This window comes from Sceloporus occidentalis, unplaced genomic scaffold, assembly GCF_023333645.1.
Source record: "Sceloporus occidentalis isolate IW3139 unplaced genomic scaffold, rSceOcc1.0.p SCAF_9, whole genome shotgun sequence".
Classification (NCBI taxonomy): Eukaryota; Metazoa; Chordata; class Lepidosauria; order Squamata; family Phrynosomatidae; genus Sceloporus; species Sceloporus occidentalis.
The window spans coordinates 47,066,478-47,210,656 of NW_028316989.1; the positions used below are offsets into that span (position 1 = coordinate 47,066,478).

The window sequence follows — 144,179 nt, forward strand, 5'->3', positions numbered from 1 at the left end:
AAATGGAATTGGGGCTTTTAGTGTAACTATAGTTGAACCAGAACTAGGACTGCAGCTCCCAGAATCCCCAGCCAGCATGACTGCTGGGTGTTGTAGTCCAATAAAATGGAAAAGCAAGGATAGAAAGGGGTGAATGTTTAGGCGGCGTTTTCATTTTTAAATGAAGTGAGCATGAGAGCTTTTGGGATTCGAAGGGGGATAGAAGTTGAGTGAAAATTGAGAGCAGGAAATATAATAGCAAAAGGAGGGCAGAAAAAATAAAAGGATGGAAGAAGAGCTTTCAAAGAAAAAGAAATCTCTGTTTTTCTCTCTCGTGCGCATTCTCCATGCTGCAAACCTATTTAACTTTCTGCAAGGATGTTATGTGTAAAATCTCAGCTGTCAAATGTCAGAAAAGGATGGCCTAGCCGAGATTTGCGAAAGAAAGCCCTAATTGGATGGCATTCGATGGTGTGAACTGCTCCCTCTTTCCTCCCACTCATTTCTTTGGTCTTTCTTTCATCTCCAAGATGTTCTTTTTCACAAGAAACCTCCCTGAATCTTGTTTCTTCAGCAGCTCAGATGTCCTGGAGGGCAGTGTGTCTGGTCCAGGGTTTCATCTTAACTTCGAAGGAGCTATCCAACATGCAGAACGTATGTCTGCATCCGCACTGCAGCAATAACCCAGTCTGACACCACTTTAACTGCCCTGGCTCAATGCTATGGAATCTGGGATTCATAGTTTTGTGAGATACAAATCTCTGGTTTCAATGGGAGTTAAAGTGGGAGTGGGAAATCATCATCTGGAGCCAGAAGCCTTTCTTTATCTCAGGCTGTATCAACAATTCAGAATTAATGTAGTTTGACACCACTTCAACTGCCATAGCTTCATGCTATAGGGTTCTTGGATCTGTAGTTTTGTGAGAGATTTAGCCTTGAGTCCTGGTGCCACAACAAACTACAAATCCCAGAATCCCATAGCATTGAACCATGGCAGTTAAAATGTTGTTGTTTCTGACTTATGGCAACCCTAAAGTGAACCTATGATGAGAGTTGTCTTGGTAAGATTTGTTCCGAGGCGGGTTGCCATGGCCCTCCTCTGAGGCTGAGAAAGTGTGACTTGCCCTAGTGGGTTTCCATGGCCAAACCAGGATCCAAACCCTGGTCTCCAGAGTCCTAGTCCAATGCTCAAACCGCAATGCCACGCTGGCTCTTAAAGTGGTACAAAACTGCATTGACAACATAGCAGCAGCCTTATTCCTCTCCATCCTCCAGGTAAGATGATCTCTGTCCTCCAGATGAGATATGATTTGAGGAAATCTGCTTTAAATAACATACAAGAGGTCGGTTCAGAGACAGCTAGAGACTCATGCGGTTCTCTACTACTTTAATGGCCTTCTCAAGAGAAATGGGGGGGGATGCCGCAGAGAAATTAATGTTGCCGTGATCTGTTTCGCATTAAAATCCCATAAAGGAAGGATCGTTCCTTTCCCCCCCTCCGTAATTATCTCCAAAACTCACGCAGGCAGGAGATAATGAAAGATCTCTGGCATTAATCTCTTCTGCGGCCAAGAAATAATTTCTTCCCCGCCGCCGTCTCGTTCCCTCGCCATCCCTAATTGCGCTTCATTTCAAATGCACAATTAGCAGAATGACTTGGTCCAAAAATACATTGCGACGGCTCACCTTCTCCAGGGCTGAGTTGCCCTGTCAAATTGGGAGAGTTTTCATCCTGGTGGCATTTTTGGTCTTTTGATATGCGAAATGTGTCATCTATTCTGGGGATTTAAAACTAGCGGGGGGGAAAGAAAAGAAACTTTTCATTTAAGATATGGTATAATGGGGCTTCCAGTTCAATCCAGTACCAGCAAACGGGGAGACTGAACTGGGGTGAGCAATGTGAAGCCTGCATGGCCCCAAAGCTGTTTTTGTAGCTGCATTCAGGATGCATGTGAACAACAGAGGTTCAAACCGGATTCATCCTGGATTATTTTCACAGTGTGAATAACTCCTTTGAATGCAAAGGGATCTTGTAGCACCTTTGAGACTAATAGAAAGAAAAAAGCTAGTAGCATGAGTTTTTGCAGATTTGAGCCTACTCCTTTACTCCATTCTTGTGAGTATAGATTTTTAGTCTCTTTTTCTATAGTCTTTAAAGCCTCCTAGCAGCATAAAGCAATCTGATGAAAGGGAGAAAAATTAAGAGGCTGAGCTATGATTAGTTTTATATTCCCTTCCTCTTCTTGGAAACTGGTCCGACTCGCTTTTCAAGGTCTAGTGTTTAAGGCCAAAGTCAAAGCTACTATAGTTAGCAATGCTTCTGACAAGGAAACTCCTTTTTCCAAAGTCTTATTATTCCCATCCAAACTCTTTTTCCTCCTTGTTCTCTGTCTAGTTGGAAATGCTTTTTTAAGTGGCATCAGCCTGGAAAGGATGCTGAAGGAGGGCTAGAGAAACATAGACTTTTGGTGTTGCATCACAGCAGCGCATCTGCAGAAAACAATGCAATAAAACTGGAGCTGGAGAGGAATGGAATTCTACTCCAAGCCAGGCCTACTGTATGTTCCAGAATTCCTTACTGAGTGTGTATGAACAGCAAAACAGAGGGAAGGGGGGAAAGCAGATTAGTGGAGGGTGGAGGTAAATAAGTCAGATTATCCAATGACATTGGACTAAACTCCCAGAAGAATTGCCAATGCTGGGAGATGCTGGATGCTAACCACTCTGAAGGGTTGCATGATGTTCATATATGATGATAACTGATACCCTTGAAAGGAACTTAATCTGTGGCTCAAAGATGCCTCCTGTGAGACATGAGACCCTTCTTAAGGCATCTTCTGGCCTCAGAATACTATCTCTGAGTTATCTCCGTAAGGTCACCCTCTGCTTCTTGGGAGGGATGCCAGTCTCTTAAGGAACTGGTCCTCTCTCCTTCTCTCTCTTGGTTGCTATAGGAACATAGAATGTGCCATTCTGGAAGCCCTGGTTCAACCGTGCCACAGAAGCCGGTCGAAGGGATTCTCGGAGGGTCTCCCGGCCGTGCTGTGAAGTTGCCGATGCGAGAGAGCTGCACGGTCCAGGTCAGGATCAATGGAAACACAGGGTGGCTGAAGTGGTGGCAAGGACAGGAGAAGGAGAGAGGTTTTTAAAAGTATGATCGGTGAGGAGACAGCGGGTAGGAAATGACTTCTGTCACCTCTCAGTCTTCTCCTCTCCAAACCATATATATATATATATATATATATATATATATATAATATTTATTATTACGGTGAAAATTCGCATGGCCCCCAATCCAGTTCACCATAGGCATGAAACATTTGCTTGGATAACCAGTGGTGTGTGTGTGTGTGTGTGTGTGTACGTACAATAGCGGCATGCACTGGAGCTCAGAGCCACAATGGTCATTATTGTCTCCTCTGGTGCAATAAATAGGCCAAAGCCACATTGTTATGTCCACCATATTGGCAACCAGAAGTGATGTTACACAACTCCTGGTTGCCATCTCAGCTAACTCAACACTTCAAGTGTGGTTTGCATCACAAGGAGCACAGGAAAGGAGATATTTCCAGCCCAATCCCACCAGCAAACCATGCTGTGATGAGAAATTGTGCTCCTGATTGTAGCAACCTCTATTGCTGGCAGGAGTGGGCTGGAAGCATCCTCCTCCTTGTGGCCCCATCAGCATCTTAACAGACCTCCTCTGCTTGATGCAGATTCTGGCTGTTAAGGTCAGCTTGGAGAGCGTTTATGATTGTAACAACAGGGCCATGATTGTGACTAATAGTGTTACTCAATATGGAGCTATTACAGATTTATAAGCGCAACTCAAGATGTAAGCGTTTTTTTAAAAAATCACAAATTGGAACAAATTCCTCACTCATTTCCAATCAGGATGTTAAAAAGAAATCTTTATGCAGTCAAGTGATTACATTGATTGCCTTTTGGGGAGGTGGAGGGTTTGCTATTTTGGGAAGGGAGACTGACCATTTTTTCTGGGTTCATTGTTCACAGATTTAGCGTTCGTAAGCCAGGCCAACATGTCCCAGGAGCAAATGTCCGGAGACAACCCCTTAGCAAAGTTGGAGAAAGCTCAGGTGGTGAGTCGACTCTTGAAGCAAGCCCCACCGGGAGAGTTCAATGAGGTCTTCAGTGACTTGCGCATGCTTGTGGGCGACGATGCCATGATGTCCGAGGAAGCGGAGAATCTGTGTGCCGTGCACAACAAGGACCACTTCACTCCGGTCAAAACGGAAAAGTGTGAGGTGTTGCTGACCCGCCACAATGAGTTGGAAGAGAACCGCTTCCTAGACCCGCAGAGTCAAGTCTCCTTCAAGTACGATCATCTGAAGAGGATACCAAGCGATTTCCAGACTCACCACGAAGAAACGAAAGGGGAAGTGTGGAGAAGAGCACTCTATGATGCTCTGAAGGCCTATGTATGCAACCACTATCCAGAGGGGCTTTGCAGCGTCTTCATCAAGGATACCGCTGTCCGGAAGATCTTTGTGGCTTGTATAGAAAGCCACCGGCACAAGTCCTCGGCTTTTTGGAATGGCCTGTGGAAATCGGAATGGACTTTTGCCCTGATTCCTGCCTCCACTTCTACGGAAGTGACAGGGAACATCTTGGTCCAAGCGCACTATTTTGAGGATGGCAACATGCACCTGACGGTCACCAAGAATGTAGAGGAGACTCTGCTGGTGACCGATAAGACCCAAACGGCCGAAGAATTTGTGAAGCTGGTAAAGAAAGTGGAGAACGAAGTCCAGCATGGGCTGATGGAAGAGTATCGGCACATGAATGGCACCTACCTGAAGTCCTTCCGGAGACAGTTGCCCATTACCCACACCAGTCTGGACTGGGAGAAGGTCGTGATGGTTCGGATTGTGGAAGCCCGGGCGATCCAGTAATGGCAACCTGGCCTCGGCATGGCAGGATGGACAAAAATGTAAAACAAAATGTTTAGGGAACCTTAATTGAATAAAGTAATGTTGCAAAATAAATGAGTAAAGCAAGACTGGTGCAATGCGGATGAGTGAATCGAATAGTATTTATTCAGTACTTGTAATCTGTAGTGTCACTTAAGTACAAGCACAAATGTGTCTTGTATAAGAGTGGGGAATAAATGGACCACAAACCACATGAAGACCCCGAAGCCCATTTTTAGGGTCCCAGCTTAGGGATATCTGTGCAGGCAAGCATTTTCAAAAGCATCCCCAATGTCTCCTTTTAAAAATGGCATTTTCAGTTCAATTTAATATCTGTTTTTGATCTTGCATTAATATTTTAGTAGCCTTATTGCTCCAACGTTTTGATGGGTTTGATCAATTTTTATGTTTTCAATGGATTCATTGCATTCTGCCTCAACTGACTCTCATGAAAAGCAATGATAAAATACTAAAATAAATGTAATGCTCTTCTTCTTTTTCTTCCACCGCCACATCCTCTGCCGCCGCCACTGCCACTTTTATTATATTAGAAATCTCCCCAGTTTCGGACTCAATGCAACTGACAACTGTCAAAACTGAGACCATGCTAAAGATTTAAAAAGCTAGAAATGTGTATACAACATTATTTTCTCTTCATCATCCCTACTCTGGGATTTGTGGTTTTGTGACCAAACTCTAGGAAGCTGAATTTCATGGCCAGCATCACAAACTGAATTTTTTTTTCTAATGTTGCTTTTTAAGAACTGTGATTTATGGGAGTAAAAGTGCAACATCTGGTCCTCTTCAACTAACTCTGGGCTTATTCATATCACAGTGCGCTCGCGCCAACTGCGGGCTTACCATCCATGGTTTGAGCTTACACAGATGGCAAGCCCCAGCTTTTTTAATGTGTGCATGCGCATACAGGGCCCCGAGCATGTGCTCATTGAAAAGAACAGTACTTATGGTCCCACGTTTTTTGCTATCCATGGGGTGTGTGTGTCCGGAACGGATCCCCGTGGATAGCAAAGGCGCACTGTATACAACTATAGCACTATAATTTGACTTCAGCCACCATGGCTGAATCTTATGACATCCTGGGACTTACATTTGGTGACGCACTAGAGCTTTCTGTCTGAGAATGATAAATGCCCCTTCCCTAAACTACAAATCCCAGGATTCCATAGGCTGCTGTGATGACATTTATAGTGGAATCAGAGCATTACAACTGTGTAGTATCCCCCTGTTTGTGTGCTGATCCCACCCTACAACTAGCATACCTATGTGCACAATACTGGTGTGGCTGAAGAAGTGGCTTGAAATACACAAATGCTTATTCCACACTAAATCCAAGAGCCTCAAGAGGTGCTGCTCGATTCCTCCTTTCCCCTCTTTCTTTCCCACTTTCAGGGTGCAATGACAAAGGCAGCTATCTCTTTGAAATCTTCTATGTACGTGTTTATTCATTTCTGGTTTTGCAGGCCTGGGCTTTCACAGATGCAGGAACCGAACGCAGCATGGGGGACAGACAGGTCAGCGCAAAGTTTAGCTCTTGTGATTGTATCACAGGTAACCATGGAGAACTCGCAGGAGACTGAAGAGTAAATCTACACCGTGCGCATAAAAGATGCTAGACTCAGCAGCTTTCTAGCCTGGAGAGAGGATGTGTTTGTGTTTCAAGTAAGAATGAGACTCCAGCTGTCCAGTCCTTCATTCCCTGGTACCCAACAAAGGACTGGTGGCAAAAGTAACATTACCTTCCCAGGTATAAATGCTTTCTAACATGCAATGAGGCTTGGCTGGCATCCACAACCAAAGTCAAAATGGCAGCACTTCTTTGAGAAACTTGCAGAGACTTGGAGAGTTTCTCTTTGCTCGGTTTGGAAAAGGCAAAAGATTTATGGGTTTTCTTGGCAAGCGTTTGGAAGACACTTGTCTGGTTTCTGAGAACTGTCTCCGAGATTGTAAAGTCACCATATATCATCACAGAGCGTGCCTCATTGACGTCGTGGTAAATGCCGAAACTAACCTTTGAGTCTTGCCTGCTGTCTAAAAATGTGTTATTTTCTGAGACTGATTGATTTCAATGCACCTGTGCTTCATATGTGAGATGTCTTAATCTTGGATGGAGTCTGGGGATGCAATCCGAGATTCCCTCAGCGTAGCATAAGTGTCCACATGGGGAGATACAGTGTACCAACACTATGCAACCATCATGCAGAACAGCAGCAATGTGCAACTCATGTCAATGACTGGTGAGATTGCACAAAGCGCATTGCTCAACCCCAGTGCATAATGCACTGTATGCACAACTCCACTTCCAGCACTATCAGCAGAATGCATCTGTTATGCTCTGGCAAATAATCCATCCTATATGTGTAGCCTGTACATTTCGCTAACGGAATGCCAGCTGCTATGTGTCGCCAAGATTACACTGAAGTTTCTGTTTTAACATTATGATTTATAGGGGTAAAAATGTAGCATCAGCACTTGGTCAAACAACTTCGTTGCCACTTGTCATGCTTCCATCCTACAGAAACCTGGGATTTGTAGTTTGCATCGGTACTTGCAATTCTCTGCTAGAGAGTTCTAGTTGACTTTTCTGAACTAAAGCACTACAGCAATGTGATCGAGATTCCAGGTATCATGGCAAATTTCTTCTGAAGAGAACCATGTTGTTTAGAGCTAGCATTGTATAGCGGCTTGCAGAGCTGCCGTAGGTCAGAGTCAACTTGAAAGTAATAACCACACAAAGTGATACAACAACAACACACACACACTTCCATCGCTGGAAAACTTTTTTAAAAAACAGATTAGCTAAATCACAATAAACTGCTGGTTTGAATGGTTCATAAAAATGCAGCTCGTTTTGACATCTGCAGCTTGGTTCTACAGAAGAATTTGGGTCATGAATTTGGTCTGAAGGGGAGTGCCCCGTCTTCTAAAAGCTGAACCCACAACACTCACAGCTTGTGTTGGCATCTCTGGCACACCTGTGCTGCTCATAGCAGTAGACCGTGGAGCCAAAGTGGTCCACAAGCCATTGACTGCTAGTCCAATGAGAGTTTCCAGGAAAGGAACAGTTGTTGCCAATGTGTATAAAAATGGTGCCAGTCCCTGGCACATAAGAAAAAAGTAATTGTCAGTCCCTCACATCAAAGAACATGAGAAACACTGCTACACACAACACCCCCAAAGACTTTTCTTTACAAAGGAAGAAAAGGAAACAAAACCACAGGACCCACCCAAGTCCACTCCATCCTCTTTGTGTATTGAGAAAAATTATATTAGCCACTTCATCTTATGGTAGCCCTGATACTTTCTTTCCCTTCTTTTAAAATGGGCACAACGTCTAACCATCTCACCTCCAAGCACCTGCAACCTGCCATTCCTAAGTTGAGCACCATTCAGTTCTCTGAAACGAAAGGTCTCCGCCAGTCAGTCCCTTCCCTGTCCAAGCCATAAACTCCCTTAAGAACTCTTGGGCCAACTTCTCCGGACAACTGACCACCGCAACTTTCCATAAGCTCAGTTCAAAAAGTTCCTTTTTTGCTTTCCTATAGAAGATGTAAGGAATAACCCCCCACCCCTTTGCTGCCCTCCCCTGTATTACCACTAAGCCAAGAACACAACACAAGCTGGGAAACCCAACTCCTTGGCCAACAGAGGCCCTAGCTACCAACTCCAGACCACTCACGACACTTGGTCTAACATATAGTTGCCACATAAAGTACCCATACGAACCAACCACAGCGACTTTCTAAGTCTAGAGGAGGGGGAGAAACATTGTCATAAGGACCCCTTCGGCCCAGTTCTTCAGCCAGCTGATCCGTTGCCCTGGGCTCCTTCTCTTCCCATCCTTTCTGCTCCTCCCTGACACCAAACAGCAATACCACTCAGACCTGGAGCACCCATTGTGCCCCATAGACATGCCCGCGCCTCCATCCTGGACAGTTAACAAAGGACACGGACTCTGTCACCTACTCATCCTCTGCTCATCCTTGCCTTCCCCTCCACAATGCATTTCCTCTGGCGGGAAATGTGAGTCTCTGGAAAGCTTCTCTATGTGGCCCCATCGCACTCCCCCACTGTAAGTTTCAACGCTCCTTGCTGGTGAAGGGCTTTCAGGGCTTTGAACTCCAAGGGCATGGTGTGCGGGCTAGTCTGGGACATGTAGCCATATTTCAAACTGTCATAGTAGTGGTACTTGACAGGGTTCTGGTCTTGATCCCGAGGAAAGGGCCAGAAACCGTAGAGATAGATCCTGTTGCAGAAGCGAGTCGCCAGGGTGTACATTAGCAAGCCAGTGGTGGGCCGTTTTATGTACACTTTGTTAGTTAGCCAGTATCTAAAAGAGAACAGAGTAAGAAAGAACATGAGGACTCTTCTTCTACAACTTTGGGGGTCATCAACAGAAAGGGAAACTAAACATTGGGAGAAAAATTGTAACTTGCGCACCCAGCTTGTTCCAAGGTAAAGGAGAACATTAATGGTGCTGTGCCAAAGGGCCCTTCAGAACTAGGGATCTGAAAGTCAACTTAAGACAACACACGTTTTTGGTGGAGGTGCTCCCCCAAGTGGTGAAAGATGTCTGTTTATCATAGCATGTGATCTTCCTCACCTGAGTATCTTGCACTTAGCGTATTTGCTTTTTGGGATCATCCAAGGGATACTAGGTGCTATGGGCTATATTTCAGAGGAAAGCAATGGCAAACCACCTCTGAGAGTTGTTGCCTAAGCAAACCCTATAAAATCTATCAGGTTGCCGTAGGCTGACTAGAAGTGGTGTACATACAAACACAAAGAGAGAGGAGGGTGGAAAGGACAGAGGAAGGTCAATGCGCTTTATTTGATTGCTTGGACACTGAGACACACATATGTGCCAAAGAGAACATGGCTTGACGCTTGGGAATGGGCGCTCATGTCTAATTTGACCGCCACTCAATGCTTTATTGGTACCCAATGGATGCTGCAAATGGAGTTCAGTGGTGATGGTGAACATGAGTTGGGAAGAAAGATGAACTGATTGCCCAAGCACTTTCTGTGAAAGGGGCATCCTTGGCATCTCTCTGTGTTTGCTGGCATGGGCAAGACATTTCGGTTGCGCGCTGCAACCACACCAGAAGGGTGAAAAAAGTCTTTCCCGCAAAGGATTGTGTTTATCTCTCCACCCACCCCCATGCTCAAATCTGTTTTCACAATGTCCATGTTGCCTACAAGTGTGGACCTTCCCCTATTTTGCAGAAACAGCTGGAGTCTGTAATGAAAACTAATTAATTTTGCAAACCCAAATGAGGTTGCGCCGAGTGCACATGGGACACTGCGTCAACAGTGAACCATTAATGCACGAGTCTCCAGGTTTTTAATTAGAAGGCAAGGAAGGCTGGAAGAAGGCTGTAATTATTTCCACCACTGCCCTTCACCAATTGGCAAATGCCACTCAGTGCTGCTCTTCGGTGTACAATTTGTATGGACTTGGGAAGCTGTAACAAAGAGAGGAGACACCTGCCATTTCATACCTTCTTTTAAAAGTAATTACCTTGGCAATACCTTCTTCCTAAGCTGGTGAAATAACATTTGCATCAATAACTTTGTGTGTGTGTGGGAGAATTAAGCAACTGTGATAACAGAGGATGGCTTGGAGGTTTTGGTCTCAGCTCTTCTTCCAACCCCAGGCCACTTACCCCCGGACAGCATGCAAGAGGCGCAGGGAAGGGTAGGCAGTGCGGACGTTGATGTGCTTCTTGAGGATGAGTTCATTGACCCATTCCACGCGCTCCTTGCCCCCTTTGGCCATGAAGGCCGGGATCCAGAGGATGCTGCCATTGAGGCTGTGTAGACGCTGAAGAAGCTTCTCCCGCCAGGTGTCATTCACTAAGTCCTCAAAGGCTCGCTGGATGACCGAAGGGTTCATTGTGACCAGGTCTGTCTTTGTTCCAACATCTTGAGTGTATTCTTGGACTGGGGCAAGGTTGCATCTGGAAATGAAAAGGCCAGGAAGCAATTTAGAGTATAAGTATATGCACAGAAAGGCATATGTGCAAGTAAAGTGGATGCCATGCAAGGAAACAAGGTAGTCTGTGTTAGAGTACATGAGAAAAAGATGAAATTCACCCTCAACCTGCTCCTCATGCACTGTCCTTGGTGGCCTTTCATGGGGGTCCTGTGGGGACATGCCTCCCAACTCTTCCCTCCTGTCTTCCAAATGTGGGAGGTCTTGTGGGGACCTGAATGACCAGACACTTTTTCTTTTGTACTGAAGTTATTCAGCTCCAGAACTCTTTGCCTCTTTTGACAAGCAGCCTCTCTGGCTGATTATGCAGAGTTAACAATGAAGACGGGGAAATGAGAGCATCCCTTCTTCCCCATTAATTAATGCAGAGAGCAAGCTGCAGAGCAAGAACCTCAGGGAGATGGATTCATTTGGACAGTTGTTTATGTTGGACAGAGTGTGTGTGTGTGTGTGTGTGTGTGTGTGTGTGTGTGTGTGTTACATTAAACTCAGGGGATGCAAGAGCCAATTTTCCCACCTGGACCCCTCATGGAACCAGAGGTCCACTTCTGGCTTTATCAAAACCATTTGGGGTGGTTTGTTGTTGCTGCTGTGTGCCTTCCAGTCGTTTCCAACTTATGGTGACCCTATCATGGGGTTTTCTTGGCAAGATGTGTTCAAAGGCTGGTTTGCCATGGCTATCGTCTGAGGCTGAGAGTGTGTGTGACTTGCCCAAGGCCTGCAAGTGGGTTTCATGATTGAACGGGGACTTGAACCCTCGTCTCCAGAGTTATAGTCCAGTGCTCAAGCCACTACAACACGCTGACTCTCAACAGAGCTTTACATTCTATCAAATCTGTCTAGAATGATAGGGTCTTCAAGTTGGAAAGGATCACAAGGGCCATCCAGTCAAACCCCCTGCCATGCAAGAATAAATGACTAAAGCACTCCAGAAAAATGTCCATCCAACCTCTACTTAAAGACCTCAAAGAATCTCAGATTCAGGGTTTTGCCTTGTACTGTTTTAAAGGAAAAGGATTTTTCAAAAGATGAGTTTCCTAAACACCGTTTGGACAGGGCTTTGGCTGCCTCCACCCCAGCCGCTGTTACCTTATCACAAAGCTGTGAGCATCGATTTCCTCTCCGCAGCCACTGTTCAACAGGATGCCTGAATTTCCCACAATGGCACAGGTCTGGAAGTGTTTGCCTTTCAAGGGCGAGGTCCTGGGCAAGAGAGCGTAGAGGTTTTGGGACACATTCATGGTGCTGTCTCTGTCGAACACGTAGTGGATAATATCCCCTGGTTTGAGAGTCCCCTTCAGCACTGAGATGTCTTTCTCAGCGTCCAGAAACTTCAAGATGTGTTTCCTTAAAAAGAAGAAGAAGAAGAAGAAAAGAAAGGTATAAGTCTACATGTGCTGGTCTTTGACTCAGTTTGCAAAGAGGGTCAAAGAGAACAGACAAGCTAGGAGAGGCTGCAGCTGTATGCTTTTACTTGAGTCTACTGGGATGGGAAAGATTTTCTCCTCTCCTCCGATGAGTTGAGTGCAAATGACTTTTGCACATTGAACTCAGCTTGCAGCAAAATAAGCTGAGGGTGAAGTGGGAGGAAGAGAAAGATATTTAAAAAGCAAATGAAAAAGAGAAACAACACAGCATTAATTGTGATGATTTCTTGGGACAGCTGAAGAATATGCAACAGTGTGTGGTGCATATACACGATGAAATAGAGGCAAAGATGGCTTGGAATGGAGTTTTCAAGATTGTGAAGAGTGAAGTTATTGGACTTCATATTTGTTCTTTACCATTGTTGTGATGCATGGCTAAATGTATGAATATGTTTCATCTGTTGATCTCAAGACCTGAAAGGTTGCAAGCCCCTGTTGTAGGTAATATCTCTGTACCTGATCTTCAATGCGAGGGTCTGGTTATGGCTCCATCTGGATGAGGATGGTCTGTCTTGGTGCTTAATATTTTCACTACTTCTGTCAAGAAGAAGTGGAGGTGAAGACCCATTTATGATCACTTCAGGCCTGGTCAGGAAAAGGGAAGGGAGAATGGATGGGAGAAGAGTTGGGAGGAGGAAGGAGAGAGATAGAGTATGCATCATTAGCATTAAAAAAGTGGAGAGCTATGTTAGTGTTAAGTAAAATGTAGTCTGACCCCCATATCTACAGGATCAGTAACTGCAGTTTCATTTACTTCTAGGGGGAAAGTCTCTCTAGGTATATGGAGGTCCTCCAACATGACTCTGTGGTCAACCTCCAGCAGAAATATATCATTTGTTATTGTCTGTGGTTCCTGCTATTCGTGGTAAATCGGGGAACATATCCTGCTTGGATACAAGGGTTGGACTATACAAGGGTCCCTTCATTGTCATATTTTGATTAGGCCACCTCAAGGACACAACATTGTGCAAGCTTCTGAGACTTTCAGATCTCTTCCTCGAGTAAGTTTTTACAAAATCAGGCTGGGTAAGTGGGAAAAAGAGTGTTGGATCCTAGCTGCCATATTAGTGATGAACCCAGTTGGCAGATTAGTCTGCATTTTAGTGGAGCAGCCCACAGTGTTGAAGCCTGCCCCACAAATAGCCGGCCCCTTCCCCACCACCACTCCCTTTGTGTCGTGTCTTTTCAGATTGTAAGCCTGAGGGCAGGGAACCGTCCAATTAAAAAGATTGTATGTACAGCGCTGTGTAAATTTACAGCGCTTTATAAATAAAGGTTAATAATAATAATAATAATAATAATAATAATAATAATAATAATACATTCAGCGTCTTGGATAGATCCTTTACAATTTAGACTAAAACCCAGAACAGAATTTTTGTGGGCTTTTCGGGCTCTGTGGCCATGTTCTAGAAGAATTTATTCTTGACGTTTCGCCTGCATTCATGGCTGGCATCTTCAGAGAATTTTTCTGGAGATGCCAAAGCCACAGATGCAGGCGAAACGTCAGGAATAAACTCTTCTAGAACATGGCCACATAGACAAAAAAAAACCACAAAAGACTATGGATGCCAGCCATGAAAGCCTTCAACTTCACATCAGAACAGATTTCCCACACTATTCATAATGGAGTTATCTGCTTCCATTGCTTTTTGGACCCATTTCATTTTAGGGTTTTGGATTTAGATGATCCCTGGGATGACTCCCTTCCTACTATGGTTTCTGGTTTGGTTTTGGCACCAAGATATCTTGGCCACCCTGATAAATAATCTGCGAGGCATACATTTCTGTTGGTTCTGTTAAACGTCTCAGTGGCTTTTGATCTCATCAGCCAAGGCATCCTTCTGCCCTGCCTGATGAAGCAGCTTTGTCTGTCACTCTCAAATAAGCATCGCCACTTAAAGCCGAAGAGAGAACATCCATGTGTGTGGCAGGGAGACTGGAAAGAAAAACAGATCTGTGAGGCATCACACAAAAGAGACCAAGAGAGAGAAAGAAAATGAAACAGATTAATAGTTACCTTAAAGCCAAAAAAACAAATGAACACAAAACGTAATTTACAAACCTATTAGATTTGCTATGGAAGCCACTCGCCGCTGATCTGATTGCACCTCTGCCTCCAGAATTCCTACAAGACAAAGGAAATGCATTATTTATAAACCAGGTGCCTTTCTGCAAAGCTTTGCCCAACGGTCAAAGCAATTCGCTCTGCTTTGTGGACCAAGGAGTTGGTCTGTTTAGCACATGGGACGACCCTGGGGCATAAGATATGGGCACACTTTGTATTCAGAGGCAATTGGCACTCCTATCCTTCAAAGCCTCCCCCAAAGCTCCCATCGCCTGAGAAAGACGAAAAGCAGGCTTATCAGTCAGAAGAGATTTGGCCTGGATCAGTCCTCAATGAAAATTGGTAGAGACTGCAGTTACCCCCAAATACAATACCTCTGAACATAAATATATATATTTTTATCCTCAAAGAGCAAGGGTAGGTCCATATGTTGAAGACAACTCATTTACAATATTTTAATCAGTTAATTATTATTATTAGCTGAAATAATCTAACCAGTGAAAGACTGTTTGTTGATGTTTTAAAGACATGCAGTTGGTTTCACAACCTTGGAACTGAACAGAAGAATGGTGTAGTGCAACCATCGCATAAATGCATGAGATTTACACTGCATGAATTTACTGTAGGATCTTGGTGTAAGCTTTTTACTAGCTTGCAGGAGCTATTTTAGCAAGGCTCTCTGCCCAAATGAAAAGTGTCTGGTCAAATCTGCTAGGATGCCACTCCACAGAGGATGTCCATTTGGAGGAAAGAGAGTGTGTGGCCTGGAATCACTCAGAGCTTAGTTTAAGGTTAGCCAGCATTGTAACCATTCCTAGGGCTGGGCCAAGACTTGAGAGATCCAGGTTCTGTTTTATACTGAGTTGTGAAACTTCCTTGGTAAGCTTGGACCAGCCAATGTCTTTCTTTCCCCCTGTACAAGGGGTCTAAACCACAGACAAACCAACAGTGCCGGGGGCTGAGAGCAGGACCGCAAAACATTGGTTAAAAAATACAGCACGGTTAACATGAAAGTTTTGTTTTTAAAACTGTATTACCCTTTGAAATGTGCAGAGACGACCACCACCGAACATAACTGAGGAGCTCCAGAATGAGTTTAGCACCAGGGATAGTTCTATGCTGGATCTCAGTTTGAATGACTTCTCCAAGGTGCTGGATTATATTCCTGGAATGAGTTTAGCACCATAGGCAGTTCCACTATGGATCTCAGCCCAAAGGAATTCTTCAAAGCACTGGATTATATTCCTAGAATGAGTTTAGCCCCATGGATAGTTTCATCCTGGGTCTCAGCTAGAATGATTTCTCCAAAGTAGTGAATTATATTCCTGGAATGACATTAGAACCATAGATAGTTCCACTGTGGATCTCAGACCAAATGAACACTCCAAAAGGCTGGATTATATTCCTAGAATGAGTTTAGAATCATGGATAGTTTCCACTCTGGATCTCGGCCTGAAGGAGCTCTCCAAAGAGCTGGATTATATTCCTAAAATGTGTTCAGCGCCATGGGTCTCAGCCCAATGGAGTTTTCCAAGATGCTGAATTATACTCCTAGAATCATAGAATTGGAAGAGACCGCAAGGGCCATCTGGTCCAACCCCATTCTGCCATGAAGGAACTGTCAGTCAAAGCATCCCCGACAGATGGCCATCCAGCCTCTGCTTAAATACCTCTAGAAGGAGTTTAGCACCATGGATAGTTTCCACTCTGGATCTCGGCCTGAAGGAGCTCCCCAAAGTACTGGATTATATTCCTAAAATGTGTTAAGTGCCATGGGTCTCAGCCCAAAGGAGTTCTCCAGGTGCTAAATTATCTTCCTAGCAGAAGTTTAGCACCATGGATAATTCCACTCTGGGCCTCAACCCAAAGGCGCTTTCCCAGGTGCTGGATTATATTCCTAGAGTGAATCCAGCACCTTGGACAGCTCCTTTAAAGTTTAGACTACAGTCCAGAGTGGATTCACTAGCCTTCTGATATGGGAGAGTTTTGCTATCGCTGTATAATGTCCAGCAAAGGTGGAGCTCTCTAATGTCAATGCTGAGAGGTGTGACTGCGAGAGAAAGTCAGGAGGCCCAGGGTTTAAAAGCAAAGAGGATCTACAGAATTTGGGAAGAGCCTTGGAGGCTGTGTCTGAAGGAGCAAATGCTGAATACAGAAACAATAGAACCTCATATTCCCATCTCAATGAGATTTGACCCATAAATATTTCAGGATCTCATCCATTCGTATCGTCAGTTTGGCAACCAAAGGACTATAAAAGCAGTTCCTCCAAAATAGCAGGTGCTATCTTGGGAGCTGAACCTGCTGCTGAAGTCATAGCAGTAAATATTAGCAATATCTCCACCGATAACAGCAAAGAATGCCTTTTCCAATTTGCTACAGGATTAAAACAAGGGAGAGGCTTGTCAGGAGATTGGTTTTTATTGTTCAATGAGAAGAGGGAGATCTGAATCTGTTGGTTGATTTCTTGGTGTTCTGCAAGGATTTACGATTCCTAGTTGTTTAACGGTCCCAGCAACAAAAGATTTCCAAACACAAGCCCTTATACCCCAGTGTCTCTCATTAATGCCTGGATAAAGGATGAGTTTGCTCTTCTTACACATGCCAAAGTTTCCCTGGGAAAGCAGTTTGACCTTTGTGCCCAGTGCAGAATGCCCACAATACAAGGTTGGAGAAGCAGAGTTCTGCATGGGGTGCCAAGGCACATGCAAACATGCATTAATGTGCATGGGATGCACATGCAGTTTTGGATGTGCATTTGGTTGTGCATTTAGGAGGTGGGGTGTTACCTTGGGCAACACTGCCATTCAACACAAGGGTTCTCCTGTGGGTTGCAAAATAGGATCTTGAGGACCCAGGCATGTTCTGCAGGGCATACTTTCTGTACCTTTTGTTTAGGGAGCCCAATCCAGAGGAAGGGAAGAAAGAAGATAAAGAAGGGAAGGGGGGAAAGGAGGAGGAGGGTGTGAGATGGGAAATGGGATCTGGAAGGCTTGCCCCTGAAAGAAATGGGGAGAAGGCAGTGGCGTATAAATAAATACATTGTGACAGCATTATCATTGCTGCCAGACCAGAGCAGCCCAATGGTCCATTTCCCTCCTCATCCCATCTCTTCCAGTGATTGCACCTGGTTAATTCAAAGGAAGGTTATTATCCCTTCAATAACCTGCACCACCTGCATATCATCATTCATACGGTGGTAGAAAGAAGGAGAGGATGCATTAATTTGTTTTCTTTTCCTTTTTTAAAACCAACAACAACAACACTGCAAGCTGTATGTCAGGCACAGACCAAAATCCTTTCCTAAGACACTTTGTTGCCTGATGGGTTTCATCACAAAGAGGAACAGTCAGGACACAAAGCACCTTTTCTGTATACACACAAACACATACAAAGATGTGAAAAATCAGGTCAGGAATGGAATTGAATTGAGTTGGAAGAGACCTCAAGGGCCATCCAATCCAACCCCCTGTACTTTGTATCCATTGCTCCATGTCCTAATCTGTGGAGCAGCAGAAAACAAGCTTGCTCCATCCTCAACCTGACATCCCTTCAAATATTTAAGCAGGGCTTATGCCCTCGACTTATCCAGAAGTGTCTGGGATGCCAGCCTAATTGTAACCAATGAATTTCATTGAAATGTGTTCATAAATGTGTACTCTAGGCTAGAGAAATCCAAAACGATTCTTTAGGAGAGGACTGAAGTAATTCATGGGCTAGGTCTCAAGGTTACTCTGGTGTTTGCTGTAGTCCCATTCAACACTATACCAAACCAAGTATTAGATCTGTGTAGCATTAGCGAGTGGCAAACACTTTAAATTATAGTATAGATACATATGCATTGTTGAGCTGAGCACAAAATGACCTGAATTCCTATTGAACTAGATCCATTGAATTGTTGAGATTTGCATGAGTGTTGACTCATCTTTCAGCCATTGATTCAATAGGTCTACATTAGTTAGGAATTCAGGGGTCTATTTGTTTATAGACTAGAAGCCTGGGTTCTTCTTTCATATACTGTACATTTGTTGCACTTTGCAGGAGTTTGTGCTCCTGCCGTTTGCAATTACATTACATTCTGTCAGCGTTCTTCCTTTGTTACTTTGAACTAATCTGGGCCATATCATCCAGAGGAAAATAAAGGGGAAAGAGAAAGGAAGAAATCTCTTGTCTCATACTCTATAGCAAAAGCACAGGGTTTACCGCTGTGTCTGAAGCATCCTTGTAAATAAAGGCAACCAAAGTTATGAGCCTATAAAAAGTTTACTAGTTTGGAGCTAGCTGTGGTTGGAGGGAGAGGCCTTTTCTCTTTGTCAGTCCACTTGGTTTCTACACTAGCTCCTCTCCATTTGCACCACACTTTGGAATGGTAAACACAAAAGAAAAAGAAACCGTGCTGGATTACACCAAGGTGGCTCCAGTTTGCCTAGCCTGCTTCCCACAATGACCAGTTAGACGCTTCCAGTTTGCCCACAAGGCCACATCTCTTGCCCCTTCCTTCCCTTAGCGTTCGCTCCTAACAACACCTGGGACACAAACGAAAGAAACACACTCCCACACCGCAACAAAATATGCTTCTTTGGCCTCAGAAGTCTATGATGCAATACGTCAGTTCAAGGCAATTTGGATCCCGCTTTGATGCAGATGGAGAACGGCTTTGCACTTTCTCTCTTGGCCAGATCTAAAAGTTGATGTCCCAACCTGGACTTTGATTCTCTGTTGTACATCAAGTGGGTTGGTGAAGCTATTGTGGGTTTGGGGTTGAAGTTTCAATCAGATACAAAAGGTCCTGGATCTAGTTGGAGGACCGGATTCAGCACCTTTAGCTGCTCCTTTTAAAAAATCTGGCTGAAACCCAGAATAGATTTGCCGCCACAGGGACTTGGAAACGTGAGCCACTGCCGTCAAGTTCCTAGCGAAAGTGGCATCACCCCATTGATTTTTCAGGCTCCATACTGGCAGCACAGACTGGTATCCTCTGCCCAGGGTTTCAGTCAGGAATGTCTTTCTCATGGAGACGTCACAGGACCCACTGTGTACAAGGTGCATGCATGCTTTATCATTAAACTACATTGTCTTCTTCTTTTTCCATTCTGTCTATCTGAAGCTTAGCGTCAAACTTCACAGAGTTGGAAGAGAGCCCCAGGACCATCCCTTCCAACTCGATTCTGCCATGCAGGAATACACAATCGATCAATGATTGGAAGGTTAGTCAATACATTGGGAAATCCTATCATAGATTCATACCATTGCAGAGTTGGATGAAACTACTAGGGCCATCCAGCCCAACTCTTTCTTTCAGGCAGGAAGACAATATCAATCAGTGATTGGAAAGTTAGTCAATATATTGGGAAATACTATCATAGCTTCATAGAATCACAAAGTTGGAAGAGACCTCAAGAGTGATGCAGCCCAACCCCATTCAGCCATGCAAGAATACACAATTGATCAGTGATTGGAAAGTTAGTCAATAGATTATTAGAGAACCTTAGAACGCTAGATTTGGAAGAGACCTCAAGGGCCATCCAGTCCAACCCTCTTCTTCCATGCAGGAATTCACCTCTGAGAGTTGGCCACCCAGCCTCTATTTAAAGACCTCCAAAGAAGGAGACTCCACCAGACTCTGAGGGAGCATCTTCCATTGCCAAACATCTCTTATCATCAGGAAGTTCCTAATGTTGAGGTGGGATCTTTTAGACCTGGGGGGCTTCCTTGGGTTCCTATCTTGGAAGAACTCTCCACCATTGGAAGGGGCTTTCCAGCTGCAACCCCCAAAAGTTATCAAGCTTCACAGAACTGGGGTCTGGATCTGACCGGATCTGACCGGAACACCACACTTCTAGGTGTGTGTGTGTGTGTGTGTATATCCACTTTGAAATGATCACACAGCAGTGAGGGACATGCGCTCTGCATATGCCCAGGGGCACTGGTGTCTTGCCCATTTTGTTCTTTTGTTCTCAGCTGTTTGCAAGAGATGCCAAGCGGATGCACCCTGCCAGACAAGACCAGCACATAAACTCCTGGGTGTCATTTCCACCACCACCCCAAAAATGTGAGGTAAACCCTTTCTCTCCACCAACCCCCCCCCCCCCAAGAGCCAAGGGACAACTTTTGTGGGGGCTTGCTCTAGGATTCCTCAATATAACTGCAACTGAGCATCATCACACTGGCAGGGCATTGCATGAGCATCCCAGCCCCTCTCCTTTCCTGATGTTTCTTATGGGGGAGACCCTTCCACCCCCCAACCCACCCCCTATCTGTCCCTACTCCAACCTACAGGAATGGGGAAGAAGATTCTTTATTTCTCTGCCCCCCCCATGTTTCCATCACCCCCTTTCCAGCCAAAGAAGGGCCATTCCCCCTCCCAAATCTCCCCCAGCTCAGCCTAGATAACCCCATCCCCTCAAAATAGGGAGGAAAGCCCCGCACACTCCAGAACCCCCTTCATTTCCCTTTCCCCTTTCCTTTCCAAAAGGCACAAAGAAAGAGAGACAAAGAAACTCCAGATCCCCTCCCCCTCCCCCTCCAAGCCCCCCAAAGCCCCCCTTGAGTCTCCCTCCCCCATTTCCTACCCCTTCCTTATAAAGACCCCCTCAGCATCCCCCAATGGCACCCCAAAGCAGAGAGTCCAAGAATTCAAACCCCCACCTTCTGGAAAGCCCCCCCCCCGAATGGTCCCCTGAGACCCCCCCTCTCTGCAGCCATTAGGGCCCCCCAACCTTGCAAGCTCAGCTCCCCCCAATATATACATACACCCCTCTTTCTTTCTGTGGTGGGTCCCCTCCTGACCCACAGCTGCCCCCCATCAGAAGAAAAGGAGAGCCCTTTCTTGGGGTCCCTCAAAAAGAGGGGGGGGTCAAAGAGGGGGAAGTGTGTGTGTGTGTGTGAGAGAGAGAGAGAGATGGGGGCAGGGGTCTTCGTAGGTGTGCCTGTGTGTGAGAGGGTGTGAGGGGGTTGTGTGTAAGAGAGAAGGGGTGCTTGAGAGTGTACGTTGGGGGGGGGGGAGAACTGCGTGAGAGAGGAGGCTTTGTGTCCGTGTGTGTGTGTGTGTGTGAGAGAGAGAGAGAGAGATGGAGAGGTGTGTGTGAGAGAGAGAGGTGTGTGTCTGTGTGTATGTCTGTGACGGAGTGTTTGTGTATATGTGAGGGGGGGGTTGTGAAGGATGCCTGAAAGAAAGAGGGCGAAAGGTGCGTGTGTGTGTGTGTGTGTGTGTGTGTGTGTGAGAGAGAGAGAGAGAGAGAGAGAGAGAGAGAGAGAGAGAGAGAGAGATGAGGGGCTGAAAGGGGTGTGTAGGAGACAGAGAAAGAGAGAATGAGAAAGAGAGTCAGAGAAAGAGAGGAAAGCGGAGGGCTGCTGCTGCCCTTCTTCTTCTTCTTCTTCTTCCTCTTCTCACCTGTTCTCCACCTGGATCTCGGAGAGGTCTGCCAGGAGGAGGAGGCCCACCAAGAGCCCCAGGAGGGCCAGCGCCCAGCTCCGGCAGGGAAAGGCCGGAAGAGGAGGATGGAGATGGGGGGGCATGGTGCCACCAGGCTCAGCCAGGAGCAGAAGCAAGAGCCCAGAGGAAGAGGAGGAAGAAGAGGAGGGAAAGGGAGGGAGGAAGGGAAGGGGGGTCGCTCCTCCCCTTCCCCCAGTCCCAGGAGTTTGGGGCTTTGGGAGGGCAGGGGGCACCTTCCTTCCTTCCTTCCTTCCTTCCTTCCTTCCTTCCTTCCTTCCTTCCCTCTCTCCTCTTTGTGGGAAGGAAGGAAGGAGGGAGGGACCAGGACCAAAGACCCCCCTCCTTTCCCTCCTCCCCGGGACCCCTGGCCCCTCCAAGCTCCTGGGCTGGAAAGAGAGAAGGAGAAGGAGGAGAAGAAAGAGAAGGCTGCTCCCTCCCAAGTCTCCTCCTTCTCCAGCCCTCCGCAAAGTTTTCCGTCCCCCTCGCGCTCCGGTCTCTCTGGGTCTTTGTGAGAGTTTCTATGCCTGCGCCGATCTGTCTGTCTGTCTATCATCTATCTATTCCATATATATATATATATAGTCTTATATATCTGTCTATCTCTTATACATCTGTATATCTATATATATCTTCCATATATCTTATTTAACTCTATATCTATGTCTGTCGGTCTGTCTGTCTTCAAGTCACCTGTCACACACACACACACACAGAGGGTCTTGCTGAAAGACTCACCCTCTGATTCTGAAATGCCCACTCACAAACACAGTGCCTTCTTCTTCTCTCTAGCTCTCTCACACACACTCACACATGCACAAAACCCCATGCTCACACTCTCCACCACCTTTGTCTGTCTCCCATTCACCCAGCGGAGCAAGAGTGTGCCTCACTGTCGCATTCTCCGATACACAAAATCTCTCTCTATAATTCTCTTATACACACACACACACACAGAGTCATTGTCTTTTGGACAGAAAGAAATACACACACTCCCACAAATACTGCCACACACACTTCGTCTCTCTCGCACACTTCTGATAGAGTTGGAAGAGACCCCAAGGATGGTTGTATCCAAGCCCTTTCTGCCATGCAAGAAGACACCATCCAAGTGCTCCCAACAGAAGGCCATCCAGCCTTTAAACCTCCAAAGAAAGAGACTCCATCACACTCTTCTGAGATGCCACCTTCCACCATCAAAGACTTCTTCCTAAACTTGAAGTGGAATCTCTTTTCCTGGAGCTTGCATCCATTGCTCTGTGTCCTCTTCACTGGAGCAACAGAAAACAAGCTTGCTCCCTCCTCAATGTGACATCCCTTCAAATATTTAAACAGGGCTATCATGTCACCTCTTCTCTTCTTCAGGCAAAAGATACCCAGATCCATTGTTTCCTGTGGGTTTTTTGAGCTACATGGCCATGTTCTGGAAGAGTTTATTCTCTGAAGATGCCAGCCACAGATGCTGGCAAAATGTTGGAATAAACTCTTCTAGACCATGGCCACAGAGCCTGAAAAACCCACAAAAATCAATGGATGGCGGCCATGAAAGCCTTCGACTTCACATACCCAGATCCCTTAAGCCACTTTTCATTGGGATTCGTAGTTTCCAGACTCTCCTCTGGACACCTTCCAACTTGTCCACATCCTTCTTGATGTTTCTATAGTGTCTGGATGGAAGTCTAATGTCTGGATGGATCAACAACCTTGTGATGTAGACCATGTTCATCCTCTGCCATTCTGGTTCCTTGAAGATGGTGGCAGAGACTCACAATATTTAGGTTCTCTGGTCATCTAGTGCCCTATAGATTGGCAGTATGTGTGGTCTACCTTTGGGCCCAAGATCACAAAATGCAAACGGCAACATATAGTAGTACATTTAAGGCAGAGGCGTGATTCGAACTGGGGATTTGCCCACCATTTAACCGTATGCCGAAGCAATTCCCACCATTTTCCCCAGTGCACTCTGTTTATTGAAGTGCTATTGCATGATTTCTTTGGTGATGTGTCTTTGCCACACAGAAGGGAACGGGAAAGAAAAAGAGTATTTGAGAACGAAAAGAAGGAAAGAAAAAATAAATGGCATAGTGTTGATGGAAATGTCAGAGTTTCTCTCTCTGTGTTTGCTTTAATCTGTGTCAACATTCACACTGCGGCCTTTTTCATTTGCTATCGTGCACATATTTTAATAATGTTTTTAACCTAGTCTGTGCAAAGGCTGTTATTTAGCACCAGGTATATTTGCTAGGTCTATTTTAAGGGTCTGGATACATTAAAAGGCACCAGATCCTGTCTGATCTTGCAAACTAAGCAGAGTCAGTCCTGTTTAGTATTTGGATGGGCCACCACTGGAGACACTATTTTGGAGGAAGGAACTGGCCAAATCACCTCTGAGTATCCCTTGCCTAAGAAAACCCTATGAAATTCATGGGGTTGTCATAATCCAAGTAATTTCCAACTTATGGTGATCCTAACATGACCCTACAGTAGTGTTTTCATGCAGATTTATAGAGGCAAGTGCCTCCAAGTTTGGGGAAGGGAAGTCATTTTGTTGGACTACGCTTCCCAGCATCCCTCCAGTCAGCATGGCTTTGAGGAACTGTAGGAGGTGTAATCCAATGAAGTGAGTTTTCTGGGCTGTGCTGGAAAAAAAGTCAATATAAGGGCTCTACAGACCACCCCTAAAAGGCGGCCTGCAGCTGCCCCTTTTTGCGCCAGATTGGGGCCACGGCAACCGCATGCCGCGGCCCCAATCTGGCCTTCCCAGGGTGCGAAAAGGAGCTGCAAAAAGTGGCTTCTTTTTGCACCCTGGAAAGGGTGCCATAGCTGCTTGTCGCAGCTTGGAGGTGCTCCTTCGGCACTGCATCGTATGAACGCAGCACCAGAGGAGCGCCATGTCACTGCATGCCATGTGGAGTGGTGCGCAGCATCATGGCACCCTTGGGGCGGAGTCGGGGCATGCGTCATTTGGATGCAATAACCTGACTCCGCCCCCAGGCTGGCCAGTCTGAAGAGGGCCATACTTACATGTAAAATATGGAGTGCTGTCACTGGGGGCGTGCGAGACATTTAGACTTGCAATATACTTCCAGAACTTTGAGCAAGACAAATACTTAAAATGGCACTTTACCAGCAACAAACCCTTGACCAAATTTACATTTCAATTATTCCTTACATTTCAGCATTTTGATGAAATTAAGGGGGGAATAACCTTTCAACATTTGCATTGTGCTTCTTCGTTGTGCTCAAAATGGAGGATGTTTTGGAATTCCTCCTGGACAGAAAACTGAAATGTTGGATATGTCCTGGTTATCTCCCTCCCAAAGAAGTCCATGGGAGTGGCCCCGTGAGTTATAGCACTGGGTTACACCAACCCAAGTGACACCACTGAAAATATATCAAATATATATGTAAATTTCAATAAAATGGTGAGCTGCCTAAAGTATTTAGATAGGAAACCTCCCCGCATTCAGCTCCGCCAGTGTTTTCGAGGCAACACCTCTCCAGCTGAGAGATGCTGCCATTTTCCTTTTAAGAAAAGAGCTCCAATATTATTTCCCTGCTGAATTTTCGAGACTTGCCTTCCTTCTCCTCCCTCTTCTTACTGACACTTGGCACTCTTGAACTTCAAGTCCCTGTCTCTTCTTTCTCACTATATTTCAGATTACTCCCCAGAATTTATTTTTCCTTTCGAGAGAGAAGCCTTTTTTGCAGCTGAAGATCCCACTTATCCTTTTGCACAGGCTGGATACAGAAGAGAAGCCATGGCACATAGGAGAAGGAGGAGGACAGAGAAAAGTTCAGACAACCAAACTGATGGGAGGTCCACCTCTCCCAGTCCTGTCACTTGTCACCTGGGAGATACTAATGGCAATAAAATACAAGTGATATTGGAATTGCAATACAATTCCCTGTCTTTTATTGCTCTTTGACCCTGGTCCCCATATGGCCAAGAAAAGGAGCGGCCTTTGTTTGCATTGAGATCCCTCCAGAACCATTGAGGTGCAACAGAAGCAACATCTGATCCAAAATGTAGGCCTGTGACTCTACCGTCATCACTTTTCTTCTCCTGTTTGATCTTTAAGCGTCTTTTGCCTGATGAAGAAACCAATGGAGCTTTGAAAGCTTGCATGTGTATTTTGTGCATTTCAGTTGGCCCATAAAGGTATCACTCTTTGGTGGATCTTGGATTTTGTTGTGCTGTACTTTGCTGCATGGCTACCTCTGACTATGTTTCCTGAGGACAGCGTCTCCTGTCTCTTTTGTGCCTCCGTTGCATAGATACAAGCTGAACAATGGCAAAGCAGCCCACCAGCAAGAGATCTGGGGGATTGGAAAACATTTCCACTAATCCCTTTCCAGAAAGGACAGGCGTAGATGAAAAGGATGGCCCTTTCACACATCTTAGCCAAGACACGTGAGTTAACAGGCAGTTGGCATGCTTTCATATGCCGACCTCTGTTCAAACCGAGCATTAGTCCTTAAACCCAGGTTAACTTGTGCAATGACAAAGTGATGATTTCCCATTAATCTGTGTATTTCTACATGTACTTTCCACTCATATTTAGTGTCTGCTGGAGTTTGGTTCCTCCTATGGATACCAAAATCCATGGATGTTCAAGTCCCACTATAGACAATGGAGTAGTAAAATGGTGTCCCTTATATAAAATAGCACAATCCAGGTTTGCTTTTGGTGTGCAAGCTGTGGATGGTTGAATCCATGGATAAAGAATCAGTGGATATGGAGGACCAACTGCACATTAAACCAAAGTAGGTCATAACACCTGAAGATCACACAGTTTAGAATAAAAATACATGAAACTGTCCTATTAAAATGTCCCCCCAGTATATATATTTTAAAAAGCCTTGTACCATTTGGACGTCAAAAAATCTTTATTCCTGTTTATGGGGGAACCCATAAATTTTTTGATTCCCCTTTAATCTGCTAAAATGCTTAATTGCCATGTAACGAGATAACGAGAGCAAGCCAATTAGCTCACAATTAGGATGCGTTTGCCATACATTCTGAATGTCTTTGTGGCAATTACGGACCCCTAATGAACTCAGTACAGTGGCTGGATTTACATAGATAAGTTATACAGGGACCTTTCATGTAACTCCAGAACCCATTAAAATCAACACACACACACAGAAAAACATTTAATTGCAATGCAAGGGCTGCTATTATTCTGAAGGCTATACTGGGAGGCTAGGAAGACGGCATTCTCTCCAGATGTCGTTGGACTGCAATCCCCATCATCCCAGACTATTGGCTGCTCAAGCTGGGCTGATGGGAGCTGGAGTCCACCAACATCTGTAGGGCCTCAGTTTCTGCACAACTGATACAGAGTCTTGCTGTGATGTGCAAATTTTCCATTAATGAAAGGCACCCAACGTATACTTTGCACAAAGGCCTGGGAATTTACACATACCACAGTGCTTTGTTCTGCACATGACTTTTGCATTTATATGGCGCACATCAGGGGTAAATCGATGTATATATAATCAGGATTGGAAAAAAGTCACCTTATCTTGAGAAATAATAGCGGTGGGGCAGGGATGCAAAACTCAATAGCTCTAAAGCAAGCCCATATTACTGATGGTATAAAGCTCATAAAATCCTTCCAAGATGAGCAATAAAGAACAAGGTCTGTAAGTACAAGACACCAGTCAATATTGGAACTGGGGGACTAGTTCATCCAAAGATGACTAGAGCAATACTGTTATTTATCCCAATCCGATCACTAAAGTTCTGTCGATTCAGCTTAGAATATCATTGGCCTTTTTGGGGCTGCTGCGTCAAGCTATACTAAAACCCTTAGAGCCTTATACACATATACTGCTGTCAGCCCTGGTGTCAACCATCTCATGCCTGTGCATTTCATTTTCCTTATTTAAATACAATAACTTACATAGAGTAATAGAGTTGGGTGAAACAGGAATAGAGTTGGTTGCGCTGGAATCTCTTTTCCTGTGGTTTGAATCCATTGCTATGCATCCCGTTCTCTGGAGCAACAGAAAACAAGATCGCTCCATCCTCAATATGACACCCTTTAAAATATATAAACATGGCTACCATGTCATCTCTTGACCTAAATATACCCTTCTCTGGACACATTCCAGCGTGTCAACATCCATCATGAATTGTGGTGCCCAGAAGCATATTCCAGGTGAGGTCTGACCAAAGCAGAATAGAGCGGCACTATTTACTACCCTGAGTCTAGACACTACATTGCCATTGATGCAGCCTAGAATCGCATTGGCCTTTTTAGCTGCCGCCTCACACTGCTGGCTCATGCTCAACTTGTGGTCTACTAGAGCTCCTAGATCCCTTTCACATGTATTGTTGTCAAGCCAGGTGTCACCCATCCTATATCTGAGCCTTACATTTTTTCTGCCTAGGTGTAGTACCTTACATTTCTCCCTATTGAAACTCATTTTGTTAGGCCAGCTCTCTTACTCTCAAGATGTTTCTTCTCATGTTCAACTGAAACCTACCCCTTTGTACCTTAAAGCCTTCAGACCTGGCCCTACCCTCAAAGGCAGCAAAGAACAAACCTGTTCCTTCCTCTTTGTGACAATGCTTGGGATATTTGAAGAGCATGACCATGTCACCCCTCAACCTTCTGTGCAACAATCACAACATGCCCATCTCCTCCTATGTTTTGTTCTCCATACTTCTTAGAGTCTTTGTTGCCCTTCTCTGAACCTGCTCCAACTTGCCTCTATCCTTCCTAAAATTAACTAGTGTTGCACTGAATCAAGATGTTCTCTCTTGCAACATGTAGGCTTCCATTATGGATCAGGACCATTGGATGCAACATCTAGGAAGGCTTAAAAAAACCCTTCCAGTATTTTTCTCCATTAAATTCTGTCCCCTGGGGTACAAAAACCTCACTTCAAATGTTGATCCATATCTGTCCGCCTGTCTGTCCATCTTATCAATCTTTTCCATCTTTAATAACTTGAAAGTACAGGGCAACAAAGACCGCCTCTGCTCCCCCGTTCTTCAGGCAACGGATATTGCCTCCCACTTCCATCTGTGATTAAAAATGCCACAGCAAGTAAAGCTTCCAAAGGGGAGGAGAGATTGGGATCTCATTTGCATTTTGATGAATTTTTAATTGAACCAAAATCTGCTGTTTCCCTTTAAAAGCTGCAGTGTTGTCTTGGCATGGCATGATGCCGAGAGCCAAGTGGGGTCTTAATGTGATGGAAACAGCGATAGCGTCAAGCTTAATTAGGTTTGGAAGCGGGTGCAGAGTGAGGGGTGTTGGGATGGAAGTGATATTATTTTGTATCATGTGTGGATGGGAGCCAGGGAAGGGGTACCTAGAGGCCTCCGCATCAGTAGGGTAGCAAATCAGTTCTGGATTTTAGTCTGAACTTTTAGTCTGAGGCCACCCCAGATTGGTTCAGGATCTTGGACAGAAATCAGAAAATCCTAGCATTGGAAGAGACGCCATGTCAGTCATGTCTGACAGCCAAACATTCTTCTCAGCATTTGCACTCCATAAACAATGCAGTCTGACACCTCTTTCACTGCCATGGCTCCATGCTTTGGAAACCTGGGACTGGTAGCTTGCTGTGGCACCAGGGCTCTCTGGCAGAGACAGCTAAAGATCTCACCAAACTACAAATCCCAGACTTCCATAGCGTTGAGCCATGGCACTTAAAGCGATGCCAAATTGCATTGTTTCTGCAGTGCAGATGCAGCTTCATTCAAGCGGCAAGCCAAAGAGAGGGATCCAATATTTTAATTCTTCCCTTGAACTAAACGCAGACATTTTGCATTGGACAAAAATGTCTGACTGCAAAGAAGTCATGTATCTATAAGACTCCTTATTCTGGCTATTGCATTTGTTAAGTGCTAATAAAATGAGAATGTGTATCAGGCCGTCCAGGTGAAAACGGGGGAAGAGATGGCCTTTTCACAGGTATAAAGGTCACAACGGAAAGGTCACTGAGTTGGGATGTACACGGCAAAGTGAACCATTGGACTGTCCAGTTAGTTAATGAATTAACTGTTTAAAAGATGGATTGCTAGTCTTGGAGTCTTCTGGGAAAGGCAGCATTACCTTACTTCTTGGGAGCTGCAGAATAGGGCCACAGAATTAAAGAAACTATTTCTACATTTTCATCTATATCGATTAGCCTAGGCCAGTGTTGTTTAACAGCCCTTTTTTGTCCTCATCCTTTTTGGCAAAGCATCCCCCCCCCCTATTTTTACCAGGGCATGTATAATGCCTATGCCTCATCAAAAGATAGACAACCTTTGTGCATCCGCATGGTGGAGAATTGCGCACAGCCGCTTCCTTTCTGTTGGTTTCTGCCATGTGGAACCATGCAAGGACAGCATCTGACGGAACAAAGCCACCGTTGAAGAATTGGAACTTAGCACTCCAGTTTGGGCCAAGAGAGCTGGCAAGGTCCCTAAATGCTTGGGATGACTTAATTAGAAAAGACAGTTGGAAGATGAAAAAACATTTCATTTTGCACAGACGTCAGCTTTACGGCTGGGTCCAATTTTTACGGCTTACCTTTCACCTTCCTATCCACTGTATGGGGCTCTGCCTTAAGAATCTTTGGGCCTTTCTCCTAATGCCAAGATGCCATTTTGTTGGCATCAGGATCCCTGAGGAATGTTACTGCCTGAGATGGTGTAACCAATGGCTTCTCCCAATTATTCCAATTGAGGTGTTTAATAACCAAAGGAGGCCCATCACTGGAATCACATAGTGGGGCAAAGAAGATGAGAGGTGACCTATGGTTTTATGGGGCCATCTGTAGGCACAGACAGGTGTATCCTATATCCAAATAAAATATAAGAACTCAGGGTTATCAAGAGCTGAATTGTCTTCCTTCCTTCCTTCCTTTGAAAAGCAAAGCCTCAATGCCATAGCAAGTTAATCTGAATCATTGGTTAGGCAGCAATAGGCAGATAAACAGCCCCTGGCATTTACCTTTCTTATAATTCCTAGATCTAACTGTAGATTGATGGGCTTAAGCTTTAGCTCCTTCCTCTTTGCTCTTGGCTGCTTCTCCTCTCAGCCAGAGGAAGGGTCTGGGGAAATCTGGAAATTGTCATGCAAAAAGGTCAGGCTTCTGAATGTATTCCTGCAGATGATATTGGAGAAAGACCTAAACCCAAACTAAAGGAGACCCATTGCCAACACTTGTGGAAACCCCATAAGTGGGACAATTGTAGTCAGAACTAGCAAAAAGTTTGAGGCCAGACACTAGGATTCTGAGACCTTAAGGTTTAGCTCTTCTTTTTCAGTCCTCAGAGTGAAAAGAAGGGCTATCTGAGCACAACAACACTGCCTTGACGTTTCAGGTTTTGCCCTTCAAATCCCAGGGTCTAGGCTAGAAACTTCTGATGCTCATGCAGATGTGGAATTCCACACCCAACATATCTACATGCTCACAGAAGAGACTCTACCCCTGGGATCAATGGTGCTGGGCTCCACAAGAGTCTCTGGGCCTAGCAAATCCTTCTAGCCCCAGTGACCAAGTGCCATTTACAAACCTGCTCCATTTGTTGCACAGCAAGGCACTCCTTGCCATCCCGGGTGGAGAACTGCTTGGTATGGGGCCTCCATCATCAGCAGGCAGCTTCCAGTTGCTCATTAAGCAGCAATGATTCATGACGGCAGCCCCTGCAAAGGCACAGTGGGGCTCTGGACCTGGAATGATCTTGGCTGGCTGCTGGCAGGAGACCCTGGAGGCGTTCCCATATGTTCTCTAATGAGAGCTTCAACAAGAAAGAGAAGCTTGTCTCTCCATTTTTTTCCTCCAGAGATCTTCATCTCGGCTCCCAAACTCACAGGAACGTAAGAGGAGCCATGCTGGATGAAGCAAAAGGCCTACCTGGACCATCCATCTGCTCCGACAGTAGCCAACCAGTTGCCTATGAGAAACCCACAAGCCGGACCTGAGTGTAGCTACACTCCCCATATTATATTCCTCAACAACTGATAACAAGGGCTGCACTGAGGCAAAATTGCTCAGTGCTCAATGCTAGCAAATTGTGCCATTTCTAGTTTCGTGAGCTATTGAGCCTTCACTCTCAGAGTGCTCTGGTGCCACAACAAACTACAAATCCGCGATTCCATAGGATGGAGTCATGACAGTCAAAGTGGTGTCAAACTGCATTAATTTACTTTTGTGCTTTGAATTCAGTTTATAACAATGAAAGTATGCTGAGGACAGAGGAGGAGGAGAAGAGAAAAACTGGAACGTTTTAAATGCAGCTGAAAAAGTGGGATGACAGAAGATTAATTGAGACAGTCCCTGCCAAGCTGAAATAGGCTCAGCAAAGGGCAACAAGGATGATACGTCTTACAAGGGGAGGGTGGTCCTATGTAGAGCAATCTTGATTTGTAGGACAGCGCTATATGTGGAGGATGCATCCTACAGGACCTGCATTCGTAGGTCCCCTGTCCTACATTTCCATGACCCCACCTAAATTTCCGGGACATGTCCCACATTGCCACAGTAGAGTATAATTCATTATTGCATTCCTCTACATACGTCTTTCTTTAGTCATCCAGGTGTTTTTGACTTCAACTCCCAGAAGCCCCAGCTAGCTTGGCCAACAGTCAGGAGTTCTGAGAGCTGAGGTCCAAAACATCTGGAGCTCCAACGTCTGAGAATGGCTGGCTTCTAAGTCAGATAGTGCCCCAACTCTTGTTGGTTAGTCGAAACCAGAATGGGCCTACATCTAGGGCAATTGTGTCAAACGTCTGGCTGGCTATGATCCCTGGCTATAAGCCTTCCTTGCTATTTTGCTGGAGAACTATTCCTATTGGTATTTTGCAGATAAGGTTTCCTTGGTTTCTTCTTGTGCGGGGTACTTTATAATGATGGCATGCATGTTGCTTAGCGATAGCCCGGTTTCTCTTTCTCTCATTCTGTTTCTGCTCAGTTCAAAGGACAGCACTGACAAAAGGACAAGGACAAGGGACAGCGGGGTATTTCTTGATCTGAAAAGCTTTCACAACAACCACACAGCTACAAAAGAGGAGCGAGGCGCTTGCGAGGTGCAGGGCCGATTGCAGAAGGGGGGGAAAACCATTTGGCCCAGGATCATAATTCACCTGGGTGGGTGTTGAAGCATTATGGGAGAGGGAGAACTTGGAAAGGCAGGTTGTTTGAGAGGTTGTCAGAAAACCCTTCTCTTCTGCACAGCCAAAGACTTCATGTTTTGTCACCGCTCACCATGGCAGGGTTTTGACAGCTCTCTGCTGTCTGGGGCACACTTGTCTCTGCTGCTGTCTCTTTTCCAGAGCTGCTTAATGCAAAATTGGCCAAGCCTGTTGGCTGAAAGGAAATTCAACCTGGCCTGGATCTGTGTTGACACAAGACTCAAGTCAAACAGCTTCAAGCGCAGACAGGGTGCATAGTGGTTACACCCTTGGATTCGGACTCTGGAGATTCAAGTCCCTTCATGAAACTCTGTAGGAGATCTTGGTTTCTTTGTTTTGGGGAGATGTAGGAGAGGAGAGCCATCTAAGCCACCTTGTTTTAGCACCATATCATCTTGAACATTGTAATCCTAACTTTAGAAGCTAAGCGGGGTCAGGCTTGCTTAGTCCTTGGATGGAAGAACAGCAAAAAGTTGCTGCACCTGCATTGCAGAAATAATGTAGTTTGACACTACTTTAACATCCGTGGCTCAATGCAATGGAATTCTGGGACCTGTAGTTTTGTGAGCTATTTTGCCTTCCCTATCAGAGAGCTCTGGTCCCAGAACAAACTACAAATCCCATAATCCCATAGCTTCGAACCACAGTAGTTAAAATGGTGACAAACCACAGTGCACACACAGCCTAGATGGTGGTTTCATTCTTGGTGGAGAATAGTATTCCCTAAATGATTGCCTTCCAGATGGGTTGGACTACAATGCCCATCCTCCCCAGCCAGCATGGCCATTGCTGCTGATGTCTGCATCCTGCCAGGTTGAGGAAGGTTCACCTAAGCAGAGCAGACTTTGTTTAATGGAGGATACGGAAGAGAAAGAATGATGTCCCTTTAGCTAACACATTTTTGGAAACGTGTTACATAGAACAGATAGCTGTTTAAACTCTTTAGGGGGGACTGTTGCCTTCAGAAGAGAAACGCCTCGGCGAAGCTGGCAATAGCTTTCTGTTCTTTCCCTTTTTTGGTTTCTTTGTCTTCTTGTGCAGCGTGAATAATAATTGTAAGGATTATTTTTCAGTTTCCTCTGGAGATAACAAAATCTGATCCTGTCATCCCCTGGCTTTGTTTGTTCTTAAGCGAACCCAGGGAGCAGGGAGCCAAGCAGAACATGACAAATACATGAAAACATATCCTCCGGTATCTGCAATTTTTGGATTACGTTCCTTCTTTGGAACGTAATCCGTGCTGATGAAGTCTGGCTCAGGTTTTGTCATGGCCGTGGGAGCGGTATTTGATGAGTGGCTCCTAAATGTGGGAGATGAATCTTACAAAAACGCTGAGAGGACTGTGATGACTTGGTCACATATGTCAATCGTCACTTGATGGTACAGTCATCAAGTGACAAATGCATACATGGGACCTGGCTCCATGTCCATTTCTTTATCAAATTCTATGCATTCTGGATCTCATGAAACCTGCAGTGGCATACCTAGTATATTTGACGCCTGGTGCAGATCCTTTTTTTAATGATATCTCCTCTCTTTAACACACTTTACTGGGTCTGGTGGAGCTGCTAGCTGGATGGGAGACCGCCGAGATTCTCTTTACCACTTGCACAGCTAATCCCCTGTAAAGCAACCCAGTACCACCAGTAGCCACTACTGGGAGTGGGCAGCTCCTGCCACCCCACAGCCTTTCGGGTCTGGTGAAGCTACTGAACTCTGTCCTTCAATTGCTTGGCACCATGGACAGCTCTTTTAATCTTCAGCCTCATCCCCATTTACAGATAAATCGGTGTGTGATCCAAATCGATGGATCAATTCAACAGCAGAGCGTGGTTCCCACTACATTTTCCCTGTAAAATAACCCACTTGTGGTTCACATTCATGAATGAATCAGTTCAAAATGGACCCCCTCCAGCTAGCCAAAGGGCAAATTTAAATCGATTCCGATCCACATCTGGTTCACACTTGTGTGGAATCGATTTATTGAAAAAGACGTGGAAAATATCAGCATTAAAAAGACATGAGTTAAATGGATGTAGCGCATCGGAATCAGTTCAGCAATTCAGTTTAAGTGGGAACTGGGGTTGTTTGAACAGATTTGCGATCTGGTTTAAAAGGTAATGGGAATTAGGCCTTCATAGGAAACCTGTATCATGCCTCATTCCCAGGACCCAGGGTCAGGCTGTGACACAGAAACAGAAACAGAAGGATAGGGTGACTTGCCAGCGCATGAGACAGACATTAGCCACAGCACATGGACATGGACTCAACAGTACCTACCACAGCTGGATGTAGACAAGAAGGGAAGGCAAAGGGAGGCAATTCACTTTCCCATCTGGCCACCAGAGACACCGGACCCAGAATGCAGCCCATTCTCACCAATGACACTTCCCTCTCAGGTGTCACCAAGTGTGGCCCACATCCCCCACACCCTTTTTATGATGCCCTTGCACAGTCTCCAAGTTACACGGGTCGGGAAGTTGCAACCTGTGGGCAAAATGTGGAACTAAACACCATTTTTTACACCTCAGACAAACGCCCCAGAACGCTTGTTTTTTTAATTCAACAATAGCAATAGCACTTTACATTTCTATTCCACTTCTGCATTTTGAAATCAGTGTGTAGCCATTGGAGTAAGCTGAGAACAAAGGGCAGAAGTGGGAGGAAGAGAGAGAAACTGGGGCGTTTTAAAAGCAGTTGAAAAAGTGATTATTCAGAACTGCTAAACCAGGACAGTTGGAGAATATGTGAGCCCAGGTTTTACCCAAAAGGCCAAAACAGGAAGTGACATCAAACCACTTCCATTTCTGATACAACATTTTCGTGCTGCCCATCAAGTGCTCAATAAAAAGCTCAGCGGAGGACATCATTGATGAATGAAAATAGTGCTTTTAATATAATTTACAGCAAACTTACAGTACATTATAATTCACGTCATCACATATTTTTTTCTTCTAAACTCCTCTGCAAAATATAAGCTTGCAAAAATACAGAATGCGGTACTCAAAATATACTGAGCACCGTCTCTCTTTCTCTTTTCCGTTTGTTCCTCCCTTTGGTCAGAAGGAGGAGAAGGAGATTGCTGTCTTACTTTTGAAAACCCATCTTTCTCCCCTCTCCCTCCCCGTGAAAAGCAAGAATTAACATTGGAAGTGTTGCCAGATATCCCTCCAAAGCAGGAACATCCAAAGGCTCTGTCCTTTGCAGTCTTTGGAACAATCTGCCTTTAGGAGCACAAATAATCCAAAAACACCAAGATCGTGTTGAGCAAAATTAGAGCATGAGAAGGACAGAGGAATCAGAGGCCAAACAGAATGGATTTCAGGGCTCTAAAAGGAAGGGATTATGGGTCCCTTACTTTTGAGGATGCCAAGGCAGTGGGGGAGAATCTCAGGATTTGGACATGTCCTTCAATGTAGATCAAGGATGAGAAAAGCATGGCCTCTCAGCTGATATGTGGCCCTTCAATGGTCAAAATATAGTTCAGTTTTTAAAAAATGTGTAGCCTTCAAATGCCTTCTAAGGGACCTGGGAGTCATAAACCCACTGTGCCCTTTTAGGCCAAGGAGAAGGCTTTTGGACAAACCAAGAAGCGAACAGCATGCTCTCCCATGTTCCACAGATGAAAACTGGGACACATGTGGCCAAGCCAGGCCATAGTGCCACCAAAAGAGTGCAGCCAGGCAACAAGAGGGCAAAACGACAACAAACACACAAAAGTACTATTTTAACAGAAAAACTGGAATGTATGCATTGGGTTTAGGAAGAGCAAGACTCCATCCCCTCCTCTCTACTCCACCTTCTTGGTTTAATGGACTACTTTTGCAATGTGAACTCATTTTACAGCAATGGGTTAGATGAGGATGGATGGAGGGGGAAAGTGGGTGGAAGGAAGAGAAACTGGGATATTTTAAAAGCAGCTGAGAAACCGGGACGGCAGAGGATTAAACAGGACCGACCCTGCCAAACTGGGTATGGAATAGGAAGCATAGGCCTGTTACAGACAGCCAAAATAAAGCTGCTTCGAGTCACTGTGGCGGTATGGTGTTTCAATGATGCATGCGTCCTAAGAGTCCAGAAGCCACACCAAAGCCACGCTCCAGTCCTTAGGGCTGGAACATGGCTTTGGTGCGACTTCTGGACTCTTAGGACACATGCATCATTGAAACACCATACCTCCACTGTGACTCGAAGCAGCTTTATTTTGGCTGTCTGTAACAGGCCATAGTCTCTCCAGGGTCTAAAATGGCCCAGGGAGGCCAAAATGTCCTGCATGCCCCCAGAAGACATCTGGGAGCATTTTGAGGGAATAATTAGATTTTTGGCAAGGGAGTGCAGTCGTCCATCCAATAGTGACATTATGCAACTACACTGACAACCGAGTGCGCATGGGCATCTGCATTTCCAAAGGCAGCATCTATTCCGCAGCCTTGAAATGAATTCAGACTTTCCACACTGGACAAAAATGTCCAATTGGCAGAGGTTGGGTATATGTGTGAGAGAGGCCAGGAGTCACTATGTAGTTATGTAACTACTGCCGTTCCTCATTCGTAACTCATTCTGGCCACAATTTGGATTTACCTCATTGGTTTCCTAGAAACATTTATAACAGGCATTTGTGTGACTGCTTTAGACTTATTTCAAGCATTATTACACCGAAATGTTCTAGAACTGTGCTGAATTAATAGATAATATTTCTTAATGCATTGGATTATTTATTTTAAAAAACCACTTTGAGGTCTATTTGGGTTTTCAATTTTGTTGGGTTTCCATTTGTCACAACACTTGGGGAGGGGGGGGGGGAGGCTAAAGAAATAATGTCTTGTTCTCTGATAAGCAGCTATGAAAAACTCCTAGGGGAAGTTATGGATATAACCATTCTGGTCAATTATTTGCTCAAAGGTACTCACTTGTACCTGATAACATTTCTTATTGCTTATGGCCATCTCAGGATGACGCATGGATTTTTCCAGCACAAGGCATGATTGGGACAGAAATGAGTATACTGGATATGTTTTTCATATTTCCTTAAAAAAACACACATACACAAACACACATACAACAATACAGTGGCTGGACCAGTGTCTAGGAGAGCCGTTGTGGTGCAGTGGTTTGAGTGTTGGACTAAAACTCTGGGTTCAAATCCCTGCTCAGCCATGACCATCCACTGGGTGACCTAGGGCAAGCTACACAATGGCAACAGCAAACCTCCTCTGAATGTATTTGTTAAGAAAACTATAGGTATGAAGACCTATGGCTGAAAAGACTACTGTCAACTGTGCACAAGTGTTTTGGAAACCGACAGGATCCCGATTTTGTGCACCTCAAGAAACACGCCTTGAGAAAATGCAAACCAAGGCTCTAGGTCTTTGTATTTGCTTCCATTTCTTGGAAAGATTTTTCTGGTACATGATGTTCAGCTTTCTGTGTTGTCCATGCAAAGAAAGTGAGGGGATGAACAAATTTTCAGACAACCCAACCCAGACCTTCAGCAAAGGCAAGGCAGGGATAAACCATTTTCTTCTTTCCAGATAATATTATGTAACTAGAATGGATGAGCTCCCTCCTTCCCCACATCTGTCCATGTATGAATAAGACTGAGAAGAAATGACTTGTGGCTCTAATTCAGAGTTGTCACAAAAATGTAAAACAGGCATGAGATGGTTTGTTGGCACAAACTGATCCAGGGATGTAATTAAGGTGAAAGTGGTGGAAGAGACCTAAAGCAACAGTAGGATATAATATTCTTCTTGAGATCAGGCATGGATGTTCCCATTTGGGATGATGGAATCAATGAGTAATTTTAGCAGTTTTTCTTCCAATGAAAAAAGTTCCAAAAATGATACAATTTTCAAATCCAATCTGTAATCTGGGATTTATTCAGAACACTCTTTCCAGTGGCCGGTTGTGCATCTTCACCATTCACAAACAAGGTTTCATTGCATTTCTGCATTGGAGCTATGGGTTCATAAAGTCTCAAAATGTAGGCTGTGGGGTAGAGAATCTCACATTGGTTTTTACTTGGCACCAGAATGACAGCAACCTTGGCATTAGTCAGGACTCTAAGGCAGGGCGGGTATTTCATAATTGGGCACCACAGCAGAGAAGACCATGCCTCCTGCATTCAGTTTATTGTCCTGAAAGGTGGGACAAAGAAGAGCCCATATAGTAGACTTCAAGAGTGGGATGGGTGCATAGATTTCTCTCTGGAGTTTTACTGGAGCAATCTGGCCTGTTGCACCTCCTCTCCTAGGCATTTTTGCACTGTGCCTCTGTCTTTTTGTAATCTATGTGGATATGAGCCAACAGGAAACACTCAGAGAAAGATTGGCCTAAGACCAGTGGTAGTTCCAACTAGAGTTAGGGCCACCAAATCAATGGGAACTTAGGGGCTAGTCTAGGGGCAGAGTTGGGATGCAGCGTCTTGATGACACATGCCCAACTCCACCCAGGGTGCCCTAAAGCCATGCGCCTCTCCAGATGGCACGCGGCATCATGACGCACCTCTGGTACTGCATCCAAATGATGCAGCACCAAAAGGGCACCGTACAGCCTCGCCGCTGCAACTATGGTGCCCTTTGGAGGGTGCAAAAAGGAGCTGCTTTTTGCAGCGCCTTTTTGCACCCTCCAGAGGCTGGATCGAGGCTGTGGCATGAGGTTGCCACAGCCCCAATCTGGCTGAAGAAGGAGTGGTTGCATGCCACCCCTTCAGGGCTGTATATACAGCCTCTTGTTAAACCAATAATTCTATGAGTTTCATTGATTCAGTGGGTTTACCCTCCTTGGGACTGAGCATTGTATTCAGGCCAGATTGAAAGTAAGAGAAAAAGAAAAGGACTTTTAAACATGTAAGCATTGGGTTCTTTTTCAAAATGAGGGGGAAATGTACAGGGAAATTTCAAAGGCTCATAAGCATCAATCAGTGATGCAAACTCATGCTTTCACTTAATTAATTGGCTTAGAGAGGCAAGTACAGCTATTACCATCTGCAATATACTATGTGGATGGTAATTTCAGCATAAAAAATACAGTCCATGGCCAGAAAGAGGAGAAAGAAGATATGTATGATATACATATGTATATCATATGTATATATGTATATGTATGATGTCCCTCAATCCCTGGTCCCCAGCCCCTCAAGAGCACCACTCCAAGCCAAGACTTGCCTATTAAATGTAACAAACCCAGAGGCAGAGAGGTACTCCATCTCCTCCAAGCAAACCAAGGGGACATCATTTGCTGAAGCATCCCCACTTCAAGTCCCAAGTCAAATCATGTTTGATGCAAACCTTGGGATATTTTCCTCTGTATGGAAAATGATAGCCCTCCCACTGCTTGGGGTAGAAAGAATACCCACCAGCTTCTTTATCCTCAATGAGAAAAGATTTCTGAGGACATTGAGACACCCCATTAAACTAGCATTTTGGGGTTTACCCCTTTGTTGTTGTTGTTGTTGTTGACCAAAGGTCTTCAGACCTGCCATTTGGAGGACCTTTCAAAACCAGGTCCTGATAGGACATGAAGAGGAATTGCCATTGAAGAAAAACATATATGGAACCCGGAATGCACAGCAACATGAACAGGATTGGATCTATAGCCTGAAACCCATATACATACAACTCCCAGCCACCCTACTAGACCAAGGCATAGTATGCCAGGCAAGTGTACAAAACCACTGTGTAAAATATGACACAATCCGTTCATTCTTTTAACTCAACCTGTTTTCTTTACGCAGCCTCGTTGCATAGGTCACAACCTTTGCGATGCCTTTTTAAAATATCACATTTAATTCATTTAGTTTCCAAGCACTTGAGAAGAGAATAATAATAATAAGCATCAAGAGAAATAAAAACAAAATAACCTGCCCAGGACCAATCCACTCCTTTCAGTTTTATATCTCTATACCAATATTTGGCTTATAGCAAATATATATCTATCTATATACTTGTGTGTGTCCCATTAATTCTCCTCCATGAGACTTTGCAAATGTAATGCCTTGCAGATATCTCTGACTACAGCACAGAATAATCCCAGTTTTCCTCGATCTTGCATGCTCTGCTTTTGAGAAACGAATGGAGGTGTACTGTTGTCCGGCAATAGGTACATGGGTATTTTGCAGCGGCCAACATTTGGCTTTTACTTTCCCAAATATCCTTATATATCAGGGGTGGGCAACTGTGGAAGGCTAAGAAATAGACCTGCCCCCCCTGCCCCCACCTCTGCCCACAAAAAGGGGGGAATGTCCCCCAAACATCTTTTAGGGAGCATAGGGGGCATTTTCATCATCTTTTTTGGACTTTTATGGTCCAATTTAGGACCCAGAAAGTCCTTTTTTAAAACAATAGGATGTGAACATAAATCACTTATGAATAAAAAGGCTTCTCCGGGGTCTAAACTGGTCCAGCTCCCCTGAAAACCTGGTGGAAATCCACGCTCTAGGGATCATTTTGAGACATTTTGGTGCAATTCCTTCTGCACTTTTTTGCATTTTTTCCAGAAATATTCAAGAGAAATAGGGTCCTAAGGACCACAAAAAAGGCCCCCGGGGCACACGTGGCCATATTATATATATTATATATTTTACATTATATTACATTTTTCATCTATATCTTTTTTTAAAAAAATGCTCAGTTTGCAATCTACTTTCATGTCCTGCTTTTAGTCCCAACTCCAGCAAACCCCTTGAATCAATGGGATTCACCTTCATGTTCATTCTCCATTCAGCCATTGATTCTATGTATTCTCTAGTTGGGACTAACCAAGAGCACCAAGATCTATGCTTTTGCACCACACATGGATTCTAAGATCATAGATCTATTTTGCCCTACAACTGTAGTCAAATACACCTTTGCACAAATCAAACCACTCTCATATGACCTTTCCCTTCTCCAGCACTTTGACTACAATACCTCCCATAAACCCAGATGTTCCTCTATTGCGGATAAAGTGGAAGAAGCATCTACCTTTGAGGAAACAGTAACTGTATTGGAAAGGAATAGCATGTGGGAGTAAAACTGCTTATAGTACCCCATCAATGAATTAATGGTTAACCGATGGTTAAATGTAAATGTGTGTGTTGTGCATCTCACTCTGTGTCAATGCAAGAAAGACTGCAAGGTATAAAACCAGATGTCTTCCATTATCCCATCACGGCTAGTCAGAATTCTTCCCTGGAATTCCTCCCTATGGAAAGCATTCTGCTTTTATGTTGGGGGACAGCTTTTGCAAAGTCTTAAAAGGAGAAAGCCAGCATACATTTTAGTAAAGGCAAGCCCCACCACCCTCCAAAAAAATAGTTTGGATGTCACTGCCCACCCCAAAATGGCTCCCTTTTTGGCCGCCCATGAAGAGGGCAATGAAATGGTGTTGGGCATTTTGTCTCTGCCGTGCCAAATGTCACCATAATCTGGAATGTTGGATCAATGAGATGCTTCCCATGCCAAAGTGATATGCTGCTCTTACCCCCCTTCAGGAGTATTAAAGAAAAGAGAGTGGCACATATATCCATTCATCACTGTATGGCCTCACCCAAGCAATTTTTAAAAAGCCATCAATATGTAATAAAAGGTTGAATGTTTGCTTTAGGTGATAGGTGCCCCTTCGCACACACCTGCCCGACCTTTTCATGGTCCAAACAAACTGCGCTGAAAACCTATGCTTTCTTCCCAAAGCAAACCCCAGTCTAGAAAAATGTACATTGGTTAGGAAGTCTTATGGTTCAACCACACCTGTAATGCTACGTCTCTCTTCATCCTTAGACTAGCTTCATCCCTACAGAATTTCAAAAGGTTAGAGATTGGTCAATGTAAGCGTCATCCAATGCCCCCCTCCCCATTTCCTGGCACAGCCAGGGAAACCCCACTCCCAAATTCCCATACCAAAATGGGATTGATAACATGTTAATTCAATGATGCTGGTGTTGTAAGAGCGGTGGCGTGATGCGATGGTGCATCTTCTGGCATTGGAGCTGGTGATGATGAGGTTGAATTGGCTGAGGAGTTCCAACATGGTTACCCCTTTGATATGATGGAGAGGACAGAGGGAGGAAAAAGAGATACTGAAGAAACCTTGGGACTGAGTAGCACCCATATTTATATCCTTTTAGCTCGTATTGCAAAGGTCACCCCCAATGGTTTGAAAGGGCACTTGTTTCAGAAACCACTTTGTGGCTTCCTTCTGCTCCTTCTCTCTGCATTTAGGTTTCCTTGTTGGTTTGTTTTACCTTTATATTCAAGGAGAGACAGCTGCTCCATTCTCTAATTCCAGGCTGGATCTCAAGCTGCTGGCACATTGGTGTCACCGGCCAACACATCCGGCACACTGATGTACGACTCTGGATCTCTATTTCTCATGCCAGGTTGTTTTTTTTTTTAATGATCTAGTTCTTCCCAATCTTGCTAGATCTGCTCTTGACCAAAGGACAAAGGTTTCCCCTTCATCTCTAACAATGCAGAGAAATATTCTGGAACATTATGGTCGTTTCAGAGAAGCAGCAGCAGCATCCACCATTTTGCTTTGCACTTTCCCAAATGTCCATGTATATTATATATTACATTTTTTTTTCATATACTCTTTTAGCTTTTAAAAAGAACCTTTGGGTTAGCGATCCACCCTCGGCCGTCCCTACAAAACAGACTCCATGTTTTCGCACCATTCGTGGTCTTCCAGGTTGTAGATAAATTTTGTCCTATGAGAAGGATTGGAGCCAATGGGGTCCCGTCCCAAGTTGTCCAGGGTCAGCGTGGAGGCAAAGAACTCGCTGGTGCTGAGACCACCTTCGTGATTCTTGATATATTTCTTATAGTTCTTCCTTAAGCACTGCCAGGTGGTGGTGTACAAGATGAAGGCAAGTGATTTCAAGGTGATAGCAATGCTCACATACAAGTACCTGTAGACTACGTTGTCGTACAATGCACATGCTCCTTGCTCTCCACAGAATGTGCTCCAGAACAGGCAGGTAGAGTCAATCCCTGCTCCAAAGATGAGAGGAGGTGGGATAAAACCTATGAAGGAGAAAATAGAGATACAGTGAGCCCTTATGTTGCACAAGGGATCCGTTCCAGACCTCCCTGTGTAAGGCAAAAAGTGTGCATTCTTGAGCCCCATTAAATATAATGGGGCTTGTGCTCATGGCACGGCAGGGCGCGCATGCCATTCATTTATTTGCTGCATGACTTCAGCGTAAGCTAAAAGCTGCATATAGTGCGCCCGCATATATTTTAACCAGCTTGGGGAGAGGGGATTTCTGCTTGGGTTTGTATGAACTTAAAAAGAGCTGTGATTGATTAAACCAAAGGCTAGATAAACTCAAAGGTTTCTTGTGGGATTTTCAGGCTATGTAGCCCTGTTCTAGAAGAGTTTATTCCTGACGTTTCGCCAGCATCTGTGGCTGGCATCTTCTGGAAACCACTCTGGCTGGCAATTTCTGGACATCTGCTGGAAGATGCCAGCCACAGATGCTGGCAAAATGTCAGGAATGAATTCTTCTAGAACATGGCCACATAGCCCGAATAACCCACAAAAATCTATGGATGCTTCAACTTCACAAATTCAAAGGTGTTTCCACACTACACAGGGATAGCACTGATAGCTCCTTAAATACCTTGGTTCCATGCTGTGGAATCCAGGGATTTGTAATTTTTTGAGTAACAGCATTCTCTGCTTGGGAACACTAATGGAAATATGAAAAATATTCAGCCACTGAAAATCAGTGTGTTTCATGAGTGACAGGAAATCCCAGTGAGGAGAATGCTGGACTAATGGGATCTCTGACATGTGGGATTTTGCACAAAATTTGCATAGAAAACAACATTTTCTGCAAAGGAGCCCCTTCTTTGTACCTTATCAGTAATATGTGAGCAATATGTGCATTCAACCTCACTCAGCCATCAGCTCAAGACCTGCCTTGGGCCTGAGTCCTGATAACCAGGAGAATGGATTCTGCCATCCCAATGGATTCATGTTTAATGTGCAGACGCTAGCAGAGAGACACAGAGGTCTTTGGATTCACTTACCTAGCAATCGGAGGAGGAGGAAGAGCACTCCCAACGCATAAGACTTTAGCTCTGGGCTCACTGTTCTGTACAGGAGAGACATTCAAGCATGGGGAAAAAATTATATCTTGTCTCCCGGCTGCTTTAACAGCCCACTTCCCCACTATGCCTCGCTGTCAACAGGGATGACATGCTTCTCTCACCAGAGAATAAGATCTTGAACAGGCTTCCTTCCTTCCCACTCCACTTCCAACTGCCTTTGGGTCTGAGACAGTGCTACAGCTGCAGCGGCCTGATAGCTGCTACTGACTAATCTTGCAAAAGGAACATCCCCATCACTCATTGGTAAATCGTGACCCTTGGAAACCATCACTTAAGCTTCATGTTTGGCTGGAGAGTGTTAAATGTTCTAGTCCATGCTGGCCAGTGAATTCTGGACATTGCATTCCAAAATGGCTACTTTGCTAAACTCTGATATATACCAGAAAGAACAGCAGCCCTTTGAGATCAATCTCTCACTGGCTAATGGTGCAGTCCCACCAGGTCTCCACTGCTACAAGTCCTCTGCTCTCATCAAAATCCCAATGGTTTTGAAGGAGAACATGGCATTTGTAGACAGTCCATCCTATTTTGGGGTTCCCAGAAAAAATGCACGTGGTCCTCCGTGCACCACATTGGGAAGTACAACTTGTGCGACACCCCCCACCACCACCACCATGCACCATGTTGTCCCAGACAACAAACCCCAAGGCAGGATCTTGGTCACTGTTTTCTGTCCAAAAAAATTTGGGTCTTTTTGCAAAACAATATATGAAAGTTTAAGGCACAAACAAGCCCCACTATGTGAAAAATCTTATGGTAGTTGCGCATCATCTTAATGAGGTGTCAAGACACCTTTCTGTTTAAGGACAAATATATATATATGCAAGTATTCCTTACATTTCAGCTCTGAAGAGAGAAGACAGTTTGGGCTGATGGTGTTTTTATGGGGAAAACAGGCTTGAAAACTCACAAGGAAGACAGGCTGGCATAGAGAGATGATAGAAACCAGTCTTCTGGTTTCGGGTCAACAGTGTGCTATAGCACTACTCCAGCCTGGAGCTTTTGGTACTCAGGTGCCTTGCACATGAAAGAGGACTTTGCTTTTGAACCAAATTCACATTGGGAAGATAAGAGACAGTTATAATGACAGCACTCTGCTCTGAAGTTGGGCTCATAGCACTTTCAGATCAGGCCCTAATTAACTTCTCGTGGGCACCTTTCATGCCATGGCAAGGCAGGCACTTGGGAGCACAGGCAGGAAGACTGTCACACCTTATGTCCATCATTAAATATTAAGAAGAACTAAAATAATAATAATAATAATAATAATAATAATAATAATAATACCCAGTTGGGGAAATTAGAATTAAATCCAGCAGCCTGTCCAGAAAAGGACCAACAAAAATGATCAAAGGGTGTATCTTCCTTAAGAGGAAAAACTTGAGTACACTTGGCAGAGGGGCAGTTGTCTATTTTGCATTGGGACAGTAGTGTGCAGCTCTCCCAAGATCTCCAATGGGGCTGATGCAGTTTTCTAGCCCCCCCCCCCGCCCCCCACATTTGCCCTACTATGTTAGACAAGCCTCACCTGATGAGAATGATGACGGAGGGCGTCTGAGCCATGGCTCCGATCATGCTGCAGACACACATCACGCAAAGGAATGTCAGGAAGGCTTCTTGGCATCCGGGGCTGGGGCACTTCCCGGGGACGACGGTGGCATTCTCAGCAGGGACTAAACTCAGGCATACGCAGCCAGTGAGATTCTGGAAGAGAAGGCGGACGATCCTCACACTCCAAAATTCAGGAAAACAAGTTATGCTGCAGAACTTAAGCCTGTTTTGTAGTCATAGTGATGAGCAAGACACTAAGGCACTGAAGCTACACCTTTGGCTTCTGCAAACTGTAATGTGGGACTTGAGACCAGTTCTGAGACAACCCTAAAGCCCCTAGTCCAGCAGTTTCCAACCTTTGGACCTCCATTTGTTTTGGATATCAGCTCCCGGAGGTCCCAGCCAACTTTGCCAATGGTCAGCAATGATGGGAGCTGAAGTTCAAATCATCTGGAGGACTAAAGGTTGGGAAGCACTGCCCTAGACCAATTTCCGAAACATTTTTCAACCCCATCATGACTCAAAAAACCCCATAAAAATGGTACATTCACCCCTGTATAACACCAACTGCTCCAAATGGATTGCGTGGTCACAGTTGCTTTAGGGCTGGAGTGAACTTCAGGAAGAATATCATTATGTTTGAAATATAGCTGCAAAGATCTTGAAGGAAAAACTGTGAAGGCTAGAAACAAGTTTGTTTAAGGAAAAATAAATTCAGATCATGTTCTGTGTTTCTGCAGAAAAATGGTTCTGCTCCCCATGCTGGCACACTTCAACTCCATTACCAAAATGCTGGACTTTTACAGCTGAAACAAGCAAGCAAGCAAGCAAAGAGGCACAAAAGGCAGGAAAATGTTCCTCTTCCAATTCTCCCCTTCTTGTGGTGCATGGATGAGCAGAAGCATGGGAGCAAGGGGCCACTTTTTCTCCCCAGACCCACAGCAAACCCAAAACAACTCTATTTCCTCTGCAGTCCCTCTCAAAATGGTGGCAAAAGTCATATTGTATCACTTCCTGCCACCATTTTGAGAGGAACTGCAGAGGAAAATTGAAGTATTTGGGCATAGTGTACAGTTCTAGGATGATTTTAGGGGCTAGGATGTGATTAATTTTTGCAAGTTTTCACATTGATGAAGTTAAAAGTGCCTGGAAATTTGCACTTTAAAAAAATGCAGGGATTGGGAGGTTTAGGGAAACAGGCCTTAGGGTCATAAATCCGAATCCAGGAGCCACATGTGGCTAGCAAGCTGCCATTTGGCCACCCTTGCAGTACCATTTGGTCCCCAAAGCAAATGAAGCAATGAAGATATGGCTGGTCCTGTGTCACTGGGATGCCTTTCCCTTCCCTTTCTGTTTTTCCCCTTGGCTCTTGCAAGCCTTTCCAATCAGAGCTTGCTGCCTGAAAGGCAATTGCCCTTAGTTTAGGCCCCTTGTGAATCCAGGGATAAAAGAGTGAGACGCTGTCCGTGCGTTAGGCTAAAACGTTTTCAAATTAAACATTTTAATTATTTTCTGATTGAATCGTTCCCTCCTTTTCCCACCCTTCTTTCCTCATTATGCCAGAGCTCATTAACAAGGAGATCTGCATGGCCTTCTGCAGCCTTGTTACGGAGCCTCAGAACAGCAAAGAGAGACAAAGGGGATTGCCATGTGAAATTCAATCTTCTTCATGCAAAAGTCAAGAATCACAGAGGCAAGATCTCCCAGCCAGAAGACTTTCATTCAAAGAATGATGGATCAGCCATTGTACTTCAAGGGGACTTGCACCACGAAGGACTGTGGCAGTATAGAGTGAGATATATATTCCCTTTCCCATCCTCTCCATTCCTTCCCACATGGAAAAAGGCTTGCAAACTGATAAAGTTTGGAGTAAAAATACAGGTGGGAGTTGCAGAAATGCAATGGCATTGTGTTTTCTATATCCCTAATCACTGCCTAAGAAATGCAAAGAAGACACAAAAGCAGAAAAGACTTCCTATGACTAGATGAACAGACACACGTATTTTAAAAGAGACAAGTGTTGCTCTCTCCCATGACTTGGAAAATGCAGATCTTTCGCTGCATTGTGGACAACACAGAGTAAAATAATAGCAAAGACAAGGCTCTATTGAATGTCACATGCAACCTCCCATTTCAATTCTGCTCCCAGCTGAGAATAGAAGCGAAACTTTTCAGCAGCATTAAAAAAGACCCTGGTATGGAATTACATGCACATCCTTCAGCGACCAGCTCTGCCTCATCTCCACAAATTAGCTGTCTTTCTATCCAAATATCAGGATTTGGAGAACAAAGAGAAATTATTCTCTTTGTCAAGTTGGAGATACTCGCTGAACGGCGTGGATTGTCATTGTCTCCCTCCAGAGAGACGTGTGGAAAGAAGATGAAAGGGGTATGAAAGGGGAAAGGAAAGCAAGGATGAAAGAGATGTAGCTGGGGAAGGTGTTATATCTGAGGGAAATTAACCTCCGGAAGAAGAGCTAAGAAGAGATTGCAAGGGCATCTGCTCTCTCTCTTGCCTCCCTCCCACACCTTGCTCAGTGCTGTTTGCAAAGGAGAGCTATTCTGCTGTCTGTAATGCCCCTCTTTGCTCTCACGTTGTGCCAGCTAAATTCCCTTTCTGCCCCCTGTAGAGTTTGCCATTACAAGAAGAAATCAGCCACCGCCACAACTGGGGAGCAACCAAAGGTGGAGCATGGAGCTGCAGTTCACTGTAATCCTGCAGGAACAAAATGTGCTAGCTATAGGGACGCTCAAAACATAGAAAGTATGGAGTACAAGGTAACATGGGCCTGATTCCCACTACCTTTTAAACCAGAATGCAAATAGGTTTGAATGGGTTCAAATGACCCTGGTTCTCACTTGAAAATCGATTTGCTGAAGCAATTTGGAGAGAGGGGCAATGGGCTAGATCCATTTAACCCGCGTCTTTTTGACACTGATGTTTTCCGTGTCTTTTTGGATAAATCGATTCTGCGCAAGTGTGAACCAGATGCGGATTGGAATCTATTGAAATTAGCCCTTTGGCCAGCTGGAATGGGTCCATTTTGAACCGATTCATTCGTGAATGTGAACCACAAGTGGGTTATTTTACAACTGAGATCCTATGTCTACGTTTATGTTGAGGAGATGGGGTGCAACTTTCCACTTATAGAATTATCAGGCAGTTGCGGAAGCCACCTTTTAGTGCATTGTGACACTGCACAACTCACGCCACAACTCATGCCTATGTGTATCTATGGCCCCATACAGACAGGGCAAAATAAAGCTGCTTCGGGTCACTTTGGAAGTATGCTGTTTAAATGATGCATGCGTACTAAGAGTTCAAAAACTGTGACAAAGCTGCGCTCTAGTCCTTAGGACTGGACCATGGCTTTGGCATGGTTTTTGGACTCGTAGTACGCATGCATAATTTAAACAACATACCTCCAAAGTGACCCAAAGCAGCTTTATTTTGCCCTGTCTGTCTGGGGCCTATGTGTGCTATGCATCTGCATACATAACTGAGCCTCTGAAAGCTTGAACTGAACATCAGACAAAAATGTCCAAGTGCTTCCATGGAGGATTTTAAGCATGCCTAATTAATCATCAGGATCCTGACAAATATGTGTTTTCTGTGTTTCAGCTAATCAATTCTCTTTTCTCCTTAATTACATCTCACACAGACTTGCCCCTGCTCTCTTTTATTTTTCTCCTGATGCTATTCTTTCATCAGTCCTAAGTTTTCTCAGCGCAGCTGCAAGGAATGAACACAGCAGCCGGCAAGACAATGAGTTACTCTGCAACACTGTAATGAACATTCTCAAACACTGTAATACGTGTTGTATCATCAGATATTAATATAAAAGATGTAAGATGCCAATATTATTAATATGAAAGAACAGACAAGATAGGAGAGGCAGCAGCTGTTTGCTTTTGTCAGAGCCTACTGAGAAGAGCAAGGTTTTGCCCCTTCTCCTCCTCTCAGCCTTGTTGAGTTAACTGAATACAAACTACTTTTGTACTTTGAATCCAGTTTACGCCAAGAAAGCTGATGATGAAGGAGGAGAGTGGGAGGAGGAGGAGGAGAAATTATGTAGTTTTAAAAGCATCTTAAAAAGTGGGATGATGGAGGATTAATCGGCACTGTCCCTGGAAAGTTGGGGCCGTTGGAGGGCACAGCATATGCGTTACCGTGCTTGTGCATCCAGCAAAGCAGGCCGATAAATATGTGATCCCATCTGCCCCACAGACTGGAGTGAAGGAATCCGTTTGGCATTTACAGTTGTTATTGCAGGCAGAATATGGGGCCAGGCTGGATGATCTGAAAGAGAGAAAGAGGAAAGGAAGAGAATTAGCCCTTAGTAGCAATAACAACGGCAATCGCATTTACACTTCTATACTGCTTCATAGTGAACTCAGCACTGTCTAAGACAATTGTCCGCAACAAGTTGGATTTATGTCCTCTATGTGTGTGTGCATGCATGCGTGTGTATCTTCTAAAGCTAATCACATATGCTAAACCAGGTCCCAACTATCTCAGGCCACAGGGCTTTTTCTGGAAAAAATCCAGAAAAGTATCAGCATCTTTCAGAAAACCTCACCTGAGCTGGAAAGACCTTTGGTTGTACTCACTTGTTTCCATAGGGAACAGTAACTCCAGCCACAGGGCCTGTGTCACAGCCCAGGAAGAGGAAAGAGACGTAGCAAGCTGTGGACACCAGGTTGACCAGCATGGCCATCCGAATGGCCCCGAGAGCAGACAGGCTCAGCTTCTTCACTAAGAGGCCACCCAGGAAAATGCCCAAACAGGCACAGGGAATAGCTGTCATGCCTACAAGAAAGAGGGAGGAAACAGAATAGAACATTGCAAGCAGGAACATCCATGTTTAGATTTCTATTTGGCATGGATGTGGTTGTGTCAAGGATTCTCTTTTAGGAAGAGAACTCTGCATACCACTTTGTCCTCTGACGACAAAGTTGCCCGTCCTGATTTAGGTGTTTAGATGGCAACCTAGATGCTGTCGGCTTCACTTCTGGTGACCCTGCCCTCCATCCCACTAGTCCCAGCAGGCATCTGCTGCTATCTCTAGTAAGACACAAGTCCCCCATCCCTCTTTGGATGGGTGCTCAGTTCAAGTTACTTACCCAACAACTGGTTGGCTGACGACGTTGTGAGATTGAACTGTTGTTCCAGGTATTTCCCAAGGAAGGCCGCAAAGCCGGCAACCACAGCTATCTCCATGCAAGCGGCAAGGACGATGCAGGTGAACACCGGATTGGAGAGCAGGTGCTTGGTGACTTTAGGGATCACTGGAAGGTGGAAACGAGAAGAAAAGGGAAATTCACAAAAGTCTCCACTGCAGGCTCTGAGGAGACATTCTCCAAACTAGGAGAGCCAGCTCTCTGCAGTGAGTTACAGATGTAACTCACTACAATGTATTCATGTGCTGATTCTGGAATAGTAACTTTTGGTACTGTTGTTTTTGTTGTTGTGTGCCATCAAGTCATTTCAAACTTATGGTAACCCTAAAGTTAACCTATCATAAGGTTTTCTTGGCACAATTTGTTCAGATGAGGTTTACCGCTGCTGTTCCCTGAGGCTGAGAAAGTGTGACTTGCCCAAGATCACCCAGTGGGTTTCATGGCTGAGCTGAGAATCGAACCCTGGTCTCCAGAGTCACAATCCAACATTCAAACCACGACACCATGCTGGTTCTCAACACATTCTCCAAATCCACCAGTAGGCAGGGGGGTTTGTGAGCCAAAGTCCAAAAAGTAACTTTTCGAAGCTTTGATTGAGCATAATGAATGGATAGAAAAGATATAAATGTAATAAGTACATATATTGCCTCTAGGGGAAAAAATTGCACAGCCTCACTTGCCCTATCTGCATGGTTATAAGGTACATAAGACCATCTAGTGGATATAAGAAGCCATTACAAGTCCACTTTCCAGCAGTAGGTTAGTAGCACAAAACACATTGGTGCTTTTCACAGATCTTCTAAATGATGTGCAGGGATAGCAACTGCCTTCCTTTTAAAAAGAGCTGCAGATGGCTCCCCAATGGTGAACCAATGGACGCCTCTTCTGTGCATGGCTTGGGGAGAAGAAAACTTTTTAGGACTATAGCTTCCAAACTCTAGCAACAAATATGGCCACTAGTCATTCAATCTGGTGGAAATTAGGAGTTGCCCTCCACAGAAGTAACTTTTCCAACCTCTTCTTTGGCATATAACTGCCAGGAAGTTTGACCAAAAAGCAAAAACTTTGTGTGAGGTGGACACTCTTAATGTTGATGTGCCATTTCTTTAGATGGATGAAATCTCCTTCTAGGCCAGAAACTTGTTGGTGGCTTATGCTGCTATAATTACTCCAATTGCAAGTAATTTGGGGAGGTATTGTGCAAGGAGGCATCCAGTAACTCAATTTGAGGATTTGTAGTTTGGTGAGGCACCAGAGATCTCTGACCCAATGAGGATGAATGCCTCACCAAACTACAACTTCCAGGATTCGGCACGATAAAATCACGGCAGTTAAAGTGGGGTCAAACTGCCTTAATTCTGCAGCGTGGCTAAACCCCAAGCGTCCATACAATCAGGGAGAAAAACTGAGAAATTGCCTTACAAAGTGACTGTTAAGGTAATGAATCAGGGAGAGCATTTTCTACTTCAGTAAACATTTTAATTATTCCGGAGATGACGCGGCTTGAGTGAAATGGGATATTAATACACGCAAACTTCGCCTCGCCTCGCCTTAATACCTGGTGACTAACTCCTCTGCGAATTAAACATGAAATTCGCAGCATTTAAAAAATCATCTCTCCGAAATGCTGCTAAAGCCACCGCACAGCGGGCCTTGGCTCCATCTCATTTTGCAGATTCCATCCCTCCTCCCTTCCTTGCCTGATTTGCATTGTTCAGGGCCTGAAAAATCAGCCTTTTTCTCTCTGTGACAGAGACAATCCTTTCCTTTGGATGCTCAAATATTTTAACTCACTGGCTGCCACAGGTGCACATGGGAAGGCAGAAGCCAAGCAGGGAAACAGGCCCCCTTGTACCAAAGATTTCAACTTTGCTTTTCCTCTGACATGCTGGCACAAAATATATATAAGAATCCCCCAAGCTAAATATCCTCAGATCTTTAAGCTACTCTGGAAAGTAAGGTATCAAGGCAGCCTGTGGGTCACGGGAGGAATCTAACCAGTCATTAACCTGTCGGCTTCCACGGAAGTCGCATGTGGGCTATGAGGGAAGTGTGTCACCTCTCAGCTGCTGGAGGCAGGAGGAACCCTCTCCTCCTTCCATGGCGTGCCGAGGGAGGACCCCGTTGCTGGGCTTGGGCAGCCTCTCATAATCCCGGTTGGGCAGCATGGCTTGCTCAGCCTCGGCCATCAGCTCCGGCCGGCGGGTCAGGGACTGTGGGAATCCAAACATCGGGAGAGACGAAAAGAAAAGTAAGGCACCACAGAGCAAGAAGCCTGCCCACCATGCGCCAATCCACCTTGGGTCATCAGGGGTGATGTCCAGCTTACCTGCAAAGGGACACAAGACAGGTTGTGTAGTAACAATCTGGGGAGAACAAGCAAGTACCCTGTTTCCCCAAAATTAAGACATACCCATAAAATAAGCTGTAGCAGGATTTCTAAGCATTCGTGCCATTTAAGCCATACCCCGAAAATAAGACATAGTGATAGGCCTGCAGAATGGAAGCAGAAAGACTAGGGCCAACCTGGTTCCCCTACACTTATTGGGGTTGGGTTAGTTTGGTTTTGGTGGTTTAGTCCCTCTTGGTCCTTGGATTAAGATGAATAAACCCTAGCTGAGTAGCACCCTGCTATCCCTCTGGAGTTAGGAGAAACCTTTGATCCAAGTGGGGATGCCTTCAAATTATGCCTCCAAATTCTCCAAAATGTCTCAGTGTCTTTTAATGGGAAGATTCTGGCATAACCAAGATGGCACCTGCTTGCCAATTCCTGCATCTCCTGAAGGGATCATTTTTTTTTTCTTTCCATCCCAAATGGAGACTTCTGGGATGTCATTACATACAAAGAGTCTATATTAGATCCACATTTCGCACTGCAGGGCCTGAGCTGCAATGAGAAAAGCAATGGAAATGAAATGGTTGCTTGATAGCTACCCCTGCTGGCCAAAGGAATTGGTTATGATGCACCAAAGGAATCCACAGCTCCACTGGTTGCTCCAGGATATGAAGTTAATCCAATATATTTTGCTGCACAGACCCAATTTAAAGTAATGAAAACGAACTTTCAAGTCTCGCCAGTTAATGTCAGACAGTGGGTACTAACTACTCAACTTTGCAGGCTACACAGAGGATGGAGCAGTTTGTGCAATGAAACAATGGTTTGAACTCAAATTGGGGCTTCATTCATGGAGGGCATACTGTCATCAGCTACTGCCAGCACAGTCTGGCTCCTATTGACCTTTCTTTTAAAATCTAATATACTGTTGAAAATTAAATAGCATTAAAACAACTGCAGTCTGCAGAGGTATAACTACAAGGGCAGGGTGAAACAAGAGCTTTGACACCTCCCAAATGAATTTTTCCTTCGCTCCTCAAAGTCCCAGCATTGCAGAGACTGAGACACTGAAAAGATATCATGTCTGGAACTCTTCTATTTGCCATGATCACATTCTTTTGGTCCATTGCCCTGTCTCACTTATTTGGATGCCTAAACTGTATTTCTAAATACTCAGCTGAAGTTTTAAGTTAACGCAGCTTAAGTTATCTTCTTCAAAGATAAAGACCCTCCTTCCCATTGGAAATTGTTCAGTATTATTGACTGGAGCTCACTCATGTTTCAGGTATGCATCTTTCTCAGCCCTGCCAGGAATTGAACCTGGGACTTTCTCCCATGGAGACACAGCCTTTGTCCAGCAGGATCCAGAAACCTGCAAATGCTTTTGACCCTTATCTTGCCTATCAAAACCAAAAAGTGGCCGCATCCTCCTATTCACTTTCAAAGCGCATTAGTTTCCCTCCTTCAAAGTGACACTGGATATCAAGCAGAGCTAAGATACATAACTTCTTGTTCAACTACAGGAAGGGAGGGAAAAGTGTCCTTACTTGTGTCAATGAAGACAGCATCCACATAGATTTTGGTACAGAAAGAGCCCAAGATAAACCCACAGGCCGGTCCAAATACCAGCATTGTAAACAGTATCCCTGCAAGAAACAAAAACATAGCAGAGGTTAAGTGAGAGGCATATCTTGAGACTGGGAAGGCAGATCACGTCTGAATGGTGCCACTTTGCTTGGCAAAATTGGGACTGACATGGTGAAATGTTTCTCCAGACACAGATCTAGCGCATCAGAGTGAAGGGTGCAAGGCATTTACCTTTTTCTACCCACCAGATGTGAGGTTCTGCCTAAATCTCTGCTGCCACCATATATGAAGACTTCCACAAATCCCATTACTACTACTAAAATTGAGGGTTTCCCCCCTTATCCCCACCATTGTTCCCAATGCAAGGATCTCCTCCTGTCTCACTACTGCAACCACCAAATATGGAGATCATCTAGATTATATGGCTTCAAGGTTCTTGTGTTGAGATACTGAGAAACATCTAACCCAGTGGACATCAGCCCTCTTTATTCACTGCTACCACCATATATTTCTGAACCTAATTTTCATCTATATAGAGTTCCTGGAGATCAAAAGCATATACTACACAGACATTGAATGAAACGAAACAAATTAATAATTTAATACATTTAAAGCAAATATTTCATAATGATGTTCTTCTCTTAATGAACTCAGGCTGCTGCCACAGTGCAGAACCAATGCAGTTTGACACTGCTTTAAGTGCTGTGGCTCCATGCTATGGAATCCTGGGATTTGTGGTTTGTGTGCTCTGACAGAGAAGGCTAAATATCTCCCAACACTACAAATCCCAGAATTCCACAGCACGGAGCCATGGCATTTAAAGTGGTGTCAAACTGCATAAATCCTGCAGTGCAGATGCAGCCTCAGACTCTCAATCTGCCATTCATCAATTTCTAAACCTGAGTGACTGACTCCCTTACCCATAATCCACATACCAAACCAATTTCCTAAGCTCCCAGACCAACCATATTTTGGAAGATACAAATATTCCAACGTTGACGAGGGGAAAGTCCAACATCTGAAACACTTCTGGGTAAGGGATACTGAATCCATAGTATAATTATATTACAATTATACTGCATGGTGTGTACTTTTAGCAGTATCTGTTTTAACTTTTCTTAACCCAACTTGAGTCCCAGAACTGGGGGGAATGAGTATATAAAGTAAGGAAGACGAAGAAAGAAGTAGCAGCAGCTAAACATTTGAAAAAGTGGCTCTCATTTTGAATTGAGAACTTGTGCAGATTTTTCCAGTCTGAGATGTTGCCACAAGAGGATGCTATAGACCTTAGAATCAAAAGCACTGAGTAAAAGGGAAACATATCTAGTTTCTTAATATTTCCACACTCTGTAAAACAAAATGAGCAACAAAACAGCAAAGGTGAATCCCCTTTTATCTTTATCAACACCATCATTGTTGTAGTGTGTCTTCAAGTCATTTCCAACTTATGGCAACCCTATCATGGGGTTTTCTTAGCAAGATTTGTTCAGAGGAGGTTGGCCATTGCCTTCTCCCGAGGCTGAGAGAGTGTGACTTCTTGGGTTTAGAGGCCCTCCAAGTGCTACCATTTTCTGTAGAAATGCATATTTCTGCACAGAGTTATTTCAACACACACAAAGGATGTTCAAATACATGGGGGGAAAACTGCACAGAGTTTTTGTCACTTTCTTCTTCTTTCTGAACAGGCTTCCCAACTCTCTGACTTTCTTAACTAACTAACTAACTAACTAACTAACTAACTAGCCATCGGGAACTAACTTTCAGGAACAATTGTGAGCATCCCTTCCATCCCTCTCTATTCTGCAACTTTGGAAAAGATGCACAGACCTAGTAAACCCGTTCCCCAAAACCAAAACAGAGGGGATGCTACACTCAGGGGGTCCTTTTTTCCAACTGCCTTCCAAAACATCTTCATTTCAGCCTCTCACTCTGGCCAAAGAGAGGGAAAAGTGGCTCTCAGTTAATCTGCAGACTGGGCATGGCCCACATTTCCCGGCTGCCACAGAAGATGATAAAGGGGTGTGTTTTCTTTCCAGAGAGGGATTATGGGGTTATATTTAATCCAGACATGGCACATGCCTTTTGTGAAACAAGGGCCTTAGAAGAGGAGCTGACAAGGATCCAAAGGAAACAGAGAACAGGCATCTCTGATGGCAGCATGCTTTTGCCGGAAGACTGGAAGACCAAGCTGGGAAGGCCATTTCCCTGGCTCTGTGTTGCAGAAATTGCAACGGAGGCTTCACATTGCAGAGCCTCACCTCTCTTCCTCCATTCTAGGGGATACAGTTTGGGGGCAATTTAGCCAATTGAAGTGTTGCTATTGCCTTCTGTTCTCTAGTAGGCAATCTGGCATGTGTCCACATGCTTTCCTTCACCAGTAATAACTCCCATATGTTTGATTTTGAGCCAGTCCAAGGCATTGGCTTACACAATGTAAATTGCTTAGGGAGTGCTAGTTCACCAATAAGAGGTATAGAAATGTACTTGCTATTGCTATTTGCTGCCCGAGGCAAAGCAACAAGCTCCAGACACACCCTCCCAAAATGGTAGCTGGTGACTTTGAGATTGGGCGGTGGTTGTGAATCTGCTCCGGGGTGTAGTCTAAACTTTAAAGGGACCTATTTGGGAATCACGGTTCAGCAACTGGAAGAGCTCCTTTACACTAAGGAGCTCCTTCGGAGTTTGGTGCAAAACACACATAATCCAGTTTGAGACCGCTTTGTGCGGACACCATGCCCCCACTCCGCCTCCTCTGATGCCGATACAGCCCCTAAAACACATACAAATTTACACATACAAAAGTGACTCCTTCTGGCTTCCAGAAAACAAACCCCTTTCCATAATCTTCTATCCAAGCTTTAATTTTACTTTTTTAATTTCAATTAGAAACGCTGGAGATTGAACCAGAAACCTCCAACATACAAAGCATATAATTTACCACTGAGCTGCACCCTTTTCATCTGGCACCAGGCAGACTAATGCCTCCTTTTAAAAGGAGAGTAAAAAAGAAACCTCTGTAGTAATTATTGCCCCTAGTTAACCAGGAGTTAGTCACCTAATAATCCATGTCAAAGAAGTTTTAATTCTCTAATGTTAACTTTTAACTGCAGCACTAGCTAATTGGCCAGACATTAACAAGCTTACAATGTAGGCTCCTATGTCCGAAAGCTGGTTAATCCATTCTGGGTTCTAGTCCAGACTTTAGAAAAGGTATCCAAGGTGCCAAAATCAATCTCTGCAAATAGGGTCACCAACTTGGGTTACTCCTTTAAAGTTCAAAGTAAAAGCTGGGGAATGTTAGTTTTCTCCTGCGCTGGGGAGGAAACTGCCATAATTATCCATCCCTGAATACAAGGATGAATTACTAGTCAAGGATTTACATCCCTAACACACACATGCACACATACACACACTTGTTGCCTGGTCACCTGGAAACAGGGTTGGTACTCCAGGTAGCTATGCAATTGTCTCTTAGTAAGCCTGATTGAGATCTCTAATATGAAAAGTACACAGAAGCCTTGCTTATGAGCAAGCGAGTCCAAACTCCCATCTGCCACACAAATCTCACTTGCCAGGTGCAGTCCCAGCTCAATTATTTATGACTGTGCTGCTATAGAGATGACAAAAACATTGCTTGTTGGTGTGTGTATGTGTGTGTTTAAATAAAGCTTGCTCCTCCTTTCCTGAGTTTGCATCCCTCCTTCCCATTCCTATCCTTTGGCCATCAGACAGCACTTTTTTAGAACCTAAAAGTGAATCATCCCATTAACTAACCTCTCATTAACTAACAGCTGCAGGCACTTCTCACATCTGCTGGAGTTGTGTTCCCATTCCCTTTCCTTCTTGAGACTTGGGAAGGAGCCATCTCCATGATGATACCTCAAGTTTTTGTTTGGTTGCCTTTGCCTTTTATCTGCATTGCCCATGTTTTTTGAATTTCTGTTTTAAATGCAAACCTATCCACCCACAATAATGCTACAAGTTACAACAGGCCAGTTCATGAAGCTCATTTGTAATTAAAATTACAATTAATAAGAGATGGTTTTATCACAGTTGGCCTTCCACATTTGCGGCTTTGACTTTTGTGGATCTGATTATCTGCAGGTTTGATTCATATGTTCTCTCTAGGAATCTCTAGGTCCTCCAGCGCAACTCTGCTAGATGTTGGTCATAGAGTTGTGCTGGAGAAGCTAGATGTTCCTAGAGAAAACATTTCTCAAGGCATCTGTAGGTCATCCAGCATGAATCTGGCAGATGTTAGTGATGGAGTTGCATTGGAGGACCTAGAGATTCCTAGAGAGGTGTTCTTAGGTAAAAAGAATAGTGGTTAGTTTGTTTTTTATTTGTGGTTTTTCCACATTAACAGGGCTACTTCATCTCCAACCCCAGTGAATGTGGAGGGGCCACTGTATTTTGTTTGGCTCAAGACGAAATACAGGAACGATGGCTGGCCATCTGTCAATGGGGATGCTTTGATTGAGAGTTCCTGCATGGCAGGGGGTTGGACTGGATGGCCCTTGTGGTCTATTCCAACTCTTTGGTTCTATGATTCTATATGAACAGCCAGTGTGTGATGGTAGGGAAAGATCTGGAGATCTTTCACACTGTACACTTATAGCACTATGATGCCACTCTAAGTGCCAATCCTATGGAAGCCTGGTGTTTATACCAGGGACATCATCAGGCATTGTGAGGATATGGACCACACCAGGTAACACCTGGTTGGAAGGGGCACATGTTTTCCATGTCTGGCAGGTGGGTTTGCTGGCTAGAAAGAGAGTCTCCTTCATCTCCTTCATGACCAGAAGGTCTGGCAGGCCCAGTAACCCACTCCCAATAGAAGCTGTTGAAGAGAGATGGGGAGTGTTTAAAAATGATCCACACTAGGTATCAAAAGTACTAGGTATGCCACTGGTTCATACCTATGCACCCGTCCGCAAAATAAAGAAATGCATATAAATAAGAGAGGGAGGATTTGACCATCGTTGAGTAGCAACGCTTTGAAGCACGTTGGCAGCTTAAATATAGTGGCTGGTGTCCTCCAATTATCTTTTCTCTTAGCAAACTGCTGCAAAAAGTTTTTAGACAATTAAAAAAGCCAAAAGGGGAAGAGGGAAAAACGAGACAAGTAAATGGGCGGCGGAAAGATTTTAAGTGATTATTGTACCAGCAAATTATACATAAGCAGCATGCAATTTAACTTCCAGGGCCTTCTTTAGGGAGAATGCCATCCTGTTGTGGCGTCTTCATCCACCTCCTAATAAACTGATTACAGACTAACGCCCCAAAGCCCTGCTGTTCACCATTATCCATTATTTAGGTCTCTGAAAAGATGATAATTAACCCACAGGTCCTGAGATGTTCCATTGTCACACAGACAATGCACGGATGCACGGCGCAGGCAAAAGCACGTGTTGCTCGGTGCCTTCGCCTTAATTACTTGGGCAACGCGCCAAGGCCCCATTCTGGAGAGAGAGAAGAGGGGAAAAACACCCGCATCTTGAAGTGCTGCCTAGATCACAGACCCGGCTAATTTCTGGCTCGCTGGAACTGCAGCAAAAAGCAAGGCGAGAGGAGGAACCTCTGGTTGGAAAAGTTGTTTGAGACTGCCACTGAAAGGTATTTTGGACAATAATTCCCAGAATCCCCCAGAGGTATGGCCAGTGGCCAGGGTCAGGGCATGCAGACAGAAGTGAATGCTTGTTGAGTTTTGAAAACACAGCATCCAATGGTACAGAAATAATGGAGTTTGACAGTGCTTTAACTACCATGGCTCAGTGTTAGGGAATTCTGGGATTTGTAGTGTTGTAGTATCTTCCCCCCAGAGCACACAAACCATAAATCCCAGGATTCCATGGCATGGAGCCATGGCATGTACTCTCTCTCTCTCTCTGGCTTTGCTTCGCAAATGAAGATTCAGGCATGTAAAGCAGCATCAAACTGCATTGTTTCTGTAGTGCAGATTAGACCAAAGTTACAATCTGTTTGCACTAGAATGGGAGAAGGACCAGAGCAAGACAGTATTGTAGTAAGGATTAAATGCAACCATAAACTAGATCTGGCCTGCATGCTGGAGGTTCTTCTACTCAGCCCTAGAGAATCGGATAGTAAGAAGCAAACACACACCTGTCCTTGGGAAGAGTTTTGGTGATGGAGCATTGTTTGAAACGGAAAGTTACCAGCCCAAGGCAGGAATAAACAAAGCAATGCAGCTTATTCCAAAAAGGATAACCAGCCCTTGTGACAATTCTTTCTGAGTGACTCTACAAAACCTGGAAGCTGGCAACCTCTTTAATGACAGCAACCGATACTGGTGCAGGTGGTTCTTAATGCAACATCGAAAGGAACCACAGTTGACAATGTGATATTAATCGAATTAATTGAACAGTTTGGCATTGTTTCCACCAAGGTTTTAAGTGTGCCATGAGAACTGCATCACTCTGAGGCTAGCAAAGCTTTTCTGCTCAGTGTTGTAAAGTTACGGTCAGGAGAAAAAGATAGAGTGAGGCTGGAGGTTATCATATTGATACCACCTTGATTTTTAAAAAAACATACTCCAGATGTATAAGGGGCATTTTTAGGTCATGGGTGTCATTGCTTGGTGCCCAAACCTTCCCTGTTCCCTTGCAATCTGGGGAAGCCCTGCTTTTGCCAACAGTTTCCTCCTCGAGATGAGGCTTGAAAAGTTAAATTGTACTGTTCTTACTGTTTGATTAAAATATTTCTATCTTCCAATATACGTAGGATGGTGTTCAAGGAAATCCATTTGAACAGTTTGAACCCATGTAAAGAAGGAGGCAGTCAAAAATAATTTACAGTCTAAAAACACACTTGGAAAAGTAGAAGGCATTAGGAAAAGAGGAAGATCCTTTGGATGGATGGATGGATGGATGGATGGATGGATGGATGGACGGACAGACTCAACCAAGGAAGCCAGAGCCCTGAGTTTGCAGAACCAGAGCAGAGCGGTTGATGATAAGGTGACTTGGAAGCCTCTCATTCATGGGGACATTTTGGTCAGGGGAGTCTGGAGTTATCCTCCAAAAGATTGTTTTTCCAAGCTCTCCTTTCTACAAGGCAAAAGCCGTTCATCCAAATCTCCCGTTGGAAGCTCTATAAAAGGTAAATATGCCATTTTCACCCTTCAAGAAAGAAAGGGTACAAATGGGAAAGAAAAGGAGGACAACACACTGGTGAAGCCGACAAGTGTCTGAAGGACTTTTGCAAGCCCTTTGCTTCAGTGCAATCGCCCTTCCAGTTCTGCTCGCTTCTTTTGTGATGCTTAAATAGCACTTCATACAATCCGTTAAGTAACTTTGGGAGACCTTTGTGCAAATGCTTTAGCGGTTCCCCCCCCTCCCTCCAGAGGGAATAGGAAACGCATAGCCCTCCAGCATGACAGACAGAGCCACTCATCTCCATTCAAGAGCCTGTGGTGCTCTGGGATTAAACTGGGAAAGGGCCAATTAACGTAGGCCAACACTTTCATCAGTTTAAGATTACTGTAATCAAACAAAGAAACCTTCCACTGTCTCTTCCTCGCCATCCTTTCCCACACCTGACTGTAAACGTACATAAGAAATTCATGTCCCTATGTCGGTGCAGCATACAGGCAAAGAGAAGTAGCTAAGATGAAAGCAGACAGAGGTTCAAATCTCACCTCTGCCAGGTACAGGGCGCCCAGGTGGCGCAGTGGTTAAATGCCGGTCCTGCGGTCGCGATGTTGTAAATTCGATCCTGGAGGGTTCCAAGGTCCATTCAGCCTTCCATCCTTTTGCAGGTTGGTAAAATGAGTCCCCAGCTTGTTGGGGGCAATTGGTTTACAAATTGTAAACTGTTTAGGGAGTGCCAGTTCACTGAGAAGCAGTATGGAAATATACTTGTTATTGCTATTGCTACTTGTGGGCACGAATGTCCAAGAAAGGGAGCATTCTTCCCTCAATCCTAAACTCATAATGCTAAAGGGCTGTTGTTGTTTTGTTGTTGTTATTGTTGTTGTTGATTTGAGAAGGTATTGTGTTTTTGACATTCAACCACAGGGAATGAACACCAGTCCCCAGATCTGCAGCAGTTGCCAACCCCTCCTTTTCTGTTGTTATCTGCTCTCAAGTCAGCACCGACTTATGGCTATCCTCTACCTTTCCTAGCATTATTGTCTTTTCTAGTGATTCATGTCTTCTCATGATGTGGCCAAATATGACAGCCTCAATTTGATCATCTTGGCTTCCAGGGAGAGTTCAGGCCTGATCTATTCAAGGACTCATTTGTTTATCTTTTTGGCCATTCATGGTACAGTGCGCCCACGTCATACGCAGGTGCGCTATACGCGGCTTTGAGCATACACGTAAGCCGAGGGCACACTGTACTCTTCTCCAGCACCACATCTCAAATGGGTTGATTTTCTTCTTATCCATTGTCCAGCTCTCACATCCATACTTGGTGATGGGGAATAATATGGTTTGGATGATTCTGACTTTAGCACTCAGTTGTATGTCTTTACTCTTTAGGTTCTTCTCTAGTTCATTGCTTCCCTTCCCATTCCTAGTTTTCTTCTTATTTCTTGGCTGCAGTCACCATTCTGATCGAGGTTTGATCCTAGGTATGGGAACGCTTTAACTATTTTTAAACACACACACACACACCCCGCCCCATCCATATTACTTGCGGATGACACTTCTGCACCATTGCACAAAGTGGGAGTATTCACATTTCAAGCAAAGTGCTGCACGAGGTGCAAATGTGCATTAAGGAACACTGTACATTGCACACTGATGGTGCATCACACATGTCCATCTATATTCTTGAACAAATTGGGTTTTTTTAAAAGCAAGATGGAATTTATACATTGATGAAATTTTTAAAAAGATCTCACAGCTTTTCTACATTTCCTTTTTTGGGATGAATCACCAGATTGTACATTTTGGGATGTCATCATTGTTTGACCTCACTGTTAACATCTTCCATGCCTTTCCATCTATGTGAAGATCTTGGGGGATTATTTTGTGGGACTACAACTCCCAGAATGTCTTAGCCAGGCTGACTGAAGAATTCTGGGCATTGTAGTCCACAGTATCCGCCACCATCGCTCTGCCTCTGCATACGTATCTCGGTTGACAGAGCCTAACATTTCATGCATTAGTCTCCATGGAAAACTAAAGATTATGTCAAAATAAATTTTCCAGTCTTTAAGATGCTACAGAACTCTCCGATATGTTTTTATTCCTGCTTTCACTGCAGATGACTGGAAAGAGTTCTTGGAAGGGAGAAGGCTTAAACAACACTGTCCTTCAGGACTGACTATTTTGCTTTTAAAATGACAACAGAGCCTGTGGGAAGTCAGTTCGAAATGTCACCAAACAATAGTTACAAACAGGCTTGGAAAAGTTCAAGATCACTGGGATATTCTGGCTATTAACACCCTCGAGTTGCTGCAACAACCGGCACAGAGGGATATGTCAAGCACTTAGATGACTCAGAAGACTGGAGTCGGCCCAAAGTATTTTCTTTGCTCAGCCTTCCTCTTCACTTCTATGTGCCATCTGTCTCTCAGCTCCTCTTTCAGTCGGCGGAACGGCCCTGAGAGATCCAGGTCCAGAGGCAAAAATTCTGCTCCTTTGAAACAAGGAGAGGAACTTCCTTTAAAGTGCAAGGTCACAATCCCATTCTTCAAATGCCAACATGGTTCAAAAGATGTTCAAGTGCACAAGAGCATTTGTCTCAGACCAGAACTGGAAGTAGTTGCATTTAGGTCAAGGTGCATTCCCTCCAAGGCTGAGGCAAATGGATGATGGATTCCCAAGATTATATAGTGCAGAGGCAAACAATGAAAATTAAAGTGAGCCAGAACGATTCATCTCCTCCCAACAGACATGAGAACTGTGCCAGTAGGTTAGCAACAGAGAAAGGTTAACTCCTCCATCCATTCTCAGCCTTCATATCCAACAAAATATCCAACAAGGTCACTATCACAAATGAACCTTTGCATGTTACTGGATGGCTATTAACATTTGGCCATGATGCTAACAAGGACTCCAAAACCCATCTGCCTGGTGGCAGTGGCTCAGATTGCAACACCATCCCCTTGAGCCCAAGGAGGCTTGGAACTGGTATATCTCTCCCGAACATCATCAACAACACATGCACACCACACATCAGAGAGTATTTTCAAAAGTTCCTTGTGGGGTTCTCCTGGCAAAAGCGATATGAGATGGGGAGACTACACAGTAATATTACCTGGTTTCTGCTGTGAATTGTGATTTTATATGAAAATTGTGATATTACATGGTGCGTGGTGGAGGTGGGGAATCGACACCTTGCCTTTGGCCAAATCTAATGTAGCTCGTAGGAAGCAGGGTGCTCTATATTTTCCTAGTAAGAATTGTCCATCACACATTTTTACTGCAACGTGGTAACTTTGGGCTAGTCATATGCGCTCAGTCTCAGTGGAAGGCAATGGCAAACCTCCTCTGAACAAATCTTGCCAAGAAAACTCCATGATAGGTTAACCTTAGGGTTGCCATGAGTCAGAAACGACTTGGAGACATACAACAACAACAAAGTGTGGAGTGATAGAAACTGAACATTCACAGGTATGGATATGTTAAGTAGAGGCCTGCAGAGGAGTGTCGATACCTCTGTAGCCCAATGCACAACCAAAGAGATATGCTTCAGGAACTCCCAGGGTCCATCAGAAGTTTCAGATGGTGGGCCTCAGAGAATGGCAATGGCAAACCCCTTCTGAGAAAACATGCCAAGAAAACCCTGTGATAGCCAACGGTTCCCTTCCCTGACACAAGAATAAAAGGAGGTCATGACGAACCAGAAGGACTTTGGGGGTGGGAAGAGCCTGGATGGTTTTGCTGACCTAAACCAAAGTGATAAGCCATCAGGCCACAAAACCTGACCAAGACAGACAGACATTATTCTGCCCGTTGCTGCTATCCTCTGGACCAGTGAATAAGAAAACAAGAGACTGAGAAATGTCAAGAACAGGGGAAATGCCAAGGAAACACAAACAATGTCAGGAACTATAAGCCATGATTCCTCTCTCTGTCTCTCTTTTCTGATGACTCAGTATGCAAGATGCCATCATTTTACACTTCAGGGATTTGTTTTTAAAAAAACCTTTCAGCAGCGCAGACAGGCTAAGAAACTCTTCAAGAGAGGTTTCTCGTTGTGCATTAATTCTGCAATGCCTCGAAGAAGAAGAATAACAATCTTTGTTCTAAATGGGATAAAGGGGAGCTAGGGCTAAACCCACAAAAGAGCTAAACCTATAAAACCAAGGAAATGCAGGTGATAGATCAGCCAACCCAACACACTAATTCAAAACGAGAGCATGCAAATGGTTAAATTGTTACTTCTAAACCAGTGGTCCCCAAACTTAAATCCTCCAGGTATTTTGGACTTCAGCTTCTAGAAGTCCTGACTGGTGGCCAAGCTGGCTGGGGCTTCTGGGCGTTGAAGTCCAAAACACCTGGAGGACCAGAGTTTGGGAACCCCTGTTCTAAACAATCCCTCCTCCTTCAACACACACACAAAGCACTGGTGTACTGTTCACAATTGCCCCCTTGGAAACATATCCTAGGAGGAGATGTGTTCTACCACAACCTAGTCCTACCTAGGATTACCCCTTATGTTATCATAGAAAGTGGGCCCTGGTAATATCATTAAGCATCAACCACTGAGACTATCATACTATGGCCAGGTCATGAGAAGGCATGGCTCACTGGTCAATAATGTTTGGTAAGGTAGAAAGCCATAGAAAAAGAGGAGGTACAGGTAGATAGATTCAATCAAGGAAGCCTCAGCCCTAAACCTGAAAGACTTGTGCACAGCTGCTGAGGATGTCTTGGAGATGCCTCATTCATAGGGTCGACGTTGACTTGGAGGCAGCTAACAGCAACAAACTGTTGCACAGACAACATAATCCATACAAAAAACACCAAGATGATGACATGAGAAAAATGTATTTATTGTTAATTGCCCGCAAGCCGCCCCCCAACTCACGGTGACCTTGCGGATGAGACATCTCCAAGTCCCCTTGTCCTCCATTGCTCTGCTCAGATCCTGCAAATCCATGCCTGGGATTTCTCAGAGTCCATCCATCTAGCATGTGGCCTTCCTCTCATTCTTCTGTCCTCTACCTTTCCTAGCATTATCATCTTTTCTAATGAGTCATGTTTTCTAGTGGTATGACCCAAGTATGACAGCCTCAGTTTGGTCACCTTGGCTTCTAGGGAGGGTTCAGGCTTGAAATACGATAGCTTGGACAATCCTGACTTTGGTATTCATAGAGTCATAGAATCATGGAGTTGGAAGGGACCACAAGAGCCATCCAGTCCCACTCCCTGCCAAAGTTTAATATCTTTGCATTTTAAGATCTTGTCTACCATATATGCTCAACTATAAGTCGATCTCATGTATAAGCCGAGGGCAAGTTTTGGGGCCAAAATTATGGATTTTGTTATGACCCATAAATAAGTCAAGGATAAAACTCAGGGGCATATAGGAAAGGATCTAAAGGATGAAGCAAAGCAAAACAATGTCAAAGAACTCACAAAATCCCAGCAGACATAACTCTTTGAGGTTACTCTTAAGGCTGGATGGATGAGAGAGTAGAGGTGGTCAGTGCTTCCATGACAGATTATACTCTTCACTTTCACCTCCTCTCTGGAGGTGGCAACATAAAAACCTGTCATCAGCTCTAACTATACATTGCACTGTAAATACTTGCTGCCTTTCCTACCTTTCATTTTCTCTGTTTCCATCCCATGACCACCCCATTTTCAAGAATATCATCTTGCCTCTCCTATATTTGCAATTAATCTAAAAACATGGGGATATTTTTATTTACTCCTTTATCCAGGGTAGAAATCTTCCCGATAAGAGCAACTCCCTCACACTGCGAAAGGCATTAAGAATTCACATGTAATCCTTTTATCCCCTTTGGAGTGGAGAGTCAAAATGGGGAGGCTGAGAGTGTTGTTGAAAACAACGCAACAGCAATCGAGCCCGAGACATTCGAATACGAGTTTCTGAAGGCGTCCCACGCTGTGCATTTGCTTCAACGGGAATCTACATTTCTCTAAGGCGGCAGGGGCTAATTGGAAAAGCTTCTTATCTGGAGGAGACACAGCAGGCCATGCTTATCTGCAGAAAAGGTGATAAATCTGTTCAGCTGCTTTTCATGTCTATGTATGTACAGTAGGTGCCTTCAGGTCACCTGCTGATTTATGGAGACCCCATGGATTCCATAGGGTTTTCATAGGAAAGGAATCCTCAGAAGTACAGTCACCCCTCCATTTTCACAGACTTGAGATCCATGGTTTTGATTATCCACAGAAGGGCCACCTCCATTAAAGTTAATGGTGCCCGCACTCATGGTGCACACGCATGGGAGCACACGTCCATTCAAGCCAATGGGTTTGAATATATGTGAATTTCCAAATACACAGGAGGGTCCAGAATGGATCACCTGTGAATTCGGAGGGAGGACTGTAGCTTTGCCAGTTCCTTCCTCTGAAATATTGCATATAACACCTAATATTCATTGGTGGTCTCCCATCGAAACACTAACCAGGGCTTATCTTCCAAGATCAGACAGGATCAGGTGCCTTTAGGGTCTATCACAATGTTTTCCTTTTCCTCTCTCCAACTTCTATTCCAACAGGGCTCAAGAAGGCTAGAAATATTTATCTGGGAGGCCTTATATATTTCTCCTAGCAAGACTGGGCTGGAAATGGCATCATCCTCATCTTCATTTTGTTTTGTTCTGTTTTGCAAAAAGCCACCGCCACAATGTATGGCAAATCTCAAGCAACCCAGTGAAAACAAATATTTGTGTGTCCAATTAGAAAATGATTTGAGAGGTCAAAGTAATGTGTCCTCACTAGGAGTAGAATGAAAGCTTGTTGACCCCAAGGGTTTCATCTAAACATTTTTACACTCCCTGAGACATCTGAGGACACTCCAAAGATGGGAAGAAACGCATGTAAGGTTTGGAGAAACTCAGTTAAATCATGAGCGAGAGAGTGCTTCGCATTCCTGGCAATTCTGCAGGAGACGCACCCAATAATTTGGTATTGGTCCTTTCCCATATTGAGGAAGTTGGCTTTATTTGTTTCCCATGGTCTGAAAAAAAATGGCAATTATTTTTTGGGTGAAAATCACATTAAGTCCAATAGTTATGATGTCGTACATCCAGCTTACAACACCATAAACATTGCAATTCACATTTACAGTCATGGCATCATTGCAATGAGCAAAATTGTACTCTGAAGGCCACCTTAGAAGTCAGACAGCAACACCAAACAAAAGAAATATGAAGAGTGACAATAGATCTAGCCTCCTCCTGTCAGCAAGGCATGTATAAAGAATAACTCCTTTGGTGAGTGTTGCCTGACTCCCAAGGAAGGTTTGTGGGGGCCAAACTATCATGCACAGCAAAGATGACCGAGATCCATCCTCATAGCTACATCTGCCAATGCAGGATCTTGGCCTTAAAGTGACTGGAAGTTTCAGTTTTGCTTTATTTTCCCATCACTGCAGCCTGCAGTGGAGATGAAGACTGACCCCCACCTGGCATGGTTGCCCACCCCTGTTCTTAAGATGAAATTGCTTCGTTCTCGAGGCATTTCTCATTCTCACATTTCCAGCTTAGGCCTGGAAGGGAGAAAATTTATGAGGCCACCTGCTAAGGGCATCACACATCTGAGGTCCCAGGAGGTCAGCCAATTTGCAAGGGAGAAACGCATCCCAGATGGCAGGGTGAGGCTGGTGCCGCAGAGGATCCAAAAGGACACATTGACTTCCATCGCCCCAGTGACCCAGGCTTTTTGTGCTACTGAGATCTGAACCTTTAGAGGTCTGACAAGAGTGCCGCTTGCTGCTATTTATACCATCTCCAGCTTTTTGCTTGACAAGCAAGCAACAGCTGCCTTGTTTGCCATATTTTGGGTGGAAGCTGGAGTTCCTGAAAGAGAGCCATCTGAAAAAGTGGAATCCTCTTCCGAGAAACTCAGAAGGAGCACAATTCCCTTTTAAATCCAGACTTATGTATTCTTCCTATTGTTGCTGAACTGTAGCTCCCAGTAACCCATAAATCCCCATCATGGTGAAGAATGCTGGGATCTATAGTCCAACAACATCTGGAGGTCCTTAAGGTTCCTATCCATGGCTACATCAACACTGCAGAAGCAATGCAGTTTGACACTGCTTTAACTGCTATGTTCAATGCTGTGGAATTCTGGGATTTGCATTTTGAGATATTGAGCCTTCAAAACAAACTACAGATCACCAGGATGCCAGGATGGAGCCACGACAGTTAAAGTGGCGTCAAACTGCATCAACGCTGCAGTGTGGCAGTAACCTGTATTGCAGTTACAGAGTTGTAACCTAGAACAGCAGGTGACTGCATTTTATTTTTGGATGGCAAGTCACCTTGAAGGTAAAGAAGTAGGATATATAACTGCTTCATTTAAAACACACACACACACACACCAATTCTTGGCAAGACGGCAGAAATAGCTCATGCTAAATATTTGCACATGCCATAAATATAAGCCCTTGAAAGATCACCCAGGAATCGCGGTTTAAGGTAGCAAAATCAAAGCCCTTTCTTCACGGAGAAGCTATTTTTCTACAAACACAAAATACCTGCATGACGTCCCCTATAAGCAGCGAGGTTTGTTTTTTTTGTGTTGAAAGGAGTTCAAAATATGACACTGTGATTGCTGGCACTTTCCAAAGGTGACTCACGCAGCAGCGTTTCACTTGGATGTCTCCTGCTCGGTTTAATTACAACTTTGCAGCAGCAACAGCAGCCGCGGTCACCGCCGTGAATGGCACTCGACAAAACGGAGCGTGTTGCAGTCATTTTCGTTTTAATGATCCAGGACAGATGCAGACAGCAAGGGCCTCGAATAGCAGGCCCAAGAAACAAGGTTTACATTATTTCACCCCCAACACACAGATTAATTTAAGAACGGTTGTCATGTCGGAAGCTGGCCTTTGCACAACCAGAAAGTCAAGGGTGCATACCCCAAGGGTGCATCTACACTCTTGCAATAATGCAGTTTGACATCACTTTAACTGCCTTGCTACAGAATCCTGGAACTCATAGTTCAGTACTCTTTGGCAGCAAAGTCTAAAGTCATTGCAAAACTACAAATCTCCAGATTCCGTAGGATGGAGCTACAGCACTGAAAATTGGTGCCAAACTGCATTGTTTCTACATTGTAGATGTACGCCTAGTGGGTCATGTTATTCACTGAATGATCATGAGCCATATACTCTCTCCTTGTCAGTTTCACCTATTTACCTCGCAGGGTTGTTGTGAGGATAAAAGGACAGGGAAAGAATGCTCCTATGTTTCCTGTAGCACTGTCTTCTCGTCTTGAGAATGATGTGTTTGGGAGGCGCAAGTGAACAGTCAGAAAGGGAAAATAGACTTCTGATGGGAGTGGTGAGGATTATTATTATTATTATTATTATTATTATTATTTCTTACTTGACTGCAGGCAACGACAACAACAATTAACAAACAACATCAGTTAAAACCCACACCAATTTAAAAGGACTAATGAAACCAGTCCCAGGTGATGCTTGATGTTGGTCTTGGGTGGTTGGTTGGCCATACTTAGAACATGAATGAAGGATTCAATGGATCTTCTTGGACTTATCCACCGAGACAGGTCCAGCCCCAGCCTGCACCAACCTGGGACCATCTGGATGTGTTGGACTACAACCTCCATCAGTCCCCAGTTAGCTAGCTAGGGGATGATAGTAGCTGCAGCCCAACACAACTAGAAGGCCCCCAGCTAGGGAAGGTTGCCCCATAGTATTTTCAGCACATGTCTGGACCGGAGTCCACAACAGCAAAGCAGCTGAGCAGGAGCTAAGGTGGAAAACCAGACAGAAGGCAGAGTTTTGCTGAAATTAAAATGGGCCGCGGGGATTAGCAAAGGATTGCTTGTTAGCTGTGACCTGGCAGGGCTTTGGAAGACAAACGGCTCACAGACACATTCCCCCGGTTATATGTAGGTCAACAGCTCAGGATGCGGGGGCCAATTTTCCATCCAGGGAGGTGGCACACAGGCCCCCCTCCCCAAACCAAACCAATAAAAACAGATGCGAATAGAAATCCTCTTCCGGATTTCAAAAACCCAATTTTTACAGTGAAAAGCAATGTCAGAGCGGATGGGACCTATTTAAAAGTGCCATTTCTACCTCTGCCAAAAGCGGTTCCCGGACACAGCACTTACTAGGAACAGCATAAAAAGAGGAATGCACCAACCACAATGTGATCCACCTTGAATCCCATTACGGGAGACAGGTGGGATATAAATCCTTGAAAACAAACAAACAAACAAATATGTCATCAACCTCTGAACTCAGGACTTTATCATGAAAACTCCCATTCTCGTTGCAATCACATTAATGAAAGGAAGCACATGCATACCATTTTGGAAGCATTCCCTAGAGCAGCGGTTCTCAACCGTCCTAATGCCATGACCCTTTAATACACTTTCTCATGTTGTGGTGACCCCCAACCATAAAATTATAGTGTTTCGGTTCCTAAGGCCATCGGAAATATGTGTCTTAGGCGACCCCTGTGAAAGGGTTGTTCGACCTCCAAAAGCATTGTGACCCACAGGTTGAGAACCACTGCTCTAGAGTAAGTCCCATTATTAGTGCAATTGGGCTCTTACTGGCCCCAGTGCTTTCTTCCAACCCCATTCTTAACTCTTCCTGCCCTATGGCCTACCCAGCATATATTTGACTTCTGTGTGTGTATGCTTCATTTTTTAAAATGCAATTCTGGAGTTGTGCTAATATGATTAAACAACAACGACAAAAACAACGACAAAGAAAAGAAAGTAAAACAACAACCAATAGGATGTTCTGGAGTAGTGAATGGGAAAGGGCCATGGCGGAGAGGAGGAGACATTGATATGACGTGACTTTGCAATTCTGAAACTGCAACAGACGTTAACGTATCACACTTGAGGAGTAGCGCTATACCAGCACGACTGGGAGCCTATTAATGGGTTTTCCCCATCAATGGAAAGGTGCACTCTAGCCACACTTTGAGGACAAGGTGGCAACAAGAGGAAGATGTTGTAGTGCAATAGGTATTGCCAAAGGTGTTACTCTCCAACTCTTATGGTGGCTTAAAATCCATTTGTGATAAAGTTCTCAATCACTCTGACTTTTTGAACTACTTTTCTTGACTGTACTTACTCTGGCCTCATGGAGGGGAAATGCTTGTGACCCAGTGAATATCAGATGCTGCCCTACATTGAGTCAGACTGTTGGTCCTCCTGTCTCAATACTCTCTGCGCTAGGGACATAATTCATCACTACATTAGTTGTTAAAAAAGGCAAGATATCATTTTAGCAATCTCCTTCCCACTCTGAGAAACTCTTTGAAAATGGCAGTTTTTGAAGATGCTTCAGAGTTTGGGATTGCTTCTGCACAAAATTTGAATGTGGCTTTTTGTGCGCGCAGAAAACTGCATTGTCTGTGCAGGAAAACCACATGTGAATTTTGCACAGACTATTTTTCTGAGTCTTTTTTGCTTGTCTGCACTGACTGGCAACTTCTCTGTGTTTTCAGACAGCATTTGTTCTTAAGTGAGGAGGTAGAAGACTGAACCTGGAGCCCTCTTTTACACTGAAGAGTAACTCTTGTTCATCCTAAGAATACAGTCAGCTCTCCACATTTGCAGCTTTGACTTTTGTGGCTCTGATTCACAGATTTGATCAATACATTCTCTAGAGTTCTCTAGGTCCTCCATCACACTCTATGGTTGACATCTGCCAAAAGTCCTAGTTTGGAAACAAAGGCTAGATAGCTTTTAAATGAGCAAATAATGCAGAGAGATCAACTGTTCTGTAACTACTATTCACTAGAGACCTTCATGCTGGTGTCTTGTTCTGCAATGACCCCATTTTCAGTCGAGCGCCGAAACCAGACGCATGCCCAGAGTGTGCCAAAATTTGTCCTTCCATTCCATTCCTCTACAACAATGAATCCTGAGCAGCTGTGTAGAAGAGAGAGCCGATGAATGAGAAGGAATCGATACACGACAATGGCACTTCTTCGCTCAATCATTTCATGAGGTTTATCCTGCTGAGTTGGATTCTAGGTATTGATCATATATAAATATATATAGCATGAAAATCACAGATGTAATGCCAAGCTCACATGGCTGTCTTTATACTACATTGATTTTACAATAAATGACCATATCTACAGTACCCAGACTGGAGTCGAGATCACCAATCCATCTTTCCTCTCCTTTTTATTCTGTAGGTATTAATAGTTAGAGTAATCAGTATTTAATTTTAAAAAAACAGAGATATTGCAGGGTGAAGACAAACTCAAATTCAATATTACGTGTGTGTCCCAAGACAACGGTGTGGAAACAAAGGGGATGCTGGACCTGTTCCTCCACGAAATGTCGCTGTCTGTAGTAACATGCCTATGGCAGTTGTGGGCTGCAATGCCAGTGGAGTGGTGAATCCGTGCCAGGTTTTAGTCCAACTCCTCCAACAGGTTTAGCACCTCGGATAGCTCATTTACAGATTGGACTAAAGTCTGGCATGGATTCACCATCCCACTGACATGAACTCTACCAGCTCCACTGTCAATTGCCCATTTCCATAAAGTTGCTCAGTGAGTCTACACCTCAGACAGTCTTTCTGTCTGAAAGAGAGAAAGAACACACTCTATTAGGGAGGTCACAGAAGAGTGGAGGAGAGGAGGTCTTGGAGATGTCTTATCCACAGAGTTGCAATGAGTCGGGATTGTCTTGAAAGCGGTTAACAACAACAACAGCTGGCTACAACTATTGTGCATTGCCCAAGGGGGAAAAACACTCCACATCTGTAGCACAATGTACGCCTGTATATATCACAAGCATAGCTGCTTGTAGAACACTTCCAACACTGTTAGTGCTCCAACAGCATTCCAGCTCTCCTTTCACCATTACCCATTCCCTTCTTCAAAATAAGACTTGCCTTTTGTTTCCCAGGTCCTCAGAGAGAGCATGCACGCTATTAATACATGTCCCCATTTTATAACCGTGACTCAGTTTTTACATAATTGCTTGCAAAAGAATGATTGCTTAACACCGAGTCCAAGGAGGATTTACAGGCAGCTTGCCCAAGATGTGAGCCGATCCATCTCCTGGAGGTGATAACCTGTCAGACAAGTTGAAGAGGACTGAGCTCTGAATCAATGCTAAGTATATCTTTGGAGAGGATGGGGGAGGCTGGCTAATGGAAGCCAAACCAAAACACCAGGTTGTCAAGACCCTTGCTCTCCTCCTTTCTACTGAACTAACTGTGTGCAAATTACTTTTGTATTTTGAATTCAGTTTGCAACAGTTGGTGTAAATTGATGTAAACTGAGGGTGAGCTGAGAAAGAGAGATAACCTGGGATAATATAATGGCAGCTGAGAAGGTATCTTGGTGACAATGCAATGACTAGTAGGAACCAAATAATAATAATAATAATAATAATAATAATAATAATAATCCTGCCAAATTAAATTTATACATATATATATATATATATATATATATATATATATATATTTCAATCAGGTCACTAGTTTAGTGGATAGTGGGAATGCTATGGATATCATATATCTGGAAAACATTTGATAAGGAAGTTGTATTTATTGCATTTGTCTTATGGTTATGTTGTATTAGGGGAATTTATCTTGTTGAGAAGTTATACAGTTGGCTCTCCATTTCCACAAATTCTTAATCTGAGGATTCAACCACCCATAGCTTGAAAATGTTACAAAAATAATAATAATAATTCCAAAATTATTATTTGTCATTTGATATAAAGGACACCATTTTACTACCCCAGTGTATGTAATGGGGCTCGAGTATCAATGGATTTAGGCTCCTGGAACCAAAGCCCAATGGATACCAAGGGCCCACTGTATTCAAAGTTGTATTTGTACAGTGACATTGTATCTGAAACTGGTTCCTGACATTTGGGGAAATGGCAAGTCAATGGGACAGGCTTCAACAATAACCATGCGGTGCCAAGTCACTAGAGGATGGTTGGGACATGAGTTCAAGGTGTTAAGAAGCCTATGGAAGAAGGCCAAGCCAATCCATGGTGGTTTGTGAAGGCTTAGCATGATCCTATTAACCGCCAGAGTCTAAGGTCTTTTAAGTGGGAGGTGGAGAGAGAAAGGGAAAACACAGAGAACAAGCCTATTGTTCTGGAACAAAGGACAGCAAAGGCTGTTGCTGCAGCAGCAAACAGATGCCGGAACAACAAAGTCTCTATTAACAAGCCACCAAGTTGCAACAAAGCACTCCTTGATTATACACAATAAAAATATTTGTTATCAAGGCTTCCCAGACGCAACGGCCAAATTCCAAAGGGCAAGTAGGATACAACAAACCACATGCAAAGCAGAGACCGTAACACAAATTTACAACTGACCCATTCCTTGTCAATATTCTTTAAGAGCTGGGTAAGACTTTTGTCCATGCTTCTTATAGATCGGTGTAGGTGTGTACATCCCACATTTGCAGGTTGTGCATTGGCAGATTTGCTTATCTCCTGCCACAAAGTGGAAAAGTGGGAGGAGAAGAGAGAAACTGGGACATTTCAAAAGCAGCTGGGAAAATGGGACAACAGAGGATTCATTGGGACGTTCCCTACCAAATCAAGACAACTGGCGGGTATCAAATCCCTCAGCCAGCATGGCCAGATGTGGCCAAAAAAGGGTATTTCCCAATCTGATCATGAATGGTGGTTTCAACAACCAAATTTCAGGCATAGTTAGGCGTTGAATCCAACTTAAAGCATGCATTAACATTCCTCCTGCCTCCTGCCTTGTTTATTCAGCCGAGACCTCAGAGAGCCATTAGCAAAATAACACGAAGTAGAGCAATTGCAGTAATATATTGGAGACCCAGAGCCAGGATGACACAGCGTCTGCTTCTCTCCACCTTTTAATTTAATAAACACATCTGCTTAAGCGCCCTCACCATTGCACCTTTGCAACGTGTAAAAAGCGTTTCCATTAATCGATTATAGCTATGATCCAAAATGAACTGCAGCCTTGTTTATGTTCCCATTTAATCAGCTTGTTTATTGCCGCCTCGACAAGGAAAGACCTGGGCAACCTATCCAGGCCTGCTAAGGACAGAAATCAGCAATTGGAACACTCTGCAGATACCTACATAGAAAGGCGGCTCATAGGAAAGCCTTCACCCTGTTGCAAGATTGATGGGCTACATCAGTGCAGCTGCTACCACAACATCCTTGGCAAAACAAGTGCAAATCTTCATGAGATGTGCACCAACTGATTTGTGTGCATAGATACAAATCTGGAAACAAGTGCATTTATGTAAACTGCATTGATTTAATGGCCTGGTCTAGTTGGGATTGGCAATTGGATTTAGCAATAGTGTCCAAGTGATCTGTATGCCCACTGCTCAATATAATGCATTTGTGTTAATAGGTGAAGATGGGGAACGACAAGGGGACTTCCGGCATTCTCTGTTCTTGCAGGTTTTTCAACTTTAAATTGGATTCTTACTGAATAATGTGTCAAGAAGTGGGTGCCCTCTGACAGCCCTTCAAATAGAGGGGTGTCTGTCAAAAAGAATAAGCGGCCCCCAAGTTGTCTTCCTTCGCTATGGGATCAGGGGACCATTCCCATTATTTCATGGGAGGAGTTGCCTTCGGCCCATCCTGGATTGTGGGGAAAAACTTATTGTCTAGAAAGCCATAACTGATCACAGTCAAAAATATCTATATGATTAATGTTCAGTCCCCCCCCCCCCCCCGAGATTCGCTCACAGAAGACATTAGGAGAATATCTTCCTAATTAACCACTGCCTCATTACAGTTGTCAGACCAAAAGGATTATTAACAGATCATCAGCTTTCTCTAATGCCAGCAACTGTGAATAAATAGAATGGTTATCTCTGCCATGACATTCCAATTACAAAAACCAATAGACAAGGAAAGATGGGTCATCCCTTCCCATTTCTTTCCCTGCTGCCACTCGAAAAACCATCATGGAGATCCACAAACTCATCAGTGCCTAGATAGTTCTGCTGCTGCAAAATAATCTATTTCAAAAAACAAAACAATGAGACATGAACAATTTGAATTGGAAAAAGACTGGCTGAGACTCTGCAAAGTGTAAATCTCAGCGTGTAATTACACGTTTGTGGTGCTACGTGATTCCTATACTAAATAGCAACATTCTGCCACTGAATGCACAATCTAATGTGCACTTGAATGTACAAGCACATGCATAACCAGATACACAACTTCTCAAGGTTATGTTTGTGTCTCAAGAGACAGCTGAATTCATACACACTAAGAATGGGAAGATTATTCATTGCTGTATCTTTCCAGGTGGGGGAAAAAAAGGATTCCTGACAGTCAAAAAATGCCATTAGTAGATCTCCAACTATGTCTTACACAGTAGAAATTGCTCTTTTGGGTAAATTGGTCACAACGTCTATTCAAGAAAGAACTTTCTAAATTAACAAATTGTTGGAGATGTAACACTTCTAATGCTTCCTTAAGTCATTGGTCTTGGAGTTGTCCCAATTCCAAAACTACCCATCCTGTGCCTCAGTAAAATGAGCAGACAAAGATAAGTTACAGTGAGGGGAAAATAATGCTTCCACCTAAGAGTCTGTATCACTTACCTATATACAGGGAAGAATCTTTCCGCCTCACGTGGTCATCGATGTAGGAAACGCCTAAAGGTTGTACAGGGGTAGCCCCAATGCCTAGGAGGACCTGTGCCCCAATGAGAAGCAAGTACATCATGTTTGTGGCAGTCCTGTTCCTGCAGATAAGATCCGAGTCTGGTCCCTCTTCACTGGCGGATCCATTAACCACACACACGTCCCTGCCTTCAGCCCCCCAACGGATATCCCCAGACTCATATTCATACTGGTGGGTCAGGAACTCGGGCAGTGCGGACAGTAGAGCCCCGAGCGCCATCACGATCCCGCCGCATCCTATCAAACGTGGCCGATGGCCCCGGGCACCGAAGTAGCTCACGAAAAGGATGAGGGCCAAGTTCCCAATCTCGAAGCTGCTGGCAATCACCCCGACGTCGGCACTCTGAAGGTTGAACCTTCGCTCCAAGGTGGTCAAGACACTCACCTGCGAGGGAACAGAGAGAAGAAACCCAGGTTACTCCAACATATTCTGATAAGAGAGACGTTGCTGAGTAGTTTATTAAATCTATAGGGTCATTTGACCATGGAAGCCCACTGAGTGATCTTGGGCATGCTCTCTCAGCTTCAGAAGAAGGCACTGGCAAAAATCCCTTGAGATAAACCTTGCCAAGAAAACCCCAAGATAGGCACCAATTAATACATGGCGCTTTGGGTCACCATAAATCAGAAACTGCTTGGGGACAAAAAAGGACACTAATTGTTCCCTTGCAGGAGGGAAGCTTGGGAGCAATATTAACATTGCAAAGCATGGTCTAATGGTTTGAGCACTGGACTATGGCTCTGGAGACCAGGGTTCACTTCCCACCTCAGCTATGAAACTCATTGGGTGACCTTGGCAAGTCACATACTCTTGGCTTCAAAGGAAGGCAATGGCAAGCAAATCTTGCCAAGAAAACTACATGATAGGTTCACCTTAGGTTGCCTTCAACCACAAGTAAGACTTTTCCCCTCAAATGCAAAGTTCCTAGCATCACAGTAAATTAAAACTTCAGTTGGACGTTTAGAAATACTGTTTAGACTTTCAAAGAAAAAAAATGCTTATGCCTCCATTTTGCTTCCACTCCTGCTAGACCTATGATCATCAATTCAAGCAGTCTTGGAGCCCCATTTTTGCCGTCCCCAAAGCATCTCCAGAGACCTCTCAAGACCACAGAATCTCCCCTAAATAAAATTCCCAGGCTGATTTGGGGGTGTCTTTTCACCTGAAAACATCCCTGAATGTGCCAATGCCTATAAATATCAGTTTCACTCATTCCTCCAGGGGCCTTCAGTACCACCAACCCATCCAAAGCCTTGCAAAACAGCCACAAGAAAGCCCCAAATGGGAGTCACATCACTTTTTGGAGCGCATGGATGCAGACTGCAAGGGCTCGCAAGGATGACACATGGTCCCCATCTCTCCCTGCAGCTTCCCAGTGTTAAAATACACCAAACAATAAAGACCATTAAAAAGATAAATCCACCTTTGGCAAGAAGCAAAGTATAGTTAGGACTGGAGGCAATCGGAACATTTGCAGAAATATGTCCTTAGAAAAAGAAGATGCTCGATAACTGGATCCAAAGAGCTTCTGACAGCTTCTGTCCTCTTGGAGCAACCCAACTGTTCTCAAAGTCCATTGGAAAGCTGACAGGACATTGCAAGATCTCTGGCCAGCAGGAAGACTAAGCCTTGCTTAGGTTACAGGGAAACTGCAGCTGCAATTTCTGCCTGGTTTCTGGTTCCCAAGTACAGCCCTCTGAAACCCTAGAAATGATGAGGCAAAGCGCACAGCCTGTCCATTTTTCACAACAAGCACAAGGATAATAGTGGTGTTTCTATCCCAACCATTACTACTTAAAACAGCAGGGTGGGAAAAAAGAGCAAGTGACGAAACACCCTTGCTGTACATGGGAAAACATACCCTCTGCGAGCAGCTTCCTTTTACTCTTTAAGACAAAGTCCCCACCACTTTAACTGAATGCTATGGGATTTTGGGAATTCTAGCTTTGTGAGACATGTAGCCTTCTCTGTCAGAGAGCTCTGGTGCCACAAAAGGCTACAAAACCCAGGATTCCATAGCACCGAGACATAGTAGTTACAGTGGATTATTTCAGCAATGCGGATACAGCCATAGTGGTTCGATTCCCTTCTCGGTCATGACCTTATGCAAGTCACGCTCTCTCAGCCTCAGCGGAAGGCAATGGCAAACCTCCTCCAAACAAACCTTGCCAAGAAAACGCCATGATAGCTTCGCCTTAGGGTCGCCATAAGTCAGGAAAGGACTTGAAAGCACAGAACAACCACCAAGATACAAATAAAGTGGCAGTTTTAGACGACTGCAATGGAAAGTTATTATTTTGGACGACAGAATCCAACAGCAGGCTGGATTTATATAGGAGAACACAGCCCTCTGAATGGCCCTGGGATGCAGTGCATAGAGGCAGCTAAACAAAATGGCCTAAGAAGAAAGAAAGAGAAAAGACGGTTTGCAGATGGCACTTGTGGGCACGGCTAGCATTGCTGCGGTGTGATGGTTAAAGTGATGACAGCTTCCCATCATAGCTCCCACACTTAATGTTCCAGCTGCTGTTCCTCCACAACACACGCATGACCCTGTTGGGTTGGAGTTTTGGAGCCAAACCAACAGAAACTAAATGAGATCCCGCCTTTGGTTTTATCGCACACGCTCTTTGGATTCCTCTTTGGAGGCTTCGGCTGGTACAAAGAGCACCAGCTCCAAAGTACAACAAGGCTAAGTTTAGTTATCTTATCTTCTAGGGAACGTTCGGGCTTGATTTGCTCCAGGACCCATTTGTCTGTCTTTTTAGCTCCCCACGGTATCTATCTGCAGAACTCTTCTCCTCCAACGCCACGTTTCAAATGAGATTATTCTCTTGCTATCAGCTTTCTGCACTGTCCTGCTCTCACAACCATACACAGAAACTGGAAATCCGATGGCAAGGACAATCCTAAGTTGAAGGCTTTCGTGGCCGACATCCATAGTTTTTTTGTGGGTTTTTCAAGCTATGTGGCCATGTTCTAGAAGGGTTTATTCCTGACATTTCGCCAGCATTGCTCCGTTTACGTCCAGATCCATCCCGCCACAAGGTCAAAAGATAACCGCGCTCATCATCTCTGCAGAAACAGCCTGATGGGTGAAAAGCTGCCGACCTCAGCATCCCACCAAAATCTCCTTTCTGCCACTAAAAGGATTTACTGACTGAGAGGCAGAGCTGGGGTGACAGTAAGCGTCAGAATTATAGGCAAAGGATTTTCGGAAACTGGAGGAAGAAGTACTAACGGCTAAAACAGACAGTACTTCCTTCTCACTTCGGTGATTGTTGTTATGACCAACATATATTCTGCAGAGCTTGGGGAAAAGAAACCCTCTCTCTTTTTTTAGGCTATAATTCTCATACTGCCCTAGCTAGTAATAGTAGTGACTAAGGTACTCTAATAGCTTTGGTGGACTTTTATATTCGGTGTCCATTTCATAACATTATAGACGGTGCATCAACTCTCTTGAGAGTGAAGTTCAAGAAAGGCCCTTTTATGGCAAGCTGCAGAATAGGAGGTTAAGAGGTGGCACAATAACCATGTTTAAATATCTGAAGGGATGTCATACTGAGGATGGAGTGGGCTTGGTTTTTAATGCTCCAGAAACTAGGACATGGAGCAATGGATTCAAACTGCAGGAAAAGAGATTCCACCTCAACATTAGGAAGAACTTTCTGACATAAAGGTTAATAATAATAATAATAATAATAATAATAATAATAATAACAACAACAACAACATTAAGAGCTGTTTGGCAGCAGAACACATTCCCACAGATCATAGTGGAGTCTCCTTCTTTGGATGTTTTAAAACAGAGGCTGGATGGCCATCTGTCAAAGGTGCTTTGACTGTGTATTCCTGCATGTCACAATGTGGCTGAACTGGATAGCTTTTGGGGATCCCTTCCAGTTCTGTGATTCTTTGATACGGCGAGACAGGCAAAAAGCACACCACCCAAACATTTATACTACATTTGCCCGTGTCCCCAGTTCAAAGTCTACCTTGGACTCAGTTGGGGGATTCTGGTAGCTGCAGTCCCAAAACGGAGCTTTACCAAGCTCTGCTTTCGCCAAGCATCTAGGAATGGGAGAAGGAGCAGAGTTTCAAATTGGGGAGTCCAAAACAAAGCAGGCCAAGATATCGCTCATATCCGGCAACGCGAAAGCAACTGGGAAAGGTGAGAACTGTTTGGCGATGCTTTATTCCAGCTTCCTACATTTCAAATAATTTGTAGAATAAATCTCCCAACAGATTTTAAAAAAAACCACCATAACACACTACTTGCAGGGCTAATAAACGGCTCTAATTTGTATCCGGAGCGCTCCTGACACATTTTAATTGCCAGATGTAACAAAAGATAATTCTTCCTTGCTCTATATTTCCTGAAGACGAGCCGGTGCTCCTTAGGGAACTAGCAAACTAAATGCCCGGGAGTCAGATGTATGTAAATGAAAGAGTTATATAAGCCCTTCTCCCTCTCGCTCTTTCCATCCCTTTCTCCCATACACACCCCTTCACCTGGCAGGCAGCAAAACACCTACACATCTTTCAGGCACAGAAAAGCTCTTTGTTTCTTAAACATTCAGAAGCAGCCAGGGATGTAACCGTGAAGAAATTGCCCCGCAAATAAAAACTCTGTCCCCGCCATAAAATGTCCCTTCAGTCCCAAATTTGTAACATATCTAGTACTGATTTGGTATTACCAAAATGCCTTAACATTGACAAAATTCTAGTATTCCCTTAACTTGGGACTAGAAGCGTTTTGAATTTTTGAATAGCTATATTTGCACAGACATACATAATGAGTTGTCTTGGAGACGAGACCCAGGTCTAAACACAAATTTACGTTTCATATACACCTTACACACATAGCTGAAAGGTAATTTTATATCACATTTTAAACACTTTTGGGCATGCAACAAAGTTTGTGTACACCGAACCATCAGAAAGCAAAGGTGTGTGTTTGTGTCCTTCCTTCCTTCCTTCCTTCCTTCCTTCCTTCCTTCCTTCCTTCCTTCTTTTCTCTCCTGCTACTCAAGACTGGAGATGTCAAGGACGATACTGAAGATGTCAAGGTCCTGGGACCTTTTGCACAACTGCTATGCTCTGGACCCTTGCGCTGCCCATCTAACTGACAGCCAACGCCGTTTATTGACAAGGGGATCAGCCACTGTGCTGTCTAGCACTGCATCAATCCAGCTGAGATGAAAGACAACATTTCAACAGGCAGGGAGATGAAAGCTTCAGCAGGCAAAGGGAAGTGAGGTGGCTACCACAACGACAACTCCAGGATGTGTCACACACCAGTGAGGGGCTGGCATCTCAAGTATTTGCTGAGTGTGGCAGGGATGCCAGTCACAGCCAAGATGACAGCACTGAGTCTGTGCGCACAGCGGATGACCCACTTTGCAATAGAAAAGATGCTCCCTGGTCCCAGATATCCACACTCCTTCCCCTCTGTTTCGGCCTTTCCAATGGGGCTTGTGCAAGAGGACTTAATAAACCGCATCCAGAATCTCCAGTAAAAGCACTTGAGATTAAGGTCAGAGAACCAGAAAAATGCCTCTAGAGCTAGAGAATTCAAGTCTGCATAGCTGCTATGCAACTTAATTACTTATAACTCTCTTGAGTAAAGACAAATGCAAAGAACAGACAGTATCATACATGGCCAACCTTGGCTTTGCCAAAAGGGGATAACCTCTCCAGTGTCAACTTAAAAGAAACTGCGTACTAAGAGGCCCTGATCCAGTTCACCTTTTTCATGCATACCCCAAATAAGAAACATTTAGCTCCGAACAAACAGGCCAAAATAAAGCTGCTTTGGGTCACTTTGGAGGTATGCTGTTTAAATGACACTCGCATCTTAAGAGGCTAGAAGCTGTGCCAAAGCTGTGCTCCAGTCCTTAGGACTGGAGCATGGCTTTAGCACAGCTTCTGTCCTCTTAGGATACATGCAGCATTTAAACAGCATATCTCCAAAGTGACTTGAAGCAGCTTTATTTTGGCCTGTCTGTTCAGGCCCAGTTGTCTCCCATTGTTGTTGTTGTGTACCTTCAAGTGTACCTATGGAAGATTTAAAGCAAACCTATAATGGGGTTTTCTTGGCAAGGGAGGACGTTTGCATTGCCTTCTCCTGAGGCTGAGAGAGAGTGACTTGCATAAGGTCACCCAATGAGTTTCATGGCTGTGCGAGGAATTGAACCCTGCTCTCCAGAGTCACAGTCCAACACTCAAACCACTATGCCACATGTACACAACACTAAAGGCGCCAGATTTCTTCTAACCTTGGACACTAAGCAGGGTCGGCCCTGGTTAGTAGCTGGATGGGAGACAGTCAACAAATACCAGCTGGCAAAATAATCTCTGGGTATTCCTTGCCAAGGAAAACCCTATGAAATCCATGGGGTCGCCATAAGTCGACAGGAGACTTGAGGAAACATACACACAGAGAGATGACCTCCTGGCCCTTTCAGAAAGCATAGGGGTAGCCATGATGAAACAACACTCCTTATGGGTCTAAAGCTTATGCATTTTGTATTTCGTTTTAAAAGATGGAAAAGAAGCAAATTAACATTGCAAACCATTGCCAGAATCACCTAGGATTTGCAGCATATGCTAAACTCTTTCTGGAGAGCCAGAGTGATCATCTCAGTGAAAATTCAAGCCAAGCAAATGAAAGCAATCTCTGGCAACAGAGGCATAATGCACTCCGTGACTCTAATTTAATGGGAGTCCAGACCACAAACCTTTCGCCATAGTAAATCCAGTAGTCCTTAAGGTATCACTAAATTCCCTCTTGTATTTGCCGTGAGATACAAGCATTTCCTCCTGGGAACAGAAAAAGGATTTGTCGGGTCCCCATTTGCCTGCAGAAATAGCTATTTTTTAATTCGGTGGAAGAGAGCGCTTGGAAATCTGTACCTTTCTGAATTTTGCAATGCATTTAGAGCAGAAGTGGGGATTATTGTTGGACTGCAGCTCCCAACATTCCTCATCGTTGGCTATTCTGGGGCTGCTGAGGGTTGCAATCGAACAATATGAGGAGAGCCACATAATTTTGCAGGGAAATAAATCAAAACATTTCCCCCTGTCGCTTATGAGGAGCCTGTGGTTTTCTTTTGTAAGCAAGGTAGTGTGGCAGAGGCTAAAATGGATCCCTATGCATTGGCTCTCCCAAGCCAGTTGTACTTCTATGATATGTTCCAGGGCCTTGTTAATGGCTTTGAAATCGCTTACACTCTGTACGCTTGTCGATAGACAGCCAAATGTGCGAAAGCAATTCTTGAAGTGATATTAAAGCTCCATCAGTACGGTTCACATGTGGCCAATTTCAAGGTTTTACCTGGGCACCGGGGAGTCTGTCTATGTTGAGTGCTCCCAATGAAAGACTCTTTCTGTACAGTCATTTTTTCCTGGAGCATAACAGAGCCGATGGGCATCGTGACAAAGATGAAAACGCAATATATACCTAGACACAGAAAGCCACTGAAATACACAGGTTAAAACAGATAGACGTAGGATTACGTTCATGTGTTTTAACCTGTGCATTTCAAGGGTTTCATGTGCTTAATAATAATAACAATAATAATACTTACTTCTAACCCGCCTCTCCCCATGGAACGAGGCAACAATTAACAAACAACATTAGTTAAAACACACATCAGTTTAAAATGAGAAATAAGATGTGCACATATTAAAACAATCTAAAATTCATCATGTAGTTGCCATTCACAGTTTAGTTATATATGGCATTTTCATTTATGTTGTAACCCACTTGGAGAGAGATGTCTGACAACATTATTATTATTATTATTATTATTATTATTACCCAGCAAATTCTGAGCAGTAACCCAATGATTAATTGATTAATGAAAAGCTAGCTAAGATTTAATCTGCACAGTAGGAAAAAGTGCAATTTGACACCACTTTAACTGGCATGGCTCCATATCCTATGCAATCATCGCATTTTGCAATTTGTTGTGGCGCCAGAACTCTCTGGCAGAGAAAGGTAAATATCTGACAAAACTACAATTTCCAGAATTCCATAGCCTTGAACCATGGCCGCTAAAGTTGTGTCTACCTGAATTATTCCTTCAGTGCAAAGTAGACCTACATTTCTGGCTACTAGAATAAAATCTAGAGATTTGATGTGAAATCATGCTATTTTTGAGTCAGTTTTGTCATATCTTCTTCTCTTTTTTTGTTATCGTACACCTTCTATAGTTCATAAAACTCACCTGCGGCGCATGAAGGGAAGAGATAGGCTTTTTTTAGAGGCATCTAACACAATGTGCCAATGAGTTATGGCTGCCGCATGCAGACATTGGCCAGAATCCAGTCGGTGTTTTACGCATGCATAAGTTCCTCTCTGGAGGAAGCTAGTGTTTTCCTCTGATGTGGAAAGTCCACATTTAACTCAAGGTTGAAGAGGTGGAGTTGCGCATGGAGTACCACTTTTTTTTACCTATGGCATGGGCTAAGACTGTCCATAAAGTAAACTCCATTTAATATGCAGATATAAGTAAATGAAATGAAAAAAAGTACAGTTTGGTTCTGACATTCAGACTTACCAAATCCTGATTTGTTTGGAAAGGATTTTAAACAGATATAAAACAGGATACAGAAGACCCTTGGTATCCTCTGGGGTTTGGTCCCAGGACCCTATGTGGATATCAAAATGATGTCACTTGCATAAAATAGCAAAATCAAGGTTTGCTTTTTGGAATTTGTATATTTTTAATTTACAGTCGTCCCTCCTAATGTGCGGATCTGAGATCGGCACCCTTGAATATACAATGGCGCGTGCATCCTTGCCACACGCATGGTGGTGCACTCCATTCAAGCCTATGGGGCTTGAATAAGTGTGAGCCTCCGTTTTCGCAGGGGGTCTGCAATGGATCCCCACGAAAACGGAGGGTCAACTGTATTTTCAAGCCATGGATGCTTGAACTCATGGATTAAAAAGTCCGTGGACAAGGAGAGCTGATTATACTTATTTAAGTAGCTGATGTGAAAAACTGAATATAATTATTATTGCCATTTATTCCCCAATTGTTTATTTTCCTCTGCTCTCCCATGCCTTCCATCCGCCTCTCGTGGCTCCATTTAAAGCCAAGGGGAGTAAGGAACGGCGAATGCGACATCTCTCGAGTTCTCGTTCCAAAAAACAGAACCCAACCAGCCCAAAGCGCGCATGGAGCTGTTGTCTTGTGCAACACATTTCCCAGATGGATAGTCTTTATCTACAACACCCCCCTGACTCTGGCAGATGTTGGGTCTTTGCAACTAGGTCAGCCTAAACCAGAGTGCGCTCTCATTCGCGCTCTTGGAGGCTACAGACCGAAGAGAGAAAATTAAATCAGCCTCTTTCCTCTGCAAAATGAAAAAAAGCCCAAACAAACTGGAAGCTGTCAAATTCAAGAGGGTTTGTTTTTTCCCTTTCCCTTGCTGCCAGAGGATTTCACCTCTGGTTAAGCCACTATTTCAGTCATTGGGCTGAGAAATGATAACAGCAATGGCCATATTCAGCTTCAATGCTAAATTCCGGTTTTGGAGAGGAGTTGAGGTACGGAACAGTTCTGATAAACTCAAAAAACAAGGAGGATGGATATGATCCAAATGCATTTCATGCAAAGTGTTTCCTTTCACTGGATATTCACCCAGACTCCAGTATGACCAAATCTTTTCAGCTTTCCACATTGCTCAATTGGATCAGGCCTCACATGGTAAGAACAGCATGGTCTGACCGATCTGCAAATTGCCAGACATTTAAAATCAAGGAATAAATCTATCTGCTGTTAAGGAAGACAGGGAACTAACCAACCAACACAAGTTTAATTGGCCCGACAGTAGGAAGACTTAGGGATTTATTTTGCTGGAAGTGCTTCATCTATGCCCCGGTTATGCCACAACAGCCTTGTAAAGTAGATCGATCTTAACATCCCCAGGGTTACAGAAAGAAGCCTAAGGTCAAAAGGCTACATAGCCTGCATCTGCACTAGAGAAATACTCCAGTTTGACTCCAGATTAACTGACATGGCTCAACGCTATGGAATACTGAGAACTGTACGCTCATCCCTCCATATTTGCAGGTTTGATTATTCACGGATTTGATTAATATGTTCTCTCTAGGAATATCTAGGTCATCCCATGCAACTCTATAGTCAACTTAACCTAAAAGTTGCATAGAAAGACCTAGAGATTCCTAGAAAGGATACTCTACTAGGCCTTTGTAGCTCCTCCAATGCAGTTCTATGGTCAGTGGCTGTCGGACATTGACCACAGAGTTGCTCTGGAGGACCTAGAGATTCCTAGAAAGGTGTCCTCTCAGATAAAAACATGGTGTTTTTGTTATTTGCGGTTTTTCCATATTCATGGGGGTCTTGTGTCCCCAACCCCAGCAAATGTGGAGGGACAAGTGTAGTTTGTTGTCACCCAATGGGTTTCATGGCCAAACTGGGAATCGAACCCTGGTCTCCGGAGTCACGGTCCAACACGCGAAACACTATGCCAAAATGAGTTACTTCCCCATTTGCTTCTGCAAACCATTAAAGCCAGGCCTAGTTCCCATTTACAAACTAAAGTCCAAGAATGAAAGAGAAATGACTTTCCCAAGCCTAGCTAACAAGAATGGGGTTTGCATGAACAACAAGAAGGCTTGTAAATTATTATTTTCATAAACCTACAAGTCCTAAAGTCATCCACATTCTTCATTTACTCTTGCATTTCATCAGTTTTTAAACAGATGCAATGACCAGTTTTAATTTCCAAAGCCCTTTCCTCCACTAAAAGTTCTGTTTTCTGTGCAAATCACCCATATGGGAATTTTGACTGCTATGTCCCCAAAGATAGCATTTGAAACATCTGAAAACAACTACTTTCAGTGCACCAATTTTGTGCAGAAATACGCCCCGAGCTGCAAAGAATTCTCACCAGCCCAGGATTCTTTGCATCAGGGTTTCCTGACACTCGAAAACATGTTTTTCAAGGGGGAAAATATTCTTTCCATCCCTATTAGACAGCCAACTTTAGTACAATTATAAGCCAGTCAGGAAAAACAAGAAGAATCGCAGGCAGAACAAGATGACATCCACAGAGACAAATCTGGCCATTCTTTAAGTAAAACAATTAAAACAATAAGCTGAGTCAATTCTGCAGTAAGCAAGCTCTTGTCTCCATTCCAACATCAAAGAACCTCCAGTCCAATTCTGTAACAGAGGGATGTCAGATGAACAATAAGACACACAACATTTGTTTATGTAGTCAGTTTGCAGCTCCCATCAGCCTCAGCAAACAAACACAACAAGGGTGGGACCCGCAATTCAGCAACAACCAAAGGGTCTTGCCAGCTCTGTCCTATAGCAAGTTGAACTTTGCATAAGTTTTGCATTGTTTTGTGTCTTGATGTTGCACGGTGTTGCATTGGATGGCAAATATGCGGAGCGCAGTGCATGAAGACTGAGCAAGGAGGAAAACGTTGAATGAATTTCAATATGGTTGATGATCAGTGGAGAGAGTTTGTAACAACAAAGGGATGAGAGTGAGCAAGGAGTGAGTAAGACTGGGGTAGAATCTGGATGACGTCAATGAGATAGGATTAGTACTTGGATGAAGACAGATAGATTAGGGTTTGGAGGGAGGGAGGCAACATTGGTAGGACAAGTGATGGCAAGTGGCAACTGCCACCCCCTTTTCCTTTTGTGTCATGTCTTAACTAGATTGTAAACCTTGAGTGCAGGGTTTTTTCGGTTGGTCTTTTACTGGTAAAGCACCATGACGGTGCTATATAAATAAATGATGGCGATAATAATAATAAATTAGGTCATCACATACTTGGGAGTTTGCATCAGACCATTTGTCTGTTTCTATGCACTACCAAACCTTAGGAGAGTTTGGGCCGACACTCCCAGAGATCCCTGCAGCTAGCAAGGCCACTGGCCCTTGAATTCCTCCCCTGCCTTGTCCAACTGCATATTTTTGGTCTTAGCCACTCCTGCCTTGTCCACCTATTTTAGGTAACAGGGCAGGGTGAAGACACTTTTACATGCCATGGCCAGACTGGAAAGTGTTTAATAATAACCCAGCGCTAGAGGAATAACCCTGCAAGAAGAAAGACTCTCAGCGATGCAAAGTAGCAGGGAGTGCCTCTTCCCAAAGGCCAACAAGCTATATCTTATGCCAGGTTGCAGCATTGTGGGAAAAGGAGTTGCGACAACAGTTTGCATGGATGCAATTCTCGTTCATGGGTTGTTTGCTTGTAAATAGTAGCCAATGAAAGGGGGAGGGCAAGCAGCAGAGACGACAGGGAATGGGTTGGATTTATCCATTTCCCCCATTACTTTCCCAACGGAAGAGATCTTGTAGCACCTTTGAGACTAACCAAAATAAAGAAATTGGCAGTGTGAGCTTCTGTAGAAAATTTCTTTCTTTCAGCAAATCTCAAAAACATTACAAGATCTCTCTGCATACTGATTCTACAGACTAACATGGCTAGATCTTTGAATGCTCCCAATGGAAATTATTCCATTATTCCTCCTGCAGCTGCTCTTTCCAACAGTAGAGGAAGCCTCCGCTGAAACCAAGAATGGTTCTCCAGCTCCAAGCTAACTATGATTTTGCAAGGTTCCTCAACAGGAACCTTGTAAAACATATTGAGAAAGACAGTCAAACCACTTTGTGTTTGCAGAGAAATTTGTCTCTGTAGCTCTCTTTAGTTCTGCCAGGGTGCCAATGCATTTCTCAATGCAGCCATCTGTAAGCACAGGCCTGCATTCCAAAGCACCCATCTCCAATGATTCCTGCCATTCTTGGTTCCTTTGTGTCCACAAGAATCCGTCAGCTCACCTTAGAGTTACACACAGGCCTGATCCATTCAGCAGCATCCACCGAAAATTAACATGCCGGCTTCTCAAACATCCTTCGCTTTTAACCAAACTGCATCACCAAGACACAAGACATGGGGCCTTCTGGATCTGAGAATATTGTACTGTCACTTGGCATAAGTGCATGGGGGGGGGGGGGTGGACGCAGCCCACTGGAGTTTGGGGAGGTCACCCTTCTTTCTCTTTCCCAGTTTGCTAACCAAGACTCCCTACTTGGACATCCGATCTCAAGGCGAGCCAGCTGTTCACCCTGCCCAACCCATGCTTTGTGGCTTGCCATGACCTTCTCAGATTCCAAAGGCCGTCTTCAATTTTCACCCCTTACCAGTCTGTTCTCTTCCCTGCACCCACCTTGGAACAAAGAGAAAGACAGAAGGTAACCCCATACTGAGCCAGACAGCACAAGGCGGTCTGCAAAGAAAGCACATAAGACAGGTGGCTGGAAAAATATAGTGGAAGCATGGCACCACTTCATCAGGTGAAGGTGCAAAGGAGAGGTGGGTTTCAGAGCTAGCCAAATACTAAGGAGTTCATCACACGAAGGGGATCGGGAGTTTATCCTGTGAATATCCCTGCAAAATCATATAATGACATGAAACGATGTCACACGTCGCACAAAACCCGCCATTAAAGTGGTCACAAAGAAGCATTAAAGTGCATCTTTTTACTTTTGAGATTTCAGTGACAACGCCTTACCGATATCACTTTATTTGCGCAATTGTGTGTGATAATCATTCATGCAATTACTCCCCATTTTCCCTATATTTGCAGGATGCTTTAAATGTGCTTTAATCTCTCTTTAATGCTGAAATCAGCCCCAGTGTGATAAACTCTTAAGTTGTGTGTTATCATCACTAGTTAGTACTCTATGGTATTCGGCTACTGCGTTGTGCATACTTAACTACGGTTGCATCCATACTGCAGACTTAATACAGTTTGACACTGCCAAGCCTCAATGCTACAAATTTCTGGGGATTGTCATTTTGTGAGATATTTAGCCTTCTCTCTCAGAGAGCTCTGGCACCGCCACAAACTACAGTTCCCAGAATTCCACTGCATCAAGGTGGTTGGCAAAGAAGGAATTGAAGACAGGTGGCTGGAAAAATCACCTACTCAACCCTTTACCTTTCTTTTTGCCTGCACCACACACAGACACACATAGACACATATATCCAAGGGAAGTGCACCTTTGCACACTGGAAGTAGGAAGCATGGCATCATTTCATCCAATGGAGGAGCCAGGAGGAGGTAGTTTGCAGAGCTGAGCCAAATGCACACCTAGAACAACATTTGACCCTGGGCCATAAATATACAAAGTTGTATGTTATTATCACTGGCTAGTATTCTACATAGTACAGTATTCTAAAGTATTCAGATACTTAGTTGTGCATACTTACAGTAAGTATGCCTGCATCCATAATGCAGAATTAATGCAGTTTGACACCGCTTGAACTGCCATGGCTCAATGCTACGGAATCCTGGGATTTGAAGTTTTGTGGGATATTTAGCCATCTCTCTCAAAGAGCTCTGGGATAATTATTATTATTATTATTATTATTATTATTATTATTATTATTATTATTTATGTTTATCCCACCTCTCCAATAGGATCGAGGTGGCTCACAAACAGTAATAAAATACAGAAAATATAAAAACATTACAATTCCCAGAATCCCATCGCATTGAGCCATGGTAGTTAAAGTGGTGTCAAACCAAATTCTTTCTGCAGCGCAGATGCAACCTAAATAATCTGCGTTGGCCTGATATATCCCTCCCAGTAGGGAGAAGGGGGGTCCATTCTGCCAGAGATTGGTCAGTTTTGGGGGCACTTTGGACAGGACAGGTTACTTAAAGACCCTAAAGCAAACCTGTTGATATTGGGTGCCTTTGAGTTGACTTATGGCAACCCTAAGGTGAATCTATCATGGGCTTTTCTTGGCAAGTGTCTTCAGAGGAGGTTTGCCATTGCTGTCTTCTGAATCTGAGAGAGTGTGAATTGCACAAGGTCACCCAATTTCACGGCCAAGTAGGAATTAATTTACTATTGCTGCTGTGCACCTTCAAGCCATTTCTGTCTTATGGGGACCCTATAATGAACCGGTTGGGTTTGGGTGCCTTCAGGTCGACTTATGGTGACCCTACGGTGAATGTATCATGGGGTTTTCTTGGCCCGTTTCTTCAGAGGGGGGTTTGCCCTTGCCATCCTCTGAGTCTGAGAAAGTAGACTTGCCCAAGGTCACCCAGTGGGTTTCCATGATCCAGCGATCATGGCCTTTTCTAGGGTTGCGAGACTGTGACTCACCCAAAGTCATCCAATTGGTTTACACAACCAAGCTGGGAATCATACCAGGGTCTGCCAAACTGTGGTCCAAAGCTCAAACCACCGGGCCACATTTTTGGCCCACCTCTATGGGGTAAGGAAGAGCCAGTGTGGCATAGTGGTTTAAGCACTGAACTATGGCTCTGGAGAGACCAGGGTTAGAATCCTGGCTTGGTGATGTAAACCCACTGGGTGACCTTGAACAAGCCATACTCTCTCAGCCTCAGAGGATGGTCATCTCTGAAGAAGCCTTCAAGAAAACCCCACAACAGCTTCGCCTTAAGGTTGCCGTAAGTCAGGAACAATTTGATGGTGTATGACAACAATAGCAAGACAGGATAAGAAGGGGCACACAGAGGCCCCCATCTTTGTTGGTGGGGAGGGGGTCCTGCTCTACCCAGGTACCTTTAGCAAACCCACCCCTCTTTGCCTTCTCCATCTGCTCCAGAGGAGGACTGGAGGGATCTGGACCTTATCCCACATCCCCAAATTTGGCCTCTGCAGATTTGGCAGAGAGGCTTTAGCAAGGGAGGAACAAGAGGCTTTACAAATGACCCCCCTCCCAAAAAAGAAAAGCACAATGCAAAGCCTGCCAAGAGTGAGTCTACACCTTCTGCAGCAACAAAGAGGCCAAAAGCCATTATCCAGGAGAGCTAAGAACAGGGTCCCCCCCCAAAAAAAAATATGCCCCTCCCTAGTGCCTCTGGTAGGACCTGCCCCCCCCCCCCCCCAAAAAAAAAGACTGCAGGAAAACCATGCAGGCCCCTCTCTCTGCTTTGGCTTTGGCACCCAACCTTCCAACCAGGAAAGGAAGAGCAGCACTAGAAAGAGCCAGCATGGTTCCTTGCCCACCCCCAGAAAGAGGAGGCAGGCAGGCAGGGAGGGAGGGAGGGAGGGAGGGAGGGGGCACCACTAGCAGGAACAAGAGCCAAATGGGGTTCTTATACCACCCCCCCAACTCCCTTCTTCTAGCCAGGCCCCACTGCTCCCCAAAATCCTTGCCAAGAGCCAAAAATCCCCCTCAGGGGGGTCCCCCTAAATCCTTGCCAAGAGCCAAGGTCCCCCTTTAGGAAGGGGGTCCCCCCCAAAAAATCTTGCAACTCCCCAATCCTTGCAAAGAGCCATCATCCCCCTCTGAAGGGGGTCCCCCCAAAACCCTCCCAAGACCCCCCCCAAAAGGGGGTGCTGACCAGGTATGCTCCGACGGTGCCCTGGGCGAGCATGAGGGCGCACTCGGAGACCAGGAAGACCTGGATGCTGGCGAAGCGGCCCCCGCTGCTGCTGCCCTCCTCCTCCTCCTCCTCCTGGTCCTGCAGCTCCCCTCCGGGCGCCTTCCTCCTCCTCCTCCTCCTCTTCTTCTTGCCTCCTCCTCCGCTCTGATGCTGATGCTGATGCTGCTCTTGCTGGTCCTCCTGCGGGCTGCCTGCTTCTGCTTCTCCTCCTCGGAGGCTCTCCTTCCCGGGCATCCTCTTCCTCCTCCTCCTCCTCCTCCTCCTCCGCTGCTGCCTCCGAGGGGCCCCGGTCTACCTGGCGGAGGAGGAGGAGGAGGCTGCTGGGCTCAGGCTGCGAAGGGGGGCCTCCTGGCCGGCCTCGGAGGGGCTCCTGCTGCTGCTGCTGCCGCCGCTGGCTCCATGGCGCTCCGCTGGCCTGCCTCCTCCTCCTCCTCCTCCTCCTCCTGCTCTGCCTCTGATGCTGAGGCTGGGACCAGGCAGGGAAGGAGGGAGGGGAGAGAGAAGGGTCCTCCCCCCTTGGGAAGGAGGGAAGGAGGGAAGGGAAGAAGGAGGGATGGAGAGCAGCAGCAGCAGGAGGAGGAGGAGGGAAGAGGCAGACAGGGCTTTTCCCCCTCCCATCCACACACAGCAGGACCAATCCGCTCTCCACCCGCTTTCCCTGACCAGCTCTGCCTAAGGACATCTCTTTTTTTGGACTGGCACAAATGTATAAGGGCACCGCCAGATCCTCTCTCTCTCTCTCTCTCTCTCTCTCTCTCTCTGACAGAAGAGGCCAATGGTTCCCCCTTCCCAGGATTCCCCAGCCGAGGCACTTCAAGCGGTCTCAACCCGGTTCATTGCGGAGAGAGACCTTGCAGCCCCTTGGAGCCTCACCAAAAGAAAGAAGGCAGAAGGCTCCCTCTGAATGTGGCCAACTTCTCCCTTTGGGTAAGCGCCAAAGGTGCCGCGAGATCTCTCTCCATACTGACCCCACAGACTCACATCCCATAAGAGTTTATCACACGGGAGGAATGTCTCTTAATTTCAAATGAAAAGAAATTGGGGCCAGAATGCATTCACATGAATTTGCTAGTTCAGCGAATTGACGTGAATTCAAATTGCATTCAAACTGATTTCCCATTGCCCAAAAATAGCTTGCCATTGCCCAAAATTGCGTGTGATCACTTCTCACACAATAGCACGGAACCCCATGATTGCGTTCAGACCGACTTCCCAAACTTAACCGGGTGCATTTGGGATGTGTGTGACCAATGGAGATTCAACCCAGATTCATCCGGGATAATTTTCAGAGTGTGAATAACCCCAAAGGAAACAAAAATGAGGTAGATGTGAATTGAAATGTTACTATGTAATGTTTATCCAATGAATGTAAAGGGGTGTATGTGTTTAATTTTTATGTAACCAATGAAATACAATTTGTAGTTTTCTTTGTTCAAAGTACTATAAAAGATTGGTTCACTTTGGGGTCTGGCTTGGTTTCCTTTCCAGTCGGCTCTCGATCTCCCTAGTAATTCTGGTTATAATTCTGGTTGGAAATTAATCTGCAACACAAGAAACTCTTTAAAATTTGGATTGAAAGCCAGAGCGGATGCAACATTGCTGTTGGCACACAGCCTTTTTCTTCCAATTCTACCAGCCCTTGGCCAACCGACTGCCATCTGTCTAAGCTTTCCAAATACTGGCAGAGAGTCACTGGTGGGCACATCTGCTTCTTCGTGCCATCTCTTCCTATCATCCAATTCCAATTTCTCAGTCTCCTACGAGTCAATTTGTTCTCCATTGAGAAGAGAGTTGTGCTGTTGTTGTTCTGTTGTTGTTGTGTTTTAATCCAAGGAGAAATGGTAACTAGCCAGCCTTCTCTCCAGGATGTTGTGTTCAGATTCTCCGGACTCCTCCAGATGGTGCTTTTGGAAGGAAAGCTCTCCAAAAAGCAAAAGCTGGGACTGATCCCCTTTAAGTAGCGCGTGGCAGGAGGGTGTCATTTGCGTTGTCCAAGAGGTGCTACAACCGACAAAGGATCTAGAAAGAGCTAGAAATTGATCCCGGTCATCTATCCACTCTTTCCGATCTGCAGAATTAATGCAGTTTGACACTAGTTTAACCACCAAGGCTCAGTTGAATGCTATAGAATCCAAACATTTGTAGTTTTGTGAGATATTTAGCCTTCTCTCTGTCAGAGAGCTCTGGCGCCACGACAAACTGCAAGTCCTAGGATTCCATAGGATGGAGCCAAGACAGTTAAAGCAGTGTCAAACTGCAATATTTTTGCAATGCAGGTGCAGCTTAAGAGTGCAGCCTTCTTTAACCTTGTACTCTCCAGAGAAACTGGACTACAACTCCTGTGATGTCCATCCAGTGCGGCCAATGTGGACAACTGGCATTGTAGTCTGAAACCTCTGGAATCCAGGGAAGAGTGAGCATAGTGTGAAGATGGCAATGTTTCCTTCAGGCTGGGAAGGCTCATTACCAACACCCTGAACCACAGAGATTGTGATCGTAGGCCAAGATCTGGATTTAGGACTCCTATCCCTTCATAATACATCCTCATGTGAGACATACCTATGGCATAACGCACAGGTGCCATGCCCCAACCTTCACGCATGAGTTTGCTCCATTTAAGATTAGAGCATGAGCTTGGGAAAGCTATATATTTGGAGTACAGGTCCCAGAATCCCCCAACCACCATGGCCACTTCCACACTCTGGTTGGAACAAGCGCAAGCCCATGAGACATTGGTTTCTTTCCCACCCAACAGACAGCATCGCTATCTGAGATCCATGTGTGTGTGTGTGTGTGTGTGTGTGTGTGTGTGTGTGTGTATATATATATATATATATATATATATAAACATTTAATATGGGTCAGCATGTAAATGTGCCAGGCTTCTTGCATTTCGCCTAAAGGTGCCCACTCTTCATCTTCGCCACCCTGTAACTGTGGCTTTCCAGATCTCATTGTGGCATATTCTATAGAGCACTTAATGCAAAAGGGATGAAACTAAGGACATGCCCAAGGCGGCGTTTGTTCTTTGGGTTAAAGATATCCCGGGAAGATGCTATTGTGCTTCCATCAGTTATCAAGAGTGGGAAATGAGACATGCCAGCCCCACGAAGCAACCGACTGCGAAAAAGGTCTCTGGAGCCTTTCATTTAAATGTCTGATTCTTCAGGCAGATCCCATTTTCAACATCACTGAGAAATTAAAGGAAGGATTGCTCCTTAAATGCCTCCTATTTACTCAGCTTTTGTGTGTGACAGAGAAAAAGAGGAAAATTATAGGTTCCTTTTCACCATTTTTTGCATAAAGAGAGAGAGAGAGAGAGCAAAATCCCAGGATTTTGTGAGATAGTTAGCCTTCTCCATCAGAGCACTCTGGTGCCACAACAAACTACAAATCCCAGGATTCATAGGATGGAGCCATGACAGTTAAAGCAATGTCAAAATTCTGCAGGTGGGCTGGATTCAATTCCAGGTTCGAGGTTATGGAAATAGATCTAGCTTGCCAGAGCAAAATATCCACAGCAAGCCTCACCGTGAATTGTACCTTGGTAAAAATAAGCCATCTTATTTCTTGTCAAGCTGTTGCCTTCCCTGCCGCTTGTTCTAACAATTATCATCCTCGGTGCTTGCCCTCTCTCTTTCCTTTGTTATTATTGTTCCATTTCTGAAAAGAAGAACAGAATGGTGAAACTTCTCTGCCAGAAATATTACCTGGGGACAGAAAGAATACCCAGATTTAATTTTCTCGCCTGCGCTTCTCAAGGTGCGATGAGTATGTCTTCATTATGAACAACAGGCAAGCGGATTTTATCCCTTTCGGGGAAGAAGGGGGAGTCACTTGGGTGGAAACAACTTGGGAACAGAAAGGCTTTGGCCATTACTTATACAAATCTATTGGCAAGTGGAGTACTCTCCTATTGATCGGGAAGCCACTGGGAATACTCTGGCTAGCCACAGTCCAAAAATGTATAGAAGAAGAAATTAATGAATGAACAGAATGCAGCTTGATGGAGGGGAGAGACCTCCACTATACCATGCACTTCTGCCCTGTGTAGTTTTAGTAATTTTAACACCACCTAGAAGTTTTAAGATACTGCTTCATGTCTATTGAGTTGCTGACTCCCCTGAATGGTAGGAATGCTCTAAGGGCAGATGCTGCAGGATACAGATGTGCTTATTTCCATTATTCATTCCTGTAAAGAATTGCTGATGATGTAATCAATTTTCTCATTGCAGGAATGTCTTCCAAAATGGTGTCGTTTTTAAACATGTTCTTGCGGCAGGGAGAAACTCTTCAGATGCACCTTTTCCCTACTCACTTCATGGTCATGTAGCAGTCCATGGGAAGACCAGAATGGCAGCTGAGCACCATCCCCAGTTATGGTCCAATAGCTGCCACACAATGAGGCACACATCATCCAGGACTTCCTAAGGCAGTGATGACCGAACTCTGTCCCTCCAGGTATTTTGGACTTCAGCTCCCAGAAGCCTCAGCCATCTTGGCTAATGGTCTGGGAATCTGGGAGCTGAAGTCCAAAACACCTGGAGGGCCAGAGTTTGGATATCACTGGGTCTTCTGAAGGTCTTGGAGGATAAGATCATCACTGTGTGTCAACTATCAGAACTATTGGTGAAAGATGCTAGAATTTCCCTTTAGGTTAAAAAAACCCTGAAACTAAGAACAGGGAACCATGCAAAGATCAAGAACAAAGAAATTTATATCACCTATTTCTTGCTGTTCTTAACCATCTTATATTCAACGTCAACTCATGGTGACTCCATGAGTGAGACAACTCCAAGCTCCACTATCCTCAGCTGCTCTGCTCAGCAACTATAGGTTCAGGGCTATGATCTCCTTGCTCAAATCTATCCATCTAACATGTGGTCTTCCTCTCTTTCTGCTACCTTCAACCTTTCCTAGCATTATTGCCTTTTCTAATGTGTCATGTCTCCTCATGATGTGCACAAAGTACGACAGCCTCAGTTTGGATATCTTGGCTTCCAAGAGAATTCAGGCCTGATCTGCTCTTGTACCCATTTGCTTGACTTTCTGGCTGTTAATGGTATTCTTTTTGCTTACAAAAGCAATATAAAATGGACTAATCCCATCATGGAAGGAACCCTCTCCATGCTCAGGCAGAAGGAGGGAGAGATGCCTTTGAAAGGGGAGAAAGACTGAAAATGATGCCGCACAATGAAGTGATTTGGCTGCCCATCTGATCCCTGCCAATTTCTGTATAGAGACAGGCTCATTTACATATTTATTAAATGTATTTTAACATAAGTGGTTGTTTCTTTGACTCAGCACTAGCTCCGCACCAAGGGAGCTCTCTGGCTTGTTTTTTCCATCAGGGCAGAATGATGTAGAAATGGCCTTCCTGGCATCACATCCGCCAGTGAGTCTCACAATCTGTCATCAGTCAAGCAACCATGTGCTCAATGGCACATGAAGGGGATGGTGGCTCTCTCTCTATCCACAATACTCTGCATTCAGAAGTATACCCAGTTTTCACATATAGATCGATCATAGCTAGCAAGGTTGGTCCTGTCTTTAGAGTATGTCCTCTTTTCCTCTGGCAAGTCATCGGTAAATGCACCTATAGTTCATATGAAGAAACCAAGGCAGCATCCTTCTACCTACAGCCAGAAAGTGCCAGGAAAGGCAGGCTATTATATAGCGAAACAGTTACAGGAGAATCAAGTTAGTACATACCTAAGCCATACCTTAGGTGTCTGGAGAATCAGAAGTGCAGTCCAGGTGATCTGAGGTCCAAAGTCAAGAAGGAAGCCACAGAAAGAGTAACCCAAGCTACACACTGGATGAAGTTCAAAGAACCAGAAAGTCAGATACACCAGGCAAGGTCACAAAGGGAGTGTTGGATTGCCACAATGGAATGGCCTTGGCTGTGCAAATTTATCACCTGGTGTAAATCAGCCCAGCTGGCCTAAGCAATTAACATTTTCCTTTTAATATAGCTCAGGGCATTTCCTATTCCTTTGCACCTGATGTTTTAGTCTACCACTGGTGTTTCAATCTGGAATTGGTATTTTAATTCATGCTCTGCAATGTGAAATGTTTCTCTGTCCTCATGATCTGCAAGAGCTGGGCTCTGCATCTGCCAGTGTCATAACAAGACTGCATGGCAGGAGGTTGAACTGGATCATGGTCCTTGTGGTCTCTTCCAACTCTTATGTTTCTATGATTTTGTGTCTTCCAGCCCCCTCTGGCTGCAGCTGGGTAGAAGATAGTTGTGGCTGATGGTTTTGTGTCAGTAGGAAGATGAATCTATGCCAGGTTATAGCAGGAACTTTAAAGGAGGTTTCCAATAGGTTCAGCACCTTGGATCACTCTTCTAAGACTCAGATAAACCTCCAGAGAAAATTCATTAGCCTTCTGACATTGGCTGGACTACTACTGGTGTCTTACACTGAAAACCACTATGGGAGCAGATACAAATTTGTGTCCCTAATGAAATATCATCATTCACTTCAAAGTTCTGGAAGTGGAGTTGTGCATGCAGTGCCACTGTTCATGTAGAAAGGCATTAAGTATTGATGTGTGTTGCTAGTTGTATATTGATCTGCACACACTTTTGCTTGTGCATTCAGAGACGTATTTGGTGGTTTGCTTCAGTCATGTGATATTGCTATTCAACACAAGGGTTGTGTAGCACAAGTGATGTGTAAATCTGTTATGTGGAGATTTGGCAGCATCTATCCTGATCTAGGATCATGGCTGAGGCTCCGAGCTCCAATTTTCAGGAATCACCATTTCTTTGGCTAGCCTTGTCCATCCCCATGGTTGAGGCAAGCTTCAACTGTCAGTCCAGTTCAGTTCTATATGTCGAGTTGTGTTTCTCCTTTTCCTCAGGCAGCAAAATGTCTCAGGCCAGCCCTGATGCCTAACTACCATTGATGGGTGTCTCCTTCAAAAATGTTGCAAACTAACAAAGCAAACAAACATTTAAGCTAGAGGCCATCTTGTAGTATACCGAAACGCAGCAGTATATAAAGAGGGAGACGTTGCCTTTTTCTCTCTGACCCCAAACTACTCTCCATCCATTTCATTTGCTGACTCTTAATATTTAGGAAAGAATATGAAAAATGTGCTGTTGCATCATGGAAATATGCAGGGCTATCATTTCAGATGCCTTAGGGGCAGTGCAATATTGCCAGCCACTTGGCACCCAGCAGCACGACAACTTTGCAGTACTACAGACGGTTATTTATGCCTCCAAGGCAGAGTCTTACCCTGACTGCGCATATGGCATTGAGGTGATCATCTTGCTTATGGAGGGGAGTCGTAGCTCACATGCCCTATGCCCTCCTCATTTTTAATGCATAGGCATGATCATCAGCAAATTCTGCTGTGGGGTCTCTTTGGGAAGAGGGCCATACTCAATGAATGACCACATGTTCTACATTCAGAATGTCTCAAGTTCACTCCCTGGCATTTCCTCATAGGGCTTCTGCCAGTCTGACCTGGCAGTCCTGATCTATATAGACCTATATAGTGTCTGAATCAGAATAAGGCAGCTTCCTATGTTAGCCCATCCATTCACATTACAGCCTAAGCTTCACTATAGCTCCCTCTAGAAGTGTACTTGGTTGCAAACGGAGGTGTGCTGCCACATAATGGAGGAAAGGGACCTTAGCTATAATTCAGGGAAAGTCTTAAGGAGCCCTTAGAGACAGTGACAGCTGTAGGCTCTCATTCCAGTGAGGCAGTAAATCTACACATGACTTTATATAGCTTTAAAGAAACTATCCATGGTGCTGAGTCTAGCTGGAGGAGAGAGTTCAGGACCTCAGACAGCTAGCTAAAATCCAGAGTGAATCCACTTCCCTGCTGGCAATGAGAATCCAGATTCACCGCTGCTTAGAGGTATGGAAGGGTTCCCGCTCCCACTGGAGAATGGACTCCATTATGCATAAAGAAATCCATCTTTTTGTCAGCTTTGCAGACAGGCTGTTCCAAGGAAAGAGGAGATTGATCTTTCCCTATTTTAGTATATTTTCCATCTTCTAATTTCAGTGTAATGAGCTTCCAGCAAGTGGAATGGGAATATTTTGGTAGGTGAACGGATGGATGAGGTGAGTCGGGTTGCAGCAGTTCAACAGCACTTTAACTGCCCTGGCTCTATTACTAGGAACCCTAGGATCTGTAGCTTGCTAAAGTACATAGAATTCTCTGGAGAGCTCTATTGTAGTTAAGGGAAAGTTATTTAGGAGAGAATTCTAAGTACAGTACTTTAACACATACTGATATAATAAATGCCCCAACAGACTGATTTAGGGCTGCTCTACAATGCAATACCTCTCCCTGCTGCCAGCGTTGACTTATCACGACTCTGGCGTTATAGATAAGCTGCAGCTATGGAACAGAAGCGGGTCTCCTTAACTTGTTTTATTTCTGTTGTTAAGACAGAGGTCACATTTGCTTTGTACAAATGCGTTAGAAAGAAGGAGGGATTTATGGGAGGATGAGCAACTGTTAGTCAAGGCAGACATGAAGTGTCAACCTTTAATAGAACAGTGAGTGCAAAGATGGCTCCGCCAAATGAAAGAATTGGAGACAGATAATGTGATCTGGCCCCTATGTTGGTCATCTGAGCCAGGGCCTCTAAGAGGGATGTTGATATAAGTACCTCCCCATTCTAGTACATGTCTTGTTTCCTATTCCCCCCCTCTAAGTCCCCCCAACTACAAATCCCAGGATTCCATAGCATGGTTCTATGGCACAGAGGGGGTCTCAGACAGCTACAGCTGCATAGTGGACGCACGTTCCATGTTACTCCCCAGACACTTTGATGAGTAACAGGAACCCATTGCTTTTGCAAAGTAACTTCCTGACCTCTAACTTCAGACCGTAAAATGCAAGCAGTGCTTCTCAGAGGAGGCTGAGGTTCTGAAATCACTGACTTCAACCTGGGAAGGGCTGCCAGAAGGCAAACCCAACTGTCACGCTTGGTCTTGATTAATGACCTGCAGGGCTATGCTGAGTTGCTCAGTGCTGCCATGCAGAATTACGGCTCCTGAAGGTCATCCTGACATGCTCCATCCGCCACCTTTGGCTTGGAGCAGGATTATGTTAAAGCAGAAACAATTACAGGGACTTATTCCTCAGGGACTAACACACAGGAAGGATTCTGTTTAGGACTTGGAGGCAGCCTGGCATAGTGGTTTGAGTATTGGACTATGAACCTGGAGACCAGGGTTTGAATCCCAGCTCAGCCCTGAAACCCACTGGGTGACCTTGGGCAGGTCACACTCTCTCAGCCTCAGGGGAAGGCAGTGGCAAGCCTCCTCTGGACAAATCTTGCCAAGAAAACCCCATGACAGAGTTGCCTTAGGGTCGCCATAATTTGGAAATGACTTGAAGGCGCATAACACACACACAAAGAGAGAAGGAATGTGGGTGACCACTGACAAATCTTTAGTATTGACCAGGGGTGAGCAACTGCACAGGGCCAGTGTTTGCCCTCATCATTCCCTGTGGTCCATACAGATCTAAAGGGACGTTGCATCACTTTTGGACAGTGGTATCACTAGGGTTGGTATCCCATCATGCAGCAACGCATGCTACCACCTTCCTAGCACACACCCCTCTGCCAACCAGGCTGCCTCTGCCATGGTGGACTTGTAGTGTTGCTGCTTCCTGGCAGCCCCTTTTGCATCTGGCATGGCTGCTTGCTCAGAAACCATGGCAGATCCAGAAGGCACCACATCACCACCAGTGGCTTCTTGTGCAGCCACCATGGGTTTGGCATCGCTGTTCAGCAAACAAAAGAGGGAAGAGACGCTCTTTCTTGCTCACCCTGCAGCCATGCCAGAACACTGGATGTAGTGTGAAGAGAGATTTTGTAGCACCTTTGAGACTAACTGATACAAAGAAGTTTGCAGCATGAGCTTTCGTAGTCTTCTTCCTCAGATGCATCTGAGCATCCGAGGAAGTAGACTGAAGTCTTCAAAAGCTCATACTGCAAGCTTCTTTCTTTCAGTTAGTCTCAAAGGTGCTACAAGATCTCTCTACATACTGATTCTCCAGACTAACACGGCTATATCTTTAAATCCAGAACACTGGAAGGACATGCTGGATGCTTTGATTCTGTCTTCTTGCATGGCAAGATTGGGTGGCCCTTGGGGTCTCTTCCAACTCTATGAAGCTATGAAGTGCAGCAAGGTTTTTCATCTGCTGCCTGTCATTTAAAGCAGGAGCATGTCTCCTACACCCTTCAATTTCATTCATATTTCCAAATAATTCAGTCAAATCCTTTGGCTGGGTTGTTGTTGTTGTTGTTACTGCTATTATTCCTCCTCTTCCCCTTCCTCTGTTTCCTCAGTTTATTGGTTTGCTGCTTTTGCAAAATAAGAACATGCACAAAAGACCCTGCAGCGCAAGCAAAACTGACATAATAACACAGAACAACATTTCCAGATAATTTACTAAACAATAAGGAGCTGTAACAAGATTTAAACAGTCATATGGAGAGGCTGATCAAAACAGCTCACGTTAATAAACAGTCACACAATGGACGTCACTAATAAGTCACAATAACAAAAGAGACACACACACACACACACACACACACACAAATCCAAATACTACAGAGAGAGAAAAATATTCCATCTAAACATTAGGCAGAAGTGTTCAACAGTAAAGAAAAGGCAGAGGAGGGAAAAGGATGCAGTCTTGGGTAGAACCTATTGACAACTTACCAAGAACTGGACTGAAGCCCTTGTCAACCTTTCTGTAGACCATATAAAAAGACAGCAATCCAAAAATAATGCACTTTATTCTGTGCTTCTATTAAAGACCTGTTTTTGAAAGGTGGCTGACTTCATCTTTTAGCAGCGGAGAGAGGCATTTCAAGTAATCCAGTGCAGTTACGTCCCTGTGTTCTTTAAATACAAAAATGAAGGGTCAAGTTGGACGGTTCAAGCAGACTGAAAATGCAGTTACTTGCTAAAGTCCACAACATTTTCTTTCTAGCTGCTCTGTACATAAAGGGGTCACAGTTATTGGGATGACACATTGATTCCAAGAAAACCACATGCCTGAAAAACCGATAAAGATTGGGTAATGGTGCCACTGTGAGAAAAATACAAATGGACAACTATCCAGAACATTCATGCATACGTTGTTTTTGACGCAGGACAAAATCCTGTTGGTGTCATACATATGTGTATAATCTCTTATGCATGCAAGTTGCACTTCAGTACCCATTGTTTATGGACATGTTCAGTTCTGGTTGTGTAACCAGAATTTTATAAGTCCAACCATTTTTTGTGCAATTGCACATTTTTGATGGTGCTTAAACATTTGTCTGTGCCTTCAACACACCAATTTGGTTCATTGGCATGGCAAAAGCAGCCAACCTTTTATAGCCCACAATGACCAATGGAACAATGAAATGGCACATTGGGAGGCAAACAATCAGTTGCACAACATTGGCATTCAGTGAAACAATGGTGTGGCGAAACCACCACTTGAACATGAGCTCAGTGTAGGCTATCAGCCATATTTGGACACTTCCATGCTTCTGCAACTCTCCTTCCTTCACTCTTGCATTTTTGTATTTGTTTCCCAATGTGATGTTGGTGTTTAGCCAAACTACACAGCAGATGCTACAAATGCTCTGTTAGAGAACGATTCCGAAATGCACATAGCCTGCATTCATGTTTACCCAAGAAACATTGCATAGGGTTGATGAGATTTGTAGCCTGGCATCTGGAGGGCACCAGGTTGACTCAGGCTCAGAAAAGGGCAATGAAGTTTCCCCTCTATTTCTTTTATGTTATTGACCAAAAAATGGGCTGTGAATGGAATGATTTATTGATTCATTGATTGATTGATTGGACAAGTGCCTAGCTCTCAGCCCAAACAGCTCTTTCCACCAGTGCTATATACTGGGAGGCAACTGGTTGGAATGGGCAAGATATCTTGTGGGCAAGCTTTCTATCATTACTCCATTTTTGAAATCAAGGAACCACTTAAAGGCTGCCAAGGCTTCTTGAGCATTTGTGGGAAGATGGTTTAACGTCCCCCGTATGACTCTAGCCTTCAGAAACAATGTTCTCCAAAACAAATGGCAGACTGTTTGCCGAGAGCTTCCCATCCTCATAGGTCCTAAAGCTGGAGGCAAACAAGGCAAATCTCCTTGATAAACATGGGCTGTTTGTAGACCAAACACTATGTAATTGCTTGGCTATGTCATTAACAGCACATTGTTTACCCGAAGCATTATTCCGGCTCAGCAAGAAAGCTATACTCCAGAGGAACTCCCTTGTAGCTGAGTCCCAAGGGATAGTCTTCAGCACAACTTGGAAGTAGCATGACACGGAAAACAACAATGGCTAAGAACTTTGCATAGCGTGAATCGACATACATGTAGTTATTCCTGGTCTGCCTCACCCTTCTACTGGATGTCAGTGTTTTGCTATCAACTATGTATCTGCTTGTATGTCTGACCAAAGAATGAGGGCTGCTGGGGACAGAGTTCCTCCTCTGTGTCCCATCACCCTTTGGGCCTCACTGATTCATCTCAAAATGCTAAGACACTTAGGTGCACTACAGACCTCCCAAAAAGGGAGGCCTGCTGGCGCCTTTTTTTCCTCCACAGGGAAGCCACAGCCGCCAAACCGCATAGCTTACCTGCCGAGGAAAAAGAACCTGCGAAAAACAGGTTCTTTTTGCACTGCCATTGTGACACCCAAGTGTACCAATGGCACACTCATGACGTCACAAGTGCGGCACAACATGTGGACACTATACATCCGTCACGTAACAATGGCATCGCCCGTATACGTGGGGTCTATGCCATACTGGGGTTAGGGACCATGCGGTTGCTGCTCGGTCCCTTAACCCTAGTACATTACCAGCATGGCACATTTGGCACATCTGTACCGCGCCATAGTTTTAAAACTATTTCAGTCCTTGAAACCCTTGAAACTTGTTAGTTGTGTTTAATACATATTTAGTCTATTTAAAGTTATGTCACTGAATCACCGTAAAGATATTGCACTGAGTACAAAGGTTGGGATGGTCCATGCCATCCCATTTCCAGTATCTATATATGATTATGAAAGTTGGACGATGAAGAAAGCTGAAATGCAGAAAATCAACTCATTTGAGATTTGGGGAAGATTTCTACAGATAGCGTAGATTGCTAAAAAGACCAATAAATGGGCCCTAGAACAAATCAGGCCTGAACTCTCCCTAGAAGCCAAGATGACTTAACTGAGGCTGTTGTACTTTGGCCGCATCATGAGAAGATCTGACTCACTAGAAATACAATATTCCTTGGTAAGGTCAAGAGAAGTAGGAAGAGAGGAAGACCTCATTCCAGATGGATAGACTCAGTCAAGGAAGCTACAGCTTTGTATCCATAAGACTTGAGTAGGGCTGTTGAGGATACGAAAACTTGAAGGTCTATCATTCATAGGGTCGCCATAAATTGAAGTCAACTTGATGACAGTTAATAACAACAATAAAGTAGTCACACCCTCAGGACAAAACTGCAAGGGTTCAAAAGACCATATAACATTTAACACATAACAGACTTGAGTCAATTCATCTGTAATACTGTCTTGCTCTTTTCCTACTGGCTTCAACTTTTCCCAGCATTATTGTGTTTTCTAATGGATCATGTTTCCTTCATGATGTGTCCAAAGTATAATAGCATTTAGTGATAGTTTAGGCTTGATTTGCTCTTTTGGGGGGTTCTCACCATAAACTGGAACAACATAATGGCAAATAAGAGCACATGGGCTAAAACTGTGCTTATGTTCTGGGTTGCTTCTTCTTTGCTGCCTTGGGAACAATAAAAGTTGGATGCCACTCACCCTGCCAGAGACAAGAAAACCCGTCACACACTGCGGATTGATTTGAGATCGCATGGGGTTTACTTTTGCAGTCCTCTGTGTTGTTGTCGTATAACTTCTTACATTTTCGAAGCTGCTTGGAAACAGTAAAAAAAAAATCCTTGGCAGAAATCTTTGTTGTTGTGTTTATAAGACCTGTCAAAATTCCCCTTCTCAGCGGAGGTAATTTTAATCATCTCTCTTTTTTCTCTCTTGCTAAAGCCAGTGAATGCAGAAACAATTGACTATAACTCTGTTAAATGGAGGGATCGGGTGACCTTGCGCCTCATTAGACACAGCAATGTTTCTCTGCATTCAAAGGACAACATGGAGATATGAAGAACCGTACTGGTCTATCTGCCATATTGGCCCATGCTGGTCATTTCAATAAGACCAAAGGCCTATCTAAATCATCATTCTCCTCACATAGTGGCCCCTTTTTTTACCTATGGCATGGGCTAAGACTGTCCATAAAGTAAACTCCATTTAAAACTCAGATGTAAGTAAATGAAATGAAAGAAGGGGCTGTTTGGTTCTGACATTCAGCCTTACCAAATCCTGATTTGTCTGCCACTGAAGTTCATTTGGCAGCTACTTTCATTGGTCCATTGGTCATTTTCCTTCTCTGAAGAAGCGATAAACTTAGGCTAATGGCGCCTCTCCCGATGTGAATGGCTCTGAGTGTGATGGAGAGGCCATGCAAGCTGCAGGATCTGATGCACCTCTTCCCATGGAGGCTATGATGGCCGCTGTGACACTAATATATAGCCTTAGCTTCTGCTCCATCCATAGCTAGAACAAGCTGGCGGATAAAACCAAATAGGCTGCATGGCATCTTTCCATCCCCTAGTGCCAAGAAACTGAGAAAGCTTATTTCGCTTGCTATAGGCAAACAAGACTTTGTCAGAGAGAGAGATAAATGGGCAGCGAGCTTGTATGAATAAGAAAGCAATGGAATATATATCTTCATTTGCATCACCTGGGCAAAAAAAGGACAGTGGATGCAATTTTGGAGATCCTTTTATTTATCGTCCCCATAACCCCCCCTCAACCCCAGTCCTCCAATCCACACCGATTCTGTTTCTTTGTCAACTCCGACAGCAGGATTGGTCTGGAAAATCACCACAATGGAAAAAACAAACCCTTTGTGTGAAAATTACACAGAGAAGCAAAGTAATCATCCATGAGAAGAACATGAACACCCCTGCTGGCTTTGGAGAGAAGGATTTGTAGCGATAGAGCTGGGGATAAACAGATTTGGATGAAATAATTAAAGCAGGTCACCCACAGAGTTTTCATTTAGATGGTGACAGAGAAGGCATTTCTGTTCAAATAAGAATATCCAGTAGCACTTTGGGACAGGGAAGAGGAACCGTTTTGCTTGTGGGCTTCATGTGCTCCTCAGGGAATCGCCATCTGGCCCATGGAGGTTCCTGGAGAAGAATGTCCTACTGGCCCTGGCCCCTGGAAGCTATGGGAGAAGATGCCATGCCATCATGGTTATCTCCTGCCAGTGATCAGAAATAGAAGACATTCCCAACATGACATCCCAGTAGGGAGGGATGTGCGAAGCTCACTGCCCATTTAGCTCTCCTCTTGGCTTCTAGCCTGGAAGAAGGCCTCAAAGACTCCTTGTCCTGTCTTTGCTCCACAGGTCCTAGCACTTGCAGCCTAGAGTCCATAGAGTCTGTTTCTCCCTCTGCAGCTTCATGCTGAGCCTCCTCTGAGACTGCAGATCCAGGCAAACCCAGATCTACTCCTGTCTCAGCCTCCTCCATGTCTTCAGAGTCTAAGTCAGGCCCAGGGCAGTCCATGACAGTCCCATTTACTAGATTCCTATACTGGATGCCACCTAGCACAACATAGGTGGATCACTTCTTAAATGTATATGGCTGACATCCCATTGCACCGCTGCAATGTGCAATACACTACATGTGCTGCACAGTGGGGCTTGAGGTGTTCTTACAGAATGAGCCAAGGCCCATGGGATATGTGTACAACCCAATGTCCACTGATACATGTTCCATCTGCAGACTTCCGTTTCTGCCCCCTTTTGTACCTGTTGTACAACGTCCACTCTACATGCATGTCACAGCTTACACCAGAGCAGGCCACTAACAAGATGTCAGCCAATGGGCGCTGCGAGAGGGAGCCATTTCCATCACAGCATGCACCTAACAGCAGGAACTCCTTGGGGGAAGTTGGCCTTCTTGCTGATTTCTTGCTCTAACCATGCCAAGATTATATTTAATTAAGCCCACAGCTTGCATGCTCAGCAGCCACTGACAAGGCTTCATGTGGTGCCATCACTCCTGAAAGCATAGTTCTTTGTAGGAGATTTTGGGATGAGTCTGCATGGGCTGTTTCATGAGCTGTCTGAAAGACAGAGGATAGTTGTCAAGGGATTCCTGTCATGTATGTTCCTTCTTAGCATAACCAGCATTATTCTGTAATCATAAACATATACTACGTCCCTTTGATAGGATCTTGATTGTAGATATAAAGAAAGATATGGATATGGGTATAGGTAAGAACTGAGACAAACCACAAAGACTGGGATGAAACAAGAGGTTCAACAATAAATCATGCTAAAAGAGGTTCCAATAAATCATACTAAATAGCTCTTTATGCATGAGATTGTGTTTTACATATAAACCTAAAGATACCGTTTGTATACCTATTGCAGAATATGCAACTTGGTCAGAGTTTTTTTGTAAACCTATTTATCCTTTCAAGCTATTTTTGGAGCTTAATGTTAAGCCGGCTGAAGCAGCATCCTTCAGAGTCATTAGTGTCTGGCTTGGGAGGGCTGGAGACAACACCTGAGGTTTAATTCCAGCTGGGATGAAGTGAGGGAGAGATGTATAAATCACCATGAAATGCAGAGTAAAAGATGAGGGGTGTATATTATGCAACCAGTGGCCATGAGACATTGAGAAGAGGGGAGAAGGATCCCTGATGGAGAATGGTTAACATGAACATCTAAAATATTCAATCAGGGTTGCCATCGCCATGAGTCTGCAAGACTTGAGATAGGATACTTGGTGGTTTCTCATTTATAGGGTCTCTATAGTCAACTTGAAGGCAGTTAAGAACATCTGGACTCCACTTGCGCTTGCAGAACTAGAGCTGAACATAGAGTGAAATTGTGCATCACACTGAATTGTGCATTCAGTTGCACAGTATGCATCCAGTGGCACTATGTTGCCATTCAACACAATTTTGGGTAGCATAGTCAGTGTGTAGCTCCACTAGGGATGGAACAATTATTCATAAATATTTGGGGGAAATGGTTGAAAATGGCCTCTTTGAGTGTTGGAAAATATTGATGAGAGAATCCTACATGGGAAGCATCTTCAGAGTTCGGGACTTATCGTGCATTAAAAATACACATGTGTGTATGTGCATGTGTGCAGAGAACAGCATTTTCTGCACACAAACCATATTTCTTGCACAGAAAACAGGTTTTCTGGACAGGAAACTCATTTTCTTTTCTGCCCAGAAAACAAAAACCAAGATCCCACAGCAGGAGACATTGCTACAGAGATGCCTTGTCAGCAGTGCAGCAAGATCCAATGTGACAAGCATCTGCAAGGACCCCTCCAGGGAGACATTTGGTCATTGCGTGTGCAACCACTGTAAAAGTAAATTGTGATGGCACAAAGCAGATTTACAGCATCGTAATTACTGAACAGGAGACCAGCCAAGTTTACTGCACACAAAATGAGCTTCATGAAACAAGGAAGGTCTAATGTGGTGTGCTATTGAGGAAACTTGGAGAATCATAGAACCTTAGAGCTGGGAGGATGAAAAAAGATGGAAGAGTTTATGGAGAGAAGACGGAGGGCAACATGATTGTGTGATTTAAATATCTAAAGGGTTGTCAGAGAGGAGGGAGAAGTCTTGGTCCTAGAAGGTAGGACCATATCTAATGGATTTAAGTAGGTTTTGATTGAGGATTAGGAGGAACTTCTTGATGTTAAGAGCAGTTCGGCAATTTCCTAGAGAGGTGGTGGGGTCTCTTTCTCTAGACGTCTTCCAAAGGAGGCTGGACAGCTAACTGCTGGAGAAAATCTATCTAGCGATGCTGCACTGAGTGAAGGGTTGGACTTGATGGCCAACTATAGTTCTATGATTCTATGAAGGGGCCTCAAGGACTATCCTCCTGCCATGCAGAAATACATGCAACCACAACACTCCTGAAAGATTCGTATGTAATATTGCAGTTGTTGTTGTTGTTGTGTGCCTTCAAGTCATTTCCAACTTATGGTGACCCTAAGGTGAACCTATCTTGGGGTTTTCCTGGAAAGATTTGTTCAGAGGAGATTTGCCATTGCCTTCCTCTGAGGCTGAGAGCATGCAACTTGCCCAAGGTCACCCAGTACATTTTATGGCCAAGTTGGGAATTGAACCCTGCTCTCTGGAGTTATAGTCCAACACTCAAACCACTATGCCATGCTGCTTCTAGGTATTTCATATTTATGGTCATGAATGACTGAATGTGGCCCTCAAGGCCTACCTTTGGAGCCTGACAGTGCCCCAACCAAAGTGTTCCTGAGAAGATGGAGATCAGAGCCCTGTTGAATGACATCCACAGCACTCTCCAGGTCTTGGGGTGTCTTGAGACAAGCAGTTTGTCAAGTTCCCAAAGGGTATCTCCAGGTGTCTGATCTCAAGGCATCCCATGACCAGGAGAAGACTGCAAATGTCAGTTCCTAACACCTTGGTCTCCAGAAGCTCAGAAATGACTTGGTCAGGATGCTGGCAGGCTGTGAAGGTAGGTGAGGAGGGTGACGTTACCAGTGACATCTGTGGATTATTCTGTGCTGTCAAGATCCATCATCATCATCATCATCATCATCATCACCACAATGACAGAAGATCATCATTATAATGGTCATTGTGGTGGCGGCGGCGGCAGTGGTGGTGGTGATGATGATGATGATGATGATGGATCTTGACAGCATAGAGAGCTACCTCCTGGGGATGTTCTAGCTGGAGATCCTGCAATGAGCAGGGGTTGGACTATATGGCCCATAGAAGCCCATCTTCCATCTCTATGGTTTTGTGACCCTTTTTCCCACCACAGAAAGGGACTCCAAACCAGATAAGGAGGTTTATCCTAGCTGCATTGTTTGACTTTAAGCAGGGATGATCAGGACGTAGGAAAATCACAATGTCTACAGCGGCCGCTTCTCCCTCCCTCCCTCCTTCCCTCCCCACTCCATCGGCTTCTTCCCTATAAATTAAGGTTAATTTAGGTGGCCAAAAGTGCACCTCCGCTGGAATACTGTCGGCTGTTTTCAGAAGTAAATTTAGCCTCCGAATTCCCAGGGAAGAGAAAGCGGTTGTCATGGCAACCATGGGCTGCCATATTGCTGCTGTATAATCTCCTTCCCCCCCATCCCATAATGTCAGATTGTGAAAGAAGAGCAGTTCATTTCAGTGTAATGGAAACAGGTTGCTTTCAAAAGATGCTTTAAAGAACTGTTATATTTGTGCAGCAAATGGAACTAAACCAAAACAAAGCATGCTGTTAAAGCTTTCAATGCATCCCCAGCAAGTAGATGTCCAACCTCTTTTTGGAGACCTCCAGAGAAGAAGACCCCACCATCACTCCAAGGAACTGGCTTCATGACCCAAACGCTCTTACCATCAAGACGTTCCTTCTAATGTTCTCTAAATCTACCCTCCTGTAATTGAAACCATTAGACAGTCCTACCTTCTGGGGCATCAGAGAACAAGCCTGTACCGTCTTGTCCATGAAAGCCCTTGAGATGTTTAAAGAGGGCAACTATGTCATGTCTTCTCTTGACCAAGCTGAACATGCCCAGCTCCTTCAACCATTCCTCATATGTTTTGTTCTCCATACCTCTTAGCATCCTTGTTGCCATTCTCTGAACCTGCTCCAACTTGTCTACATCCATCTTAAAAAATGAGGTACCCAGAACCGAACATAGGATTTCAAATGGGTTGGGATTTGAACCTGAATCTCCTCATTCCAAGTTTGACAACCTACCATAGTCCTTATATTCCTCAACAAGAGGCCCCATTCTGTTTCCATTTGTCTGGCTTGTCTTTTGCCTCACTTGCACTAAGGATTAAAGAACATAACCGCTGAGAACTTCTGTAGGGCCTGGCAGCTGATAAGACAAAACAACACAATAAATAATAACAAGAGGGAGAAAATGGGAAAATTATGCCTCCCTCCCCTCCTTCACCACTCCAGTCCTGGACAAAATGAATTTATTTTGAATTAGATGCTCAGATGTCCAAAAGAAAGCTGCTCTTGAAGGCTTGTCAGATGAGGAACAGAAGCTGCAACTCACTCAGCCGGAGATTAGGAGCAGATTTGCACTCTGGCAATTTGAGCATCGTTCCCTCCTGCAGGATTTAGCCATGTGCAGATAATCACCCCAGAAATTTGGAGGCTTATGCAAAACTTGTCCAAACAAACTGCTTTTTAATAATAATAAAATAAAATAAATCCAACAAAAGCCTGCTTTGATGCGCACATTCCAGACTGAAAAGAAAGTCGCAGCAGCCCATCCGGTTTTTTGGTCTTGGCTTGAATCAATTCTGCAACAAGAACAACAACAATAAGCTAAGTTTAGGGGGGTGTCTATATGGTGCAGATATGACAATCTGATACCTGTTTAAATGTCATGGCTCCTTGCTATGAAATCCTGAGGAATTTGTATTCTCTAGCTGAACTGGTTTGAATATTTGACTAGGTGCTACTACTCTGTAGAAATAATGCAGTTCGGCACCACTTTAAGTGCTATAGCTCCATCCTATGCAGTCCTGGAAACTATAGTTTTGCAAGGTCTTTAATTTTCTCTGCCCTTGTGTCTCACAAAACTACAAACCCCAGGATTCTGTAAGATGGAACCATGGCACTTAATGTGCAATCAAACTGTATTATTTCCACAATGTAGTCACACTCTTGGACTCCAGGAGACCAGGATTTGAATCCTCGCTCAGCCACAGAATCTCCCTGGTTGATGTTGGGCAAGTCACACTGTCTCAGCCTTGGAGACAGTAGTAAACCTCCTATGAACTAATCTTGCCAAGGCAACCCTAGGATACAGTCACCATAAGTTGGAGTTAACTGGAAGGAACATAACAACAGCAGCTCCCTTAAACTACTGCATTTGAGCTCTTTGCCAGGGAATGTGTTAGACAACTCTTGTTTTGAAAGGAAGCATTGCACCACCAGATGCACAATGGAGTGTGTGGAGGGATGTGCAACTGGAATATACATGCACACCTGCAACAGCACGGCATGAACATCAGCATTTAGAACCAAAGAACAGAATCGGAAGTCCAACCTCTGCCATGCAGGAATATACAATTAAAGTACTCCTGAAATATTCCCTGTTAAAGACCTGCAAAGAGGGAAGTCTTAAGCCTTGAACACCCAGCCTTCATCAGTCTTCAATGCTGTGCATGCAATGAAAATATCCAGCCACTTCTGTAGGGGAAACATGCATGTATAACACATTGGTAAGTTTCCAGCCTATGCCTTCAGGATTTTAGCAAGCAAATTGGAAGATTTCCCTCGTATATATTTCCTTGCAGTTCTATTTTAGTACTAGCCATTACCCACCGCACTGCCATGGCTACAGATTAAAATAAGTATGAGATGTCATAGAAAGATTAATGAAAAGTCAAAGTATAGCAGCAATTGCAACTCTTGCTAATCCCTTCCTTTTTCTCTCTCCTCAAGGCCGATATCTGCCCTCCCACAAACACAATTCCACCTGCCATAGTGAGATATGGGGCAATGCAGGGCTTTCCATTAGGGCAAGGCATTTTAAAAAATACATTCAGCCTTCAGAACAGAACTTAGTGCATATGTGGGTTCCCACATATAAAAAGTCAATTCCTTCACTATTTCGAAGTGCGAGGGCTGGAATCCAAATACAAGTTCCTCCATAGAAACAGTTGGAGATTGGATGTCTGTGTTGGGTTCAAGATTGCAGAAGCGGAGTTGCGCGTGTTCAACATGCAATGGCATATTGCAGATATACGCAATGGCATATTGTACACGGATACATATGGTGCATAGGACAGGGGTGTGCATTGGTCATGAACATGTATGCACAAAGGTTGTGTGTGTCTGGATGCATATTTGGTGTCTTCATTCAGCAGTGTTGCTACCCAAGATATGGTTGTGTAGCACAATTAATACAAAACTCTGTGTGTGTGTCTCCCTTCAAGTTGCTTGTTGATGTCTAGCAACCCCATGAATGTCATAGGGTTTTCTTAGGCAAGGAATATTCACAGGTGGGGTTTTTTCTAGTTCCTTCCACTAAAATATAGCCTACAGCAACTGGTATTCATTGGTGGTCTCCCATCCAAGCACTTACCAGGGCTGACTCTGCTTATTTTCCAAGATCAGCTGGGATCTGGTGCCTTTCCTGAAGAGATTTATGCTATCTATGAGATTTGCACTTTATCAGGTTATAACACAGACTTTTGGACTACAAATCAGGAAACCAAGATTCAGTTCCCCACTTGGCAATGGAAACCCATGGGTGATCTTGGGCAAGTCACACTTTCTCAGCCTCGGGGGAAGGCAATGACAAACCTCCTCTGAACAAATCCTGCCAAGCTAACCCCATGATAAGTTCTCTAAGCTGGAAATGACTTGAAGACACACGACAAGAACAACAACAATGTAGGCCCCAATGATCTCAGTGGGGCTGCTCTGGCTTGGACTAGCTTGGGTTTAGCTCCCTATAGCCTCTTTTAGCAGAAAGATGGAAATCGAAGCAAGCAACAGCAACCATCACAATAGGAATAGTCTTCACTGATTGATCCTAGAGATCCCTTTTGTACCAGAAAGCTGGTGAAGAAAGTTGGCAGCACCCGGCATGATCTCCTTTTCTCCTGTTCCCCACCAGCTCCAATATCCTTCTAAGTAATTGTGGGCCATAAATTCCACAAGGTAGAAAATCCATTTGTGCAAAGCATGATAATTAAACAGCAGCGATCAATGGCCAAAGGCACAGCTGTACCCACATTCAAACTGTCAATGACTTCAGGTATAATCTGGAACTGATAACTTCTTTGTGCATGTGTGTGTTTTCCAAAATAAGGAAGGGAAGGGGTGCCAAATGGGGAAATTGTGGGAAAGGAGATAGCGGACGACAAAACAGCTAGCAGCTGTTTGATCATTAGATCCCTATTAACTATCTGGGATAATGAAGAGGGAATTTAAAACATGTCACCGTTGGCATGGCAGCCATCAAAACATTTGGGTGCCCTCTTAGTGCAATTGGTGGGAGGAGGGATGGGAGTAAATAGCAAGCGGTGGAAAAAGCAAACAAGCCATGGAAAATGGGAAGACAGATGGACGGATGGGGAGGAGGGAATGGGCCATGGAAACCAAGCTGGAGAGGACAGCCAAAGAACATTTTCAGAAGGATAAAATGTGAGTAGGTAGGTGGATGGAAATGTGGACAAAGACCCCCCTAAATAAGCACTATTCCAAGGTGTTTTGCTGCCTAAGGCTGAGCTGCAACTGGCGAGGTCTCCACCAGCTCCTCCAAGTCTAGGAACAGAGCATTTCAAAGCAACTGAGTTACTCTGGGACATAAACCAGAATATCCTGTAATTGTCTCTTCCCTCCTGCCTGGTAGTAAAAATAGAACAAAAAAGTAAATTAAATGTCTAATTTGTTTCCTTTCCGGACGTCCAAACTCTGCTGCCTGAAACAGCTGCCTTGTTCTGTCCAATGTTAAGGTTGCCCCCATTCTCAACCCGCTTCCATCTGCAAAGGGAGCTGACCTGAGAATGGGACCAAATGGGACCTGAGAGCATGAGAAAGTGCTCTACCCCCAAAAACAAATGTTAAAAAAGCAGTTAACTTGTGAGTGCCCCATAGAGCAAAAAACAACCAGTTTCCCTTTGTTTTTGCACAAGTGGATATAGTGGGAGAACTTGCTCAGACAGGCAGCTCATTTTGGTATCTGGCTGCCAACTGGTCACATCTGATAAAGGCTGTGAATGCTCCCGCTGCAATAAATTTGTTAGTCTCCCATGTGCTCCCAGACTCCTTGCTATTTATATGGAGGGATAATCATGACCTTCGCCATTGTAATTACTTTGCCTTTAGATGGCAATCAGCCCCATCTGAGGCTTTGGGAACTCTACATACCAATAAACCCATAGCAGTGCTTTGTCATCTTATTGCAGATTCTTTGTGGGTACCTTTCTCCATCACTTGGCAATTTGCACTGGATGTGTAAACTATGCGGGAAAGCATTTTTTGCTCTGGGCAGCTGCTGGGCAACAGCTGTAGTGGGGAGTAACACTGGTGTAAGAAATCTCAGAGACAACAGCAGTGGTCCCATAGCTAAAACTTGTTAATGTTGCACATAAGAAGGCAATGGCATACCACTCCTGAAGCCTCCTACCTTGAAAACCCTGTGATGAGACAATCCAAAATGAAACGAGAGATAGTTCCAGAAGATGACACTCCAAGGCTCCCAATGAGCTACTAGGGATGAGCAGAGTATGAGTAGCACTTTGGCTAATGGTGCAATTGGACTCCATCTGAAAGGATGTTCAGCTGTTGATGGGCTCATAGGTGAAAGGAAAGTCTGAAGCTCCACAACACTTATTATGGGGACATGAAATGTGAGAAGCATGCATCAAGGAGCATGAAACAAGAAACAGAATGTAGAAACATTGCAATAGGTGAGGTGAGCATGCTAAAGGAATGGGACATTTTAAGTCAGATAACTACACAGTGTTGTACTCAGGAAATGAAAATTAAAGAAGAAATGGGGTGACATGGATCATGAGAGAGAGATATCAAAAGCAGTCAAGGGACATAATGCAAAATCTAACTGAATAATATTAATAAGGAAAAATCTGTCAGTATAACCATAATCCGAGTTATGCTCCAACCAGGCAGAAAAGGAAAAAAGGAAGATCCTATGCTGAAGTTTTGGAGGAAACTGATCATACAACAAAACACAACATGTTGTGTAATCAATTCTTCTTGACTGAGCACTGTGTTTCCTGGAAGGTCATAGATTATCCCCACTCCTCTTTTAATTTTCCCTTTGATTACTCAGACCTTGTGGAAGAGGTCTCTTGTTCCTCCTTTTTTGTTGTTGGCTTCTGTTTCTCTTCATAGTGTGTCCCAGTAGTTCTCTTTTTGAACAGGTTGCTGAACAGTTATGTTGAGCCATCTGACACTATTTCTGTCACCTTTTACTTTTACTTCCCGTTTGTCTTTAACTATTTTAAGAGTTTCTTCTGCCATCCGTTGAAACTTCTCCTTCTTTTTGGTTGCAGAGAGTGTCTTTTTGCATTCCTCCTAATGTCCCTGGATTCAGTCCAGAGTTCATCTGGCTCCAGGTCAATTAGGCTTAATAGCCCAAATCAATGTTTATATGATCTTTAGTGCTCTTCTTTAGCTTTACTAAACAGTTAACCCACCTTGGGCAAGTCACATTCTTTCAGCCTCAGAGGATGGCAATGGCAAGCCCTCTTCTGAAGAAACCTGCCATGAAAACCCTATGATAAGTTTGCCTTAGGGTCACCATAAATCAAAAATGACTTGGAGGCACACAACAAATACCTATCGAATGAATTAATACCGAAGTGAGAATCACCCAGGCCATAGTATTCCCAGTTTCTGTGTATGAGTGTGAAAGCTGTCAAGTGAAGAACGCTGGCAGGAAGAAAAATCAATGCATTTGAAATGTGTTGCTAGGGAAGAGCTCCACAGATACTGCAGACTGCTTGCAAGACAAAGGAGTGATTCTTGGAGCAAGTCAAGCCTGAACTCTGACTTGAAGCAAAGATGACTAAAGTGAAGCTGGAAAGACAATAATGTTTGGTAAAGTGGAAGGCAGGCAGAAAAGAGGAAGCCCACATTAAAAATGGATTAAAGAGTCGATCGATGGAACCACAGCCCTGAGTCTGTACAATTGATGACCAGGATCTTGGAGGTTTTGCATTCAAAGGGTTGCCATAATAAGTTCAAGTCTACATGACGAGTAACAGAAACAAAGGGTGATACTTACAGAGATCCCATTGACTCAATGGACCTAATCTAGTTGGAACTAGGAATTAGATGAAAGCCTACATTGTTAATGCAGTGAAATAGGATGCCCATGTAAAGAATTTTGGCATGTATTTCAAATTCCTCCACAAATTTCTTCTTAACTCCTGGGAGGGAAGAGGACGCGCACCTCCGCCCCATTGGTCCAAAATGTGTAGTAATGTTATATCTCTAGATCAGGCAGATTGTTGAAGCTGGTCCAGCAACACCCTTCTCAGCTCTTCCTATTTTTGCGCCCATCAACATGGCTCTCCACCTGACAAACTGACAGCATCGATGAAGCCACCAGCTGTTTTCTGAATGCAAACAGCTGTGATGGCGCTGGTTATAAATGTTTCAGGCTAACTAACTTCCTCCTCATTGGAAATTTCTCAGTGCCACTTAGCTTGCTCATGTGGAATTGGGTTATTCCACCGCATTCGTTTTGGAAGAGTGCTAGCGGACATTGATGTGTGTCCATAGAAAGACAGGAGGCATGTTCTTGGTAATGGAGCAGAAGGACCTACACCGACCCCTTTGCTGGCAGCTTCTGTTCCGAATCTGGAGGAGGATCGAGGACGGATTACCCACACCCTGAGTAGGTAGCAAGCTAGTTTTCAATCTGGATTTAAAACTAGAAACAGATCATGGACAAAGAGGTTTATAATAACTGCTTCCGGGTTCAAATATCCTCATCTGAAAGGCAAGCTTTTTAAAAGAGTGGTTGAAGTGACTTCATCTTCAAGCATTCTGAGTTGCATCAATGGGACTATGGTGTCCGAAATGAATAAAGTAAGAGTGCACTGGATTCTGTTTTGGTCAGACCTCACCTGGAATTTTGTGACCTGTAACACACTACACTTCCAGAAGGATACTGACAAGCTGGAACATGTCCAGAAGTGAGTGTGCAAGATGGTAAAATGTCCAGAAACCAAAACCCTAGCAGGAACATGTCTTAAGAAGCTGTGCATGTTTAGCTTGCAGAAGATAAAACTGAGAAATGTGCGCAGTTTTCTCCTGATGTTTGAACATCCTGAAGGGTTGGTGAGGAATGCACAGGATGCAGCTGTGAGAATTAAACCGGTGCCAAACTGCATTCATTCTGCAGTGGGGCAGAAGCGCTGCTGAGCAATTATATCCCTATTAAACTCATTCAACAATCAGTTCAATGGATCTAGGGCAGTTGGGCTGAACTCATTTTAGTTTTAGAGTAGGGAGATATGGGGATTATGTAGTTTTTAGTTATGTATAATGTATTTTAATGATGTATTCCTATTGTAACCTGCCTATATCCTTCTGGAGAGGTGAGATATAAATAAAACTACTACTACTTATTGTTGTTGTTGTTGTTGTTTGAAGATGCTCTCTGAGTTCTACCCAGTCCTCCTCTGTCCTTTTAAAATGTTGAGATTTCATAGAGACCTTGCATGTACAAATCAACACATCTGGGAAACCAATGCGTTTTTTAAATCTGGTATTCCTTCTTTCCAAATTTCACTTTTTTAATGCAGCAAAGGCAGTCCTGGCTGAAATAAGACACACTGAGACACACAATTGTTAGGTTTAAGAGGTCCCATTGCAATAGGAAAAAACACATTGTTCTGATAGGGCCTTTAAAAGACGACAATGATGATAAATTGGAATTGTTCCTTCCTTTGAGAAGAGATTTAGTCCCTACTTCCTGCTTACAAATGCCATTATCTCAATTGTGTTGCAAGTTGTGAAGACCTGACCTAACACAAGGATGGTCTTCCGGCGGCATGTGATATTTTCCGTTCCAGTCAGGCAGTGTATCCATTTTGGGTTTTAGTGTGAACTTTGATAAAGTAATGCAAGTTGCTAAGCTTATTTTAACAATAGGATTGGATAATTGTGTTAAAATCTGGAGGAAAAGCTAAAATAGAGACTCCGCCTCCAACAGCTTAGAAAACATTACAGTCACTGTGTTGCCCTTAGCAACAACTTGACAACTTGTAAGACAACAGCTGGCATTTTATATATATGTAAGTTCCTCTAGTGAAGCAGTAGTGCATTTATTTTCTCATGTGCAATGCCTATCTTTGATCCAAAATGGTGCATGGATGTGCATATGCCTTTGGTTGCACCTTTGGTTCCATTGTGCACTTTCCCCACAATGTTGCACAGCAAGGTTTGTACGACACAAATTGCAGATAACTGTTCAGGCACAAATGTATGCTGTGCAACTCTGAGACAGACTCATTCATTATCATTTTCTCTTGCCACGGAATAACCAACTTATGCTTTAATTCATAGCCAGCCTGAGATATACCGAGCGCATACATACTGGCTGTGTCACAGCAGGCACCCTGTTGGTTATCTAGCCATTGTAAATCAAATCAAAGTATTGTGAGATATGATCTACCCTTAAATCCAATTATTGGCATTATTATGCTATGCAAAGAAAACAGCTTTATAGCTTTTTCATTGAGTTTTGCCTCAACATCCCTAAGACGAACTGTGGGGGCAATACTCCTACATGGATGGATGGCTTTTAAGCACATGGAGCACAGTGTACATGGTAAAATAAACTAATGCAATTAGAGTAAGACTAAATGGGACAACAGCCTAATTGCTTTATTGGAAAATGGAGTTTGTGCATTATCTCTTGAAACAACTGTTCAGCGTGTTGCATGTCTTCATCCATCATTAAGAACATTATAGAATGTTGTTCGGCTCACAAATCATCATCAATATTTGTGGTTTATTATTTCTATTTATTCACTGATACTTTCGCATCTTTGCTTTAGCAGAAAGGAAGGATTTGCTGGAACCATTGATGTCTGACACCACTATGCTTCACTATGACAATTTTGTATGATGTGAAACATTGACATTCAACCCAAGGTTGTGGATATGGAGTCACATGCGACACACTATTGCACATGGTGGTCTCCCATCCAAGTACTAACCAAGGATGATTCTGCTTAGCTCCCAAGGTCAGACAAGATCTGGTGCCTTTAGGATATCTAGGAAGATTGCTTTTAATATACTCCAGGCATAGGTTTTTGCATCATTCCCTACAACAAAGAATCGTTGCTATTCTTTAGGCAAAATAGGGAAACCTGTAAGAGGGGCTTCCCATTTTGGTGTGCCCCATGACTAAAAAACGGCCACATGCAAAAAGCATTGCTTGCATCCACCTGAGGAGCATAGATTCTGTGGTTTTATTACTATAAAAGCTAACTTGAGGTAGACAGTGTTGAATGCTATTGAGTGCTTGCTTTGCATCTGAGAAACACGGGGGAAAGGATTCAGTTTAACAGAGGAAGTATTGATCACACCTTAAGAAGCCACTGGGGACAAGAAGACAAAACTGGTTTGTCGTTCACTGATCAATAGTCTGCAATGATGTCCACAAGCAGTGCTCATATAGAATAGATCCCATGCGTCACTACGTATGTTAAGGATTTGCTGTCAGGTGTACTCCTTTTTTGTGATGGAAAGGTTAAGCAACATCTTCCATGGCATGGAGAGCGTTCCTTCATGTCTCTCTCCTTCCCAAATGTGAAAGAGGAGAGGAGAGCAGAAAGAGCCTTTAAAGACTTCTTGCAGGATGAAAAGGGGGATTTGTTCACTGCAGTAATGCTTTCCTATTGGAAAATGAATGCTGTCAATTCTCTCCAGGTCTTGGTACAACTACAAGTTAGAAAGAGCACTATCTGCTTGTGCCAGCAGGTTATTCATGCTCCTCGAAATGCTTTGAGGGGGGGGGGGGGGAAACTCAGTAGTGGAGCAAGGAGGCCTGTTATTATAGGCTGCTATTACAAATGACCCTTATTAGAGCTAGATAGCGCCACCGATGCGCATGGCTCTCTGCTACATTTCGTAAGCAAAAAGACAGGCCACTGATGCTATTGGAGGCTTCAGCTGAGATTTGAACAGTGGAAGAGGCAAAAGGAAAATCCAGAGAGAACTGGAAGGCAAGACATTAGGAAAGTGAGCAAATGCAGTTACATGGTTTGGGGCTATAAATCAAAGCATGCTTAAATAAACCCCAAATACAGGGAGGATAGCCATGCTCAATGACAAACCAACGCATTGCCTGCAAGCCTTTAAAATGAAGGACACAGAAGACAAATCTATAAGCATATGGTTTGTTTGTCACACGTCAACAAAGACTTGGCTGCCATCAGATCCTCAAGAGGTTGTTTAAGGTTCTGGCATGAACTCCCTTGACTTGCAAGTCTTAGCGAGTTTTGTCATATTCCTGCAACAGAATTGACCGGCATTTCTGTGTTGTTTTTCTTGTGCACCTTCAAGTCCTTTTTGGTTTAAGGCAATCCTATGCAGAAACAAGTCCTTTGTGATTTATGGCAATCCTATGCCTGGTCTCTTAGTGTCCTAGTTCAACACCAGCTTCCTAGTCCAAATTCTAGGTGGGTGCAACATGAAGAAAAGACCCCCATTCCCTATGCGCTTGCTCACCCTTGCCTTAAGGAGATGTGTCTTGCACAGTAGAGGATGTCAGTTATCAATGGGTGCACCCACACTGCAGAAATAAAGCAATTTGGTACCACTTTAACACAATGCTATGAATGTCTGGGATTTGTAGGTTTTATGCGATATACAGCCTTCTCTGTGAAGAGAGCTCTGGTTCCCCCACAAGGCTACATTTCCATAGCACTGAGCCATGGAAGTTAAAGTGGTGTCTGACTGCTTTATTTCAGTGCTTCAATTGCAATAGCAACTTCTTCCATCATCCCCACAATAGGCTCTTTGTGTGCTGCTGAAAGCTTTCCACCTGGAAACACATTTCAAGATCAGGAGTAAGCCACCGAACGCTAGTCCTGCCTGAGGATCCTGAACCCCTTTTTGCCGTCCTACGTTGTCCATTTGGTTAAAAGGCGCAAGTAGAGACTTCAGGACTTCGGAAAGTGGAAGCACTGGAAGGTGGAATTGCAACATCATCAACAGCACCAAACAAACAAACAAACAAACAAAAAAAGCACCCATCCTTCTTTTTCTATGGAGGAGACAACTTGGAAAAGCTGCCATTAACCATAAGAATATGGAGACTAGAGCCACCACACGATAAAAATTAAAGCAGTAAAATTAAAGGTTGAAATGGGAAACAACATAATCAGAATAATCGGATTAGCAATGTAATCTTTTAGATAGTATGCAATATGTAATACCACTGACTGAACTTTGTAGTATTGTTTTTTATTTATTGCAGCATTTTGACAGCACCCTGCAGCATTTGGTCTCTACAAACCTTGCTCCTCCCTGGATTGTTATTTGTGGCCTCGGAGGGAAGTTCGCGCATGTACAAGGTCTGTCCCCATCTGTACATGGATTACTGACTTGTATACTTGCATAGTGGAAAATACAATTGCAGTCATCCCTCCGCATTTGCAGGTTAAGCATTTGCAGATATGATTATTCATGGATTACTGTTGTTGCAAAAATATATTCTCTCTAGGCATTCATAATCTGTACCCTGAATTAAGTAAAATTCTAGTATTGGGGTGGGAAACAATTGGAGAGGTTCTCACATCTTTCAGTGTGAATGCATTATACCGTGTAGAGACTTCTTAAAAGTCTAATCCAATATTATCTTTAATCACTATAAATGTGTGTTTAATTTGTCCATAATCAATATATCTTCCCTGTTTTGTATGTGTAGATGCTAAGGTTTCAAATGGATCTAGAGATCAAGTAATTGTGCAATTTGGATGAACGTTTTGGTTCAGATTGAAATGCTGATATACTGAAGCCAAGCTGTTGTACTCTACCACTAGTAAGTTAACTATAATGGTGCAATAGGGTTTCCTTCAGCAATGAATTGTGCCTGAAATCAAGCAAATATTCATGTACGGTTTTTCATGGAATCCATCGTTCCTGGGCATAAACCATGCATGCATGTGTCCAGTTTTAAAAGCAGCCATCCCCGACTCCAGAGCAACCCTGAAGCAGCAGTTCTCTCTTGTAGAAGTATTTTTTGTGACTCAGCCCCACTGAGTTGTAGGAACACCTCCTCATTTGCAAACGTGAACATGTCTCCAGGCTCCAGGAGAATAATGAGCTGCGTTGGAGCCGGTGCAGGGCAGCCTGGTGCAATTGTTATGATTTGTTCTTCTGCTAGCAGTCAAACGCCATGGTTAATCTTTCTTGAATTTTAATCAGCGGGGAAGAGGAAGACTTAATTAAAAAATTCTTTGCGCAATTTTATAACAACTGCCATCTGTGAGCCTTTCAACTGTGAGTGTCTTATCTCTATCTCGCAGCTTTGCCTTTGTAGGCTAGAAAAGAGGGAAGGAGGAGAAAGACTCTCTCTTTCTCTCTGTCTCTGACTCTGTCTCTCTCTCTCTCTCTCTGTCTCTCTCAGTCAATCTGTCCTCCTCTCCCCATCCCTCCCTCCCAATCCTTTCAGACTGGTACTTTTCAAGAAAGGAGACATATTGCATACCTGTATTGGTATCCTCCAGAGAGCTCCCACCCCGAGAAACAAAATTTGGCTCAAAACACAAAGAACCTCATCCCAGGAACTGCAGTCCGCCTTCTCTTCTTCCTCTCCACTGTTTTCGGCTCTTCTTCTGGTGGATCTCAGCCATCAGAGCAGCTCTGCCTGCAAACTGCTCTGCTGGCAGATCTCTCAGATCAGCTGGCAAAGGAAGGTTATGTTGCCATTTCTGCCAGCAAAAGATTTGTGCCAGCAGATGCCAAAACGTATCCGATTTCTTCTCGTTGTTAATTTCTATAGCACTATTTATGTACACAGCTGTGAAGGAGGTGGAGTGCATTGGGAGGCTTTGGAAAGGGGGGAATGAAAGCTGAAAATTCAGGCGTAGGGTCTACAAAACCCTGTTGAACCCCATTGGCCCCTTGTTTATACAGGTTCCTGTTCTTGCTCTACAGGAGCTGCAATAACATCCTCCTGCCATTGGTGATGTTTCAGGCTTCATGAGAGCAGAGATCTGGCCTGCAGCCATTTCCTCCAGCAAGCTGCCAGAGGGATCTAGAGAGTAAGGTGCCTGAATCTTGCTGCTAGCATCCCCATTTTTAAATATCTAGCATTTTGCACCAATCCTGCCTTGCACAAAACTCTTTGCATCCCTGTTAAAGCACCAGTATGAGTAAACCATTTGCTACTTTTCTCTCCCACCTCCTTGGCATGACATTGAGGCTCTGGCTCACTGCAAAAGGCAAAATGAACAGCGCAAGTGGCATCGCACTGCGATACTACAGTAGTATGAGGTAGTCAATGAAAGCGGGTAGGATGGCCACAGCTGGTGGAAACCAGTGGGGAGTGATGCTTGCAGGGGGTTGTGGGATAAAAGGGTTAGGTCTTTCCAGGTAAAGCCAGAGGTAGAACCAGTTACATCTCATTTTCTACCCAACCTCCTTTCTCTTTTAGTTGGGAAGAGTGTTGAAGCTTAGGTGGGCAATGTCTCCATCTGCCCAAGAAGCTGCAATCCTACATTGTGCAAGCAGTATGTAATGTTCTGTGTGCATATTTCCATGTCCTCTGTTTGCTCCCAGCAAGCTGTCAGGCACCAAACATTGTCAAGAAGAGTACTGGTAATGCTTCATCTTACTAATGGGAAATGGAGGCAATTCAGGGAGGCAATTCAGATGAAGAAGCCGCCATTGGTGTCCTGCTTACCTCTACTGAGGGCAGCACAGCAGGGGGCTATACAAAGGAATAGTCCAGAGTCACACAATAGCAGTCATTCAGTCTCAGCAAAGGCAAGAGCATAGTCACAAGGCAAGTCCAGAGGTCAGATAACCAGTCATGAATCAAAGAGCAAGGAACAACAAGGCCGCAAGACTGGTTGTCAGCTGCAAAGAACCTCTACAGCTGGAGGTCTTTGAAAAGGTCTATGCTTCTCTCAGCTGACAATTATTAGCTCTCTTCTTGGCTTCTAGCCTGAAAGAAAGACTCCATGACCTGCCTTCGCCCGAAAGATCCTAGCACCTGCAGCCTAGAGTCCATAGAGTCTGTTTCTCCCGCTGCAGCTTCTTGAGCCTCCTTTGGGACTGCAGATCCAGGCAACCCCAGATCTGCCCCTGTCTCAGCCTCCTCCATGTCTTCAGAGTCTGAGTCTGTGCCTCTAAGTGAGGCCCGGGGCAGTCCATGACACCTGGCCTCAGGGTGGAGCTCAGAAGAAATGAGGGTGCATTCACAGGTGGAGCACATCCCCTACTTTTCCTTCCCCACCGAGCCCAGAGCAGTTGCACCTTTGTCATCTGAACTGTAACTCCCATTAACCATGAGGAATTTGGGGAGCTGCAGTCAAACACAGTAGGAGTCAGCGAAGGAAGAAAGTTTGGACACAACAGCAGTCATCTGAATGTTATTGCAAAGTCAATCCAATTAGAGTATTTTGCAGGCTTCCGGTGTATGTTCTTGCCCAGTTTTGCAATTAAAGAAAACAAGCCTGCTGCTCCATCAACCTGATAGTGACCATTCTAGGGCCACTGCCAGATCTTGCTTCTGTTTATTTAGGGGGGGAAATGTTCTAGGAAACATAAAATTGCTATGAGTCATTGCAGAAAGGTTGACCAGATGGGCAACTGATTCAATAAACCGGCAGTATCTGTTGATTTTAATCTCAATCGGAGCAGGACTGTCAGTATCGAACCACCACTGAAAGTACACAGCCCAGAACCTTTTCAAAGAGTCTTGTCCTTTCACCTCCAGAGAAGGTGCTTTGGGTTATTTCGGTTCGCCTGCAAAAAAGGGAAAGACTTCCAAGCCTTGTCCAAAACTAAACAAGACGTGTTATCTTCCCAAATGTATTGAAAAACACCTTGTTCTTTTCCTGTTGTGAGTCTCCGCCGGTTGTCGTCAAGTCATCTGCGCAGCTCTGAGTCAACGTTCTTGAAAAGAGCGGCAAAGACCCACCGCAGACTCCCTGGCGTTTCCAAGGAGCGGAATATTGTTAATTAATTTTAATGAACATCAGACAGTCAGCTGCTCTTTTGCACTGCTTTGAGACAAGAGCCACGCTTTTATCTCAACTGATCAGTGAACGGCTAATTCCTTCCTTTGTCTGCAATGATACACTAAAAAAACTGGGGGAGAGCTATCCTTGAACGACTTTGAATATGTGTTAAAACTAAGAATATTAATCTTAGAATATTCAAAGATGGAATATTTAATAAAGGATCTTAGAATATTCTTCAATGAAAGATATTAGAAGCCTAACTTATAATGGTATGCAGACGTTAAAATGCACCAAGAGCACCGCATTTATTAAGTTAGCCGCATTCTGCCTGCAAAAACCGCTGCTAAAAACAGGTTAGTGGAAGGGTCAAGCTGCTCCAGGATTTAGTTTAAACTTTAAAGGAAGTATCAAAGGTGGTGAACTCTAGCCTTTAAAATGCAGAAATGTCTTTAGAAATTAAGATACAGAAGCTATTCAGGAAGGTAATGATAAGGTGTCCATGAGTCTTCCTTGGTTGTTGTTGTTGTTGTTGTTGTATGCCTTCAAGTCTTATCTGACTTATGGCAACCCTAAGGAGAGCCTATTGCAGGGTTTTCTTGCCAGGTTTTTTCAGAGGAGGGTTGCCATTGTCATCCTCTGAGGCTGTGAGAGTGTGACTTGCCCAGGGCCACCCAATAGGTTTCCATGGCTGAGCAGAAATCGAACCCTGGTCTCTCAGTGTCCTGGTCCAACATTCAAAACACTACACCACGCTAATCCAGTGTCTTACATTACAGTCTTCTATTTGAAAGACCTATAGATGCATGAAAATAGAAAAATTTACCACCCCCCAAAGCATCTTAACACCCTTTACTACCTGCAATAGATCCATTTTCCTCCACAATCCCTCTCAAAATGGTGACAGGAAGCCATGCAACTTCAATTCCTGTTGCCATTTTGAGAGGGGCTGCAGAGGAAAAACAGGGGTACTTGGGCTTGGAGGATTTCAGCCTGTGGGGAAGGGTCCTGGGGGAGAAATGGCCCCTGATCTTGCAGTTGCCCACTGTTGCTTTATAATATATATATATATATATATATATATATATATATATATATGGAGACTTGTGACCCCTGAAGCACATGAGATTACAAAAATGCAGGATTGGAAAGCTGTAAAAAAAATTCTTTTGAAATGAAGCCACACGTACTTGCTTGACATTTCTGCCCAGGAAATTGAAGCTTTTTCACAAATTGTTCTTTGGCTGCTAAAATGTGACAGATTCCTTGGAGAAAACTGGTGTGGGTGTGCGCATAGTGCGCATAGTATTGCTACAGCAGACACAGCAATCCGTGGCAGATGTCACGGATCAGATATGCTGGGCACCTGCCAAGGCCCCCAAATCATCTCCATTGCCCTTCACTGAACCTGCTCCAATTTATCTATGTCCTTCTTAAAATGAGGTGCCCAGGACTGAATGCAAGACTTCAGATGAGCCCTGGCCATTGCTGAATATAGGGATACTATTTCTTCCTTTGACTTGGAAACCATGCGTCTGTTAATGCAGGACAAGATGGCTGAACCATGTTTCCCCGATCCCATACCGGCGTCTTTGATTTTGGTGGCTCAAGTGTCGAATTTTGCATTTCTTTCTACTGAGGTTCATGTTATTTCATTTTATTAATTTCAGCCCAGTGTTTGGTTTATCCTTTCAAATTCTGTTCCTGTCTTCAAAGGTGTTAGCTTTCCCTCCCGGTTTTGCATCCTTCCTTTTGCAACACATTTAAAGCTTGTGTGCCAATGATGCCCATTTCTTGAGATATCAGATCTGGCCACAGTGGTACCTGCCTTGGTTACAACTTGGTTGGACTATTGTAAAGCATTGTAGTTGGGGCTGGCGTTTAAAAGTGTCTGGAAACTTCAAATAGTCCAAAAAGCTGCAGTCAGACTGTTAACTGGGGAAGATTACATAGATCATGGCACTGCATTTTATTCTTTTAACTTGAAGGTGAATTGTTTTACTACTGTAAACGCTGTATATCCTCGACTATAGGTCGACCTCATATATAAGTCAAGGGCACGTTTTGAGGCCAAAATAGTAGATTTTGATATGACCCGTGGATAAGTCAAGGATAAAACATAGGTGCATATAATGAAGGATGTAAAGGATGAAGTAAAGGAAAACAATTCCAAAGAACTTACGGAATTCCAGCAGACATAACTATTAGTGCATAATACTAAAGGCTGGATGGATGAGAGAGTAGAAGGAGTCAATGCTTGTAGGGCAGATTAAACTCTTGCTTTCACCATATATATATATAGTATTTAAATTGACTCGTGGATAAGTCAACTCAAGATTTTTGGGTCAAGTTTTAAACCTAAATTTCTAGGCTTATACATGAGTCTATACAGTTGTTTAATTCTATTTTAATGTCCATCTTTGTATGTTTTTAATTGTACTGTCCTCTTAAATTGGGAGGCACTTTGAGTCCCAGTTTTGGAGTAAAAGCAGGAGACAAGATCAGGGCATAATGTAAATTTCTACCCCTTTGACCACATCCTTTCCCATTGTTCCATTGACTCCTAAGAAACACGGTTTTAAACCATTTCTGAACTCTTTGAATACTTTCCCCGCTACTGACAAAGGCCTAGCATTTCAGCCATGTTCCAGCTGAGAACCGGAAGCAGCAATAAGGAAGCCTTATTACTGAGTTATTTATATTTGGTGTCAATGTACCTGGAGCTGAATAAAAACCAAAACAACCAGCCTAGGAGCTTTAAGGCTTCTCCTTGCCTTCCTCTTGCTCATCCTGGACTCCTGTTCGAAGCCTGATCCAGCGTTTCCATTTCAAGTGTCATATATTGTCTCCATAAAGACAGAGCTGGTTATAAATTCAGATGGAGAAAAGAGCCCTTCTTCTGCAAGAATCCCATTTAAATTAATTAACCAAACAATTTGCAAAGAGGGGACTTTTCTTCTTCTCCTGAGAGCCACTTGGTTTGGGGAAAGGCAAAGTAATGCTAATGGCACCAGTAAGAAAAAGAATTATTAAAATCTTTTTTCAGAACGTTTCTAGAAAGGAGGGCAGAAAGTATTTAGTTTAAATCGGAGACATAGCCACGCTTTTCAGCAATATGCAAAAGGATCTTGCGGCACCTTTGAAAGACAAAGCTTTCACAAACCGATGCTGCATCTGCACTGCAGAATTAATGCAGTTTGACACCACTTCAACTGCCATGGCTTAATACTATATAATTCTAGGACTTGTATTTTTGTGATCTTCTCTGCCACAGAGCTCTGGTGCCACAACAAACTACAGATCCCAGAATTCCACAGTATGAGTTCTTGATGTTCTAATCATTAAAGCTCCACCCCACAAAGCCCATCACCGCCTCCTTTTTTTCTGTTAATATTGGCTCCCGAACTTGAGGCTCGACTTGAAAATATCATGCAAGGACTTGAGACTTGAAAGTAGAATAAAAGACTTGAATGCATCACTGGAATTGCATTGCAATAAAACCAAAGTATTCCAAGACTTTTTCTCACAACAGCATCAACGAAAGCAATGTTGGATTGCAAGTGCTATAAATAAAATAATAAAATAAAAGTTTTATTTATATACCGCAGCCTTCCATAGATCAGGGCGGTGTACAACAGTGAAAAATACATAAATCAACAAATCGCGCGCAAACAGTGCATCAAAGAAACAATAAAGCAATAAAAAGATAAAACCCCAGTAGCCCTTCCTCATGGCCACGGAAGAGGAGGGAGGCCCTAAAAGATGTTCATGGGGGGAATGCTTGATGAAATAAGAAGGTCTTTAAATCCTTCTTAAATTGGGCCAGGGAGGTAGTCGAGCGGAGCTCAGCGGGCAGCGTATTCCAGAGGGCCGGGGCGGCGATGGAAAACGTCCGCTTAGTGACGGAAGAAAGCCTAGCCCCTGGCACCTTCAGGAGTTGCTGCCCAGATGTTCTGAGGGTGCGGGACGGAATATATGGGGAGAGGCGGTCCTTCAGGTATCCTGGACCCAAGCCATTTAGGGCTTTATAGGTAATTACCAACGCCTTATATTGAGCTCGGAAGCGAATAGGCAGCCAGTGAAGATCTTTTAAAATCGGTGTTATATGGCTGGTCCTGGGAGCACCAGTGACCAGCCGGGCTGCCATATTCTGCACCAATTGTAGCTTCCGAGTTTGGTATAAGGGTTGCCCCATGTAGAGTACATTGCAAAAATCCAGTCTTGAGGTTACCAGAGCATGTACAATCGTTTCAAGGTCCCTCTGGGCCAGGTATGGGCGCAGCTGGCGAATCAGCCGAAGCTGATAACATGTGCTCCTGACCGTCGCACTCACCTGAGCAGTCAGGTGAAGCGACGAATCCAGAAGCACCCCCAGACTGCGCACGGAGTCCTTCACAGGGAGCGTGACCCCGTTCAGGACAGGTGGAACCACCGCCATTCCTGGACCAGGGGAACCTATCACTAGTACCTCCGTTTTCTCTGGATTCAGCTTGAGTCGGTTTTCCCTCATCCAGCCCATTACTGACTCAAGACAGGCCACGAGAGGAGAGACACCATCCCCAGTCACTGCATCAGTCGGAGACATAGAGAAGATAATTTGGGTGTCATCAGCGTACTGATAACCCCGCGCCCCATGTCTCCGGATGACCTCTCCCAGCGGTTTCATGTAAATGTTAAATAGCATGGGAGACAGAATGGCCCCTTGAGGGACCCCGGTTTTAAGGGGCCTCTCGTCGGAGCACACGTCTCCCAGCTGCACCATCTGGGACCTCCCAGAGAGGTAGGACCGGAACCACTGGAGCGCAGTGCCCCCGATTCCCACCTCCGCTAGGCGCCCCAGAAGGATACCATGGTCTATGGTATCGAAAGCCGCTGAGATGTCCAAGAGCACCAGCAGGGACACGCTTCCCCTGTCGATACCCAGACGGAGATCATCGACCAAGGCGACCATGGCCGTCTCAACCCCGTAACCCGCCCGGAAGCCAGTTTGAAATGGGTCTAGATAATCCGTTTCATCCAAGACCGCCTGAAGTTGGATTGCAACCGCCCTCTCGATCACCTTCCCCAAAAATGGCAGCAGGGAAACTGGCCGATAATTATTATATACCAGGGGGTCGAGGGAGGGCTTTTTCAGAATAGGTTTTACAATGGCCAATTTGAGTTCTGATGGAAATTGGCCCTCCCTCAAAGATGTATTAATAATCCGGCGTAACAACGAAGTTACCGCCGGTCCCCCCTGGGCCGCTAGCCACGAGGGACAGGGATCGAGAGAGCAGGTCGTCTTCCGAACTCTTCCGAGGATCTTGTCCACATCATCGGTACTCACCAACTCAAATCGATCCAGTACAATAGAGTCCACGGAGGCTCTGGACACCTCTACCCTAGGTTTTGCTTGAATGTCGGCGTTAAGACCTTCGCTTATCCGAGAGGTTTTATCCGCAAAAAAGTCGTTAAATTGGTCACAGCAGGCCTTAGAAGGTTCAAGGATCTGGTTCAGGGAGGGGGGGAGCTGAGTTAGCTCCCTGACCACCCTGAACAACTCTGCTGGACGCGACTCTGCGGACGCAATGCGAGCACCATAGAACGAATTCTTTGCTGCTCGTATTGCCTCTCCGTAGTCCTCTAACAGTTGGTCTAGGAGAGCCTTGTCGTCTAAGCAAAGGTATTTCCGCCAACGGTACTCTAGCCGTCGCAGTACCCGCTTCCTTGCCCGGAGGTCTTCCGTATACCAAGGCTTACATTTGGAAGCGGGCCTGAGAGGGCGCTTAGGAGCGATACTGTGTATAGCCCTTGAAAGACCGGTATTCCAAATACCGGTGAGGGCATCAACAGAATCGCCGTCGCTACCAACCATGAGCCCCTCTAAGGCCTCTTGGAACCTTCCAGGTTCCATCAGCCTTCGAGGGTGGACCATCCGAATAGGTCCACCACCCCCGGGGGGGATCTGGGTAGAGACCTTGATTTTTGCCTCTACCAGGAAATGATCCGTCCATGACAAGGGGGAAATATTAACTATTTCCACCCACGGATTTTCCGCATCCGAACAGAAGACCAAATCGAGAGTATTACCTGCACAATGTGTGGGACCCTGTATCAGCTGGGACAGGCCCATGGCTGCCATGGTTTCCATGAATTCCCGAGCCGCACCTGATGGAACATAGCTGGCCGCAAGAGGGATATTGAGGTCGCCCAGGACAAGAAGCCTGGGCGTCTCCAACATCAGCTCTGCGACCAACTGTGTCAGCTCGTTAAGGGAGTCCGCTAATGCACGGGGTGGCCGATACACTAACAGAATCCCTAGACTGTCCCTAGCCTTTAGGGTCAGGTAAATACACTCAATATGGGACGTCTGTCGGATGTGGTTCCTGATGAGGGACACGGTGTTCCTATGTATCAAGGCCACACCCCCCCCCCGCCCACCTAACCTGCGCTGGTCCTTCACCGAGACCCCGGCAGGCAGGGCCTGAGCCCACACAGCATCCCCTTCAGGCCCTAGCCAGGTCTCGGTAATGCAAGCCAGGTCACATTTTGAGTCCTCCACAAGGTCGTGGAGGATGTGGGTCTTGTTATTGATTGACCTGGCATTGCACAGGAGCAGTGACAGGGTTTGTGGCACGGTTGGAGCGACCCTCAGGTTCCTTTGGTTGGGAGGGGGACCGGAAGGAGGGATAGATATGATGCATCGATCCCTCCTTCCCCTGGAACGTAAGCCCCTTCTCCCACCGCCATACCTCCCCTTGCCCCACACTACCTCAATAGGAGCTCCGCTCAACACGATGTTATCCCTTCCCTCCCCAGCCTGTGCATTCCCCGCCACCAGTTCCTCCCCCCATCCCACCGTGGCAATATAAAGAGCAGGGGTTTAGCCACCCCAGGCATCCCCTGCTCTAAGGGCTCAAACCCAGCCTCCCTAACCCACCTAAAAAACGCAGCTGCGCAGTTGCGCAGCTGCGCGCTTGCTCTCTGGGGAGCCGCAGATGGTAAGTCCTGGGCGGCTCCTCCGCGTGGGTGCGCAGCTGCGCAGTGTCCTCCAAACACGGAGGGCCGTCCAGCGGCACAGCGGTGGCCCCAGCAGCAGCAACACAGTCCTCCATCATCACTGGACAGGGCTGGACAGGGCTGAAGGGTCTGAAAGACTGCAAGTTCTCTGTTTTCGGTCTAAGACAGGCATGAGCCAACCATCTGCGTTGGAGATAATGTATCCTTCAAAGCGCAAGCCGGAGCGGATGGAATAACCAAGCGGCAACAGAAGGAAGAATGTAAGCAGAGCATTTAACACATTCCGCATCAATGGAAAGGTCAACCACTGGCCCCGAGCAAAAAGTCTTTGCTGTCTAGAAATTGCAAGCAAAGCGTGAAAGAGTGGAGCTTCGTGACAAGGATGGAAGGCAATCGCATGGCTTCCTTTCGCCTCTGCTAGACATTTTTACACGAAAAGCAGATTGGCTGGAACCCTGCTATAGTAGTATGCGCACATGTTGTTCCCTTACGCATGTGACTGTACTTTGCGGCCAGTGGCATAATGTACATAGTCGGTTCACAATTGCACAAGGGGAGTTCCACATGTGTAAATATTGCAGATGCATCTGTGCATTCTTGCGTGACAGGTAACTATTCAACAGTGCCTTCATAAGGACATAGGATCAGAAGGAACATCAAGGAATATCTAGTCCAACCCCCTTTCATGCTGGGATGTGCAAGTATAGCATTGCGGAAAGATGACTATCCAAACTTGGCTGAAAGACTTCCAAAGGAAGAGAGTTCGCCACCCACTAAAGTGCCATATATACTCAACTATACATCGACCTCGTATATAAGTCAAGGGCAGGTTTGGGGGCCATAATTATGGATTTGGATATCAGCCGTGGATAAGTCAAGGGTAAAACTTAGGGGCATGTAATGAAGGATGTAATGCCAAGGAAAACAATGCCAAAGTCCCAGCAGACATAACTGTTTGTGCTCATACTAAAAGCTGGATGGATGAGAGAGTAGAAGGGGGTCAGTGCTTCCAGGGCAGATTCAACTCTTGCATTTTACTTATGTGCATGTGTATAAAATACAGTACTTACATTGACCCATGGGTAAGTCGACTCAGGTTTTTGGGTCAATTTCCTAACCTAAATTTGTAGACTTATACATGAGTATATACAATAATCTATTCCACTCTCAACCAGTTTAGTCCAGAAAGTCTTCCTAACGTTTAGGTGGATCCTCTTCCCTTAGAATTTCAATCCATTGTTTCATGTTCTAGTTTGACAAAAAAAATGGCACACATGTGAAAAATGCCACATTTGTGCCATGTGCAACACATGCTTAGGATATATGGTTTGGAACCATGGATCACTCCTTTAAAATTTGGACTAAAACCCAGGAGCAGATTCATTTTCCACTGACAGTGGACATCTCTAGTGTGGGATCTGTAGCTACTAAATAAAGGTTTGCTGGGTTTTAACTACTGAAGCCTGGGTTTTTTGGACTTGGATAAAGGCTGGACTTGACACACTGTTTGTGTTTATCCTAGTCTATGGTTTCCACCAGCTTTCTGTACCTTTCTCTTATAGCCAAGGGCTGAGCTTACTTGTTGGAAGACGGATTAATCCAGACACAGATAACTATGAAAAGGAACAACCTGGGATATTGCTTGGCTACGTTTAATGCTGGAATAAAGCTGGGTTCAAGCTCCAGTTATCTAAGTAGCAATACCTGTCACCAGCCTATCTATTTTGGCCTACACACTCCACATCCCACCCCAATATTGAGGACATAGCAGATATTAAACTGATAAGATGTGGGACTGAGTTTGGGACGCTAAGCCAGATGAATCTGGAGACTCAGCAAGAAAAATGTCCTGTCTCTGGAACTTGAGTTCCCATAAAACCCGCTGACTCCCAAACCCTTTGCCAATCGCACTGGCAATAAATTAGTGGTTTAAATGTATTAGCCTTTCAGCAGCCATTAGAATAAGTATCCATTGCTCCTTTATGCCTCTTCTTTGGCTTGGAGCTTTGCCTCTGCAGAGTCTCTAACTGATTTCTTAAGTGTTTGTTTTCGTAGCCCAGCGAGAGAGACTCAATATTGCCAACGCATGTTGCATTCTCACAGAAATATGTATAATACAGCCTTTGGGAAAGAGTTAGGAAGGAAGGAAGGAAGGAAGGAAGGAAGGAAGGTTGGTTGGATATTCTAGAAGAAGGATGGGCAAAATCCTACCCTGGGACCTTTTCAAACGCCCTGCACTGCCTTTTTCTCTGCTAAACAACAACAACAAAGTGAATTGCATCTCCTCTTCTGTCTTAAACTATCTAAACAATTAAAACAACATAAAACATTAATTTAAAAGCATAGGCTAAAAACAGCACAGCACTAAAACCAAAAGTCATTATATAGTCGGTCCTTTGTATTGACACATTTGGTATTCACGGTTTCAAGCATCCACAGCTTAAGATATATATATATATATATATATATAGAGAGAGAGAGAGAGAGAGAGAGAGAGAGAGAGAGATGAAAGAACTGTAGAAAGCAAACCTTGATTTTGCCATTTTATATAAAGGACACCATTTTGCAATGCCATTGTATATAATAGGACTTGAGCATCCATGGATTTTGGTATCCACAAGACGTCCTGCAACCAAACCCAGTGGATACCAATGGTCCATTTTATCCATATTTAAGTACTCAAGCTCTCAGGCAGAGAAGGCTCTCACAAAACTACAAATCCCAGAATTCCTAGCACTGAGACATGACAGTAAGTGATGTTAAACTGCATTAATTTTGCAGTCTAGATACAACTTTGATCATACGGTTTGCCCTTTCTACTCCTTTTTCGGCTCCAGAGAAAGGACTGCGGTTCTTCTGTGAGGGACAACTCTTCCCGCTTTGCAAATAGATTATCTAAGAGGCTGGCCTTCCCCCATCAATTTAGTGCCACTTTCGCAAAGCGTTTTTTATAGAGCTGGAGTGAATTTTGCAAGATACTTCAGCAAATCCATCTTGTTAGTCAAGCCAATCCATGCATCATCCCTATTTTACAGGTTTTGAAAGGAAGACAAGAACTTACCAGAGATGCAATGCCAGTCAAGGAGGGGGTGACGCAAGCAGGAAAATGCATGCAAGATGGTTTCCGCCGTTGTCAATTTCAAGCTTTGCTCAGCCCCACATTTTAGGAGACTTCAAGCAGATTGTTTGAATAGCTTGTCCCCAAAAACAGGTGTAGCTACTTAGAAGACATAATTGCTTAGCCTGTAAATTAAAAGAACACTGAGCCCTATCTTGCTAGGTCACACCAAGGCTGCATCTGCACTGCAGAATTAATGCAGTTTGACACTACATTAACAGCCATGGCTCAAAACTGTGGAATTCTGGGATCTGTAGCTTTGCGAGATATTTAGCTTTTTTGTTCAGAGAGCTCTGGTGCCACAGTCTCAGGATTTTATGAGATGGAGCCATGACAGTTAAAGCGGTATCAAACTGTGTTAATTCTGCAGTGTGGCAGCAGACTGTGGTTCACTTAGCCAATGTGATGCAGTGATTATTATTTATACATTGATATCCTTTCTCTCAGCATAGAAGGCAAAACAACCTAGAACACCTTTCCCCAAACCAGTTGCTTTGGACTGCAACTCACATCAAGATGGCATAGCCATGCTGTAGAAGCAGCATACCAAAGTTTGGCAAATAGCAATAAGAAACTGCTGTAATAATGCAGTGCGGACATGTCCAGTATGAAGCCACAGCTGCCCCTTGATGCAGATAGGATGACAGTTTGATTAATTACAATGCACTTGCCCCCAAATCATAGCCTAATGATTTGCTCCTGCAAAACCCAAGAGATTTGCCACCTGAAGCAACTGAGCCCATAGCCAGTCTCTGCCTCTTTCCATATCAGACTTTTCTGATCCTAGCCACAGACATTGCAACCAGGAGAGATGGGGGAAAGGAATGGATTTCCACATTAACAATATATTGCTGTGAGCGTTCCTTCTTTTTATGCAAAGCACTTGGAAATGGCTTTGTCGTCAGTGGGCTATTAAGTCCAATTCGCTTTGGAAAACACCTGCTCTTTGGGGTTATGGGTGCTGCCTGAATTGGTTTGTTGAGATGCTAAACCAGGGGTAGGCAACCTTTTTGAGCCGGGGGCCGGGTTGCTGTCCCTCAGACAACTGGGGGGCCGAAGCCAAAAAATAAATAATTAAATAATTTTTTTAAAAAAATTAAATATATAAATAAACCAGGACAAATGTAGGACAAAATTTTCAAATGGAAGATACTTTTTTTAAAAAATGGAGGACATGCGAAAAAATTTGCTGATTTTTTAAAAAATGTTAATATAAATGCATGTTTCTGAGGCTTTTATAGACAATTGCCCCCCAAAGGCCCCGGCGGCAATCGGCGGCAGGACCGGGCTGGGGCCAGTCCCAAGGCCTTGCCGGGCCGCATCTGGCCCGCGGGCCGCAGGTTGCCTACCCCTGTGCTAAACCAATCCAACTGGTTGCATCTTTATTTGTTTTATTCTTTGGACTGTCCTTGGGGAAGGCTGACTATAGGGATATCAAGACGAGGGCTTGCATTTTCAAAATTTACCGCTACGCCATTGAATGCAAAGCACCAAAGACCTTGGACGCTGGCTGTTGTTGTTGTTGTCCCTTTCCCTCCCGTGCCGCGATCAATTACGAAACCTGACAAGGGGAAAATGGAATTGCAAGGCCTGGCCGCCAGTACTTAGCGGAGCAATGGGGCCTGTCTCTCGTGATGCGCTAAAATAATGAGGCCATCCCAGCCAGAGAGCCCAGCCAGGACATTATGGACTCTCCTCTCTCTTTCTGTCACTTTCTGTCGGCGCTTGCTATTTAAATTAAAGTTTGCTGTGATTGAAGATACCCCCAAGTTTGAAGGTCCCAGCACTAAGCTTGCTATGAAATGCAGTGGCAGGTAATTAGCCCTTTATTATGAGACAGGGATTTTATTTCCTTCTGTCTGCTCAGTTTATTTCATTGCAGTGACCTTGAGTTACCATGAATCTCTGTAGTGGATGCTCTGCTAGATCTGATTCTTTCCTCTCTGCTAAGCTCATCCTCTCCCTGGATTTTCAGCAAGCCAGTCTTCTCCCAGATGAGTTGAGCTACAACTCCCATCATCCTCCATCAATGAAACCAATGGACATAGATAGAGTTGGAAGGGGCATCAGTTGGGGACAATGAAAGCTGATGTCTTCCTTTTCACTGAAACAGTGGTTCAAACATTAGTCTTAGTCCAAACTCTTAGTCCACACATTCAGTGTGATATCCAAGATTGTGGAACCTATTTGAAGGAAATGGTTTAATACACTGGGCAGCTCTAAGATCCAGAGTGAATTGACTGATCCAGTGACATGGAAACCGCCAGCCATCACTGGCTTTCCAGCTTAAAGCTTGAGATACTTATTTTTTTATTTGGACAAAAAGTCAAAATAAGCCATATTTTTCAAGCGTTGGCCTGACTTGTTGGCTTTCTAGAGGTATCTGGTTGTCTTTTGGAGGAGGGAGGATTTGGAATTAAAAGAGCATTTGATATCGTTGCTGCTGTTGTTTTAATGTCCTCAAAATGCAGAGATCTGCTGTGATGGCCAATAATCAAGTTCTTACTGGATGTTTCTCAAAGAAGAGAAGCCTTTTTTAGACATCTTGACCTGAATCTTTATGGTAGTATGAATGAACCAGGCTGTGGCTCCCAACTTTTGGTCCTCCAGATGTTTTGGACTTCAGATCCCAAAATTCCTGACCACTGACCAAGTTGGATGGGGCTCCTGACATCTGAAGCCCAAAACAAATAGATGACCAAATATTGGGAACCCCTTAACTAGAGGAGATCCCCTGAATCAACCATTGAATGGAGAGTCAACACATAGATCAACCCTATAGATTCAGTGGGTCTACGTTATTCAGTCTATTAATAGGATTCAGACTATATGCCTAGGTCGGATGGGCAAATTGAGGCATGTGGGTTGTATGTGGCGCCTGGACCCTGAAGCCTTCTGCTAGTCTCCAAAAGATACCCAACACTTCAATTTTTAAAAAATGATATGATTTTCTGACAACTTTTGCCCCAAACCATGCAGAAAGCCCCCAAACACATGAACATATTTGCACTCCATCCGACAATTAGCCAAGAACCCTAGACTTGCCCATTACGACTCCATATTTCTTTGCATTTCATCATAAATTGGTGACAGGGAGTGATACATCACCTCCTGGTTGCCATTTTGAGAAGTACTGCAGAGGAAAACTGAGACTTTCTGTGGCTGGGGTGAAATATGAGGAGAGTAGTCTGGGGGGAATTGTTAGCTGGCCCCAACACATTTGCCCACTCCTGCCCTACATGCAGGGCATCATTGAAGA

At 44.4% G+C, this 144,179-nt stretch overlaps 2 protein-coding genes and 1 pseudogene across 3 annotated transcripts; 1 reads left to right on the forward strand and 2 right to left on the reverse strand.

Moving 5' to 3' along the window:
* Positions 1 to 2,965: 2,965 nt before the first annotated feature.
* On the forward strand, positions 2,966 to 5,292 carry LOC149307456 (F-actin-capping protein subunit alpha-2 pseudogene; annotated as a pseudogene). Its single transcript, XR_016282404.1, has 2 exons — positions 2,966 to 3,059; positions 3,994 to 5,292. The product of XR_016282404.1 is annotated as an F-actin-capping protein subunit alpha-2 pseudogene (transcript).
* Positions 5,293 to 7,695: 2,403 nt separating this feature from the next.
* Positions 7,696 to 22,225, reverse strand: LOC149307457 (alpha-2,8-sialyltransferase 8B-like). The gene is made up of 6 exons (XM_089539205.1): positions 21,812 to 22,225; positions 14,416 to 14,478; positions 12,807 to 12,935; positions 12,013 to 12,270; positions 10,595 to 10,888; positions 7,696 to 9,258 (listed from the first exon to the last, which is right to left on the reverse strand). The coding sequence occupies exons 1-6, from the start codon at positions 21,934 to 21,936 to the stop codon at positions 8,973 to 8,975; spliced, it is 1,155 nt and encodes a 384-aa protein (XP_089395331.1). The 5' UTR covers positions 21,937 to 22,225; the 3' UTR covers positions 7,696 to 8,972.
* An 18,472-nt stretch (positions 22,226 to 40,697) lies between these two features.
* LOC149307458 (solute carrier organic anion transporter family member 3A1-like) lies at positions 40,698 to 96,202 on the reverse strand. Its single transcript, XM_089538317.1, has 10 exons — positions 95,927 to 96,202; positions 79,457 to 79,922; positions 55,704 to 55,802; positions 53,881 to 54,150; positions 51,765 to 51,929; positions 51,252 to 51,450; positions 50,811 to 50,940; positions 46,618 to 46,793; positions 45,009 to 45,073; positions 40,698 to 43,997 (listed from the first exon to the last, which is right to left on the reverse strand). Exons 1-10 carry the CDS (start codon positions 96,200 to 96,202, stop codon positions 43,618 to 43,620), a joined length of 2,226 nt encoding a protein of 741 aa, XP_089394443.1. The 3' UTR covers positions 40,698 to 43,617.
* Positions 96,203 to 144,179: the final 47,977 nt, after the last annotated feature.

Excerpts from the sequence above, each read along its gene's own strand:
- LOC149307458 (XM_089538317.1), bottom strand. The coding sequence starts at position 96,202 with ATGCCCGGGAAGGAGAGCCTCCGAGGAGGAGAAGCAGAAGCAGGCAGC. Across the intron at positions 51,930-53,880 it reads CTGCCTCCAGCAGCTGAGAG|TGATCCCTAAAGTCACCAAG; the intron begins GTGACACACTTC and ends TCCACCTTCCAG. Across the intron at positions 46,794-50,810 it reads TTGCTGGATGCACAAGCACG|AATCTCACTGGCTGCGTATG; the intron begins GTAACGCATATG and ends CTTCTCTTCCAG.
- LOC149307457 (XM_089539205.1), bottom strand. The coding sequence starts at position 21,936 with ATGCCCCCCCATCTCCATCCTCCTCTTCCGGCCTTTCCCTGCCGGAGC. Across the intron at positions 14,479-21,811 it reads GAGATCCAGGTGGAGAACAG|GAATTCTGGAGGCAGAGGTG; the intron begins GTGAGAAGAGGA and ends TTTGTCTTGTAG. Across the intron at positions 12,271-12,806 it reads ACCCTCGCATTGAAGATCAG|GAAACACATCTTGAAGTTTC; the intron begins GTACAGAGATAT and ends CTTCTTTTTAAG.